The 115,000-nt window shown below is 44.5% G+C and overlaps 9 protein-coding genes across 11 annotated transcripts in view; 3 read left to right on the forward strand and 6 right to left on the reverse strand.

The window, feature by feature from the left end:
* Positions 1–19,999: 19,999 nt before the first annotated feature.
* Positions 20,000–24,190, reverse strand: LOC307237987 (sorting nexin-16). 2 transcript variants are annotated; one of them, XM_080010813.1, is made up of 7 exons: positions 23,544–24,190; positions 22,896–22,982; positions 22,509–22,657; positions 22,313–22,382; positions 21,608–21,744; positions 21,279–21,488; positions 20,000–20,691 (listed from the first exon to the last, which is right to left on the reverse strand). In XM_080010813.1, the coding sequence occupies exons 1-7, from the start codon at positions 23,859–23,861 to the stop codon at positions 20,568–20,570; spliced, it is 1,095 nt and encodes a 364-aa protein (XP_079866939.1). In that variant the 5' UTR covers positions 23,862–24,190; the 3' UTR covers positions 20,000–20,567. The 2 variants fall into 2 exon arrangements, with proteins under 2 accessions (XP_079866939.1, XP_079866940.1); XM_080010814.1 differs by lacking the exon at positions 20,000–20,691 and having other exon boundaries at positions 21,369–21,488; positions 21,600–21,744.
* Positions 24,191–25,972: 1,782 nt separating this feature from the next.
* On the forward strand, positions 25,973–34,908 carry ripk2 (receptor-interacting serine-threonine kinase 2; the record flags this gene model as incomplete). The annotated part of the gene is made up of 11 exons (XM_080010436.1): positions 25,973–26,233; positions 27,433–27,586; positions 28,175–28,330; positions 28,922–29,079; positions 31,752–31,801; positions 31,934–32,095; positions 32,675–32,760; positions 33,665–33,760; positions 33,997–34,087; positions 34,212–34,430; positions 34,544–34,908. Exons 1-11 carry the CDS (start codon positions 26,031–26,033, stop codon positions 34,906–34,908), a joined length of 1,740 nt encoding a protein of 579 aa, XP_079866562.1. The 5' UTR covers positions 25,973–26,030.
* Positions 34,909–38,607: 3,699 nt separating this feature from the next.
* LOC307238209 (Y+L amino acid transporter 2) lies at positions 38,608–45,824 on the forward strand. The gene is made up of 10 exons (XM_080011106.1): positions 38,608–38,747; positions 39,046–39,564; positions 40,887–41,012; positions 41,205–41,349; positions 41,814–41,937; positions 42,204–42,307; positions 42,422–42,518; positions 43,115–43,264; positions 43,340–43,523; positions 43,891–45,824. The coding sequence occupies exons 2-10, from the start codon at positions 39,057–39,059 to the stop codon at positions 43,983–43,985; spliced, it is 1,533 nt and encodes a 510-aa protein (XP_079867232.1). The 5' UTR covers positions 38,608–38,747; positions 39,046–39,056; the 3' UTR covers positions 43,986–45,824.
* Positions 45,825–46,001: 177 nt separating this feature from the next.
* On the reverse strand, positions 46,002–48,984 carry LOC307238211 (uncharacterized protein). Its single transcript, XM_080011108.1, has 4 exons — positions 48,707–48,984; positions 48,347–48,472; positions 47,523–47,599; positions 46,002–46,429 (listed from the first exon to the last, which is right to left on the reverse strand). Exons 1-4 carry the CDS (start codon positions 48,849–48,851, stop codon positions 46,355–46,357), a joined length of 423 nt encoding a protein of 140 aa, XP_079867234.1. The 5' UTR covers positions 48,852–48,984; the 3' UTR covers positions 46,002–46,354.
* Positions 48,985–49,819: 835 nt separating this feature from the next.
* Positions 49,820–59,585, reverse strand: ccdc39 (coiled-coil domain 39 molecular ruler complex subunit; the record flags this gene model as incomplete). Its single annotated transcript, XM_080010437.1, has 20 exons — positions 49,820–49,976; positions 50,468–50,556; positions 50,989–51,159; positions 52,104–52,244; positions 52,583–52,689; positions 52,781–52,940; positions 53,062–53,185; positions 53,676–53,884; positions 54,477–54,614; positions 54,896–55,060; positions 55,859–56,053; positions 56,160–56,292; positions 56,382–56,485; positions 56,583–56,774; positions 57,312–57,440; positions 57,616–57,708; positions 57,830–57,988; positions 58,158–58,304; positions 59,262–59,381; positions 59,496–59,585. 20 exons carry the CDS (start codon positions 59,583–59,585, stop codon positions 49,820–49,822), a joined length of 2,823 nt encoding a protein of 940 aa, XP_079866563.1.
* Positions 59,586–60,495: 910 nt separating this feature from the next.
* dcun1d1 (DCN1, defective in cullin neddylation 1, domain containing 1) lies at positions 60,496–65,250 on the reverse strand (the record flags this gene model as incomplete). Of its 2 annotated transcripts, XM_080010704.1 has the most annotated exons (7): positions 60,496–61,186; positions 61,657–61,753; positions 61,835–61,917; positions 62,021–62,151; positions 62,860–63,028; positions 63,213–63,426; positions 65,183–65,250. In XM_080010704.1, the coding sequence occupies 7 exons, from the start codon at positions 65,183–65,185 to the stop codon at positions 61,110–61,112; spliced, it is 774 nt and encodes a 257-aa protein (XP_079866830.1). In that variant the 3' UTR covers positions 60,496–61,109. The 2 variants fall into 2 exon arrangements, with proteins under 2 accessions (XP_079866830.1, XP_079866829.1); XM_080010703.1 differs by lacking the exon at positions 65,183–65,250 and having other exon boundaries at positions 63,213–63,432.
* A 1,621-nt stretch (positions 65,251–66,871) lies between these two features.
* eif4a2 (eukaryotic translation initiation factor 4A2) lies at positions 66,872–72,496 on the forward strand. Its single transcript, XM_080011444.1, has 11 exons — positions 66,872–66,927; positions 67,649–67,706; positions 68,889–69,021; positions 69,315–69,454; positions 69,833–70,001; positions 70,080–70,189; positions 70,540–70,683; positions 71,053–71,190; positions 71,288–71,377; positions 71,634–71,713; positions 71,798–72,496. Exons 1-11 carry the CDS (start codon positions 66,902–66,904, stop codon positions 71,940–71,942), a joined length of 1,233 nt encoding a protein of 410 aa, XP_079867570.1. The 5' UTR covers positions 66,872–66,901; the 3' UTR covers positions 71,943–72,496.
* An 8,332-nt stretch (positions 72,497–80,828) lies between these two features.
* On the reverse strand, positions 80,829–81,992 carry b3gnt5b (UDP-GlcNAc:betaGal beta-1,3-N-acetylglucosaminyltransferase 5b; the record flags this gene model as incomplete). The annotated part of the gene is made up of 1 exon (XM_080011070.1): positions 80,829–81,992. One exon carries the CDS (start codon positions 81,990–81,992, stop codon positions 80,829–80,831), a length of 1,164 nt encoding a protein of 387 aa, XP_079867196.1.
* Positions 81,993–89,988: 7,996 nt separating this feature from the next.
* Positions 89,989–115,000, reverse strand: part of tbl1xr1b (TBL1X/Y related 1b) — a 26,850-nt gene continuing 1,838 nt past the window's right edge. Inside the window, exons 2-16 of the mRNA XM_080011012.1 lie at positions 113,866–113,932; positions 110,310–110,413; positions 109,444–109,589; positions 106,925–107,144; positions 105,621–105,753; positions 102,126–102,267; positions 100,960–101,023; positions 100,780–100,877; positions 99,593–99,653; positions 98,805–98,926; positions 98,210–98,284; positions 97,706–97,833; positions 96,927–97,092; positions 93,286–93,387; positions 89,989–92,828 (exon numbers count right to left, since the gene is read on the reverse strand). Coding sequence (XP_079867138.1) covers positions 92,802–92,828; positions 93,286–93,387; positions 96,927–97,092; positions 97,706–97,833; positions 98,210–98,284; positions 98,805–98,926; positions 99,593–99,653; positions 100,780–100,877; positions 100,960–101,023; positions 102,126–102,267; positions 105,621–105,753; positions 106,925–107,144; positions 109,444–109,589; positions 110,310–110,367 — 1,542 coding nt within the window. The 5' untranslated portion in view covers positions 110,368–110,413; positions 113,866–113,932 and the 3' untranslated portion in view covers positions 89,989–92,801. The remainder of the gene's footprint in view (positions 92,829–93,285; positions 93,388–96,926; positions 97,093–97,705; positions 97,834–98,209; positions 98,285–98,804; positions 98,927–99,592; positions 99,654–100,779; positions 100,878–100,959; positions 101,024–102,125; positions 102,268–105,620; positions 105,754–106,924; positions 107,145–109,443; positions 109,590–110,309; positions 110,414–113,865; positions 113,933–115,000) is intronic.

Consider the following 115,000-nt stretch of genomic DNA (forward strand, 5'->3'; position numbering starts at 1 on the left):
ATCCACGTGCACTACAGTTAAAATAAATACATCAGATCATAAAATATAGATTGTTTTATTTATTGATTGATGCATTACAAAATATTTGTTGTCAATTAACTGTGTAAAGATAGGATTAGATAAAAATACTTTAGTAATCCCCAGAGGGAAATTCCAGTGCTGCAGCAGCAATGACAAACATGACAAACCACACATCATTTACAAAAACACACACAATTTTTGAATAAATTACAATATATATATACACACACACACACGCTGAAGGAGCCTCTGGCTGAAGACACTCTGTTGTCTGACCACTAGGTTGTTTAGGGCGTGTGCAGCGTTGTCCATGATGCCGAGCAGCTTGTGCAACATCCTTCTCTCCACAACCAGCTCTAGGGGCTCCAGAGCAGTCCCCAGCTCAGAGCCAGTCTCCTTTATCAGTTTGTTCAGTTTCTTGGAGTCTCTGGCTCTAATGCTGCTGCCCCGACATAAGACTGCAAAGAAAATTGCACGAGCCACAACAGACTGGTAGAAGAGATGCAACAGCTTGCGGCGCACAATGAAGGACCTGAGCTTCCTGAAGAAGTAGAGTCCGCTCTGTCCCTTCCTGTAGACAGCCTCAGCGTTGCATTTCCGGTCCAGTCTGTTGTCCAGGTGAACGTCCAGGTACCTGTAACCCTCCACCACCTCCACCTCTTCCCCCAGTACAGAAATAGCGTTCGGCTTAGCCCTGGTCCTCCTGAAGTCCACAACCATCTCCTTCGTCTCGGTCGCATTTAAGAGGAGGTGGTTGCTCCCACACCCTACACACCATAACCAGGATCTGGATCTGGATCCTGAGCTTGGGAACAAGCTTAGGATCCTGGGTCTTAACACCTCCCTCTATAACTGGATCCTGGACTTCCTGACGGGCAGACCCCAGGTGGTGAGAATGGGAAATCTCTCCTCCTCTACCCTGACCCTGAGCACCGGAGCCCCGCAGGGCTGCGTACTCAGTCCCCTCCTGTACACATGACTGTGTGGCCACGCGCAGCACCAACACCATCCTGAAGTTTGCGGACGACACCAGCATCCTAGGTCTCATCTCCAACAACGATCAGTCCTCCTACCGAGAGAAGGTCAGCGTCTTGGCAACATGGTGCCAGGAGAGGGCCTCTCTCTGTCAACGTCTGCAAGACTAAAGAGATGATCGTGGACTACAGTAAACGACAGCGGGGGGGGCACGCCCCCATCCACGTCGACGGAGCTGAAGTGGAGAGAGTCTTCTGCCTCAAGTTCCTCGGTGTGTCCATCAGTGATGACCTCTCCTGGTCCAACCAATCGGACGTGGCAATAAAAACTGCCCAAAAGCACCTATTCTTCCGATGCACCATTGAGAGCATTCTCACTGGCTGCATCACCGCCTGGTACGCCAGCTGCTCTGCTGCTGATCAAGGCCCTCCAGAGGGTGGTGAAGACAGCAGAGCGCATCATTGGTTGCCACCTCCCCTCCGCGCAGGGCATCTACCGCACACGATGCCTTAGCACGGAAAATCATAAAGGACGACAGCCACCCAGGCTACAGACTGTTCACGCTGCTGCTGTCTGGTAAACGTTACCAGAGCATCCGGGCACGGACTACCAGGCTCACAAAGAGTTTTTACCCTCAGGCCATCAGGCTTCTCAACCTGCAACATCTGTAGTAACCTATTTAAATTAAATGTACAACACCACAACTACATGTACATATCCACTGGCACTCCTTCCCTATTTATATCCATATCTTGTGCAACAGACCGACCTATTTCTGTTGGAACTGCTACAATGTTCCAATTATTTTAGTTTCCGTTTTAGGATTATTTTCCCTTATTTTAATTTTATGTGCATGCATTTGTAACATCGACTCTTACTCTTTTATTTATTTTTATATTTGACTCTTAATTTATTAAAAAAAAAGATTATTTCCTCTTTACAGTTGCCTTGTAATTTTATCTTTTTATGCCCACTATGCAGTTGCTGCCTGTCATGCCCCAAGAATTTCATTGTACCGAATGACCTTGTGTTGTACTGTACACTTGACAAATAAAACACTTTGAACTTTGAACTTTGAACCATGCCACAAAGCGGTCCACCAGTTCCCTGTACTCAGTCTCCCGTCCACCAGTGATACACCCCACAACTGCAGAGTCATCCGAGAATTTCTGCAGATCACAGGAGTCTGAGGTATACAGGGTGAAGAGGCAAGGTGAGAGTACATTTCCCTGCGGTGCTCCTGTGTTGCCAACCACCTGCTCAGTCACCCAGATCCATAGCATGCAGGGAGGTCAAGGGGTGTCACGTAACAGCTATGAAATATCGTTTTTCAAAGTTTTACAAAACAGATGTTCAAGTGAAATTGAATAGAATTAAGGAAAAACACCAGTTAGGAAATGTAATCTGTAGGAAATGGGCCGAGGCATGGCTAACAATACACAGGGTAATTGGAGTCGGCGGCATAAACAACATTAATCACGTCACATATTACAAAATTCTGTCATCTGTTAGGTCTGTTGGGGTTAAATGGCATAATTTACAGCACCTCATTTGCCAGATGATAGATACAGGCTATGGGCTTTGTGAATTACAGTTCTTTGGTTTCTGTGAAGGTTACAAACATCGTGGACTTACGTCTGGACCAATCAACATGGACTTACGTCTGCATGTTTCTCTTCTGGCGTTCAGTTTACATATTCCTGAAGAACTGTGTTTTAAGAATTATGATTGATCCTGGGTGACGCAGTGCAGACACCAACTCATTTTAGTGGTGACCTTTTCCTTGAATTACATTTTCAATAAGTTACGTTTCCATGAAATATGAAACAAACATTGCAGTATTTCTGTGAGTATTTACCAAATCACGGCTTCTATTTTTACGACGACTCGCTGGATGTTGAACGCATCACTCACTCGCACGTTCAGTGGATTCGACTCGACGTGGTCACCAGTTCTTTGTGGACTACTGTTTTTCGTATTTTTCATGGATCCGGCAAAGTAATGGGGACCACAGAGATAAAATATCAATCGAACAGATCCACAGACATTTACCAGGTAAGAAAGTACAAAAGTATACACCGATACGTATAGTTTACAATGTGGAACAGCTACACACAGTCTACACTGCACACTGGACATGGTGCAAGGGACATTCTGAATCAGAACCTTTACATTTATAGTAAATAGTATGATGACGTCATAAAGCATCCTACTGTAAAACTCATGTCGTTCATTTTGTTTACAAATGGTGGCATGTCAGTCAAGCACGACCAGCTGAATACTTGGGGTCAATGTTCTTCAGTTTTTCACTAATATCTGCTCTGTATGTGGGTCGATTTGGATGAAACTTAATCCACAAGATGCTTGTGACATACCGGTTTAAATGACACCTCAACCCTGTTCGTATCTTATGTCATTGTTGTGGTCCAGATACCTTTAGCCGGGTCGGACATATTTTGGCGTGAAATGCCATGTGAAAGATTTTATTGTGAAAGTTATCGAGATGGTGCTATCGCCCAGCCCTAGTTCCTCCAAAGCTTCTTAGAACTTCCTGCAGTGTGAAGATGCCTTCTGTGAACGATTATAGCATTTTGGGTCTTTAAAGCACTCCTGAAACCAATCAATTCGCTTCAACATTCTTCTACTTTCGGTAAAAAACAGTTTTTCACAAATTTCTGCTCCAAATGCAGCTCGATAATGATCAAACTCGAACAACGACGAAAGAACAAACAAGACGTCTGAAATCTTGGTTCTAACGAGACCTGGACCATCTCTCAGCACGCTGCCGTCGTCGTGTTCCGTATACTTTGAAAATAACTTTTCAAATAATAAAATAAATAAAAAACAGGGTGGGAATAAGCAAATACAAGTATATAGACAAAATTGCATTACATTTAAAAAAGGGAAAATGTAAAAAAAAATTCAGATTTTGGGTCATCAATTGAGACCATGAAGGATCACGATCATTCCGCGGTAAATTATTTTCTTACTATTTCAGTGAGTCCAAGAGAGGATTTTACTGTCATGACACCTGAAATGCACAAAATGAACAAAATAATTGGCACTTTTGCGGCATGGTAGTGTAAGGGGGGTGGATGGTGTGAAGTATGAGTGGATGGTTTACCAATCTGGCCAACCAGGCACGGGCCCAGGCGCCCAAGAGCTCAGGGGCCCCCTTAGCCGGAGCCTGATGCTGTGACTAACTTTACATTCATTGCTTATTGAAGTAGTCATCCATACGAACAACAAAGTCCCAAAATCTCCCGATCTGTCTGAATAGGGCGCCTGGGTCGTAGAACATGGGCCTCCCTCCACACCTGCAACGGTGCGGCCATACAGTTGATGGTGGGGCAGTGCAGCGCATTAGAGGTCCCGAGAATGCTGGAGGTTGAAGCATTTTGCACTTCAAAATGTATATTTTTGTAGGCCAGACAAACCTTGCTTTCAAAGGTTTTTGTAAGCAAAACGGGCCACGTAAAGGGAGACGACGACTTTACAGCCGTAAGATCTAATCTAAAAATCTAAAAATTTGTGGGGTGCACTGGTGGCTGAGTCTCTACCACAGCGGCCTGGATTTTATTCTGGCACGTGGCCATTTGCTCCATGTCCTCCTCTCTCTCTGTCCCCCGCCTTCCTTTTCTCCCCACACTGTCACTATCAAATAAAGCATGAAAATGCCCAAAAATATATATCTTTAAAAAAAGTTTGTTTGTTTTTCTAACGTTTTATTCAATGTGGTCTATCAAACTTTAATATATGGAAGAACCCAGCGAGCGGAGGCAACCCTCTGTTTCAATGGGTCTGACCACAACTAGACCAAAACTAGCATCAATAGTGTAGGAAAAGCAGCTCATAATGTTAAGTCACTTTAAAATAACAATCTAAAATGACCTGAAATAATAATTCTAGTAATAAGACTAAACTGTTTCCCAGAAACTCCTTTGAGAAATCCTATTATGAACCCTAACCCAACTAGCAGCAAAATGCTCATCTTGGAAACCCAGCTGTATTATAATAACGTTAATAACTGTTAGATCTTCTTTTCGAGAATTCAAATCCTCTTGGCATGGGAGAGAAATATCCCTCACTCAGCTTTACAATTAAATGCTGAATAAAAAAATATATATATAATTTGGTGCCAGGCCAGTGAGAGCTTTGTAATGCATCGTAAATAATATTAGTGGGTAAGTAGTAGTGTAATTGTTTGTGATCTATCTTTCCAAGATTTTTTACTGAGGTTATTATAGGGTTGGTGTGGTCAATGTTTTACCCCTCTGGAAAAATGTGCACTATCTAGGACAGCACAGGGAACGATTGAATAATTTGTTCACTGTTCTTCAGATTATCATCAAAATCCTGGAGGCCCAAGGACAAATCCGGTACCAAGCAGAGGTCACCATGGCCAGAGGGAGAGTTTTAACCCTCCAAGAAAACAATATTGTTATTGCACTGCAAGTAATTAGTAATTGAATAGATAAATGGATAACAGTGAGTTGTAGTGATGTGATGATTCTCATGTCAGAGTCCTCTCTCCATGTACATGTGTAAGGAATAAAGACTTGTACACACATCTGAATCAGCGCATCCATCCAGGTTACCGACCATCTTTTTGGCCCTTCTTCTCGACCTGGAAGTATAGAGGTCCTGAAGGGTGAACAGGTCACAGCCCATGATCCTCTCTGCTGCTCTGACGACCTGTTGAGTCGGGTCTTATGCTGGACGTTGGCAGGCCCGTACCAGACACACAGTTTTATTGAGTTTTTATCTACTTTTTATTGGTCTTTTTTCCCATGATTGACTCCCTGCTATGTGTTCCCTGCTGATGTTCTGAACCATAAACCTGCTTAACACATTTAATTACGCAAATTTATTTGTAGGTTTAAATTGCTGGGGTCAATTTAATCCCAACCACTAAAAGATTCTGCTTATTTTAACATAATAGCTGGGTTAACTTTGATTTTGACAACAGAGGATGCAGTAAAAGGGCTGAGGGTCCCTGTGTTTCATCAGTAACTCACAGGGTCTTCCAGTGCCTATTCTTATTGTTTAGTAAATTGTTTAGAAGAAACTTTTTAATCAATTAATTTGATTTAAACATTTTAGAGTCAGTTGACTTTCAAAAAATATTTTGAATGAATATACTTTGTATTTTTCTTTTTTATCCGTGTGCTAACATAAGATAAACCTTTTTAATCCCCTGATGGACATTCAGGTGTCATGGCAGTAACAGCAATGAGAATGGAACACAGATGTACAGGTCAGAGTGAATAATAATAAATAGGATAAAACACTGGTTGTCGTCAGCCGAATGTTTTATCTTATTTATTCAGTGATTTTTAGTTTAATGATTTTTTTTTTTGATTTTTGGGGAAGAAGCCATGCGGGAGCAAGGCCGACAGCTGCGAGCAGCTTCCAAGGGACCCTGGGAAGTACCCAGTGGCCCCGCTGGGTCGCTGCAGGCCAGAAACCACCCGGCATCAGGTGCGAGCCGCCAGGACCCGAACCCAGCCTGCAGGCGGCCCGCCCGGTCGCCCCACGGCCAACCACACCACCACGCCGACCCACCAGCACCCCGCCACCCCGGAAACCCCAGTGCTCAATGTGTGGTGTCGGTAAATGCCGTTAGAATTGCTGGGTGTGGGGGTGCGAGTCCTACAGGCGTGTCGCAAAACTGAATCACTCACGCCCCTCCTGCCCATTGAGGGAGGAATAAAATAGAAAGAAATATCATATTCCGATTCCGATTCAGGTTACATTTGTTTGCCATTTGCACAGGTGCAGGGCAGTGTTGGAATTCTTATGCATGTCTGCCAGTCAACTTTGTAAACATTAAATGGTAATTTAAGGAGCAGCAATAAATATAACACTATGCTCAGTCGGATAATAAAGAAATAATGTAAAAATTATTGCACACAACAAAGGATTTGGGAGAGACTCTGTATGACAGGGATACATCTAAGCCAGGAGAGTGAGAGGGGGTGAAGTTGTTGAATACAAAACGCCTGTAATACTGGCTAATTTAGGTGTTAAAACGGTAAGATGGCAGCCCCCGGGGGGCTAACCCTGTGCTGATTTTGAACTCAGCAGAGACCTTTTATTCGATCCTCACCACCCGCGGTCTGTCTGTAAGGAAATCCACAATCTAGACACCTGGTGGATGCTGGCACTCCAAGGTCTGCGAGCCTCACAATCGGATCCACTAGTCGGATGGTATTGAAGGCAGAGCTGTAATCGAGAAAGAGCACACGGGCATAACTTCTGACCAAGTGTTTCAGGCCCTTTTTCTAGGCTCTCCAGGGCGACCGGTGCGAGTGCCATTTGCCTAAAGTTGTTCGTCGTGGACGTGTTTTTTTGGGACCGGTACTATAGCGGAGGACTTGTGGGACTGCTTCCTGTGTGAGCGGGATGTTGTAAATGTCTGTGTACACACCTGCCAGCTGTTCAGCGCAGGCCTTCAGGACTTTTATGTGAAACATTGAAGGTATCAGGCTGCTGCTTTCATGTTCCTCTGGTTTTATGCATCAAAATAGTCGTCTAATAAAGGAATTGGCACGAACAGAGTGGTGTTTCCAGAGCACTTTGAATACAGAAAGCTATCCTCTCCTTTTTTTTTTTTTTTGATACACCATCTCCAGATGGTGCCTATAAATTCCATCACAAAAGCCAATGTTACTTTTCTGGCTTTTACTTTTCCCGATACAAATGCTTTTCCCTTTGTAGATATTGACTAATGTCAGGTAAATCGTTTTTTACGGCTCTTTTTAACAGTTTTATTCTCCGAGGCCTTGGCAGGCTCACATTAAACAGATTAAATTAACTAGATAAAAAACAAGTTATCATTGCAACTTTTTAGTAAAAACATTCTTCCCTGTCTACTTGGGCTTTTAATTAACAGCAACAGAGAAAAAACTAATGCACTTCTTCTTCTTCCCCACAAGGAAATTATATCGCGATTGGAGCTAAGCATTTAAGCATGGAATTGGTCATGGACTCCATGTTCTCTAAGAGATGAAAAAGATTCCTGAGGTTGGTCAGTAACTCTACATGCAGTCTGGTCAATAGCAGATAACTCTACAGATATAAGAGGACTGGGTGACTTTACAGCCTTTGAGTCTGTACCATCTCCTGGGGTGGATATTATGGTCCAGAAAGTAACTCGGGCAGGTTTAATGTAAATCATTTTCGTCGTCGTCTTCGTATTATTTCCATCTTCTGTTGCTGCTGCGACACTGGAATTTCCCAACGGGGGTTAATAAAGTTTTTCATCGCCGCCGTTAAACAAACTCGAATATATCTCCGAACTTTGTTCATATGATCGGTAGTTGTGTGCGTCTTTGTCTTTTGTGTTTTGTGTATGGACTGGCTTTGGAAACAAATTTCCTCTGGAGGACAATTAAGTATGAATTTTAAATCTGAATCATTTATGCAATGAAAGATGAGCGATAGGTACTTCAGACGTTATGAAACTATGTGTGAACATAACAATGATGTATTTGATTATTTTGTATTCATTTTTTTTTCATAGATATCGAGATACCATACTACGAGGTTACAAAACACTGCACTAATACTCAAAATACAAAATAGACTAATAACCAAGATAGGAAAACTAACATTTTAGATTTAAAATACGGCAGAATTTTGCTCCAGTTGTCATGTCAACGTCCAAGGCATCACTTCCAATTAAAAGTCTAGAACGGACCACCATGTGAGACCACATCGCAGGTGCATGAGAACAGTGGGATGACGGAAACACGTTGATTTATTTTTTATTTTTTAGGTTTTGTTTTAAATTGAAGTTGACACGAGCATTCCAATTTAAAATGAAACAGATAAACCCCGAGGAGTTCTCTGGAGTTAATAGTTTTCACTATTGCGTGTGAGCTGTTGCGCGTCGGGATGTTTTGTTCTTTTCTTTCTGGTGCTTTTGTATGCTCCCCTCGAGTCTATACCTTGATTTCATGACGAGCTTCAATTCCGTCCGTCTGGGACAGCTTTTTTTATTTTTTTTTCCCCCTTTGGAAATATGTGAAAAATCAATAAAGCGCATCCAGAGTTGTTGAAAAGAGCATAAAATATGTCTAGAGTAAAGTTAAGCAGTGCACATTTTTGCACAGAAGTGAGCTAAAGCAGATTTTTCATCTTGAAGATTCATTTTATCTGGGGGATCGGACTCTTCCAAGTATAGGGTAAAATTACTGCACAATCACTATGGTGTGATTGTGATTGAACATATCTGTAAATAGCGGTGGGTAGTAGTAGATAGGCCACATATCATCATGTGCATGCAGTCACAGTATAGGTCCATCATTTTTCAACACAGGCCTTATTAAAAGGATTTTAATATTAAAATGTCTTATTAAAACTGTTGATAGGACAACCTCACTGAACGCTTCCCTTTCAGAAACTGACCACCCTGCTGAAACTTCATGTTAAATCTCCTTTTTGAAAATTAGAAACCTGAGGAGGAAGCAGGAAGTGGAGCAACCTCCTGTTTCTAGTCTCCTTATGTTAGGGTGGATGTAACCAAAAGAGCTGATTTGCGAAGTGCGAACCCCGAAAGACCTGATAAAATAAACGGTTTGCCACCATTTACTTTACTATAACATATGAAGTCTGTCTTACTTTAATGTGGTTTTCCTGTTTTTCTGCAGAGATTTAACTTGTTTTGTCTAAGGCTTAAATGTTTGCCCCAGTGAGCAGCATTTAAGCACAGTGAGAAGCTGCAGCAGAGTGGTAAGTTTCTCAACAGTAAAGCATTCAGCCAGTGCTAAACGCTTTACTATAAACAGTTATAAATGATGGGAACCCACAATTTAACGAGCTCCCTGGGTTGGAAAATGGTGAACCTATCCTTCAAGTATATAAACCGGATAACAAAGTACATATATCAGTACAGTTACCTCTGTTTACGAATACCACCCATGGAGACCAGAAGCAGAGGTTTTTGTCGTATTCTAATTCCTTTGGCAGAGCCCGATTCCCTGACTGCTTCAAGCTTACAAACGTCTTCTTTAACATGTTTCTGTTAAAAAAAAAATGGAAAGAAAAAGAAGGAAAATAAAATTGGCGAACCCACCCTTTAAGTAATATTCTGACAAAGTTGCTTTCTGAGTAGAGCGTTTTTTTGTTTTTTTTTACATTCTTACATAAGCTTAATTTACATGTTGTAAATTTCATGTCATTTATAATAAATAGAATTTAATTCACTAGTTAATTAGATGGACATTGATCATTTCTATTTACTTAAGTACTATTTCCGGCGTCTGAACCAACAGTATTTTATACACTGAAATTATACTGTCTCTGTATTATTCCATTTCAAATGTGTGACCCAAAATTTTCACTATCTCTTAAGACTGGTCAATGCCAGTTCAGTCTGTCTGAAACACCCACTTCTTTGCTTAACCTCCTTCTCTTTTATGTATAATAAACCCATGCGATTAAAGAATATCAGAACTTTGCTTTAACACCACCTGGTCTCCAGCTCTGCTCTGCAGCCTGGCTGTCTGCTTCCAGGTGCTCCTCTGTTAAAACCGTTCAAGCCTAATAGAAGAACATCATAAAAACTCGGTGCCGAAGTGGGATTCCAGACTAAGGTAAGACCTCAAACCACATTATTAAAAATAGCCGATTGTTTTTGCCGATTGTTTTCTCCGGAATGCCCAAATGTTTCCCTAGATTCATGTTTGGAACATGTTTAAGTGAATACAAGTGGCTTCGTGCACATTGTATTATAACGGCTTCAGCCTATCTGAAACAGCGATTTCAGAGAACGGAGTAAAACAAGGTTTATTAGAAATTGGATAACATACAAACCTATGGCTTGATTGTTGGATCTCTACAAGAGACAGAATGGAGTCCCAGTAAACAAAATGCATCAAAAACAAACGTTATCAAATTTAAATTAAGGAAAGACGTGCCAAAATCAGCAAATAACTAAAGCGATACCGTTTTACCCAAAACACCCGTGCAGGTTAATAATACTATTGGCAGATATTAAAAGGCTCCATTTATTGATCATGTCGCGGGATAGTATGAATCACTATACCCGCAAGTTCTATACCTACTATACCCGTCCCTTGGGAAGGATCTTTTTCAGACTACAACATGGGACTAATGAACCGAATGGTGAATCAAGGCCTCGGAGATCTAAAATGGGACAAATATGCAAGGCATAAAGGATGTGTTAATGCAGCGGTTCCCAACCTTTTCAGACTCGCAGCCCACTTGAAAATCTCACAAGTGTTTGTATCCCAAAACCAACCAGAAGTAATATGGGAGCCAAACAGTGCATTCTCAGAGGACGTATATTTTAACAATCATATGCATTCTCATATATACAGTGAAGTAGTGGTAAAACAAAAAAGATGGGGGTTAAAAATAACCTTATATCTATGGAACCTTCGCGTAACGTTAGTAATGGTATCTAGTCAGCGCTGTCTGAAGGGCGCAGGGTTTTGAATGTAGCGTAACGACTCACGCCAGCGCTGACAAAACTAATAATAACAGGAGCACATTAATATTAACTCACCTAATGAGGAGGCTGATGTTGCATGGCAGACACCAAATGCTTGATGTCTGGCTTAAGGAACAGTCTCAGGCGAAGATCTGGCTCAACGTTCAGTTTATTCCTGTATTTCGTTTTCAATGCCACAAGCGCTGAAAAGCCGGTCTGACAGAGATACGTCGTCGGGAAAGGCATCAGAAATTCGCACAGCTCTGTCGGACAGATCAGGATACTCGGAAGCAACATGAAACCAAATGTTTGTCAGTTACTTCTGTGAGAAAGCCAGTTTCAATGCGATGTCGCAGGAGAAATCCACAAGATTGTCCTTCTCTTTTGCACTCAGGCCTGCGAGGGTCTCATGACAGTGGCTGGTGAGGGGGTTTTCGATCCAGCTGCACTGCACATCTGGGATGGTGAAGTATTCTTGCAGCTTGGTCCTCAAACCGTGCAGGTGCTCTTTGATATTATTGATCACGGTGACGGGAAGCAGCATTTCTTCCTTTGTCAAAAAATCAGACAGATTCTCAAACGGTCAACTCATCTGGCCCACATCTCCATTTTTCTTATTATCTATTCTGGACATTGAGCATGGTCACTGCTTTTCTTTGGAGACTGAGGTTGAGTCCATTTTAGTGGCTGAAAATGTCGGCCAGGTATCCCAATTTAGCCAGCCACTCAAAATCACTGAAGCGATGTGCGAGTTCAAACAAAACACCCTCACCTCATCACGCAATTCATAAACTCACATCAGTACCTTCCGCCTTGAGAGCCAAGTAACAGAAGCTGCTTATGGTAACTGCCCTACTCGTCACAGAAAACGGGAAATAAAGGTGATTGCAGTTGGCGGCTTTTGATGGCTTTGACTCTGACTGCCTCATCTAGAACAGTCTTGAGATCTGCAGCATTTTCTTTACAGCGAGTGCTGCTCTGTGTATACTGCAGTGGACAGATGCTACGAGTGGAGCCAAAGCTTTCACCCGGGTGATGACTCCACTGTGCTGGCCCAGCATCACACGGGCCCCGTCAGCGCTCACTCCCACACATTTGGACCAATCAATCCCGTTTGAAACCATGATCGTCATTGTTTTCATAACTTACATAGGAAAGCAGGTTTGACAGATTTGTGATGTTTATTGATTCATCCAGTTGGAGGCATAAAAAAGACTCTTGTACGCTCGTCATCAGCTGTTCTGACACATTCTCCGCCATCTCGCCAATGCTGCGTTTGACTGAGTTATCAGACAAAGAGATGAGGTTGATTGGCTTGCACGCCTTCTCTCCCAATCACCCCTACGATCACTTTTGTGGCAGGAAGAATTTAATTCTCCCCGACTGTATGTGGCTTACCAGGCTTTGCTATGAGTCGGGCGACCCGATAGGACGCTTCCACTGCCTTCGTGTTCTCAGCGCCCACACGTGGCGTTTCGATGACTTTCTTCTTGCCCCGATACTCCTTGAGTTTATTATCAAAAAATTGAAGTGGCTTGGACATTTCCTGTCAGTGTTTTGTCTCGAGATGACGGCGCAGTTTACATGGCTTCAGAGCTTCGTTTGATAAAACCTCGGAACACACCACGCACAGCGGTAATGGTTCGTCTTCTCTGCCTGTCCACAAAAATCCCAATGATATATATTCAGCGCTATAGTTTCAACCTTCTTTTTTGTTTAACAGACGGGACTGTCCCGCCTGTCCGATGTCCTACCGGGAATTCGCTTGTGGATGATGTGCCTGATGCTAGCCAACTATCCATTTTGATGATCACCTCAAGTTCAAAAATGTACAGATGCACGTGCAATCGTGGTCCGGCTTGGATGTAGTACGCCCTAACATAAGTTCCTATCTATCAATGATGATGCATTTTTGAAGGTTTTAAAGAAAGAATACCATGAATGATTTTTATTAATTTTTTTACATTTTAAAACGTTTTTGTAATTAATAATTTTGTATCTATTTTTTCAATATAATCTATGTGTTTTGCCTATGATTTGGCGGCCCACTTGCCCTTACGGCCCACGGCCCATAGGTTGGGAATCGCTGGGTTACTGTAAACCCCTTTGGGATAACAAGCACCCAGGACTGAACACCACAGTTAAAATGCTACAAAGCAAAACCTCAGAGAAAACTAATTTGGCCGCTGTAAACATGACTACTGGCACGATGTGCCCAAAACAAAACGATAATTAGGAAACCTACTCAAGAACCTCCAAAACTAAAAGAACAACTCTCTGATAATGAAATTGAGACCGTATGTGTGACATAATACCTGGCGTAAGATGATTTGAGAATAGCAAAATTAGACTCTCTTCCAATATATATAATTAACAAACTGATTCCGATATGCTGTGACATATGGTATAGAGGCAAGGCAAGTTTATATATATACTGTATATAGCACATTTCAACAACAACACAATTCAAAATGCTTTACATAACACATCAAAAGCATTAATACAAAGTGCAAAAGAACATCAAGAAGAACATCAAGAACACATTACAAATGCATAAAGTAAAACAAATTGAATAGATAGAATACATAAAATGCATAAACAACGATCTTCTGCTGTCTCAGCTGAGAGTCGAATCACGTTTCCAGCATCAGTACTGCCTTTTCTCGTCCGTCACTTTCAAGGCATGTCACATGTCAGACAAAGAGGGGTTGTACAAGGCTTAAAAACTCGCTTTTGTATAAATGGCACCTCCCGCACGGTAAAAATAGTCCTATCATCATGTCTTGAATGTGCACACACTAGCATTGGCCTGATGATCCGTTTCAATCATTACAGATTTACTTCACTCAAATGCCTAAAATTGGCCCTCTACAGTACAGGCTTGTAGTTGTAGATCAATTCTCAAATGGGTTGAGGCTTTCCCAGAATGCAAAGAAAATGCTCAAATAGTTGTGAAAATACAAGAAAAAATTATTATTCCTTGATTCGGAATACCAACTTGTATTAACAGTGACAACAGTACTCCGTTTACCTCCAAGGTAACACAGAAATTGTAAATATCTGGGGATTGAATGGAAATATTATATTCCATATCATCTGCAATCATCAGGTTGAGTGGAACATATGAATCGTACTCTGAAAGATAAAATTAGAAAGGCCACAATGGGCACAAAATGCACATGGGTAGATGTCCTGCTTGCTGTTCGAGCTAAAATCCAAATGACTCCAAGTACCACCACAAAACTATTACCATTTGAGGGTCTAACGGGATGCCCCTTTCCAACTCCTTGGGTGCGAGGGAAGGGTGGTCCATGTTTCCCCGGAGATGGACACGATCATAAGTGATATTACCGAGGCGTTTATTAAAGACATTGAATGGAAACTATGGTGATGTGTCTCTTTCTCTTCCTATCCCTAATGACAACCCAACCCAACATTGCTTGAACACCACCAGGTGTCCAGCTCTGTTATTCACCCATAAAATGCTTTACATAAAACATCAAAAGTATTAAGACAACGTGCAGAACAGCGTCATCAAGAAGAACATCAAGAACACAAAAAAAAAGACATAGAATGCATAAACTAAAAAAATTTAATAGATAGAATACAGAAAATCAAGTCATAAAAGCTACAGTGCAGTGTAAGAAATGAATCTAAAGCCGCAAATTTGGTTAGTAAATGGCAGCGGCAAACAGAACAGTCTTCGGCATTGATTTAAAAGAACTGAGAGTTGCAGCAGACCTCCAGTTCTCTGGGACTTTGTTCCAGATATGTGGTGCATAAAAAAATTAACGTTGCTCCTCCAACAGAGTATCTTGAAATCAATTCTTTGAGGTACAGGAAGCCAGTGCAAAGATCTGAGAACTGGAGTGATGTGATCCACTTTCTTGGTCTCATTGTCACTGGTAGAGTAGTCTAGTCTACTGAAGATAAATGCATGGACAAGTTTTTCCTAATTGTGCTGAGAGCTAAGTCCTTTAATCCTTCATATATTCTTAAGGTGAAGCTGAGCGCTGACTTTTAATCATTCTTCCTTGGCTCCAAAAACAATGACTTCAGTTTTGTCTTTGTTTAATTGGAGAAGATTCTGGCACGTCCAATCATTGATTTGTTCAATGCGCTTCCTCAGTTATTGTATTGGAGACAACGTCTCTTTGAAATAGGGTAGGTATGGCTCAATTATTATTTGGGGGAAGTGTTCAGAAACTGATTTTTCCTACTATGAAATCAGCTGGATTGGGGGAAGATATGCAGGTCTAACTACATTCCTGAAAAACATGAGGGTGCCTGATGGGATGGCACCAAAAACTAAAGCAAATCCCTTAGGGGCTACTGGGAAATTATATGTAGATAAGAATTCTCTGTAAGTGAATAGTAGTCCCCACCCCACTGAAAAATTGCCTTATCAGCAGAATCTGATTCTGAACCCATCTCTCAAAGAGAAGTGATTTAACCTTAAACAAAATGCCTCTAAGATACCTGTGTGCTGAGAAGTTGGGCTCATACAGAATTGATGTTCTACTGTATCAAAGGCCTTATAGAAATCTAGAAAGAGGATACAACTATCCTCAGATACCAGTTCAGACAAGTCTAATATTATTAGAAATGTCCATTTTTGCCTGACTGCGTCTCATGGATAACACTTTCATTTTCTTGGTCAACATCAGAGCAATCATTTTGTCATCATTATTTAGCAGACAGATGGTCTCTTGTACATCTCATTATCAATGAGAAGTACAAGAAATTAAGCGTCCGCCACAGCCTGTCCCAAACTGGGCAGTTATTGCTTTGAACACACTAAATCTAGCTTCATGAAACGTTTCAATTTTAGTTTAACATTTATAATTCATGATTTTATAATCAAGCAACACCTTGATTTTATGTTTTTATCCTGAAGCTTGGTTAGACCAAGATAACAGCATAGTCAACCCCTCCCAACTTCAGTTCTATGAGTGAAGCTAGAGAGCGTAAGAAGGGAGGTGGAGTTGTTCTGTTGAATGATTCCCTTAAAGGAACGCAGATATCTTATGGAAATTTTTGCTTCTTTTGAACACGTGGCTCCGCAGGGGAATTCCTCCTCTCGAGATATGTTCCTAAATATTTACATGCCACGTAAAGAATGTGCAACCTTTCGAGATGACCTTGCTGAACTGCTGTCGATAACCTGTATTGACTTTGACTGTGTACTTATTTTAACATCCATGTTGACATGTTTTTTTTTTCTTTTCTTGATGACTCCAAGGGTCTGAACATTTCTAAGGTGGGGGTGATGGATGTTGCTCTCTCTGATCGTTCCTGCGTCTTCTTTGAGAGCACCGTCCCCGTGCACACCAGCGCTCCAACGGTGGCGATCGCAAAACGATATCTCGCTGAAAACACCGGCAAAATATTAATTCAGGCCTTCCCTTTCCACACCGGCCCTCTCTCGGGTCTCAGTCAATGAGCTTGTAGATCATTTAAATACTAAAATTACAGACAACGTTGACACCATTGCACCCACTAAGGTGAAGGTGGTCTCTGGTAAGAAAAAGGTCTCCTTGGAGAAATGCCACGCTGGTAAGAATAGAAGGAAAAAAAACAAGTGGCGAAAATCTGAATGCAGGTGGCAAAAAGCAAGTCTTCACGTTCGTTACGACGTCTGCAAAGAGAGGCTTTCGCATTTATAATTTGGAATTGAGAAATGCAAGGCGCTCCTCCTTTTCTTAAATCAGCGGCAAAAACAATAATCGAGCGCGGGCCTTGTTCGCCACTGTCGAGAGGCTCACTAACCCTCCTGTGTCAGCAGCCTCTGAACTGACATCCACCAGGGCCTGCAATGAATTCGCCTCCTTCCTCACCGACAAAATTCAGAAAGTTAAGACGTGCGGTCAGTACTCGCCATATTGCCTCGCTGTTGAAATGTGCTGTATAAATGAACCTGCCTTGCCTTACATCTTTTTGGGCGTTGGGAATCAGTGCAATCAGACCTTGAGTGAGGTTAGGAGGAAGAGCGATTTCTTTCTACGCTTACTGAAAAAAACTGGAGCAGAAATGGGGCTATAGCTGGCTTGAAAAAACAAAAAAAAATACAACTCTGTAGTTATGTAATCAGTACCAGGATATTTATTGTTCTTAAGCATAATAATAGAGACAAAAAAACCTTCTCTATGTCAAGAGGGACGTCAGTCATTTTTTATCAATAATATCAATAGATTTCAAATCCTTTACTGAAAATTAGAAATAAAGCTGTGGCCGCTTCATTATGTTTTGAGCTATACAATTTATTATAGAAGTTACAGCAGAAATTTGAGATTAGCTCAGCGATGACACCATTAATATTCAACTTATGAATAGAGCTATTTTTATAACAGTGTTTTTCAAGCCTAAAGAAAGTACGTGGAATTCCGTTCTCCCTCCTCTCGCCGTCTCTTCCCGGGTCTTATAAAGGCTCTGCCTTACGCCGATATAAGCCATCAAATTTATTTTGAAGGTCTAACAGAGTTTGCCTATCCTCTGAGATGTCCTCAGGGGTCTTTTGATAAAACTGAGTCATTTTAGTCATCACCTCTTGTTAATAAAACTCCCATACCTTCTTAAAAATGTATTTCTCTCAAACTTAAAGAGCAGTTAAAGTCCCAGTTTGTGCTATAGGATTTCTCTATCTTAGCTTTATTCCAGAACTGGAAGAATTAATTTATCGACCTCCACTTTAACTACATCCTGTTCTAAAAAGGAGTTATTTTGTTAGTATATTATCAGGTTCAAATAACTGGATGTAAATATGAATTGTCCTATGGTCAGTAAGGGTTGTGGCAAGGATATGAATTGGAATATTGTCTTTATCGAGGGAATTGGAAATTAACCAGATATTGATGCAGGATTTCCTGGATCCTGCCGTGTCCAAGTGAAGGATCTATCATCGACATCAAACTTTCCCATAAAAAAAAAACTTTCAAGCCTGTGTTCAAAGAGGTGGGCTTCCCTGGAGGCCATCTAGGAGGGGACGGTAGCTCAGGAGGTAGAGCTGGTCGTCTAGTAATCTAATGGTTGCTGGTTCGATCCCAGGCTCCTCCTGCTATCATGCTGTAGTGTCCTTGAGCAAGACACTTAACCCCTCATTGCTCCTGATGGCTGCGTCCGTCGGTGTTTGAATAATTGTAAGTCGCTTTGGATAAAAGCGTCTGCTAAATGACGAAATGTAATGTAATGTAATCTTTCAATTGTATTATCTAAAGTTATATCACACACACACACACACACACACCCCAACATATATATTCTTAAACACACACAAAAAAAGTTGTGGAATGAGACCCTTGTTTAGCAAGGCTTTACATTTAGAATTCTGTCTTAACCCCCTGGCATTCAAATAAACTCCAGATAAAGACCAGGTTATTAATGAACAAGAGAAAAAATGTAATAGTGATCACCAACCAGTCAACCACAAGTGTATCGCCAGATAGGGGGACTGAGTACTGCATCATTTAAATAAAATACCAGTAGAATTGTTGTAAGAATATGACAAACCAAGGTAATAGCATTGGCTTTGGAAATTACAGGGGTATATAAATAATAAATGCCTTTGTTAAGTTTTGTTTATAGTATAACTTAAAAGCCTAAAACCAGAATATAGGTTATAAAACAATTTAAATTAAAAAAACGAATCCAACCAACTTATTTCACCATTTGTATGATATTCAGTGAACGAATTGTCATCGGTGAGGGAAGGGGACTTCGGAACCGTTGATAAATGCACGACATCCCTCAAAACAGGCTGCTTTGCCCTCCTTCAGAGCCTTCTCTACCAGCGGCCACAGCTTGTTGCTGCGTTCCCCGTCCTCTTTTGAAAGCTCCTCCGCAAATCTCAGGCTGCCGTCCCACAGGAAGTTGGATGTCTTTGCAGCTTAAGTGTAGCGACGCTTCACTGTTTCTCCAAAGAAAACAAATAAAAACCTGTTTTTTATCTGAGATCCTCCTCCATTTCTTCACTGAACGAAACAAAAAAAAAAAGCCGGCCCTGTTTGGCGCCGAAGCGGTGCGCGGGGACTCGATTGAGTCTTCAAGCCCCGTTCTTCTGCTCTGGCGGGAGACCTTGACAGACCCCGAAAGCCTTCCGGCGTACCTATTCCTTCTCTTGATTCTTCAGCTCCGTGAAGCTCTATGTTCCACCTCCCTGAGCATCTTTCCAGCTCTGACGGCACTTTGCTGACATGTGTCCACCCGTCCCTCCTCCCTTACTACTCTTTTCTGCGGCATACACACTTTCATTACTGGGAATGACGGGAAGCGGTGGGAAGTCATCCATTTCTTCCTCTACCGCAGGGAGAGCCACGGGGCGGGTGGTTTGATCCTGACGGCCGTCTGTTAGTACATGAGCTCCGTCTCGCTTACTTCTGGCACCTTCACAAACTCTTTTTCCCCTTTCGCGTTGGTTTGACCACTTCTCTTTTATACTTGTTGTATACGGTTTTTGGGGTAAAAAAAACAAACAAACAAAAAAACGCAAGTGTTTGGCGAATAAAAAATTCTTTAATCTTTTCAAAACATACATTTGCAGAGCTCGGCAGAAAGCGTGGCCTGGGACAGACAGACAGACGGAACGACAGACAGACAGACTCCATCCTTTATATTTGGACGGCCATGAGCTTTTTCTACCTTTGGAAAGTGTTGTCGCAGTGCCACCTGGTGATAGCAGAGTATATCTATACATATACTGTATCTCTAACATAGAAAACACAGATATTCATCAGTCTTAAAAACACTTTGATGTATTAATGATAAATAATATGCATGTATAGTTTTTTTTTTTATTATTGGGACATTTAAATATAATGTTGATTAAATTTTATGTGATTCCAGCTATCGGGATCCTTTAGTATTTGTAAGGCTGAAAGGCTGCAAAAGACATGGTAATTTTGCTGTAAATCAGATAAAGATAAATAACTGTCCTCATCACACAGTAGGGTCTGATGCAGTAATACACACATAAAAATATCATGGAATTACAAGCAAATGATGAATTCATCTGCAAGGTGCCAAACAAGGCCAAACGTGAAGATGATCCAAAAAAGATTATCTGATACCTTTGTCCATTGTTGGGTTCGGGCGTACACTCAAACTCTGGATTTGCACATTAGTTCTGGTTTGTTTCACGTTTTCCTATTCCTTCTGAATTAGGAGCGACAGGTGAACCGGTGGGGGCGAGGGTGCTCCAGTACGCTGCGCTTTTCGACGCAGGCCCCCCCGACCTGGTAAGGCTTCAAAAGACAGAGGAATCCGTTTCAAAGCGTGACGCGGGGAAAAAACAAAAGACTTTTCTGAAGGCAGAGGAAGATGAAGTAACCACGAGCACGCACATCAATTGTGAAATTCTGGATTCTGAAAGCTACATCACAACATTTAAAGTATTAGGGTTATAACGGCTGTCGGAACGTGCTTTGGATCCACGGTTACAAGAACTGAAAATTCTTGAGTTATCACAGCACCTTGTGTTGTCAGGCATTCCCCCCCCGCCAGGCATGTTACAGAGCAGTCATGTATTTACCACAAAAACACCTAATTCATCTACATTTGACCGCCGAGATTCAGTCCTTGCCAAGGTTTCCCCGCTACTTATTCTATCATAGACGCACTTTGTTGAAAAAAATAAGACGATATAAAAGGTACATGAAGGCATGGTCGAGATTTAGCGTGGGAGCTGTTTTTGTGGATCCATTTCGGTTCTTATGTCAAATGAAGTCCATGGGCTTGGATTAGAACAAAAATTATCAAAATGTGTCATCATTGTGAATAAACAGCAGCGATGGCAGCGCTCGCAGAATCTCTACGGACACTCGATTCTTACCTCGACTCTTCTTTAGCCTCCACTGCAGAGAATCCTCCGCCTGCTCCCTCCTCCTCCTCTCTGCGTCGCTGTCCTTCAGCGTTCGTGTCCATGGCCTCTTCTCCTTGTGCGCCGGCATCCGGCGCCCGCCGCATGTCGGCGTTTTGCTCCGTAAAAAGGTTGCCCCCGCTCCCCGCATGCGACGGACAAAGAGGGCCCGGGCTCTCCAAACTTGGGGGGACACGCCACGGAGGAAAGAGAATCGATGACGTTAAAAGACAGGCCGTGACCGTCACACAGGGCGGGAGTTCACGCAAAGCACAGAAATATGAGTGGCTATACATCTTTACTTGGATCTTTTCTCCAGAACCCTGATGCGGTCGCCCCTCTCCTGCAGAAGTCGCTTCAGATGGTCGATTTCTTTTTGCTTTTCCAGCAGCGCTCTCTGGAGCCGGTGGTTGGTTTCTTCCAAGGTCTCGCAAAAAGCCTGCGTGGGAAAACAGCAAAAAGCAGATTTCCCCGACCGAAGAATACGTCCCGACTGACGGACATGATATGCTGCTGGTTTCCAACAGCAGCTCATTACTTAAATTCTGTTGCTCACTTAACTCCCTATTAATTCATCTCACTCTTGTCCACTGGAAATGTAATGCAAAAGAAAAACAACAACAAAAAACAACAATATTCAATTAAATGTAATTGTTAAGATAAAGTTAATAGTTTGAAAGTTCAAAAGACACACAGAACTTAGTATTTACCAATATATTTTTTTTCCTAACAGTAATCCTCGGGATGTGCCTGTGTGGGAGTTAAATAACATGCTGTGGCACGCGCACACACACACACACACACACACACACACACACACACACACACACACACACACACACACACACACACACACACACACACACACACACACACACACACACACACACACACACACAGAGTTTCAGTTATTTAAGAAATTGAAGGGTCCACCCGAGGTTGAAAGCCTTTAGCAGTGGTGTACTGTATGTCCGTATGCAAATAAAGCTCTGGAGAAAAGGCCACACCCTGCTTTCCTCCAGACTGTCAAAGGGGCTTCGAGGGTCGTCCAGACACAGAAACTGTCTGACGACTTCACTGAGGAGGAAGGAGAAGAATACACAGCAAAGTAAGCCAAGGGTTTCCTGCATGCCCTTCCTTTCAAAGGGCATATTGCAACACACACACACACACACACACACACACACACACACACACCCACACCTGCTCACTATGTCCTTGTGTCCTATGAGGTTCTGCAGGAAGCTCTGCAGCCCGATCTGTCTCTCCTCAAGAAATTCCATGTCGTAGTTGTCTTTAAACCATCGCTTCGGAGGAAGGCCGAGGTGGAACCTGGGAAAAATCTCTTTCAGCTGGAATTGCACAAACAGCAATAAGAGAGAGCAAAATAAAGGAGTGAGGAATTAACTTTGGGGTTAGCCGATGAGCAGATGCAGCGGTGGAATCGGGGAGACGATCGGCAGCGTCTAACAATCCACCACGTTACGGGGGAATCTTCTGATTCAATTTCATTAACGTGAAATATCACCTCATGCAGACGTAAAAGTAATGTGGCTCAAACGGTGAACGGTAAATGATTCAACCTCTCACCTTCTCATTTAGTCTGGAGAAGTCAGCGTACCTTCTGAATATCACCCAGCTGTCTCCTTTACTCCCTGTCACCAGGACTTTATAAACCTACGAAACATGTCCAAGTGCGTTGGTAAAGCATATCGTACTAGTACTGGGCGCAACCGTTGTGTCGAAACTGCGACTCACAAACGCTCGCTTAAACTATGCATGCAAATATCCGTCTATGCCTGAAAAACGACCCTCGTATAAGTACACACACACTTGTAAGAGGCTTGTAAGGCCTCTTCACGCCGAATGGCTGTTCTCAGACTCACTTCCTTGTGACTGTGACTGAACATGTGCATTCAGTTTCCTTCTTTAAAGGACACACACACACACACACACACACACACACACACACACACACACAGAGGTTTTATGGGAGAGAAGTCACATGGTGACTCAGGGTGAGCGATTCATACTGTCTGTCTCTTAAAATGGAATGCATTCAACCAAAAAAAGACCAAACTCCAATCTAGTGTAGCTGGTACAAATTCTGTGTAAGTACTGCAAATTAGTGAAAAGTAAAACCACAAAGCCTCCATTGATTAGAAAAAAACACATATAACTGAGATAACTGACATATAAACTGGCTTTCTTCACCCGAAAGGCAAAATTAAGTCATACCGTGAACTTCGCCCTCTCCTCCATGATCTCGTAGCCCAGCAGTGTAGGGGTGATGGGTCTCTCCAGCCAGCAGTCCTTGGGGACGCCATCCTGCAGGAACCAGGACCCCTCTGCACCCTCTCTGGACCCGCTGAGTCTGTCTGGGCCGGGGCAGGGCTGGGACCGGCTGGGAGGCACCAGCGGGCCCACTGGGCCCTTCACCCAGGGAACCCCATCGGAGGGGGAGGACCCGGGGTTGCTAGAAGAGCTGCTGGCGGGGTGAGGGGTTCTCCTGGTCCTGAACACTGGGAAAGCGACTGGTGCGAATGGAGCGGTCATCTGTGTGGGTGTCTGGACAGGGTTTTGTTTTCTTTGTTTGTTTGTTGTTTTTAATATAACAGTCACGCGGCTTGCAGCACTTCAACGAACGGAAGAAGACAAGAAACCGAGGGTGATACTCACGCAGGTCGAGCGGAGGGTGCTCGGTCCTGCAACAGCCCGGGGAAACACAAGCGCAGCGGTCCTGGGTGCCGTGTCGCTAGCGGCCCCGCGCCGTGGCCGCCCGGGAGGCGTCACTTCGTGGGTTTTCCGGGGGTTCCGACTCCTCTCCCTCTCTCCCTCTTCCACGTTGGCGGCCTTTGAGCGCTCGGCGGCGATTTGTTGACACGCTTTCTCCTCGGGACTCGGGTTGCAAATGACACGCGGCGGGAAAGTCATGCGCTCCACGACTGGTCCTCCCGGGGAGCGCTCCTTTCCCCCACGCCAAATACGTTCCAGCACATTTGACCTAAAGTCTTATGTGCCTGCCTTTGGTTGATTATTATTATTATTATTATTATTATTATTATTATAGTTGTTGTTGTTGTTGTTGTTGTTGTAGGAACAGCACATAACAATACAACAGCTAAGGCAGTAACATATTGGTAACATTTTAAATATAAATGACATTTTCCTCGGAAGGGCTCATACTAGGAAGTGTTTTTTCCTCCCTCCCTGTGCTGTCTCAGGCAGAGCAGTGATCTGCTGTGACCGCACGCACCATGTGACATCACGCCGGTTTTTATTGAGCGTCTTCGTCTTAACTTCCCCGCTTTTCCCCGCGTCGACGTCACCTTTCAGATAAACAACACGTGGGGGAAATTCCCACCGATAGTGCGAATCCAAGTAACGTTTACTCGCTGTGTTGTTGCAAAGCAAGTCGTGGGAAATGTGATGCTGTGTAGAAGTATGAAGATGTTCTAATGTCTAAAAGATTAAAAAAAAAAAAAAAAAAAAAAAGTCGATTTTTGAATCCCAAATATAGTGAAAGTTATTTTAAACGACGTGCGTTTCGGGCAAACTGCCTGCTTACCGTAAATGTAGAAATACACACGCACTCAAACGACTTTAAATCGTAAATCTTTCGCTCTCCAGTCCCGTCCCGTGATCTAATGCACGCAAAACAAACAACTTCACTGCTTGTTAAGGTTGCATAGGGGGAGGCGGGGGGGGGGGGCGTAAACACCCACACAAATACTCGGTCGTAAGAGCCTTTCATACTATTTCATTTCATTTGAGCCTTTACGGTAGTCTCCAAGACGCGGAAGTGAGGACGTAATGAGCGGCAGCAGCGCTCCCCACGCGCTGACGCCCCTCTCGTGTCCGACGCCGCCTCTTTATTATCAATTATGGAAGGTTCGGCCCCTTTTCGGAGATTCGCTTCTTGACGATTGATTCGGTTTCCCGACTCTTTGGTTCTGGGATTCTGCGGAACCGGGCGAGCCGGGCTGGGGGGGGGCGAAGAGTCCCGGACGAAGAGTTTGCGAATGGAATTCGTTTCATTGTCACAATTGTTTATTGAGGCGGAAGAATGCGAGAAAATCCCGGAAAATATGTTCTCTCTAAAAAGAAAACGTTTATTCGGCGAAGAGAAATGCAAAGTGTGAACCACAGACCTCATTTACTATCAAAATGATTCGTTTAGGTGGAATGGAGAGTGGAGAATCAGCCCCGCCCATTGTGGATTACGCCAAATGCCTCGGCCCCTTTTGCCGCGGGCTTTAATTTGGTCCTCGGTAACGGGCTTTCAGTTCGTCGGAGTCGACGATTCAACTCTTGCCGGAGTGACTCCCGGTGCCCGAGTCGTTTAAGACATGCGTTCGCCAGGAACAGATCGTTCGCGAGTCTCGCGTCGCTATTTATTCGACTGCGAGTGGAAGTGTGACTCGTCCAGCGTCTGCTCGCTGGGACGCGCGGGTGCCGTAGGTTGCGGCTCATATTTTTAATTAATTTTATTCGACTTATTCTTCACCTTTTTGGACAGAACACGTCCCCCACAGCTCTCCGTAAAAACAAACAAAAAAAAAACCCGGTGGCCTTGCGTGGCCACGGGAAGCAACGTATTAATTGAACGCCTCGGCAGAAGGGTCCACGCCGCTCTCCGCAGCTTCGAGAGCGGGTGCGAAGAACCGCCCCGCCGGCCCCCGTCCAGGAGACCCACCATCCCAGCTCGCTTATGGCTCAGCGGCCATGGAGCCGCCCTCCTCGTACCCGGGTTGCGTGAACCTCTGCAGCCTGACCAGTGCCCTGCCGGTGATCCCGTACCAGAAGCTGACGGACCTGCACTACCTCAGCAGGGGGGGCTTCGGAACCGTGTTCAGGGCTCAGCACTCCGACTGGAGGACCACCGTGGCCATCAAGTGCCTGAAGCTCGACTCGCCCGTCGGCGAAAGGTAGAGCGCCGTTAAAGCGTCGTGTATGAAATACATCTCTGTGGCTCTCACACCACCATGTTGCCTTGTGTTAATGGGGCTGTCATTATCTGTACACCTGACGTCCATCTCCTCCTACCCTAAGGTGTGTGTGTGTGTGTGTGTGTGTGTGTGTGTGTGTGTGTGTGTGTGTGTGTGTGTGTGTGTGTGTGTGTGTGTGTGTGTGTGTGTGTGTGTGTTTTACCAGGTCGTTAAGCGAGAACCCGTGTTATTTCACGGTAAGGGGACGTGGCTGGTATATATAGTATTATTTCACGGTAAGGGGGCGTGGCTGGTATATATAGTATTATTTCACGGTAAGGGGACGTGGCTGGTATATATATATAGTGTATATAGTGTTATTTCACGGTAAGGGGGTGTGGCGGTTGTGAATGCTAGTGTAGTTAATACTGACAGACTGCGGGAACGAGACTGAGAACGGTGATGAGGTGTGTGTGTGTGTGTGTGTGTTATATAAAGGGTGATGCGTGATGAGATGTCTACAGTGTATATAGTGTATGAAGGGTGATGCGTGATGAGATGCTTGACGCTGAGACGCTGTGGTGTTGTAGCAGACTCTGACCAGTCTGTGTTGTACACAGACTGGTCAGAGAGCTGGTCCTAAGTCTGAACGGTGGTTAAAAGGGTAGATCGTTAAGTGAGGAGTACCTGTATACTATATAGTTTAAATACTGTATAATATACAGTTAATAGTACCGGTGTACTAGAGCTTTTATTTAAGCATGTATCGTGATCCTTTTTGTCAAATCGTTAGATTCCACTAATCATATGTTGCCACCCAAATTGAAGGGCTCTTTTTAAAGCAATGTCATAAATGTAACGTTGAAAACAGTAGGATGTGAATCGGTGCGGTGCCATCAGTTGGGTTGAGGAAGATTAACTGTCTAACCCAAATCTTTGTTTTAATCTTCAGCGTCCAGTAAATGCAACAGGTAGACGTGTATTATGACCAGTTAAAGACAATGAAATTGTTAATCTCAGTTCTGTGAGACTATTAAGTGTCGTCGAAAATGTGAGGATGTGACAGCCCTCATGTACATCAATTTTATTTTTAGCACTGTTGAGTCAACTTCCTGCTGCTGTATCACCGCAAGTTTCTCCTCCTCGGGTTATGAAAGTATCCTCCATCATATCCTCTATTGAGACTGGTTGTGTTGCAGGGAGAGGAATTGTCTGCTGAAGGAGGCGGAAGTGCTCCATAAAGCCAGATTCAACTACATCATCCAGATCTTCGGCGTCTGCAATGAACCAGAGTTCTTCTGCATTGTCACAGAGTTCATGAGCAATGGCTCCCTGGACCAGCTGCTTCATGAGGTAACGGCATGTCGCCGGTCACATCGGCTCAACGCCATGGGTCCGGCGTTAGCGCCTCTGGCCTTTCTCTATATTGATGCTAAACCGTCGTTCAGGGCTCTGGTTTGATGCAGTGTTATCAGCCAGTTAGCCGTTCGAAGTGGCCTCATTTCGGGCTTCCTGTCTCACTCAGAAATGAACTAAGCAGGAAAGTAACAGGTTCATGTGCCAACTCTACTTGCCACGCACTCGATCACCGGCTAAACCGAAAACCGTGTGCGGCCTGAGCCGACATTTTGTCTTCACCCATGCAGAATTATTGGTGTCACCGCTGGATTGTTTTCCAGTCAAGATGAACAGTCCACTTGTCTGTCACACAAAGCATTATTGTTTGGAGTGAGATGAGAATGTGACCACTCACTGTCACATCCCCTGCTTCACACGCCCAATAGCGAAAGGAAAACTGGCAGAGTTGGCATAGTTTCCTGCATTGAGGAAAGTACCACCACCGCGACGGTGGAAGTTCCCACTTGACGCCGTCAGGAATGCTGGTTTCACTTCGTGTCTTGAGCGCGGCGGGTTTTCCCCCTCTGTTTCTCCTGCTCGCAGAAACAGCTCTACCCGCTGCTCCCGTGGCCGCTGCGGCTGAGGATCCTCTACGAGATCTCCCTGGGGGTCAACTTTCTTCACAACATGACGCCGCCCCTTCTACACCACGACCTCAAGACGCAAAACATCCTGCTGGATGTGGAGTTCCACGTCAAGGTGTGTGTGTGTGTGTGTGTGTGTGTGTGTGTGTGTGTGTGTGTGTGTGTGTGTGTGTGTGTGTGTGTGTGTGTGTGTGTGTGTGTGTGTGTGTGTGTGTGTGTGTGTGTGTGTGTGTGTGTGTGTGTGTGTGTGTGGCCACGGGGGATGTTGTGTCTTTTCCTTCTAATAATGATCTTTGGGAAGAGTGGAGGGGCCAGCTGGGCTGTTTTGTGTGCACTTAATTATCACAGTTATTTTGATCCCTGTGTGTGCCCATGTGATAAGTACCGCCTCTTTAATGCACTGATGCTTGAGTTATCACCGATCCAATCCCATGACAGAAGGGAAATTAGGCCAGTAGTGGATTTGCATAAGAATTAGCTCCGAATTACAGACGGATACCTTCAAAGACACGCTAGTTCAATCTCAGACTGGATCAGGTTTAAAAGCGTCAAGTAAATTCAGTTTCTTATTATTATTTTTTTTTTAAATAACCCAGCAGTTATTATTACCTTTTCCGTACCCCCTTTTCTTAATTAAAGTTATCTTCCAGATGATTCTGTCTATTCTAAGATAATCCCGCTAACGCGCGGCTCACGTTCCATCCAGATTGCGGACTTTGGTCTGTCAAAGTGGCGACAGCTGTCCGTCAGCAAAGGCTCCGGATCCAAGCCCACGGAGATGGGGGGCACGGTGATCTACATGCCCCCCGAAAAATACGAGCCCTCAAAGAACCGCCGGGCAGACGTCAAGCACGACATGTACAGGTGAGTCCACGATGGGTGCTTGAGACCAGGTTGTGGTGTTAAACAAACTATTTGTCTCGGACCCTTTTAAGCACGCGGCAGTGACTCATGTAAATGGCTGAACCAGGGATGCAAGGATGTTGGATGCAGGGTGTTGATCACAACTTTTTTCCGTCCTCCGACGGAATAAAAAAAAAAAATAAATATATACACACACACACACTACTCACAAGAAGTTATGGATATTAGGCTTTCGTGTGAAATTTCAAGATGAACCTAAAATGCACTATAATCTTTACAGGTGAACTTAATTTGACCTTCTCTAAACTTTTGAATGCACATGTCCAACTGTTCAATGTTTCAGTACTTTTTGCACAACTTGCTGTTCTCTAACAAGGAGCTGAACGGCAAAATTCACAACAGGTGTTTGATCCATGAATCGACCAATACATTTCCTGGTTCAATTAGAAATGGTGTTTAAACAGTCCTCTTCATCATGCTGTTCACATTTTGACATCATGAGACCAAGACGACACCTAACAACTGATCAACAGTACCTTGCCATAGCGAGGCTTCAAACAGGATGTTCTCAGAGGGAAGTGGCCACTGAGCTTAGAGTGTCACAGAGTGTCATCAGCAGGTTGCAACAGAGACTGGAAGAGTCACAGAAAGGCATAGAAGTGGACGTCCTTTGGCCACATCCCACACTGATGACCGCTTCATTGTGAACAGTGCCCTGCGGAACCGGATGATGAAAGCCACTCAACTCCAGGCACATTTAAGGGAGGTGAGAGGCACCCAAGTGTCACGTCAGACCATTCGAAACCATTTACATCAGCGTGGTCTGCGTGCTAGACGACCTGCAAGGGTACCTGACCACACCAACAGACACAGCCATCATCGTCTCGCACGGGCCAGGGAGCATTTACGCCGGACAAGGCACCAGTGGCCTCAGTGCTGTTCTCTGAAAGTCGATTCACGTTGAGCAGAAATGATGGCCGCCAATGATGTTGGAGACGTCAAGGAGAGCGCTATGCATCAGCCACTGTTGTCACCAGACGAGCCTTTGGTGGTGGTGGTGTTACAGTGTGGGCAGGTGTGTCTAGTCAATACAGAACTGCCCTACACTTTGTGAATGGTACAGTGACAAGCCCATACTACCTGAATAACATCATTCATCCAGTCATTGTGCCCCTGCATGAACAACACAGGCCTCATTTCATCTTCATGGACGACAATGCTCCAGCTCATGGAGGTCACATCATTAGGGAGCAGCTGCTGTAGACTGGAGTACCTCAAATGGAGTGGCCTGCATTTTCTCCAGACCTGAATCCCATAGAAAACCTATGGGATCAGCTGAGTTGCCGTGTAGAGGCTCGTAACTCTGTACCCCAGAACCGGACCCCAATGACCTGAGGGCCGCCCTTCAAGAAGAGTGGGGGGCCACGCCTCAGCAGACAATAAGTCGACTTGTGAACAGCATGAGACGTCGTTGTCAAGCTGTAATTGATGCTCAAGAGCACATGACAAGTTATTGGGACGTTGACATTTTTTGTTGTGGTATACCCACCAATTGTTGTTGGCTTTTGTTTCAATAAATTGTTTGAGATGAAATCACCATTGCATGCTTCTACTTAAATGCCCTACTTTCATGATATAATATCACTTTAGCGTGAACTTTTTTTTTTTTTTTTTTAAACAGACACAAAACGATTATGTTTAATATCTTGCATTGGAGTCGTCACCATAGAAACATATCGCTTGTTTGGATTTGCGGTCCTACTTCTCCCTCGCTCTGGGTTTTGTTTTCCGCTGTTCAGAAAGATCTTCATTGTTCAGGAAGCCTCCATGTTCTACTACTACTACTTCCTGCTCTACTGGGGTTTTTTTGTTTTTTTTGACTGTGCCCCGTCGGTGCAGTGAGTACTACTACTTGCTGGCTGGGTATTTATTTCTAAAAAGCAACAAAAACAACAAGACAGCAGATTGTGCAGTTCTTATCGATAGGACAAAATCTTAATCAATTAAATTCTTATAAGCAACTACTCGATAGTCTATTAATTGCTACCATCCCTCGACCGAACCAGAATTAACCGATTTCATAACCAACCTCTTCATGGCTTCACGGCCGAGACGAGCGACATTGCTGATTCACCTGATTCTGGAATGCTGCAGCCAGGCCAGCATTGTTGTTATACCGCCAACTTACAGCAGGGACATTGTGTTTTGTGTTATTCCAAGAGGCAGATCAGCGTTCCAGCCAGGTGAGATACCAGCCGTGCAAGATCGCTAAGCATACTTCAGCTTGTCACAGTCATTTTTTTGTCTCAAGGTCATTTTAAGCCATCGTGAGAAATGTTGGAACAAAATAAACCTGTCTCCCCAGATGTTGTTTTTTTTTTTTTTTTTTTTTTCGATAAATAGCTTTTGCTCATAAGGTGTATGTGTTTTATTACACAATTAAAGAGGGTTATATTATGACAATGAGACAGTTAAATTGTTCATTTCAATTACTTGGTTGATAATTAATCATCAACAAAATGTTCATGACGGTAACCCTCCCCCGGACTGACTTTTATGGCTGAGTTTATTGTGAAGTTCTCTTTCTGTGAAAGGGAATTATGCAGCCCACAACAGGGTCGCGTAATGCTTGTCGCCTCAACTGTGTTCCCCTCTTTATGTTTACATTGCAGTTATGCCATCATTATGTGGGAAGTGCTTTCTCGGCAGATTCCATTCGAAGGTAATTAATTACTAATTTTACCTTTGCAAGACTTCCCCCCCCCCCCCCCCCCCCCCCCCCCCTTTCTTTTCACCCACCACTTTCCCATCCACCGACTGAATAGTATCTGTGCTTGCGTGCGTGCGCGAGCAGATGTGACCAACCCCATGCAGATCATGTTCAGCGTGCTGCGTGGGACACGTCCTGACACCAGTCTGGACAGTCTGGCGGCGGACATCCCCAGCAGAGAGACGCTCATCAACCTCATGACCAGCGGCTGGACCGCCAACCCAGACGAGCGACCCTCCTTCATCAGTATGTGATGGAAATATTATTACTATCATTATTGTTATGTTCTTTCAAAGCAGCAATTTCAGATCTCGGGTTACACCGATACCACTTTTTCAATTCAAAAGCACAGTACCGATCGAATCCTTAACTAATCATTAATTATCCTGAATTTGCCGCCTGGAACTGGGAGTGTTATCTTCACTTTTACTTACAGTAGGGAGTAAAACCGCAGGGGTTATGAGAACATATATTTTCTCAACCAAATATATTTAGTATGCTCCCATGTGTAAATTAATGTGAAATTTCAATTCCTTTTACTTGATATCGTTATTAATTAATCATGTTATGATATGGTTCATGGTGTCAATTTTTATTTTTTTAACTTTCTATTCTAAATAGTACGTATGTAAACGTACAAGTATGTAAAATCACATCTTATAGTGCTATTATAGACACAACATAAGTTTAAATTTCTTCTTATGTTGTCGTATGTTGGACGTATAGGATTGTCATAACTACTGTAAATATCCTCTATTTTTATTCTTATTTATTGCGTTCTCTTAGTGTGTCTGTCTGTCTTATCTTCTCTTCTCTGCCTTCCAGAGTGTCTGATTGAGTTGGAGCCCATGCTGCGGAGATTTGATGAGATTGACTTTCTGGAGGCCGTTTTAGAGATCAAGAGGTCAAAGGTCAGTCAGAAACCCGGGGTGCACAGTTCTCATTGAGACGTTTATATAAAACAACCTTAATCTAAAATGAAAACACACCGTTTTGGCGCGCGCATCGTTCGGTGCCGTCGCGACCATCCACGCCACAACGTCCAAGTCCTCCATTTGCTTCCTCGCTGTTGTGCGGCTGCGTGCATATGTTCACATACTGTACATCTGCAAGTCAATGAGCTCTGTGTGAAACTGTGACTGTGATGAAATATCGCATGTGGTGGCAAATATTATATTATATTTGATAGTATAGAAAATTGGCCCAAGCCTAGTGCACTCATGTGATAGGCCATGAATGAGTAATTTGGGGCGGCACAGTGCCTTCCACGACGACAACTCTAATTTCCCTTTTCTCTTGCAAGCGCTGGAGCAAATATCCTTCCTCTTTTCAGCCTTGTTCTGTTCTTGGTGTATGTCATTTGAGAACAGGTTCCAATGAACTTTCGCTTAGGAAACGCGAAATCCTCTGAGCCTTGTGAGTTAAAGCAAACAGAGTTAATAACCGATATTAGGCTGCATGATAATGGCCAGTTCGGTATTTACTTAATTTAATTCCTTACATTTTTCTGTTAGCAAAGTGGAGCCACGGGCTATAGCCAGTGGGGCTAGTTCTGGCAGAGGACCTGACCAGGTGCCATACGCCTCCACACCCTCATGCGCCGGTTTATATAAAGCAGCCAAACTCGCTGCACCTGAATCCACCTGTCGGGTCTTGTGTCATCACTCTCACAATTTCAAAGCTTGCTCAGCATGCCTGTGTTTTCTCAAGCCTTTGTATTGGAGTATTGGAAAGTAGATCCCAGGCACGAAAGCATAACCAAATGAAGCTCTGTCAGCACTGACGGTTCCTCCTCGTCGTCTTGTTCCTTTGCAGTTGAACAGGGGAGGCGGCTGCAGCTCGGCCCCGTCGGCGTGCGAGAAGAGGGAGGGGAAACAACTCAGCCTCAAGGAAATCCCCATTCCCTGGCTGGTGCGTCTCAAGTAGCTATCCAGAATGAACAGGCACAGGTTGCAAGGCTGGAGCACTTCTCTCCTCCGAGGAGTAATGAGGGGAAAACTCCAATCGGCACTCCAATCAGATCGACAGTAAAATGTTTAAATCGCGTGGTTTTTTTTTAACCTTTTTATAAATCTAAATATTCAGAAAAGGCAGTTGCGGACTGGTTTCTCAGGAATTTATCCTTCCTCCGTGTCGTCCTGCTGCAGGAGAGCTCCACCTCCGGCTCGGGCTCGTCTCAGGAGGCGGACATTTCTCAGCCGGGATTCCTCACCAGCTACAATATCCCACCCAGTAAAGGTAATGACGGCTTGACGCAGTCGTACGCGGAGGCATAAGATTCACAGTTGGGAGCTCGTTTGCACATCCCGTTGTATTCAACCCCTCATTGGTTTCTCGGCCCCGCCGTTTCTTTTTCGAGCAGAAGTGACGTCGTACATGAGCCAGACGCTCGAGTTTCCGGAGCCTCTGCGGGACCACAGCACGATGAACAACCTGAACTCCCCGCAACAAGGGGAGTTTACGCAGAGCGCAAGACCCATGACCGGCTTGGGAAACCCTATGAAAACAGCTGTGGCTGCATCTGCTGAATGTGAGACCCTCATGGGCAACCTCACCATCAAGCCGCTACCGCAGCAAAAAGGTAAGGTCGTGTTATATTGGGGGTGGGCGGCGGCGGCATTGGTGCTCGTATACAATATAGCTATTATCATCAAAGCGGGACCGTTTCCAACCTCAACTTCGTTCTCGCCGCAGTCTTCTCGTCTCATTTCCAACCCTCGCCGCTGCAAGGCCCCATCGGCTGCTGGATCACGGCGCGGCGCGAGGAGATCGTGCTGCAGATGACGAAGGCGTGTCTGAACCAGAGCCTGGACGCCCTCCTGGCGCGCTCGCTGCTGATGCGCGAGGACTACGAGCTGGTGGTGAACCAGCCCACGCGCACCGCCCAGGTCCGCCAGCTCCTCGACACCTGCCACCGGCAGAGCGAGGACTTCTGTCGTGTGGTCGTGCGCAAGCTGCACGACAACAAGCAGCTGGGCCTGCAGCCGTACCCGGCCGAGATCCTCTCCCCGATGGCCGCGCCGCTCACCGCCACCTACAACCTCACCAGGAACATGTAGTGGCGAGGGCACCAAGCCACGCGGGCGGCGGAAAGTGCTTCCCAATGGACTGAACCGCGTTATCGGTCGCATAATTCTGTCCGGATCAACTCCCGGCCAAGGTGAGCGCCGTGGGTTCTGTAGAGTTTTTCCATCCACGGAAAAATGTCAAACATTCATTTCACCACGTTGTCCTCCTGCTCGGAAATAGATTCAAGGATTGAGTTTAATTCTAATAACACTGCTGATCAAATCCACGGTTTATTTTTGTGAGGCCTTATTTCTAAACAGTTTGGCTTGAATAAGGGGAAAAGAAAAGAGTAGTTGTGGTTAAAAGCACAATTCCAGCCAGAAAGTGTTTATACAATATTCATGCTTTAGAAATCTTGTCTTGAAATAGCGTATTGCTTTTATGGATTGATTATTCAGGTATGATTTTTATTATTTTTTTTATAGCAACTATAAGTAAATATGAGGCAGGGCTAGCAGCTCAGGCTCTGTCTTTGTGATGAAACACATCCTAAACTAGTAAATAAAGGCTCAAGTGAGATCTGCACACTAAAAGATAAAACCCCGGCTGAGCGGTGTGAAACAATATGTGGAAATATTGGGAATTTAAATGGGGTGGGTACTTCTGGATCTTAGGTTCCCGCATCAAATACAAGCTGTTAAATATGATTATGTATACATGTATTGTATTTGTCCGCGTTCTGTTGTTTTGCTGGATCTGGGTGAATTTAATTGAGGATAAATGGAATGAGGCACTGGGCAGGCCTGTGTGGTGTTGGTGGATGTATTTAGGGATGGAGGGTTCCCAGCACAAGGGATTTAACCTCAGATCAGTGCAATACGTTGTTTCTAAAACTGCAGCCCTCATACTTGTGTATCGAAACATACACCGATTTGTTCTATTAGAACTGTTAGTAGCACTCTATTCAGACATGTCAGTGGTTTTATTTATTATATTCACAGCATTTTATGTCTTCTGATTTAAACAAAGGTTCTCTGTGCCAAACTGTGCTGATGTACCATCTTTGTTAGAACCAAATAGTTGTTCTTTATTTTATTGTTGCTTTTGCATTACAATCTACTTTTGTTGTTTGACCTCACTTTTCTCTCATTCACTTTATTTGATTTATTTTATTTTTTTTATCTCAAAGTAGGCTTTGTGAAATAATTTCATCTGAGACATCAATACTTTTTGGAATACATTTAGAATCAATCAGCATTCAGGCAGTGATACTAAAGGTCAATGGTTGTAAAAAGTTTACTAAAAGAGCAAACAGCAAATGACTGGTATATAGGTGCTGGTGTTTATTTATAGTATTTTAACTGGATTTTTCCTGGTTGTAGATCAGTGCTGATGTGTAGTTTCAGAGCAATAGCAACATGTATAAATGTACTGTTTTCAGTAACACGACCCATCCTACACTCCCACAGTAGGGCTGCAGGAATGAAATTTGAATTAAATTTGAATATTAAAAATAATCACTATTCGAATGCTGAAATTGCCATTCGAATGTGTATCTTTTTTTTTGTAAATAGATATTGATTATAAATGTTTTGGATAACGTTAGTGAATCAATTAAGATGTGATGAACAATAAAGTTCAATATAGGTTCATTGCACAGAGAGAAATATTCCCGAAACGGTGCACAAGCACAGTCAGTGCACCGGCCGCGTCTCCCCCTCCTCCGGCGTTTCATTGTGTGTACAAGGGAGTGTGCGCCTTGCACCAGAATGTCCAGTAAATCCGCAGATGAAAGTGGGAAATAAAACCTGACCATCACCGAGGGAATGTTCTCCATTGCCACCGGACGGTGAGAACACGGGTGGGATTCTTTCAGGAGCGATAACGGAAACGGAATAAATTAAATACATCTAGACTTTTAATTTGCTTTGTTCGGAGTAAAGATCGCTCTGGTTGGAGCTGCGAAACCATGTGTAAACCCCCCCCCCCCCCGTACTAAATATGAGTATTAAAATTATAAATACAATATCATACGAATTAGAATGTGATTATAGAGGAATATCTGCAGCCCTATCCCACAGTGACCTCCCCGCAAAGCCCCTCGTTAATGTAGAAATGTAATCCAACTCAATATATTTCCTGGGAGTGGTTGATTGTGGCCTTGTCCTTCTGTTTGTTAAGGAACTTCCTTAACAAACGAGGTAGAGCGGCTTCCAAAACCCTCTAGGCTTCTACTGCCTTGTCTCTGATACTGTGCCTCATTTCCTTATGGTTCAACTTTAATAGCGTTGCGCCAATCTTTTTTGCACATATCAGCCAGAAAGAGGGAAGAAAATGAACAAATCAGAACAAATCTGTTCTCCTAATGAGGTGTGGCCTGTCTTTTTTTTTTTATTTTTTATTTTATTTTTTTTTTTACATTTTCATTGTAGTGATCTATAGTTGAAATCTAGCCTTGCCGTAAAGTGTCGTTTGGTAATATTAGAAATGCCTTTTGTAAAAATAAATCTGCAGACCATGTGACGCTGCAGCCTGCAGCTCACGTCTTTATAGAATGATGGTGAATTATTGATGACGAGCTGTTTTCGCCAAGAAATTCATTAAAATCGTTGCTGTTTTTGTTTGTTTTTGTTTTTATTGGGGTTTTTTTACCTCCGAGTTATTGGATTCCTCTCTTGACTATGTAGGCAACTTAGACAGTGCTAAAATAGGCTTCGCTTTTACAAACATAATCCTGGCTCCCAAAGGTTTCGCTCACCCTGAACAACTTAGATAGTGCAAGTTATTTTTGAATACATTTTCCCACTTTAATATTTCTGACCTGGCACACAAGCAGATGCTGGGAGGAAGCGTCTTGCTGTTCGCTGCACTGGCATGTCATTTATTGGATAAAATAAAAAACACGTTTATTCATTTTTCTTTCAGAGCAGAAGTAGTACCTCAGTGGACCTCACTCAGACTATTTCTTTTCCTATTTTATTTCAGGGCAATTGCCTGTTCTGCCTTTAGGGTGTGCCAGGACGCCACCTTTTGTTAAATTTTGAGGAACCCTAGGTGCAATACCAGCCATCTTGATGTTTGCATTTGATTTCTAGATCATTTGGGCCAATTGTGCTGAATTTTAATGGCAATTATTTTCCTGACATATCTTTTGAAACACCCAACTCAACCCAGTGAACAACGTCCCTTTGGGGGATCAACAGCCTTGTCTCAACCAGCTGCAAATCTGTTAAAAGTTACGACCGAAAACAAACTACTGTCCAAATCCAAAAGATGATGAAATATTTGTTTTGCTTTTTAATTTAACTGTATGATAAGAAGGACGTGAAAGATGTATGGTAGAGGGTCAATGTCACTGTCGGTGCCACTGAGCAAGGCACCAGGGGAGAAAAAAAAGCTGTAGTCAGTCCCCGGGCGCTGTACTGCGGCTGCCCACTGCTTCTAGGAATAGGACGGGTTGAATGCAGGCGACAAATTTCGTTGTAGCCGACTTGTACAATGACAATAAAGAGATTCTAATCTCTTCTATTCTGTGATGTGTTTTATTCTCAATGGCGAAGACGGACACAAAAGCCGAAGTACAAACTGTTACTCTGAAATTTTGTGTCTTTGTTTTGTCCCGGGTTGAGTTAAACGCCCAACAAGCAAGTGCTGCCCAGAGGAACAGGAGAGGCCTGCTGCAAATCTCAAAATAGCCTGTGTGTGTGTGTGTGTGTGCTTGAAAAACACCAGTTGTGGTTGTGCTGTGCCACAGATATTGCAACACCAACTGTCTTGTTGCTACCCCGTCTCGACCGTGGGCTCTCCTGGTTGACGCTGTGACAAAAACTGACCTTTTTTTAAGGATCATTGAACTGATAGGATTTATTGCATCTCACAAACCTATATGGTAAGTTCAATTCCTTTTTTACTATTTCTATTTTCGAAATTGTCATTGGATATTTAAATTCGAGAGCGGAGAAATAGAGATAAGATAAAGATGGCAATTCCTTCTCATGAGTCAAGTGTTTTGTATTTATAGCTCAGTCATAGCTCAGACCGAACAGCTCGGTCATTCTGCGTCTCGGCACAGGTCATGAGTTGTTTAAATCAAACCAGGCCGCCTAAAAGTTCAAATGGTGCTCACTTTGACTCTTGAGCTCGTCTCATTCAAGTGAACTATTTCCCCCTTCGTCCCATTATCACAGTTGCCGGGTAGATGGGTGAAGGTAGACAACAGTTTGGGACACTATGTCCCCATCAGGAGGCTCCGTCTGAGGAGGACCTGAAGGCCCCGGGCGGTGCCAAAGTGGAAAAGATCCGGTTGAAGAGGGAGATCTCGCTGATGAACGGGATCTGCCTGATCGTGGGCAACATGATCGGCTCCGGGATCTTCATCTCGCCGAAGGGCGTCCTGATCTACAGCACCTCCTACGGCCTGTCGCTCCTCATCTGGGCGCTCGGCGGCATCTTCTCCGTGTTCGGGGCCCTCTGCTACGCGGAGCTGGGCACCACCATCACCAAGTCGGGCGCCAGCTACGCCTACATCCTGGAGTCGTTCGGCGGCTTCCTCGCCTTCATCCGCCTGTGGACGTCCATCCTGCTGATCGAGCCTGCCAGCCAGGCCGTCATCTCTCTGACCTTCTCCAACTACCTGGTCGAGGCCTTCTACCCCACCTGCAAACCTCCATACGATGCCGTACGCCTCATCGCTGCAGCCTGCCTCTGTAAGAAACACACCCAGTGCTTCCACTGCTAAATTTGTCTGCTTCAGTCCCTTTCAGAATCCATGTCACACCAGAGAGGTATTCTGGGATGCAAAACTGAGTTAACGTCCTGCCCAGCCCTGTCAGGCCCCTGCAGATATTTGAACTTACCGTGGAAAAAAACCCCCAGAAAAGTAGTGCGTGAGAGTAGGGTTCAACACACACTGAGGAATGAGGAAGGTGGTGTCCTTCGTGGTGACTCGTTTGTTTGCTGTGCAGGCGTCCATGCATTTGTAATAAGAAGAGTTGAAGAAAAGCTTTTGGGTCATTCTCATGAAACCACCATAAAACAAACACATTTATAAAAATGCAAAAAATAAAAAATAAAAAAGAAGAAAGAAACGCGTCCGAAATCAATTTATACACATATTCACAGAGAATGTGGGGAAAAGTCAAGTATCAAAGCACAAAATTATAGGTAATAGTTAAAAACAACTAAGTGAGCCATATATTGTGAAATTTTAATGAATTATTTCACATGCTCTGTGAATATGTGTATTGATTAATTCCAGAATTTATTTTATTTTTGCATTTTCTATATATTGTGATGGGAGTAGTGGGGGCTAGCACTAAGTCCATGTGCTACCAATGTGCCCTCGAGGAGTGGGGGAAAATAATTTTTGCCATGAGACTGTTTAATTGCTGACGCAGATAAAGAGGTGAAAGAAAATGCAAATATTTATGACCCTTTTCCAAAGGCTGGTGGAGTGCAAACCTTGACTCAAATCTCTGGATTTTTTGGCCTTCAAAGACCTACACCACATGTTGTTCCCACAACAGCTCTCTCACACACACACACACACACACACACACACACACACAGTCTTTTAGGAACATCTCATGTTACATTACAACAGAAGAGAGGCACACAGTGACTTTAAATCGAGCCATCCTTCAAACACAGCCCGACTGTGAATCTATATCTTAAGTGATTAATGTTTTTATTTTAATTTTCAACCCAGGCCAGATTTTAAATGTTTTCTTGCATGACTAGAGTCACAGACCACGGTATTTGGACAGAGGAAACAATGGACAGTGTGACCGTTTTGCACTTTCGCAGAGAACTTTAACTGCTGTTGTCCGAACTTCCTGAATAGGGTTTTTTTAGTTTTTATTATCATATCTGTCCGGATGTAATGATTCCGTTGATTTTCATATGGCCTATAATGAATTCCTGCTCACGAATAATATCCATGGTGGACTGGATGAAATCTCAGGTCCACCGTGGACTTTTAGATGAAAGCTCCCTCTGCTGTCTTCCTTTCCCCCGCTCCCCCACTCAGGCTTGCTGATCTTCATAAACTGCGCCTACGTCAAGTGGGGGACGCTCGTCCAGGATGTCTTCACCTACGCCAAGCTCCTGGCGCTCTTTCTCATCATCATCATAGGGATGTTGAAAATAACCAGCGGTGAGTTTAACGCCAGGAAGTTAAAACCAGGAAGGTCAGAGGACGAAAGGCGGGCACTGCCGAGCACCGTGTCGTTTTTGCGATCTCCTCCTCCAACTCAATATATTTCCTGGGAGTGGTTGATTGTGGCCTTGTCCTTCTGTTTGTTAAGGAACTTCCTTAACGTGTCCCGTGTCCCTTTCCCTCCTCCAGGGGAGACGGACAACTTCAACAGCCCGTTCGAGGGCTCCTCCACGGAGCCGAGAGCCATCGCCCTGGCGCTCTACTCCGCCCTGTTCTCCTACTCCGGCTGGGACACGCTCAACTTTGTCACAGAGGAGATTAAGAGTCCAGAAAGGTCGCACACACACATGCACACACGCGCACACACACACACACACCCTGTTTTTAACAGTGATACTGGTTAGTCATTATTTAGTCCAGTCGTGGTCCAGCTTTCGGCGATGGACCTGCGTCATTTCATGACTCTTTGTTTTTCTGCGTCGTTGACACATTCCGTAACACGGAGTGATACAGTGTTTTTTATTAACGCTTTAATTATCTGGTAGTCTCAGTCAATGCATAAATACCTTATTATGTTTCAAAATCTAATTTCAGAAGAACATTACATTTTAAGTCAGAGCAATTATCATTTGTTTTTCCCTCCAAGCTCTGTAGCGCATGCAGACTACAGCCGTTGGGATTTGAATTGCCAAACAACTACTTTTTCGGCAAGCGGAACTCGTATTTAGTTGTGGCCAACTTGTTCCTCACTTCCTCTACTTTGTTCACCATTTTGTGTGGAACTCTCTGTTGCCATAGGAACCTTCCGCTGGCCATCGCCATCTCCATGCCCATCGTGACCATCATCTACCTGCTGGCCAACGTGGCGTACTACGTGGTCCTGGACATGCCCTCCCTGCTGGCCAGCGACGCCGTGGCGGTGGTGAGGCCTCCGCCGTCTGCCGGCCTAGTTGCTAAACTTAGTTCCGCTTAACATAGGGCACTTTGTCATCAGATGTTTAAATCCCCCTTGAATAGATTTACAACTTCATTAAAATAAGAACGGAGAATGCGGTCACATACCTACCAAAAATAATCAGAAGCCATAAATAATTGTCGGGTTTTCCCTTTACAGTCCCCCACATCTGAAACAAAAGTCTGCGTGAAGTTTCTTTTCAGATTTTGAATCCCCTGCCTCTGACCACACAGACTTTTGGGAATGCGGTGCTGGGGCCCTTCAAGTGGCTCATTCCTATTTCCGTAGCCATGTCCTGCTACGGAGGACTCAACGCCTCCGTCATCGCTGCGTCACGGTAATGCGGACACAAGCCAGGGGGCCGTTTAATGAAACTGCGGGGCTGGTAAAACGACACCTTCACATAACGGTCACCCTTATCGTCTCGATCTTTCTTTCGGTTTTTTTCCAGGTTGTTTTTTGTGGGGGCGAGGGAGGGCCACCTCCCGGACAGCCTCAGTCTGATCCACTTGGAGCGCTACACGCCCATCCCGGCTCTCCTGTTCAATGTGAGGAGAAACCACCTGCTTGGAAACAAAATATATACCGTATATATATTTTAAACAGTATCACTGATTGCATTCACTGCACTTCCAACGGCGAAATGTCCTCTAAAATATGCATTGATTGATTTACCGTCTGCATTAAACTGCCACAGCTACATGCAGGAGGCTGCAACAAGAGGTATTATTGTAATCGTGAGGGTCGAGCGCTGTCGCTTCACAGTTCCGGAGGAACTGGCCTCAAATCCCGTCTCGGTATCGGCGGTGAGATTGCGTGTTCTCCCCGGGTTTGAGCTGGTTTCCTCCAAAGACACACAGCTAAGGATGAATGGAAAAACTGGCCTTTGGTGTGAGCGGGACGTGTGCGAGCCTGCGATGGACTTGTGGCCTCATCCACGGTTCTTGTGCCCATCGACAGCGAATTTAGGCACCGTGACCGTGGAAAAACTGGGTCAAGGAAAATGGACAGTGACGCAAAGATACAAAATTCTGAAAGATTTATTCGATTAAAGGCTAAAAACAGTCAAGAGAAAAAAAGCGATGAAGGAATCTCACTGTGGCTGTGTTCTTAGATTGTTGTTTTTTGGTTGTTTTTTTTGCAGGGCTTGATGGGTCTGATCTTCCTGTGTGTGGAGGACGTTTTCCAGCTCATAAACTACTTCAGCTTCAGCTACTGGCTCTACGTAGGGCTCTCTGTGGCCGGACTCATCTACCTGCGCATCAAACAGCCGGACAGACACAGGCCTGTCAAGGTAGGGCGCGCGCACACACACTCACTCACTCACTCACTCACTCACTCACTACCTGGTTTCATCTTCCCTCCACAGCTCTCTCTGTTCTTCCCCATCATCTACTGCCTGTGCAGCGTCTTTCTAGTTGTGGTTCCTCTGTGCAGCGACACCGCCAACTCCCTCATAGGAATAGGAATCTCACTTTCCGGGGTCCCCGTCTATTATCTGGCCATTTACCTTCCTGCGGAGAGGAGGCCGAAACTCATAGGCAGATTAAACGGTAAGCACCGGACACAGAAAGCCGAGACCGGAAGTTTCACATTCAAGAGCAGATGAATGTATCAATGACATGTAACTAAAGGGGCCTGTTCAAAATGGATTGTACCGGGGAGGTTACTTGTTTTAGCATTACAATAATTTTTTGTATCCATCAAGGAAGTTGTAATCGCTCCCCAAGGACCCAAGTCCCCGTCTTTGGGAGTGCGTTTAGCGTTTGCCTTGCTGGGTTCAGCGGTAATGACGCGACTGGATGTTCTCTCTGGGAAATCAGTTTGCAGAAGCGACGTTAATCACCACAGATCAACAGCGTGAGCTATAATTGACCGCTCTCCCCTCTCACCGCCGTCGATCTGTTTTCCCTCTCGCAGCCTTGGCCACAAAGTACACGCAGATCCTGTGCTACTGCTGCCTGACCGAACTGGACACCGAGTCTGACGTGGCAGCAGCTGGGAAAGCGCAGTGAGCTCTGTCCCCCTGACCTCGCGCCAACAAAATCCTGAACAGCAGCCGCGCTCGGATGCCAACGTGGGCGGAGCGCGGCACACAAGGGACCGTGGACGAGCGGCGGGGCAAAACCCAAGAAGCCTTTTATACTGTACTGGGCAGGGTGTGGTGAAGATGCGGAAACATCTTCGGAACAGAAACAATGAGCATTATTATCCTCTCCGATGTCTCCGGATGAAGAGATACGGGTTTGACAAAACTGCAAAAATGTCTCTTTGTCTCCTGACAAGATGGTTGTTTTTTTTACCTTTCTGAGATCCAGGAACATCCTGAAAGGTTGAAGAGAATTTGAATGAAATGCATAACGGATGTGCCAGCTGATACAAGTTTTTATAAACTAAAACTCTTAATTTGTACTGAACATGTTTGCTATACATTACGTGAACATTTTTTAATCCTTTGTATATTTCCTAGTCATGTAATGGAGTTTGTCTCCGTTATTTAGCACTTTTAGCATTTTTTCACAGCTGTGTATCGAGTGATGCAAGGTTTGCTTTAACCTGAATGCATTTAGACGATAAATAATAACAAAAAAGCACTTTATTAATATTTGTTAGTATGATAATATTTTTCCGGTTTATGTATTGCTAATCTCATACTTCATCAAACTGGAAGTTTAAGCGGCACAGATTTCAGCAGAGAGGAAGATAGTGCTGGAAATGTGGAAGCAAGAGTTCTGCAGAGATTATTTACTTGAGTAGAATTAGTGATGACAGGGAACACAATAAACTCGCAATTGTTGAACCATTTCTATTTTGGCTAAATGACTCTCCAAAAGCACGTGCGTACAGTGGTACTTTTTGCACCGTGTAACATGCAGTAGTGACCTCACCTCAGACCACCAAGTGACAAACGGGATCCGACGATGGAACGAATGTAGTCGGAGCAGAGAAGGAATCGAGAGATGCCTCTCTGCACTGAATCAAAGCAAGATTCAAACTCTCTGCTTGAGATGGACATCTGATATATAATACAAGAATAAGAGAACAACGATCAAGTGGATAAAGGTATTGAAATGTATGAGTACTAATGATGCTGTGAGTTTGCTCCCTCTGCAGGAGGAACGAAGGAACACACCTGATGTGCAGGTGTTGGATTATTAATCTGAATATTTAGAATACAGACAGAAAACACACACACGCAGCAGAAAATGTCACTGTGCAATTTCATAGGATCAGCACTGTACAGACGACGAGAGAGAGAGAGAGAGAGAGACTGGATGGATTGATGGAGGAGGAAGGGGAAGCCAATGGACCGTACTCTTCAGGGGAACAAGGTCGGTTTTGTTGGACTTTGTTGGTTTGAGGTATGGGAACCCTGTTTCAGAGTCCAGTGTTTTATTTATTTAAGGTGTAGGAACCCTGTGTCTGAGTCTGTATTTTAGGCATTCTTTTTTTGTTCTCTGCTTGGTGGGGGGGTGGGCTTCGGCCAAGAATTCTCCCTGGCCTCAGTTTGGTGTTGGGGGTATGTGGTGTGGTTTGAGCAGCCACACCTGCGTCCTGGGTCTGGGTAATTGGGGACCCAGGATCAGTGCGGTTGCGTACCTGTTGCTCGTTGGTTGATCTAACAGGCAACAGGTAAAACCCCCATCCCCACACTCACTCAGGAGAGGAGCCCTTGTCATGACACATGTCTATCTGCTCCGGGCTTATTCCATCTAGCCCACTCTCTACAATAAACAGTGTTTTCTCAACCCCATCATCTGTGTCTCTGTGCCAGAGGTCCCTGAATACGCCACTCGTGTGGCAGGCGAAACTGCCACAACCGTTAAATGTGTTTTGATTTAAGTGCTGTGTCGATTCAAAGCCTTTTAATCTGTACGTTTGAATGAAATCATTTCAAATTGTTGTGTAGAACCAAAAGTACCAGAGCAGAATATAAAACCAAAAATGTTTCAAGGTATTAGACTAGAAAACGTTTTATTGCATAAATATAAATGTTTCAACATTTTATTTTTCACTGCAACTTTTCAATTGTGTAACCTAATACAATAGAAACAGTTTCTCTTTGATTTTGTTTGTTTTCTATATTAATGTCAAACAGAGAACACTATGTATTTTCTTTTGGTTTTGACTTCTTTTTACAGTACAAATGGCACTCCGATCTAAAATAATAAAACACCTCCTCCTGTTTATGAGGATCCTTTTTTATTGTTCAGTTCAATTTTAAACACAACATGAGAGAAAAGTGGATTCATTTTAAATTCAAAAAGAGAATAAGTGCCAAGAAATTAAAGGTGTCATTATCTAAAGTGGATTTTAAAGTCTTTGACTTGTTGTTGCACGGGATTCAACAGGCACCACAAGAACTTCCAGGATGAAGTGGGGTTCAGACTTCTGTGATGTTTCTAACAGACAAGGTAAATTCTGCGTCCAATTGCTGAAGGCGGATGATTTCAGAGAGCTGAAAGACACAGATTCATAATTTAAATCTCCGTCTGCAGCTGTTTGAAACTAATTTGAAACTCTGACAATATTTATTTTACAATTTGGAGGGAAAGAAAAAAGACAGAGTAGCCTGGGAAGCGGATCGATCTGCAGCTCATGTTCCCTTGCGCTGCAGACAAGATTGCCAGGTCTGTATGAAGCAAAACAGCGTAATGTCACACCAAAACCAGCGGCCAGCAGGAGGCAAACATGTCCGCATTACACACTGTTTCGTTCCATACATCCCCAGCCCCATTTGAATTTATTTTCTACTTATACGTTATTCACGTAAATTTCACGCAAAATAGGTCTACACAACCTGCGGCAACACTTTGTGGGAAAACCGCAGACCTGGCAACACTGTCTGCAGAGTACATCTGGCCACCTTCCCGTTCAAACACATTTGCGGTTGTGATTGGTCCGACCTTGCCAGGGCCGGGCCAATCACAATCGTTTATCTAATATGCAGCTGGTTTGATATGATGACAATGCAGAGAAGCGCTGTTGAGGCATTTTCGTAAACAGCCAAGATGGCTGCCGCTGATGTGGAACATTCTGTTGAATCCGCTATCTGGACAGTATTCAAGTAAGTCGAGCATTTGTTTTGTCATTTGCATGTCAGTCAGTGTGCATTACAATTAAGGGATAGAACAGATAGATGCTGAGAAAATACACAGGGATAACATTTCAATGAGTACGGGGCAGGGAGGAAGGGGGCACGACTCGTAGATTCGGAAAGATTATTTTCGGCGCATAACACATGGAGAGGGGGTGATCAGGGAGAGAGCCACGTAGAAAGTTTCTCCATTACGCAGGGTTTTGTTCCAAGAGGAGATGTAAAAGAAAATAACCTACATCTAAAATCACACTGTTTTGGTGCTGATCGCGGGAACCCCGTTGCTGGTGTGCGCATCGTCGGAAAGGGAGACGGGTGTGCAAAACCTCCACCATTTGGAAATCGAAAATGAACGGAGAGATTCCAGACTAACACATTTTTGCGAATTAGTCTGGTGATACCAGGCTACACAAGTATGACAGGAAAAGAGGAAAAACAGCCAACCTAGGCCTACCTTGTTCAGGACCAGAGCAATTGTCGTTGAATTGATCTCATAATAGGAATTAACCACCACATTGAGGACTGCCACCGCTGCAGGGAGCAACAATAACAACATCAGTAACATAAACAACAGAAACAATGACAGCAACAACAGCAACAGCAGACAACAACAACAGTAACAAAAACAACAGCAGCAGCCAACAACAAGAACAACAGTAACAACAGCAAGAACAACAACAGCAGCAGTCAACAACAACATTTACAACAGTAACAACAACCAAGAGCAACAACGGCAACAAAAACAACTATAGTAACAGCAGCCAACAAGAACAACAGTAACAACAACACTAACAACAGCAACAATAACAGTAACAGCAGCAACAATAACAAACAACAGCAGTAGCAGCCAACAACAGCCAATAGCAGTAACAAAAACATTAACAGTAGCCAACAAGAACAGTAACAACAAGAACAATAGTAACAACACCAACAAAAACAACAACAGCAGCCAACAGCAAGAATAAGAACAACAACAGCAACAACAGTAACAACAGCCAACATCAACAACAGTAGTAACAACAACAGCAGCAGCCAACAACAGTACCAACAAGAACAACAGCAACAAAAACAACAGAAACCAACAATAACAGCACCAAGAACAACAAGAACAACAGCAACAACAACAACACAACAAAAGAAACCAACAATAACAGCACCAAGAACAAGAACAACAGCAACAACAACACAACAACAGAAACCAACAATAACAGCAACAAGAACAACAGTAACAACAACGAGCATTCATTTTCCTGATTCAAATGTGTGTGGAATACACACCTGATGAGTCTGGTGGAGTCAGAGTTGGTGTTGGAGTCAATATGGTCACTGCGGCCAGGGGCGGGGACGCTGCTGTTGTTGCTTCCATGGAAAACGAGAGCGTGGCGGAGGTTCTCGGCTGTTGTGCTGTACAAGCAGAGAGTCGCACAAATAAAAACCAAAACCAAACAAACAAACAAAAAACACTCCCAGTACACGTCGAAACATGGGACTTTACGAAACATCCAAAGAAATCAAACCACGTCACCATCCATGTTCAACGGCTCAACCTTCATTTGTGCGTTTATTTCTTTTGTTTTATTTTTTTTAACTCAATGTCATTCAGAGAAAGGTATTTTTACTGATTTCCGAAAGGCTTACATGAGCTCGTTTGTGCCGAGGATGGGGCCGGCCACCCGGCGCACAGCAGCAGCAGCAGCAGCAGCAGCGGCAGCAGCGGCGGCAGCTCCAGCACCGCGGCGGAGTTCCGCTCCGTCAGACATCTGGGACGTGGAGCCGGTGTCATCCTGTCAGACAGCTCGGCGCCGCCGTTTCAACGCCGCGAAACGCAAGTGGAAAAAAAACAAAGCGATTAAAGCGGAGTCGAAGTTGGCTTCGAGCTAGTTCCGCTTGGAGCGCCTCCAACCCGGCGAGCACAGGTGAGCGCGACTCACCCGGAGGAGGGAGTTCGGCTTCTCCCCGGGTCGGGGGGGGGCGGGTGGAGGCGGCTGGTGAAACGGGTTGTTCGGCCAGTAAACAGCTCGATCCAAACCCCTCGGTGACCAGGGGGGGAAACACGCTCGACCGCTGCGTCTACGCGCGCAGCAATACGCACGTCGGTGTTCGAGGGCAACATTTTCGACAACGTCAAAAAGCTGTGGAGCTCTTGACCCTCGTACCTCCTCTTACTATCAGCGGGGTCACTTGCTCCCTTGATTAGACATGGCTGGGTCACACTTTAGTGACACGACATTTTTACTTTTAAAGTAAATTTTAAAAAGGCTGTGTGAATTCATACTTGTTTTTATTTTGGTTTATTTTTATCGTTATTCAGAATGATGTTCTTTAGTTTGTGATTTTCTACTCAGACTTTTACTTAGGTTTATATATTTCTATTTTAATACAGAATCGTACCTCGAAGCCTATAAATTGGTACTGGTCTGCGCTTACTTGATGTATTTCCTGCTTGCATGTATAAAATGCTGTCGCATAAAATACTTTACTGGCACGTTAGCGTTCATCCAAAAATACATACCACGGACTGAGGGAGGAGAGCAGCGGTTTTATTTAAAAAAAATTAAAAAAAAATAAAATCACAGCACACCCTACAATCACCAATGTCCAAGTCCTCCAACGCAAAGGGAATGAATTCAAACATTAACCATAAAAAACCAAAACCTTTTTTTTTTTTTTAAACAATAACCATGACTTTTTAAATGATCCAAGCCACAGAAACACTCTTGGGCGCCCATCGTCACGGTTCCCGTCGCTGCTTCACTGCGGGCTCTTTTGGCGCCAGCGGCTGGAGCCGCTGCCGCTGCTGGCCGAGCTGGAGGCCCGCGGGGGCTTGGCCAGGTCCAGCTCGATGGTCTTACACTTGTAGGGCACCGCGGAGGGTCTGGGGCTGCTGCCGGCCGAGGACCCCGAGGACCTGCCGTTTTTTTTTTGGTCAAGATCAAAAACAGAAAAGAGATTTATTTTTTTTAAGGAAAAGAAAAAGACGGGAGGGGGTCACTGTTGTCTGAAGATTAAATCGGTATGCATGAACTGAACTACAACCAAATGAATAAAACTGCTGTGATGACAATAGGATGCACTCGATTTAAAGCTTTGATCAATTTGTATGTGCAGTTGGCACGACTCGCGTACACTGTATCACTCAATGCCGGCCATAATAACTGAAGAGACGTGTTCTCATCGTGCCATGATGTTTCAGCTCCATGGCGCGAGCGGACGTTTGCATCAGTGATAATGACGTTTAGCAACTTCTTCCATTAAATACATCAAATAACGTGTTTTGTGTTCACTCGGCTCCCCTTTGTCTAAAGGTCTGAACCCACTCGGCGTGGCACACATGCAATGATAAGAGGCGGTTGGGAAGGGGGGAAAATGCTTTTCCGCGTGCGTGTGTGGAGGTCGAACCTGAGGGAGACGGAGCTGCGGGCGGAGCTGGTGTGGGAGCTCCGTCGGCTGCCGGGCGTGGAGACGGGAGAAGGGAGGAGCAAGTCGGCCTGATGGAGCCACACAAGACAAGATAAGATAAACCTTTATTAGTCCCGCAATGGGGAAATTTACATTGTCACAGCAGCAAAAGGGGGACAGCACGAAATAGAGAGCATATAAGGGTAAGCACTATAAACAATATAAAATATATAGAGAAAACACCATAAATAGGAATCAGAGTACTAAGCGTATTGCACATATTTTGACACATTGCACATCAGAGATTGTACTTTTTATTTATTTTTATAGAAATTGCAAAGCCGTCAGACGTTCGAAGGCGGATGACAAACCGTGCCCCGGGAAACGCACGCACATTCTCCCGACTTCCCCCGAGATGACATCATCTCAGTCCCCTCTCGATCAAGCGGAGTAATATTGAACATTTACTCGTATTTAATCCACCGTCAATCAACCTTTCTGGTGCCTCGTGTCAGCGCTACCTGCAAGAAGAACCTCTCGATGGCGGCCCGCAGCTCAGGGTTGTCCTCCATTGCTTCGTGCAGCATCCGGTTGACCGTCTTGTTGAACTCCTTCATGTCCCCGAGGTCGATGTTGAGTTCGTCAAACGCGTCCAGCTTGGTCCGGCGGATCTCCCGGCTGAGCTTGGAGCACTGGCAGGCGGTGGGAAGGGGAGACCCGGTCAGGGAGGCCAGCCGTGGCGTTTTTCCACACACACACACACACACACACACACACACACACACACACACACACACACACACACACACACACACACACACACACACACACACACACACACACACACACACACACACACACACACACGAAACCCATATATTCAACATTTTACTGTTCATTACTGTATTTCAGTGGTGGAAGAAGTACTCAGATCTCTTGGGTAAAAGTACTAATACCATGACACAAAATTACTCTTGAAAATGTGAAAGTACCTCATTGACATTTTTACTTGTGTAAAAAGTATATAGGTACTTGCTCTTAAATGAAGTAGTAAAAGTACTTGTCATATCCAGCGCCCTGACCGTGTATTATAGTCTATAATACAGCATTAAGTGCCACTATAGCTTTTTTTCTACTGATGAATGCTCATAGCAGTTCCCAAAAGCATTTAATAGGTGATCTCATAGTCCTGTACAAATATACAAATGTAAATATATGTTCAGATTTTTTTAGATAAAGTAAAGAAATGCAGCAAAGTAATAAGTATGGACATTTGTTCGAAAGACTGTGAAACTGAATATACCTAAGTGTATATGTAATATATGTAAGAAGAGATACATGACAAACAAAAAAACTTATTTCACTAACAAGGTACTTATACTTTGTCACTTTTCACCACTGCTGTATTTTAAGATAAATGCATGGGCATGGACAGTTCATGGTGCCCTGTTCTTATTTACTATATTTTCTCTGTATTGTATGTTTACCATCAAATTTGAAAAAAAAAATTATTATATATATATATATATTTTTTTTTTTCTTTTTTAAATTACGTTGACATCCGAGCTTTCCAAATGTATTATGTGGCGGAATTTCATAAATGTGGCGAGGTGGAAGAGTGTGCATTTTTCAGAACCTGTTTCGTGGCTCGATCGAGTTTCTCCTTCTGGGAAGCGACTCCCTTGTTCAGCTGAACAATGCTTGAATGCGTCTCCTCCGTCTGGTCCCTGTGCATTTGTTCCTCCTCCGTCACGCTTTTCACAGTATCGCTCATGACCTAGGAAGAGACGCAACGCGCGTGCACACACACACACACACACACACACACACACACACACACACACACACACACACACACACACACACACACACACACACACACACACACACACACACACACACACACACACACACACACAATTGGTGGGCAAAGACTCTTTGAGCTACTCTTGTGTTACCGAATGCACATCGCAACAAAACTATTCTCGCAGTTTGAACAACTTGGTAAGATAAGGTAAAGTAAATCTCGATGAGATAAGATGGTACAAGAACGGCCCCCTAGAAAAAAACAAACAAAAAAAAAAAAACACTGCACTCCACGAAAGAGCAGCTTACATCAATATCCTCCTGAAGCTCTTTCATCTGCCTCTTCTTATACTTGTGTTTCTCCTCCCCCGCCTTCTTCTGCACTTCCAGCTTCAGCTTCTCCTGGTACTCCGGACCTCGGAGACAAGAGGACGTTTTTACTTTCAACGGCTACGTCCCCATCGACCGAGGAGAGGTCACCGGATGCGATGGACTCGCTGGGCTTACTGGACTCTTGTACTTTGTGGAGGGATCGACGGAACGATGAGTTGCAGTTGCTGACGATCTGAATGGTGTTGTCCAGCGCTCGCATTTCCCGCTCCATCTTGTGGATTTTGGCGTTCAAGTCGTCGCCCTTCCGCTTGAGCTCCTCTCTCTCTTGGGCGGCCTGGGGAAATTCATTAATTAATTAATTAAATAAATAAAAAAACATGTGAACGGCCTTATGAACAAGCCCGGTTTAGGGGTCTTAGGGGGAAAAGAAAACAAAAAACGCCCGTTCCACTAACCTTGACGACGTAGTAGGCCTCGGACCTCTCCTCCTCCCCCTCGGGAGCCACCATGGAGATGGTCATGATCTCATAGCGCTTCCTCATCAGGTCCGTCTTGGACAGCCGCTCGTGCACCTCGGCACTGGCACACAACCGCACGCGCAAAACAAAGTCATCCTGTCGTTTCCGAAAAAACTAAACGTGCACGTTGACACTGATCATTGACCGTGACATGGACCAAAGACATTTCTGAATTTTTTTTTTTTTTTTTTTTATAGTTGCCATGGCACACATTTAGAATAAACCACAGATAAACAAGCTCGGTGTTCTATGTGTATTGGATAATGTGCAGCCAGCCAGTCATTATCACAAAAATAACCACCAGTCTGTATCACTCTGAAGGGGGTTCTTTTTGCCATAATGATCAGCTGGCTGCACATTATCCTGCTTATTAAATTGCTAAAGTACTAAATTGTATTCACTTACTAAATAAATGAATACATTAACACAGAATATTGATTAGTTGTTATTTCATAACCAGTATGCAACCGCCGTCCGTTTCATCCCGGCCTGTCGCCTCGCAAGGCCACGGGATGGAAAAGGGCGGCGCCTGCACATTTTCCTCCTCTCACCTGATTTCCTGCCTCTCCTGCTCGGTGATCTTCACCTGCTTGCCAAGCATCTTCATGTGGACCTTGATCTCCTCCTCGCGCTCCCTCATGGCCGTCTGCAGCTCCAGTCTCCTCTTCTCCAGGGACAGGACGTTGTCTGCGTTGCTGTACAGCAGGTCCCGCACGCGCTTCAGCTCCAGCTTGAAGATGTTCACCTCCACCATGGAGTCCTGGGAGAAGCCCCGCGCGTTAGCGACGCTGGCGGGCTTTGGCAGAGCCACGACTTCGGATTCGCAGGCTTCGTCGAGCGCAAATCGGGAAACCCGATTTGCGCTCGACATCTAAAGTTCCCGCATCTTAATTCACAATCTGGGGGTCATATTATAAATATATTCACTTTTCACCAAACATTTCGGAGCCGTGATCAATCTCTTCGACCGCAGGTGCCCCTCGGAGCTGCTCCCTTATTCACTTTACACACAAATCAAAGCAAAAGTGGCCAAATTACAGACGATCAAGTTCTTTGACCATTCCTCCGGGTCCGTCCTCGCAAACATTTTCCGATTTCGGGTGGACATGTGTTTTTACATAGAACTGTATAAGGTACTGGGGCGTCAGACATCTCATGAACTATACTCACCAACACAAGTTTCTTGTGTTTAAAAAAACCCCCAAAAAATAACACTTTGAATACTTCACACAAATCGTTTTTTCCAAAATTCAAATGAACGGAGATGCCGAAAAACAACCCCCGCGTTTGTGCGCGCCAGGAGTTCAGTTCGCGTCATAAAAAAAACATGTCAAACGGATCCGTCCGATCACCTGTTTCCTCATCTTCAGCATCTTCAGCTCCTTGTCGGAGGTGTCCTTGAAAACCTGGAGCTCCTCTATCTTGGTCGTCAGGTCCCGGTTCTCCACTCCCGTCTTCAGAGCCTCTTTCCTCACATAGCGGATATTGTCCTGTCAGACGGGGTATTCTTACAACGTCAGAAATATAACAATGCCTTAAAGTGAGAAATTATTCAAACGTCAAGCTCATTTCCAACGGCTTTGTATGAAATATCTATTAGCAGCATTGTAGTCAAAAGTCAACGCAGTAAACGCCCCCCCCCCCCCGCGGTAGTGTTGCACCTGGATTCACCTCCTTTTTAAAAAACAGGTTTAACTACAAAACCTTCAAGACTTCACACGAACGCCTGCCCCTCAACACGTTATCTTCCGGAGCTACACTTCAGACCCACCTCCAGCTCCTTCAGCTGGCTGCTCAGCAGGTTGGCGGCCCTCGTCTTCTCCTTCAGGGCGCCGGCCAGCTCCGCCGTCTTCTTCTCCATCATCTCCTTCTCCTCCGTGCTGATCTCCCCCCGCAGACGAGCCATTTTGCCCTCCAGCTGCTGCAGCTGGAAGTCCTAGGTGAGACAAGGGAGGGGGGGGATCACTCGACGAAGCATTGCTGTTGTCTCACCAAATGCACTCCACTGCACAGCAATGAAGATGACTTATCGCACAAACATATTTGTCAAATTTAAAATGAATCAACTTCATCCCCTCGTCCTTTGAATATCCCAGTGATAGTCAATAGTGGGTATGGGAGGGGTCTTTCAGAGAGGAAAGAAATAAAAAATCTCACCGCCGTGAGCTGACGGTTGTTGGCGAGACAGCAGCTGAGAGGTCAGGGCACAGAATTCTTTCACGCTATTTTTTAGTTTTAATAAAACTTTGTCAGTTCATCTTTGATTTTGATCAAAATGTATTTACAGTGATTATTTGGTTTAAAAAAAAAAAAATCCATATTGGAGAGTTTGGTTTGAAAGAAAAAAAACAATGGGGTCACTCAGAGGGCGGCGTACTTTCGAGAAAAGAGACGTCTTAGAGCGGGGACGGGGCTAAACCCGGATGTTTCAAAATAATTGTTTTGAATGGAATTCTGGCACTTGAAGTGGAACCCGCCTCAAGCAAACAATCTCATGGAATTCCACTTTAAGATGCAGAGCTTAATATCTTGGGTAATATCTAAAATAATCCCTCTCGGTCTCGGTAAAGCTTTGGGATCAATCATGAGGGGTAGGAGTGATCATAGGCTGGTGAAAACACTCAACCTTGTGCCCGGTGACAGTCGGCCACATACAGAACATACAAACAGTTTACAAACTGCACCAGGTGAAATAACTCTGTATGAATAAGCGGGGCCTGCGGCCTGGCCGTGCCTGGTTGCAGATCTGGTCTTGCTGCTTGCGGCTCTCCTGGTCCATCTTGCTGAGCTGGCTGTTGAGGTGGGAGATGGCGGCCTTGCTCCCGGACATCAGGGCGATGAGGTCCTTCTCCTTCCCCTTCAGAGACTGCAGGTTCTGCTTCTGAGCCAGCACCGCCTCCCTGTGGCGGTGCAGCAGCACGTCCAGCTCCTGGCGGAAGGAGGAGCAGGATCGCAATGTGGTCATGAAAAAAAAACAAAAAAAAAAAAACGGCTAAATGTCAAACTTTAATGAAAGTGGACCAAAATCTGCAAACCTTGATGGCCTGCTCCTCGTCCTTGAGCAGCTGGTCCATCTGGGCGGCTCTCTCCTCCACGCTCAGCGCCGTCTTGGTCACCGTATCCAGCTTCTTCACCAGGGCGGCGTTGTGGATCTTGGCCGCCTCCAGTCTACGACACAGACGAGAGGCGGATAAACACGCGGCGCCCGGAAGCCCGGCACGGCAAAGCGACGGACGCGCGGTGTACGACGGACGGACTTGTTGGTTTTTTCCAGGATGTCCTTCTTCACTCTGGAGATGTCGGAGCGCATGGACTCCACGTCGGTGGCCGCCCGGTCCACCCGGCCCCTCAGGATGTTCAGCTGCGGAGACATTCAAACGTTAGTCGTTGACGTTTTGACAAACGTCTCGTGTCGGAGAAAAGCCCAGGGAGCCTCTATGGGGGGGGGGGAGCCTGACCTCGTCCTGCATCCTGGTGCGGTGGGCCTCCTCCTCCTGGAGCTCCTGCCGCAGCTTGGCCGCCTGCCTTTTGGCCATGAATATCTTCCTCTCGTTCTCCCTGTTGTTGTTCACCTCGCTCTCCAGGAAGTTCTCCTTCTCTTTTATGTTTATGTTCTTCTCCCGGATATCCTGGTTGATCTGAGCCAGTTGCTGGAAGAAAGGCACAATGAGAGCACGGGTCATTCGAACTAAACGGGCGGGGGGGGGGGTCAAGGGGTGGGAACGCTTCGGACCCCTGACCTCCGGAGGTCGGATGTCTGTGTTTTAAGTGTTGAGGTGAGAAACAGGGAGGAGGGTGCATGGAACCTTCTCCCGTAGATGATGATTCATTGTTCCAGCCTACCTTCATGATAAACCAGTGTGTATACGCATCTGTGTCCGCAGCACACACACCACTTTGGTAGATTTCAAACTCAAGTGCATCATTCGTTTGGCAAGGACAATCTCGAGATGAGAGTGCCGAGAGAGGAGCTTTAAATCAGGTTCCTGCCTCATCAATGCGCCTCTTTAATCCCATTTCCTCCCCAGTCACTTAATTCCTGGTAGAATTACATTTCAATGAGTTCCAGTCTATGCCAGCACCAGTGAAGGGGGGGGGGGTATTTCACACTCCAGCAGCACATGATCCATATAACACAAAGAACAGAAGTAAGATTAGAGCGCAGTCTCCGCCTGCCGCCTAGTTACCAGAGCACACTGCTGCATCTCCGCGTCGCGTTTCCTCATCTGCTCCAGGGTTTTCTCCCACTGGCCGATCAGCTCCTGCCGCTCCATGTGGGCCAGGTGGAAGTTCTCCGCCGTCTTGTCTAGACCGATCTGTCGGTGTCAGGGGAAAGGAAGTTTCACCCACTTAGCAAAGAAGCCTGAGCCCCAACCGGTGGAGGCGAAGCTGGGCGTGCGTGCGTGCGTGCGTGCGTGCGTGCGTGCGTGCGTGCGTGCGTGCGTGTGTGTGTGTGTGTGCGCTCGCGGATAAGATTTGCGTTGGTCATACCTGCGCCGAGATCGTCTCCATCAGTTCATTGTCCAGAGCTTTGCGTTTCTGGTTCGACTCCAGAGTTTTCTTCTCTAACGCTAAACTGAGCGACTGCAGCGGGAGAGACAGGAACGCATTCAGTGTCTCGCGGCGTTTATTGGACATATTTACCGGTCGAAAGGAAGCAGGTTATAAAAAAAAAAAAAAAGCCCCTCTGGGCGCGGCCCCTCGCCTTGATCCTGCGCTCGTCCTGCTGGGCGTACTTGATGATGGCCATGGTCTCCTCGTCCTTGCGCTCCGTCTCCTCCAGCCGCCTGTCCAGCGTCTCCTGGTCCCAGTTCAGCTGGAGCCTCAGCTCCTCCAGCTTCTGGGTGGCCTTGAAGATGGTGTTCTGCAGGAAAGCGAACGGGAGGGAAGGGAGGGGGAGAACCCGACACCCCATCTCTTGTCATTCACCCCCGGAAAAATGGACCGAGGGTGACACAGAACAACTAGACGGTGACGACAGAGCATTTTAAAACACAGCGCGTTATCGAAAGCGAGGCACAGTCCTCAAAAACCTCCTGCGTGTTCTTGTTTTCCCGCAGGCCTCCCAGCTCGCTCTGCAGCTTCCCGTACTCCTGCCGCAGACGGCCGGTCTCCCTCTCGGCGATGGCCTTGAAGTGTTTCTCCGAGGCAGTCTCCCTCTCCTTGGCCGTGCACAGCGCCTGGGGGTTCGGAGGGCAGCGCGTCGGGGACTGTCAGGGTGCGGTTGAACGTTCTCACGGGAACACGAGAACGTAAATCAATTTAAAGAGTGGAAGTCGTGCACGAGCGGTGGAAAAGCCGGCAAAGCACAAGTTACTTTGGTACTGTACCTTCCAAGTGGTTTCAAATTTTTTGGAGACTTTTACTCCACTATGCATTTTAAATCTAATACCTAGGCTTTTTACCCATTACTACATTACTGACTACACAGTCACGTTTCTTTCCGTTTCCTTTGTTATAAGTCTGGATTAATACTTATGAATCGGCAAGATCTTTAAGGAAGCAATGACTTGACATAATTCTGCATTTATTATTTAAGGTAGGTATTTTATTTTTTGGGTTTCTGGTTCTCCTCCGGTCACACTTGGCTGACTGTGTTTAATGCAGACCCACTTTTCCATTATATAACAATAATACTCTTCCTATATATATATCTAGAGAGAGAGAGATGTATATAGATATATATAGATATATATAGATATGCACACTATCTATATATATCTCTCTAACTATATACAGTATATATACTTTTTACTTTTAATTCCCAGTGCCAACACTCTCACCCTTCACACACACACACATGCACGCGGTCCTTAGTTACTGTTGCTACGTTAAACAAACATCACTGGGAATAAGGAAATAGCTGCTGAAAACACAGAACTACCTCCTTACAGCAGCAAGACAAAGCGTAACTACTCAGCAGTGATTGGTTTGGTCCATAAATGTCCTTGTAAATGGCTATGACACAACCTGTACTATTTCATTGTAAATCTGCAGAAAAGCGCTTCAGCTAGTAAGCTACATTTAAATAGGACATGGTAGTGTCATTCATAGTCAAATATTCTGACTGGCCTACTTCATCCCTACCTATCCTGGGTGTGGGTCACCACCTGTCCTGGGTGTGGGACGCCACCTACCTGGGTGTGGGACAGCTCTTGCAGAACATTTTTCAAGTGCTCAGCAAAGGCTTCCTTCTTGTCCTTGTGCCTTTCGATCTTGTTCTCCAGCTGCACGTTCTCCCTCTCCTTCCACCGCAGCTGTTTGGGGGCAGAGAGCAGATGGAGTTGGAGTGACCGGATGCCCACCAGGCTGGGCGGATGGGAGTGGGAGAAATGACTCTCTTCGTGGTAAATGAATGGGTGATAACTTACCTGATCTTCCAGAGCTTTATTTTCAGAATTAGCCACGGGTACGGCAAAGCCGCCATCCCAGCCAACTTCATTTAAGATTGGGTTAGACATCTTCTCCCTCCGATGTAAATTAAACTGGACAACGCCTGGTTGGTGTGTGTGTGTCTAAGGTTCCGAACTGACGGCAGCTTCTTCCTCTTCTTGTTGTTCGACGTCAACTGTCAGCGGCTCCTCCGACAGCTCGGCTTTTACTCAATACGGGCGTTGTTGTGGCGTCACAGACACATGACGACACGAGACGCCAGAGACGGTAGACGTGACGAGGGGAGGTCGTCTTGTGTTTGGTGGCGTTGCCCTAAGCAACCGGTTGTTCCGCGTGTTCCCGGGGCCGCCCTTAGAGGGCGGCAGAGCAGGGTTCCCGCTGCCTTCTCCACAATCTCCACTAACAAGGCAAGTCCATCAATAAAGTAGTAATGTAGCGTGACAGCACTAACGGATTATTTTTGGGACGGGATGCTTGGAAAAAAAGATCTGAAAAATATCCACAATATTATAACATAAGTATGATGAGCATAATGATATTCCCTCTGCCATATACTGGACATAGTTACCCCAAACATCGCATAGGAGAAATTGGTTTATAAAATAGTTTACAAGTATATTTGCCCGTGTTATTTCGGCCAATCAAACAGGTACAAAAATGAGTGCTATGCGCACCACCAACATTTTTGACAGATACATCATGTTGAAACATGTTTCTATACAATAAAGAACTTTTTTTTTTCCCCCCATAAATCCGGTTGTCGAAGTTGATTCTGAGGAGTTGTTGTCCCTCCCTCTTTTGGGATTTTCTTGAGGGAAAACAAACTTAAAACATGACACAGCCTGTGAAGTAATGACAAAACAACCAATGCATGAAATGGAGCGCAAAGTCACATCCATTTAACTACTATCAAATAGAAAACATAGTATCCGAAATACAGAAAACATTGTCTCCAACAAAATAAAACACAAAAATGTATGTTAAAGAGAAATCAGTTTGAAACATTTATTGTCTTTATACATTTGTGTGTATGGAACAGCATTATGCTTAAAAACAACAGAAAATACAATCAATGTTTTATACTGATCTGTCACACAAATATTTAATAAAAGAAAAAACCATCATAGCAGGAATGCACACAAACGTATTAAAATTCAATTCAATATTTTAAAGAATGACACTGCTCCCAACGGACCCTTGTGTTTAGAATAGTCAGCATGTCTTCCTGGGGAGTTCACCCCTTGGAGGGAACCCCGACCGTGTCAGCTAAACACGGGGGAAAGGAGGCGCATGGTTTTTAGATGGCGACTTCTCTGCAGCTGGCTTGTGGTCAAAGAAAAAAAAAAAAGCCCCAAATTTAAAATAAAAACACCCCAAACCAACATAAGTCCACCGACGACGAGATACGCCTTTTATATATATTGTGTATATCTTTATAAAGTCTCTGCTGTGTAAAACATCTCAGTCCTGAGGGTTGAAAAGGCAATGTAGATCTCAGCTCAGTGCAATCCTCTTCCCCCAGTTCACCACTTTGGTTTGGTGAGGGGTTTTGTACAAACATTGAATGACTGTTCCTTCAGCCCCTGCGATTCTTAAACAGCTGTGCTCTTGGTCCCAATGTGAGGCCTTGCAAACTCCACAAAGTCATCAATAAGGACCGGCCACGCTCCTTCAGGAAGGAAAACAAGAAAGTACGTCTTTCAAATGCTGAGTTCAAACACTCACATGGGGGGGAACATGGAGTTGTTTATAAAAGCACAACTAAAGTGTGTGAATATGTACTGGTACCAACACCAGTATTAGATTTCACCCGGTACCAAGCCAAAATAGGTTATTAGTATCTGAGAATGTCACCAATATAATAACCTGAATCCAAGAGGCTTATCAGACATGTCGGATATTAAACAAATGCATCCATGGCAACTAGAAGCATGATGTATCTAAAGGAGACATCGGATTGAATATTAATCATTATGTTCTATTGATGCCAAAAACAAACGGTGCGAGTAAACATTGATCCGAGTCTCTATACCTATTGAAAAAGTGTCACTATGGCAACACTTGGTCAAATAGAGAAAAAGCACAAAGGGAAATGGGAGCGAATAATTGTCGCGGCCCCTCGAGGAACGCGTTACCAACCTTCCTCGTCGTAATTTGACATGTCATCCGTGATCATTGTGCTGAAGTCTAACAGGAGGTTCCATGTGTCTTTGGGGATTGATCTTTTATGGTGCTCCTGCAAAGCAACATTTCGGACACACGTTAGAAGGGCGCAAAGCCGAAACCTGAAAATATTCTGTGATCGTGATTAACTTACAACTAAAAATTTGTTCCACAGGTCCAGAAACTTGAATCTTCCCGCCAGTACTAAATTCCAATAGGCGATTGCCATTTCTAGGTCTAAAAATAAACACGCAAAAGCCACATACAGAGAGGATACGTGTCATTCACATCCATGCAGACGGTAAAGAAACAAATAAATACGTCCACAAAATGTTCTTACCCAATCCTTTCTGGCCAGGATTTTTGGCAAAGTTAAATGTAAACTGGTAAAAGTCCTTAAATTTCCCTTGGTCCATTAACTCTTGTTCCATTTTGGGTAACTGCGATTTTAGCTTCTCTATGCTGTCACACCTGAGAACATAAAAGAAACTTTAAGCAAAAAAGAGAATGTTGTACGTTGGTAGCTGCATTGGTTGAGTTTTAGGCCCTTTTATTTCTTTAATATTAAGATTAATTATCGCTGGAGTCACCATCCTGCGTGTGAAGTCGAAGCAACGCAGTGACAAACAACATAAGTTGTCGGCAACCTCCAGAATTGGAAACTATAGTGTTTTGAGTGGAAAACATTATGTAATAACAACCTGTTCAGTGTCCAGATGTTTCACCAAAGAAAAGGTGGCAAATTGGTACAGAAACACAAAGTTAAGAATCTTATTGGCATTTGATATCTGACCGCACCAAAGGCCAGGGAGCAAGAGATGGTTAAAATCCATTAAATCAATACATGTAACTAACAACACTAAAGAATATATTGTACTGGAAATCTATGGAGCACGGTAAAACAAATGTAGCCTGGACAGGAAGATTGAAAATCAATATTATAATGGAGGGAGCCATGTATGTAATAGCCATTTTCACACAAATATGAGGTTATGTTTCTATGAATAGTACTTTGCAAATACGCACATAACAATGTGTTTGCACTGACGCTATGTGATAGATCAATATTGAAAAATCACTGTTACTGTGTCACAGTAAGTGATTTGACATTCCCCTTTCTTGACACCGTTTCATACACTTCACATTATTTCACTCGGGCACCTGAAGTTGAATCCTCACCCCTGTTCTGTCATTCCATCCATGAACTCCTGTTTAGAGAACTCGCACTGTGTGGCTGCCCGGAACTTCCATGCGATGAGGAGAACACTTATACTAGCCGGGTCTAGGCCCAGGTCATCACAAAACTGCTGGATACCATCAATACCAATCTTGTTATCATCTTGAGGATCTAAGTATAAAAACAGGGGCACATGGATTAATATTTAGATCAAAGAAGAGTAACATGTAGTCAACATGTAGTGTGTATTGGGGTTTTTTTTATGTAAAGTTCACAAATTTACAACTCCACACCCAGTTAACAAATTTGACAGCAGCAGTGTTTATAGTAATATAATACCTATTTGACAACCTACCTCTGTATCTGTTGTACAACTGCTCGAGCCTCCTCTTGTCTAAGGCTCCCTTGAGGTTTGAAACATAGAGCTCGGGGTTTTGGAAGAAGTTGTCAGTGGCAACGTCTAATTTCCAGTCATTCTGTGACAGGCAGGCCAGTGCAGTCTTCTCGTTGGATTGCGTGAAGATCATGAACTGACGAATTTTATCCTTCTGTGAGGACTTCAGCTTGTTCTGCATGAGGAGGACAACAACACAACTCCATCTCCACATCACCATTCTCTTAGGACCACAGTGCGGGACACAGCATCATTAAAGCTCAAAATATTTCAAACTCACCGGTACCTAGGATCAGTGTGTTGAGTAGGTATTAGATACTTAATTTATCACCATAAGGAAATTGTGGTGTTACAACAGCTCATGTCAAAACAATAAGCAATGATAATGAGTTCAGAAAAAAAGGCAATACGTCCAAAACATAAACTAAAATACAGCCGCAGGCAGATAACACACAGGTATGAGTACATTAGTTATGTGAGATACGAATAACAATTTGCTAAGTTCCTGTAAAACACACCATCACTTTGTATCGACACCAATTACAAATTTTCGAGATCCCATAGAACGTAGCATCAGCTCGTGCTGTTGCTCTTCTTTACATCAGCATTACTACTAAAATGAGTTTTCCGAGTTTCCATTCAATCGCTTGAGGAAATGAAGCGGTGACGACTCTCTTTGACTAATTATAATTTTCAGAGTCCTGGTGACACGCAGAATAACTACTACACAGAATACGTTTTTGACTGTTTTCGCCTCGCCTCCTACAGTTTGTATGATACGACTGGCTCGAACGCCGCAAAAGAAAGAGGGACATAATACCGCATCTAACACTGGGTTAGATGTGAACAGAATGTGGTTATTTACAAAAAGGGCAAGAGGGATAAAATATCAAATGAAAAGCCCCGCCAACGTCAAGCAGGTAAGACGTTATACAAACACGCGCGCAGTCGGTAACCGCTACAGACCGATGAGTCGACACCACACACCACGCATGATGCCAATGCATGCTCAGAGCCACAATTTGCACATATATAGCGAATTGGATGATGATATCACAAAGAGTCACCCTTCACAATCTCATGTCGCTGCACCACCCAACCAGAAGTATTGGCGATGCACTAATGTTCCTGCTACTTCCAGTAGATTATCGTCCGTTTTTCACTAATTCCTACTCCAAATGTCGATCGATTTGGATCAAACTTGAACCGCGAGATGACTTAGACGTCCTGGTTCTAACAAGACCTTAACCCTGCAGGCTGGACCCCTAACTAAGTACTAGAATACGCGTCAATAAACAGTATAACAAACGTAAACATCGACCCAAAAAAGGCCAATATGAAATTTAAAAAAAAAAAAAAAAGGTTAGAAAAAATAGCAAAAAATCAACAAAGAAATATTTAAATAAATCAATGAAGCTCTGTATCAGGAATTCACACCGTTGAAAGTGGACTGGTGCAAACTTGCATACATATAGAGCTAACATAAAAATCTGTACATATACTGTGTTTACCAGTAACGGTTATGACAATATCACATATATATATATATATATATATATATATATATATACACACAGTATTGCCAAATCTGATTGCTTGGCTGTGGATTGATGGATGGATTGCTGTACAACTAAAAAAACGAGCATTCGGCTGGTCAATGGCAAAGTAAAGTATACAAACAATCCTAATTTCAACTTGAATAGATGTTGTAGCATGTCCTTAATTGTTGCTGGCCAGATCATAATGGCTTTGTTGTGCCGTTAGCCAGTTAGCTAAAGACGCTAACAAGCTACCTGTTTTTATCTCTTAGGGTTATTGGTGTGCTACTTTTAATTGCGCTGATTGTTCCACGTATCCGCCCGTCAACCCATTCGGGCGCGCAATGTCTGGGGGAAAAAAAATAAAACAGATGCGGAATCGTTGTTACTAACCATGTTGGAAATGGCCCGACTCTCGTTTTTCCATCCAGCTGGCTGACCTGCCTGCGTCTCTATCTGACACTTCCGGTTTCGCTGGTGTCTCTTCAAAATAAAAGCACGGATCGGATAGCGGTGCTGGTGGTGTTTTTTGGGGTCTTTTTTGTTTTTTTCTTAGTCGTTACGGAAAACGACGAGGGCCAAATGGAAGGACGTCGCCGTGCTTTGTCGAGGCGCTAATGTCGGGGTGATCGCGCTGTTTTACCAAAAAGAAGTTGCTCGTTTGCAACTCCCCAGATCGATGGCGCTGTGTTGTCCGTGGTCATGTATAACATGGTACAAACCAATAAATTAAGAATCTTATTGGCATTTGATTCCCGACCCCTACAAAGGTCCCGGGAGCAAGCGATGGTTAAAATCCATTAAATCAATACATGTAACTAACTGGAGCTCGGTAAAAAATAAATAAATAAATAAATAAAAAAAATTTGCAACCTGAACAGGTAGATTGAAAAAGTCAATATTATAATGGAGGGAGCCATGTATGTCATAGACATTTTCACATAAATATGAGGTTATGTTTCTATGAATAGTACTTTGCAAATACGCGCATAACGATGTGTCTGCACTGACGCTATGTCATGGATCAATATTGAAAAATCACTGTTACTGTGTCACAGTGAGTGGTTTGACGTTCCCCTTTCCTGACACCGTTTCATACACTTCACGTTATTGGAAATGTCTGTTACATCCACGGCTCCCTCCATTATACTACTGATTTTCAATCTACCTGTTCAAGCTGCATTTTTCTATACATCAATTTACAATCTATCCATCTATCCATCTATCTATCTATCTATCTATCTATCAATGCATCTATCCATTTATCAATGCATCTATCTACCTATCTATCAATCTATCTATCTATCCATCCATCCATCTATCTATCTATCAATGCATCTATCTACCTATCTATCAATCTATCAATCTATCTATCTATCCATCCATCCATCTATCTATCTATCAATGCATCTATCCATTTATCTATCAATCTATCTATCTATCCATCCATCCATCTATCTATCTATCAATGCATCTATCTACCTATCTATCAATCTATCAATCTATCTATCTATCCATCCATCCATCCATCTATCTATCAATGCATCTATCCATTTATCTATCTATCTATCCATCCATCCATCCATCCATCCATCTATCTACCTATGTATGTAAAATACATTTCCACATAAATATGAGGTTACGTTTCTATTTTATCTATAGTGCTTTGCAAATATGCACATGATAGATAGATAGATAGATGGATAGATGGATAGATAGATAGATAGATAGATAGATAGATAGATAGATAGATAGATAGATAGATAGATAGAGAGATAGATAAAATCCTCCCAAAATGTGCACGTTTTCTAAACCTCGCCGGAACTCATTTTGACCTGCTGTCGCGGGGCGAGCACTGCGGAATACTGCAATATCCTTCCGCTGAGCAATATAGTTTAACTCAATTTCAACATTACAACAAATTGCTGGGTTGCATCCCACAATATTACATATCAGAATTCCCGAAAACGGCGTGAGAAAGATTTGCGCGAACGCAATTCACGCTACCCAAAATGCGTTATTACCCGTCAGTGAAAGTAGTCCGGGCACATAAAGGCAGTTGGCGTCGTCATCACCGATCTTTCAATCGCATGCCGAGGTTGGGAACAGACCATGTCTAGTGATTCTGCTGATTACAGGTAAACGCGTTTTATTTAATCTTTGGGCATCAACAGTCGGCGAATTTATCAGAGAAAATGCGTTGGACACACGTGTCCACGAAATTAAACCAAGTCTATTGGTGGGTTGGCGTTATTTTTTTTTAGCAAGGCCCAATCGATGCTACGGAGAGCTCGATCTAAGCTAATGCTATGCTGCGAAGCTAACGGACGGTTTAAAATCGGCTCGATGGGAGCCACACGACGGGGATTTTGTGCGTGTCTGTACACACGCACGTACCAAACCCTCTGCCTTTTGAAGCGCATTTAGTTTTTACGAACCGTTAGCGCCGCGGAGAAAATGTTTCCTTTAGGACACGCTGCGGAACGGCCTAGTTCTCCGCTTGTCAAGGCTGCGCAGGCCCGACCGGCCGACATGTCGGCCAATTCAGTGTCCGTGTCGCGGTAGGCTTTTAGGTGAACCGTGACTGCGGATGGAAAACTCAAATAATCGGCACTTGGTAGAAACTCGCAGGTACCGTAACGTCGCAGATTCATTTGAACTTGCGGAACCCACACGTGCTTTAGCCGTGTAACTGGAACCCCGGGCGGGCCCTCAGGATGCGGGGCAGAACCCGATTCTCCAGATAAAGCCTTTAATTTTTTTTTATATATATAGATATATATAGATTTTTTTTAAGAGCCGCTGCATGTTGATGAATGCCAAATCCTAACGTCTAATAAACCTTTTTTTATTTTACAGCTCGAGAGATAGAGACCATGGGGGGCCCGAGGGGATGGAGCCTGATGGTGTCATCGAGGTGATTACAACCTTCCTTTTTTCCTTCCCGGTGTATTTTGTAGCCCCGTCAACAACTTGCGTGAAAATACTGATCCCACGTGTCGAGCGCTTCGTCCGGGTTCAAGCTCTGATTGCACAGGCCACGCTCTGGTGCATGTGGCTGCAGTAAAGTCTGAGCACACACGTGACCCCATCGAATTATCGCAAATAATCGACTATGTAGGAGGTATGGGTGCTCAGTATGAACCAGCAGAGGTGTCATTTCATGCTCCCAATTTCCCACTGAGATAATGCAAGAAAACGTTCTTTTAATTCACACATTTTAATGGCATGCATATACAGCATTTTGTCAACTGGACTTTGTATCCTCTTTCAAAGCAAAGTTAACTGGATGAGAGTTGGTTGAGACAGAATACTCTTTGTGCCCTTGAGTCTGACTCTGGGCCCTTTTTCCGCCAAGGCATTTTGAGGGCCAGTTCGGAGCCGGTGCCCAATCTGGAACCGGTTCTTCTTGTTTCGACAGCAACGGAACCAGGAAACTGGTCCCAACGTGGCACCATCTCAAAAGCTCGATTAGAACAAAGAACCCCTTGCGTCAGGAGCGGGGGCGAGCAAGTCCGAACAAAACATTGTGACCAAAATAATTGTATTACTGCTTCAGTAGTACAGCATACATAGCCTTACAATTTGGCCCAAATCAAGTGGACATATTGTTAAATGTATCACTTTATTGAGTCTGTGCACACTTCTTCGTAATATTATTATAATGCCCACGCTCTTGACTTCAGTCTGTGGAGTCCAGTGCTCCTGACTGCTGGAGTTTGAGCCACCCTCCCCCCAGGTTTTTAATATTCGCTACCCAGTTGTCCCGTTTTCACTACAATTAAGATATTGTACTTTTTTAAATACATTTTCAGCACTTGCATAGATGTGTATTGTGTTCTGTCCCACTCATTACCTTACCCAATAAAAAGACAATGCACCACAAAAAAGGTTTCCCATCCTGATGAAAGACATATGCTGATGTCTACAGTGACTTAATAGGCTCTCAAACCTGTTTTTCCCCATGGGAAAGTAAATTTGCAATTTGAACCAACTTGGTCCAGCACTAGCCCAGAACCAGCACTCAGTTCACATTGCGGGAAAGGGGGTATATGTGGGACACTTGAAAGTCACTGACCTTGACTTTTCTCCCTTTCAGAGCAACTGGAATGAGATTACAGACAACTTTGATGACATGAACTTGAAAGAAACTCTTCTCAGAGGAATATACGCATATGGTTTTGAAAAGCCATCAGCTATTCAACAGAGGGCAATCATTCCTTGCATTAAAGGTATAAATCATTGTATTTGCAGCTGCTGGCGCTTGAGTGAAGTGATGCTTACCATCTTTCGGGACTTACCCATTAATGGGGACAATCTCTTAAATACTGATCACTCAAACCGTTTATAACCGCTCATATTTTAATGTGTTGCCAAGATCAAATCATGGATGACAGGACTGTGCTGTATACAAAGCACTGCAGACTTGCAGAAATGTACTTGGCACTCGCACACTATCGCTCTTTCAGTTGACTTGTTTGGGTAATTGATTACTGACTATCCAGTATATGTCTTCCCTCCTCAGGCTATGATGTCATTGCCCAAGCCCAGTCAGGCACTGGTAAGACGGCCACTTTTGCCATCTCTATCTTGCAACAGCTGGACATAGAGCAGAAGGAGACTCAGGCTCTGGTGTTAGCTCCCACTAGGGAGCTGGCTCAGCAGGTATGCTGTTCCTGAGGTCAGGATTAACTTAACTGTGTCTCAGACCAAGGCGGCATATTTGGGACAGTGGCTCATAAGGTACTTTTTCCAACATTTAATCTGTCGAAATAAAATGCAAATGAGAAATTGATCCTCTTTGGATTGGTGTAGTCCCTGTCCATGGCTGCATTGGTCTGAAATGTTGTTTTGAAATGTCTGTTTTTTTGGGGGGGGGGTTTTTTGGTCTCACTGAGCGGGAGAGTGATATGATGGTACATCTTTCGGGACCGACCCTGTAATGGGGAGAATCCAACTTTGCTGATCACTCAAAATCAGTCCTATCTTTATTGCTCTATCAAAAGAACATTTTCCTAAGCTTCTTTTCTTCTCCTTGATCAGATCCAGAAGGTTATTCTAGCTCTGGGTGACTACATGGGAGCAACCTGCCATGCATGCATTGGTGGTACTAATGTTCGCAGTGAGATGCAGAAGCTTAAGGCCGAGGCTCCTCATATAGTTGTTGGCACACCAGGGCGTGTGTTTGACATGATTAACAGGGGATACCTGTGTAAGTACTGGACCTCATCCTTTTTTGTCCTCAATTTTCCCCCGGTTTTGACTAATGGAATGTTTTACCTTTACACAGCTCCAAAATGGATCAAGATGTTTGTTCTGGACGAGGCTGACGAGATGTTGAGTCGAGGCTTTAAGGATCAGATCTACGAGATCTTTCAAAAGTTGAGCACAAACATTCAGGTAAATACTGCCGTCCATTAATAATGATCAGAAAACCTTCTGCATTAAAAGAACTCTGCTAAAATTGTGTGATCCAGTTGATCTGTTTCATGCAATAATGCTAGCAGTGTATTTACGCAGACGGAGATTATTGTACAGTGTGCTGCAAATGGGATTTGGTCGAACCTCTTTCTTAATGTTCATTGGCCTACGTCTCAAGGCCCACTGCGACAGCTCCTCATTGACGCAATGTCACATTTCAAGTAATCACCGGGTTTCATGGCATTTCACATACATATATGTATGTGACTAATTTCTTTCACTCGATGCAATGCATACAAATAACTTTTCTGGGTGTGGGTCCTTCTCAGGTGGTGTTGCTCTCTGCTACAATGCCAGCAGATGTGCTGGAGGTGACTAAAAAGTTTATGAGGGAACCTATTCGCATCCTGGTGAAGAAAGAAGAGCTTACTCTGGAGGGTATTAAGCAGTTCTACATTAACGTGGAGCGAGAGGTAGGTGGTGTCTAAACAAAGCACTGGTTTTCAAGGAGTGTCTTGTCGGTCTATCGACTGTGCAGTTGATGGGGTCTGCTGCAGCGGAGGCCGTGTTTGCCCCTTCTTTCTAAAGCACCCTGCTGAAACTGTGACAGCCGAGCCTCTATGGTTTAGCTCTCGTGGCCGTGTGAGCATGGGTATAACAAAGAAGGAGAGGGAAAAAGGTACAGCGTTGAAAATGGGGCCTGGAGGGACCTCTTTCTAAATGTCCAATATCCTTGGTCTCAAGATTCTGTGCCACAGAAGTTCTCGACTCGACACATTTGCTTTGAGTTGATTGGTTCATGGCAGAACATGCTTGAATGTGGCATTGTCTCTTGTCTCAAGGAGTGGAAGCTGGACACGCTGTGTGACCTGTACGAAACTCTGACAATCACCCAGGCGGTCATCTTTCTCAACACCAGAAGGAAGGTGGACTGGCTCACTGAGAAGATGCACGCAAGGGACTTCACAGTCTCTGCTCTCGTGAGATCTCTTTTTTGTTTTTTTGTTTTCTTCCCCTCATTTACCTCTTTATCGCTGAGCGTCTCGGCGTCGGTTTGAACTAATCTTTCTCTGGCAGCATGGTGATATGGACCAGAAAGAGCGTGACGTGATCATGAGGGAGTTCAGGTCTGGCTCCAGCAGAGTGTTGATTACTACTGATCTTCTGGTGAGTATTGTCGAAAATAAAGCGGCACCCTACAAAGGTTGCCCAATGTTGATGAAACAAACCCCAAATTTAACAACGCAACAGTCTCACAAATGACCAAGCAGTCAAAATGTTGGGGAGATTGAGGTCTGTGCTCCACAATGGGTTTCTTTATATTGGAAATCTGTTACTTATTTTCAGTCAACATTTAACTCTTTCAGCTTGTCATCAAATTCAAAAATATATATTAAAAGTAATTAAAGTGTTTCCTGTTTAGGCTCGTGGGATTGATGTGCAGCAGGTTTCTCTGGTCATAAACTATGACCTTCCTACTAATCGAGAGAATTATATTCATAGGTAAGTTGCACCAGCCTTCATACCGACCAAGGTGCAAACACGCGCTGCTGGCTATAAATGTTTTTGCTTTGTGTTTCCTCCCAGAATTGGCCGTGGTGGTCGTTTTGGCAGGAAAGGAGTTGCTATCAACTTTGTCACTGAAGAGGACAGGAGGATTCTCCGCGACATTGAGACATTTTACAATACGACTGTAGAGGAGATGCCTATGAATGTGGCTGACCTCATTTGAGCCTTGGGCTTTTCTTTTCAAAACGCAGCGATGGCGATCGTCCACTTGCATTGTGCTTATATTATTCGAGGGGTTCTTCGCAAATGCTAAACTCTTGATCAGAATTTTGATATGTGTTGAAAGCGAGGTGACTTTAATGGTGGCCCCTCTCAGACTGTAGGGTTTAACCTTTGACGTTTGGCTGATTGGAGCTGCAAAGCCATGGGGTGCGTAAATATTAGAGTCCTTATCAGGTATTTCTTTTTGTGTTCAATAAAGATGCGTGTGTTAGATGTTCTTCACCATTTGGTAATTTACTTGTGGACTAAAAAGTATAAGTGCTGTATAAAGTCTGCAAATTATGTTATGCTAACATATGTGCAATGTGTTGAGGTTCTGCTAATGATGCTACTTGTATACAGTAGTCACTTGCTTTTGTTTATATATTTTATCACATGCTTTATCAGACATATTGATGGTTTTACCCTTAAGAGTATATTGCTGTAACCCAGATGTCTTTAAACTTCCTCCCCAGAGTTGTTTGAATGTCTTAATAAAATAGGACTTGCTGTCAAGTTCTCTACCTTGCCTTTTTTTTTTTTTTTTAACATTTATTCAACTACAGCAATGTCACCAGGTCTTTGGCATTTTCTGAAATAAACAAACTAAAATATTGTCTTTAAATCAAGTTTTATTCTTTTGTGAAGGATTACATCACAAGCAGAATAAGATATTGCAAACTTGATTTGACATGTGGTTAATGGGCATGTGACACAATACACTATTTGAAATCTAATATGAAGACTGCACACGTATATATAAAATTGATGCACTAAAACATACCCATGTAGTCACATCATTAAACGTATGGGTGCCTTTTCAATCATTCCAAACTACAGAGGATAAGTATGAGCTCAAATTCCACAAGCTTCCATTACATTGATAATTGTTGCCCAGTTATGTAAAACCTACCAGAGTAAAGAATTGCTAATTCCAGCATAGCTGCAGGTGGTAATAGTAGGGTCCAAAGTGAAAACAATGACTACCCAGTAGGTAGACTAATGGCTCCCAACAATTTTATGGGTTTTTAAAGCTTGCGCACACTGGAATGTCAAGGGTCTCTGACTTCCAACATGAAATCAGTAACCTTGACGTTCCAACTCAAATTAAAAGTTCCCCCTCGACTCCTGACGTTTATTCCGTGCTTCAAGTAGTTGTTCCTCTTCCTTTGGTTGTCTTCATCCCAACATGAGATGGTGGCTGGATGTTACCACAGACAGGTGTGGCAGCAGGGCTGGATGTTACCACAGACCGGTGCGGCAGCGTGGCTGGATGTCACCACAGACAGAGGCGCTGCCCCATTGCAGGATTGCGGATGCCTGCACATGTCGTCAGGCCAGGGCAGTGGAAATGAGCGTCCGTCCTGCAGCCTCGGTGGCACTTGCAAACTCATGTCTCCAGAAAGAAAGACTATTTCAAAATACAGTGGATTTTTCTTCACAACCCACGAGTAAGAAAACTTGCCATTTTTAAGGTTCAGAGAAGAGGTTATACAACTTGAATAAGTGAAAAATAGGGTGACCAAAATTAATCGCCCTCATTGTTTGATTAGGTGTTAAAAGTCTTGATCGATAATCTTTTCAATCATTGTATAATGGAGTTGTTAACAGTAATTGCATAATAGCTATGGTGAAATTGCTGGACAACGGCCAATGTCCAGCCGACGCACTGTCTCCCTCACAGCTAAACATTAAAAACTACACTTAGAATAAGATCATGGGGCCTGGTGTAGGTTGTACAGACAAGCAAAGTTATTACAGTTTCATCAGCACTCGTGACGAAATAATTATTTAAATTTGATTGCTGGCTTGACCAACGTCCGTAAATGCATTTTCAACGGCAAAGCATTTATTGTGAATAAAAATATCAATACATTGTTGTCCCGTCATTGTAATATCTGTTGACATGAAGTTGCATCAGACTGAACGACTGATGAGGGGACAGTGAAAGCGAAACCCGGAAGCCATCCTCGAACCTCATTGGCTCACAGAACCCGGAACTGATGCTTCACCTTAGGGGCCTCAGTGGGGAGGTCATTCTCAAACCCCATTGGCTCACAGAACTTAGGGGCCTGTGGATGGAGGTCATTCTCAAACCCCATTGGCTCACAGAACTTAGGGGCCTGTGGAGGGAGGTCTTTCTCAAACCCTATTGGCTGACATAACTTAGTGTCTCAGGAGGTAGGTCATTCTCAAACCCCATTGGCTCACAGAACCAGGGGCCTCGGGAGGGAAGTCATTCTCAAACCCCATTGGCTGACAGAACTAACTGCTGTGTGGGAGCGTCGGGCTGAAGCGAAGCGAAGCGCCGGTACCCAGATACCAAGTACTACTGGGGAAGAATCACCGATACCGGTGGGACATTAATGTTAATACCAAAGCAAGATGTTTCTGGATCGTATTTGAACATTATAGGATAGGACAACTTTATAAGATATTGATTTACAAAAAGAAGAAAGAAAGGAAGAAAGGAAGGGGCTTTCAGAGGGAGGCGGCTCCCACCGAACCAACGCGGCGCTCCAAGTGGGCGTGGCGCGGAAAGGACCTCCCGTTCACCACGTGAACAGTGATGAAATATATACGTAGAATAGGAAAAAAAGAAAGCAATTTCACTTATTTTGGAGCGATCCCATTTTGGTATCGATCCTATTGACGCGAGGATCGATCTTCAAAACGAGACGTAGTGTCGGTGCTTTTGGTATCGATCCTCCCACGCCTACCACACGGAACGTTCGAGCGTGTCTTCCGGGTTTTCATTCTATTTACTCCGTCACTTTCACTGATGTCGCCTCATCCGTTCACCGACATCTGTTCCTGAACAAAATTTAAGGCGAGAAACGAGCCATGCAGTGGCTGAACCTTCACTCATATTAGATCGACGAGGCCTCATTTAAAAGTTTGTTCCAACTTTCGTTTCCGTTATTCAAGCTTGTGGGACACGGACACAGCACCGGGCCCCTCGCGCTCGGCCATTCTTTTGGTTTCCTGTAAACGTCGGAAAATAAAATAAAATAAATGCATCTACAATAAAAAAAAACAAAAAAAACACAATTTTTATTGGTTTTGTTGGGAGAAACGCGCAGACGGTGGCGATGGAGCGGATGACCATATCGGGAAATCCGTGACGAGCTGACGTCAGCTCGTGCAGGGAGCAGGAAAAAACCCCTTTGAACACGGAGCGTTCAGAGCGCTCGCGAAGCCTGAGCGTGTTGTTCACAGCCATTACCTTGTCATTTGCTTACGTCATTATTTCGCACTTCGGCCGCGTCCGATATGCACGTCCCACACTGTAACACGACATGCGACAGAAAACCAAGGAAACGCACACGATCCGCGGCCCTGACGGCCGTTGTACAACACTGGCGCCGTGTGGCCAATGGCGGGAACTACGACGAAACGTCGCTCACCCGCGGAACCGTAAACGCACGTGTTTTACTTCTGAGGTGCGTTGCGCTGGAGACTTTGGAATCGGAACAGTGAAGCGATTTGTTTTGGACAAGCACGCGGCGTGTATGGGGCTGCGGGACTTGATCCGTTTAAAAAAAACGTGCGACAAGGGGGACTGCCGTGCGCTTGAATGCATTACATTTCACTGCATATATGTATGGAAGTATGTATATGTATGTGACAAATAAAAATCTTGAATCTTGAATGCCACTTTAAATGCACATATCTGTATATACATAGGCATATTACTGTATTACGTTTTAGGAGTCAGTTAGTCGGTCTATTAGAAAGGAATTTTCTACTTTTTATTTTATTTTATTTTAAATTTTTTCCTAGGACATATTGTGTGCTATCACCGGGTGCGTTGCATTACATTTCACTGCATATATGTATGGAAGTATGTATATGTATGTGACAAAAAAAAATCTTGAATCTTGAATCTTGAATGTTGAACGTTACGGAGACGCCCCACCATCTCCGGAAAAATAACCGTTCTTTCTCTCCCATTGCCATCATTAAATTCCCTTGATTTGCAAAACGAATGAATGGGGACGAAAGGTGCGCCGTCATTTTGATAATAATAATAATAATAATAATAATAATAATAATAATAATAATAATAATAATAATAATAATAATAACAATAATAATAATAATGATAATTAATATTGTTTTTTATTATTATTATTATAACAATAATAATAGTTTTCTTTTCTGTTAATTGGCACAAGTTTGCGTCTTTTGAGTTTAGTGAGTTGAACAGATGTGCGTGTGTTCCTCTGCCACAGGAGGGCAGGAGCGCACTACTGCTCCACCTCCGTCATCTCCACCCCCCCACCCCACCCTCTTCACTCAAGTCCACATCCTGGGGTCAAGATGAATGATCATTGTGGTTCATCAAATCACCGTCCCGCTGCAGGTTTATCTCCAACGGCGTGTTGGTTTATAAAAATGAATCTCACAGGAATAGCCCCTTCTCTCTGTACGGAAAACACATTCATGTCTGGCCTCATATGCCAAAGCCGCCTTCACGAGTCCTCAGCGCTGGCTGACGAATCACAAATGTTGTTTTTTTTAATTTAGCTTTAAACAAAATAACTAAAAGGCCATTTACAAATTTGACGCACAACCTTGGCTTGCCGCTTGCATTGCGTTGCGTGTGTACGACTGGTTCAGGTCTTCCCGTCTCGCAGGTCTGCTGAGGCCAGAATTGGCCGTGGTAGCTTATGCCGTTCAAAACAATTTTTAACCTATCATTTGTGATTTGACTCGCACATTAGCAGAAGTCAGTTGAATTTATGTTTGTCACCCAAGGGACAAAGAAATAGCGAACAACCTCACTGAATGCTTCAGGTTTGAGAAACCTCTCAAGTTTCTCAAACCTGAACCAGTTTCTCACAGTGGTTTAATGTGTCAACACAATGAGTCAACCAACCCATTTAAAAACAGGAAGCCTACAATATTGTCAGTGTTTACCAAACCATTCCATGTTCCATGTTGCACAGCTTCTTCTTGGCAACTTGCTGCAGCAAATGCAAAAAGCGACTTTACATCAAATGCGATGTTGCTATTACTCAAAACATGTTAAATAATACACATTTACACATTTTATCATCAGTGAATTGTTCTGAGGACAGATCGGAGTTCTGATATTTTTTTTACATGCCGACTGTAAAGTCAAACCAAAACTGACCATCCTTAATGCTGAGGAGACTTGGCAACCCAGTGTTCCACGTCTTGGAGGGATTAGACAAAATAAGTCTTTGTGTTTTCAGTGGGACCTGAGCATTTAAGTGACATGACAATGGGGTACGAAAGATTTGCATGCATTTGAATGTTGAGTATGAACAGTTCAGTTCAACAAACAAACGTAGGCATATTAAAAAAAAAAAAAAAAAAAAAAAAAAAAGCTTCTATTATCCCTTTTGTGAGGTTGCCGTGGAAACACAGCTTTGGAGATGAGCAAATCCCGACACCATCCCCGTGCCACTGGGATCTAGAAGATTAAACATGTAAAAAAAATAAATAAATAAATAAATAAAATAAATAAATAGAGTCTTGGGTGACTTGAGCCTCACGAAGAAAGAAAGAAAGAAACAAAGAAAACCAACAACCATATTTTCTCATCACAACCACAACGCGGCCGTGTGACTGGGAGCGTTGAACCGAACTCTCTTTCGGACTGCGGCTGGAGAGCGCTGCCCCCCGATGAGCTGCGGTCTTTACGGTTTTCAGCGACGGCTCACGGGGGTAGGAGCGGCGTCAGCGCAGCGCGCCGTGCCAGACGCCCCCCGCCGCCTCGACCAAACCCCCGGCGATGACAGCGACGACCTTTTTTTTTTTTGCAGAGGCCCCAGCCACGAGTAGGGGGGCGGGTGTGTGTGTGTGTGTGTGTGTGTGTGTGTGGGTGGGGGTGGGGGGTCTCTTCTGCTGAACATGACTTTGGTATTGTGTTTCAGATGGAAAATTCCAGAGCAGATGTAATGCTGATTGCCGTGATTACGCGTGGTATGCACCGTATTCAAAACGTCGGGCTCCATTAATGACGGTCGTACATGGAGTTAGAATTGCCCGCGATATAAAAAAAAACAAACAAAACAAAAACACAAACTGTGGAGCGTGGTCTCGCCGCACATATCCAGCGCAGCAGCAACGACCCTTGTGTGTCTCACTGTGACCCCACTCTGGCTGGTCCGCGCCGTTGCCATTGGCGAGACTCGAGTGGAAAAAAAACAAACAAAAAAAAAACGTGCAAGGATTGAGGCTCGTAACTGTTATGTTTGGCAGAGGGATTCTTACAAAGGGAGCTGGTGTTGGATCACTCCCTCCATCGCCGTTTGGAAAGCGCAAACAGTCACCTGCGAACAGCGGCTGGCGTGGCGAGTCGGTGCCAAGGCGCGGCCACCCATCAGATAAACGCCGTTTATAACGAGGCTCGGTGTCCCGACGATGCTGTAGTCCAACGTAATTAATCTGGACGACGCTCGAATAATAGAATCATTGTAAAGGGAAAAAATAGCTGGGGGGGGGGGGGGGGGGGGGACAAACCATAAAAACCAAACCAAACTACACTGTTGTGGTAGATTTTATTATGTACGACAGGGCTCCTACATTTCATTGGAAGGACATTTTTCTTTAATCCAAAAGTTAGTTATTGCAAGGGAATTCAACGCATGTCCTGGCCACGTGGCACAGAAGCGGCGTCCGTGCCGCTAAAAGGGTGCAGCTGGGTGATTATTTCTGTTGTGACAACACTGACACCAAAGGACGCCTCGGGAGCAAGATTATAGTTGTCAAAAGTTGTGCCAGCGAAGTCACCGAAAGCTGGAATTCCCTGCCACATAAACACTTCAGCAGCCTGCAGAGGAAGCCCTTGCTTAGTATAATCATTAATCATCCAGAAACTATTATCATTATAAGAACTCACTAAGGTTTCAGTAACAAAAACATAAGTACCCAAATCAATAAACAGTTATAAAGCCCTTTTATGACATGACAAAATACCAAACAATTAAAAAGTTAAGAAACCTAAACGTCAGACTCGGTCGATTGTAATGGGCTGTTTTGTTCTTACTTCCTTTTTGGGGTCTCAAACGATTTAAAACTTAACAGATATAACTGCAAAAAAAAAAGAAAAAAATAAATACAAACAAAAATCCAAACATTGCGACCGAGCAGCGTCCTACGCTCGGGGCCTGTACTTTCTTTCACCATGTATAATGTTGCGTCTCGTGACACGGAGCCGGTTTTGGCTCTGACACCTACAGTGCAGACCTGCGTGACACTTATGACGGCGGACAAGAGCTCCCGAAGCTGCGTTGATGTTTACCAAGAAATATCAAATGGTTATTTTCAGTGCTAATAATTCCAAATGTGAGTAAAGAGAAAACTGCGTCTTTAATCACAGAGAAAGGTGTACGTGTACACCCCTTAGCAGTGTCGGAGCAATCGATGCAATTTCAGGGATGTTCGTTTGCATAGATGGGAAATAATGAACTTGCCAATACGTCGTGTTCAGCGTACGTCTTCTACGCTGAGGTCTCCATGAGCCCACATTCACAGTACGAGATTAGCTCTCAAAGGTGCAGTTTGCGGAATTCAGTGGCATCCAGTGGTGGTGTTGCAGATCGCCACTGACTCAATACCCTTCCCCATGGTGGTGCAACGCGGCGGCCTCCGTGGAGGAGAGACGGTGGCCGCGAAAAACCCCCCGATTGGCCCTCCCTGGAGCCAGTGTTTGGTTTGTCCGTTCTGGGCTACCGTAGAAGAAACATGGCGGTGCAACATGGCGGCCGCCGTGGAAGCGTACCCGCTCCCTATGTTGATATAAATGGCTCGTACTGAGGCGACGCCGACACGATTCTTATTTTCATGGGATTATACACCGATTAAAACATACTAGAGGTAGAGCTGGTCATCTAGTACTCTAAAGGTTGCTGGTTCGATCCCAGGCTCCTCCTGCTAGCATGCTGTAGTGTCCCCGAGCAAGACACTTAACCCCTAATTGCTCCCGATGGCTGCGTCCGTCGGTGTTTGAATAATTGTAAGTCGCTTTGGATAAAAGCGTCTGCTAAATGTAATGTAATACTGCTGAGTCTGTTTCACTGCACCTTGAGCGACACTGAGCACTGCCTCCAATCTTTCAACTGATCTGTAGGAAGCACTGAGGTAATGATCACATCATTTTTCTAATATTGTTACAGTAAATTCTTTGCGGACCAAGTTGCTTGATGGCTCGCTCACATGATTCAAGGGACCCTATATTGAGATTTAAATGATAAATATCACAGAAGTGACGAGTCACAATTCCAGTTTACACATCCATATAAATAAAGATGCTACAAACACGGCACAAATATGGAGGCTGTTACTGTTTGCAATGCATCATCATTTTGCGCAACACGGCCAAAATATGAACAAAATGCAAACCAACCAACACAACAGTACACAATCAGAATGGGCACGCTATGATTGTTATCCCTGCCCGTGAGACAAACCTGTAAAGGGACTTAACCGCAGCTGTGCAGGCCGCAAAGAAAAGTGCAATCACTGTAGAATCGGAAAATGCATGCTTCACCGTAGAATAACAGGCACTAGTAACCTCTGTGTACCGTCCCAGCCCAACGTCATTGCGTCATCAACAACCCACCAGAGCTCTATCTGAAGATAAAATGTAAAGGGTTCCTAATTTCGTCCAGTGTTATCCAGAAATGACCTTATTTCAAAGGTCTTTTTTGGCCAATGGGCTCGGGTCCTGCGACCCCGGTAAGCCTGTGCGTTAAAACTGCACAGCATACACGCATACGCATGACTACACGCATACGCACGCATACGCACGCATACGCACATACTCGCACACAAAAAAACACAAAGTCACACATTGGGAGCTCACATGGCGCCACTACAAAAAGGCTGCCTTGCAGGGGTACGTGTTGAAATGATAGGGTTGACAAAGAAGAGCTAGTTTCACTGCCGTGCAGTACAGCCTCCCGGCCAGTCCAGAGGTCCTCTGTTTGACCTGTGGATGTGTTGCTACCTTCCACAGGTGATAGATGTCCTCTATATGTCCATGGGAGGTCATCATCTGGTCATAGATACACAAGTGATAGGGTGCCTTGCCTTCCCCTGAGAAATACACATGCTCCTGTGGTGAGACACCCATGGCATTGGCGCATATCCCCATGAAAACGTCATCTATGTAGATGGAGGCATTTAGCGTGAGAGTGGCCTGGTAGATTTTGTCTGCCACATCCCTGGAAACCACATACCCTGCCCCCGCTGTGTAGTCAGGGTAGGACGACCACTGGTACATTTCGAAGGGCACGTAGTATTTGCTGTCCTTGCTTCGGATTGGCGGTGCCCCTCTGTGCACGTGACCTATCCAAAAGTCCATCACGCCCTTCCTGGCCATGTCCTGTAAGTAGTGAACCAGGTTGGGCATGTGGACAAAGATGTCATCGTCAGCTGTCATGATGAAGTCTGCGTGGGGACAGCGGATGTGGGCCCAATGAAACTGCATGATCAGTTTCAGAGTCAGGTTGTGAAAGGAGTCTACGAAGTCCTGCTGGATCAAATCCCCATTGAGGAGATCCTCACGGAGGAGCTCACCCTGGAGGCCCAACCCAGCCCTTTTATTCCATAAGAGCTGCTCTGGCTTGGTCATGGGTGCCCCTAGGACAAACACCACCTTGACAGTTACCCCAAGGGTATTGCGTATGTAGGTCTCATTACCCCAGGTGGATCTGATGGCCTTCCGCCGCTCTGTGTTCTCCGGGGAGGTTTTGACAAAGAGCAGGAGGAGGACATCCTGTCCTTTGCACTTATTGGGGTGGTCCAGCAGGTAAAGGAAGTTGCTAAAGCTCTGGGCCTCTTCTCGGGGGATGGTGAAGCTCTTGTTGATGAAGGTGTAGCGGTTGACCAGGTAGCGGTAAGAGTAGGATTTAACGTGGCTGACGACGCTGTTATCCAGCTGCTCCCAGCAGACCATCATCAGGGACAGCACCAGGCACGTGGTTATCAGCTGCACACACTGGCACTTGCGTATCCGACGGAAGTTCACAAACATCCTGGAATCTTCTCGCCCACAAATCCCTTTCCGACTCGAGTGTCTCTGTCAGGCCCTGGAGGCCCCGCGAGGAGCGCCGACGGCCGGCGTGGCGTGAGGGGGGCGACGGCGGAGGCCGGCAATCCTGCAGCGGTGACTTGGAGTCGGGCTCGGTGAGTCTTCCATCATATTCTGCGCCTGCGACGGAGCAGAGGCCCAGCGCGTCGGTGGGATTCAGAGGCTCCCCCAGGGAAGCGCCTCCATTGCGGCGAGCGCCGCTACCGACTCACGGTACGCACGGCATCGCTGGGGCTGAGAACACGTTTTGTTTCCAGCCGAGCCGTGGTCCCATGGTTCTGAAAGGGAACACAGTGCATGTTTACAGAGTGCATGTTTACATGCAGGATGTTACTCGAAAGTGGAGAGGAGATAAATAGGACCCCGTCATGTATAGCACTGAGAGCTGTGGTACTTTGCCCGTTTTGTTTTTTTTTGCCCGTTTTTTTTTTTTTTACCACAGGGGTGAAAACTTGTAAAGAATAGTATTGTTCAATGCATTATGCAAAACAGGAAGAGATTTCTTTGTTGAAAGATTTGTTTCCTACAATCCATTATAATTTTCTTTCTCTCAAGATCATACTATTCTTATGAAGACCTTAACACCTATACTCCAATTTAAATTCAACCTTTTTCCAGAATAGACACTTTGATGGAACAGCCACGACAATAAATGTATATTATTTAATGTACAATTCAGTTCACACTTGAAGTTGAGGTCACAACACAAGTAAGGGAATGTAAAAATAGAGGCGAATAGACCCGGACTCAAAGTTTGCCTACAACTTCTGTGAAATAACACGGGCACGCTGGAGTAATAACATTAGCTGAGAAGTCAAAAGTTGCCGTCCGCACTGAATGCAATAGCCAACACAGCAAATGCAGTTGTGTGAGCTTGTTCATAATGGAGGGGTTTAAGGTGCAGACCCATTGAAATAGCTGAGAGCCATGGAAAGCGTTTGGACACAATGGAGAGCATCAGAATAGCTCTGGAGCACAATGCAGAATGAGAATAGCCTGCTTCCGCCTGGACCTGGGCTCCAAACTAGGGGGGATCATGATGGGCCGGGGACCTGGGACTCCCAACGCACCCCGGGTGCTTTTTAAACATTATTAGATGGCCTGTAGCTAATGGGGTCATTGGCTTAGAAGCTCTCTCTCTCTCTCTCTCTCTCTCTCTCTCTCTCTCTCTCTCTGTCTGTCTGTCTGTCTCTCTTCATCTCCCATCCTCCCTCTTTGTTAGTTTGATGACCATAGAAAACAGTGCCTAACCAGAAGCAGAACTTTCAACACAGGACTGAATTGTGTGGAATTTATAATCTGAGCGTTCTCACAAAATGGTTTTGCAAACCTGGCTGTGTGAACAATGATATGGAAGATAGTGTCTCTGGTATGTGAGACCTGGAGGGGCAATAACGCCAAAGAACAAGCCTTGTATAATGGAAAACTTGTGCAATTTATGGTCTTATATGTTTATACATATATGGTCAATCATGGTTTTCCATTGTAGGTAATGATAGCATTATGGAATCCTGAAAGTGCCATGATGATAAATAAGTGAATAAAATAATATAACCATTTATATATATATATATATATATATATATATATAAGAAATAACAAGAGGAATACAAAATGGGTAGGAGGAGAGGTAGGAGGAAGGCAGGAGGAAGCCAGGAGGAAGCCAGGAGGAAAGCAGGAGGAAGGCAGGAGGAAGGCAGGAGGAAAGCAGGAGGAAGGCAGGAGGAAAGAAGGAGGAAGGTAGGATGAAGGTAGGAGGAAAGCAGGAGGAAGGCAGGAGGAAAGCAGGAGGAGGATAGGATGAAGGAAGGAGGAAAGCAGGAGGAAGGTAGGAGGAAGGCAGGAGAAAAATAGGATGAAAGCAGGAGGAAAGCAGGAGGAAGGTAGGAGGAAGGCAGGAGGAGGGTAGGATGAAGGAAGGAGGAAAGCAGGAGGAAGACAGGAGGAAGGCAGGAGGAAAGCAGGAGGAAGGCAGGAGGAAAACATGAGGAAGGCAGGAGGAAGGCAGGAGTAAAGCAGGAGGAAGGCAGGAGGAAGACAGGATGAAGGCAGGAGGAAGACAGGAGGAAGACAGGAAGAAGGCAGGAGGAAAGCAGGAGGAAGGCAGGAGGAAGGGTAGGAAGAGAGGTAGGAGGAAGGCGGGAGGAAGGCAGGAGGAAGCCAGGAGGAAAGCAGGAGGAAGGCAGGAGGAAGGCAGGGGGAAAGCAGGAGGAAGGCAGGAGGAAAGCAGGATGAAGGCAGGAAGAAAGCAGGAGGAAGGCAGGAGGAAAGAAGGAGGAAGGTAGGATGAAGGTAGGAGGAAAGCAGGAGGAAGGCAGGAGGAAAGCAGGAGGAGGATAGGATGAAGGAAGGAGGAAAGCAGGAGGAAGGTAGGAGGAAGGCAGGAGAAAAATAGGATGAAAGCAGGAGGAAAGCAGGAGGAAGGCAGGAGGAAGGCAGGAGGAAGGCAGGAGGAGGGTAGGACGAAGGTAGGAGGAAAGCAGGAGGAAGACAGGGGGAAGACAGGAGGAAAGCAGGAGGAAGGCAGGAGGAAGGCGGGAGGAAGGCAGGAGGAAAGAAGGAGGAGGGTAGGATGAAGGAAGGAGGAAAGCAGGAGGAAGGTAGGAGGAAGGCAGGAGAAAAATAGGATGAAAGCAGGAGGAAAGCAGGAGGAAGGTAGGAGGAAGGCAGGAGGAGGGTAGGATGAAGGAAGGAGGAAAGCAGGAGGAAGACAGGAGGAAGGCAGGAGGAAAGCAGGAGGAAGGCAGGAGGAAGACACTAGGAAGGCAGGAGGAAGACATGAGGAAGACACGAGGAAGGCAGGAGGAAGGCAGGAGGAAGGCAGGAGTAAAGCAGGAGGAAGGCAGGAGGAAGACAGGATGAAGGCAGGAGGAAGACAGGAGGAAGACAGGAAGAAGGCAGGAGGAAAGCAGGAGGAAAGGTAGGAAGAGAGGTAGGAGGAAGGCAGGAGGAAGGCAGGAGGAAGGCAGGAGGAAGGCAGGAGGAAAGCAGGAGGAAGGCAGGAGGAAAGCAGGATGAAGGCAGGAGGAAAGCAGGAGGAAGGCAGGAGGAAAGAAGGAGGAAGGTAGGATGAAGGTAGGAGGAAAGCAGGAGGAAGGCAGGAGGAAAGCAGGAGGAGGATAGGATGAAGGAAGGAGGAAAGCAGGAGGAAGGCAGGAGAAAAATAGGATGAAAGCAGGAGGAAAGCAGGAGGAAGGCAGGAGGAAGGTAGGAGGAAGGCAGGAGGAGGGTAGGACGAAGGTAGGAGGAAAGCAGGAGGAAGACAGGAGGAAGACAGGAGGAAAGCAGGAGGAAGGCAGGAGGAAGGCGGGAGGAAGGAAGGAGGAAAGAAGGAGGAGGATAGGATGAAGGAAGGAGGAAAGCAGGAGGAAGGTAGGAGGAAGGCAGGAGAAAAATAGGATGAAAGCAGGAGGAAAGCAGGAGGAAGGTAGGAGGAAGGTAGGAGGAAGGCAGGAGGAGGGTAGGACGAAGGTAGGAGGAAAGCAGGAGGAAGGTAGAAGGAAGGCAGGAGGAGGGTAGGATGAAGGAAGGAGGAAAGCAGGAGGAAGACAGGAGGAAGGCGGGAGGAAAGCAGGAGGAAGGCAGGAGGAAGACACTAGGAAGGCATGAGGAAGACATGAGGAAGACAGGAGGAAGGCAGGAGGAAGGCAGGAGGAAGGCAGGAGGAAGACAGGAGGAAGGCAGGAGGAAGACAGGAGGAAGACAGGAAGAAGGCAGGAGGAAAGCAGGAGGAAAGCAGGAAGAAGGCAGGAGGAGGCCAGGAGGAAAGTAAGATGAAAGCAGGAGGAAGACAGGAGGAAGACACTAGGAAGGCAGGAGGAAGACAGGAGGAAAGTAGGATGAAAGCAGGAGAAAGACAGGAGGAAGGCGGGAGGAAAGCAGGAGGAAGGCAGGAGGAAGACACTAGGAAGGCAGGAGGAAGACATGAGGAAGACACAAGGAAGGCAGGAGGAAGGCAGGAGTAAAGCAGGAGGAAGGCAGGAGGAAGACAGGAGGAAGGCAGGAGGAAGACAGGAGGAAGACAGGAAGAAGGCAGGAGGAAAGCAGGAGGAAGGCAGGAGGAAGGCAGGAGGAAAGCAGGAGGAAAGTAAGAAGAAAGCCGGAGGAAGACAGGAAGAAGGCAGGAGGAGGCCAGGAGGAAAGTAAGATGAAAGCAGGAGGAAGGCAGGAGGAAGGCAGGAGGAAAGCAGGAGGAAAGTAAGATGAAAGCAGGAGGAAGACAGGAGGAAGACACTAGGAAGGCAGGAGGAAGACGGGAGGAAAGTAGGATGAAAGCAGGAGGAAGACAGGAGGAAGACACTAGGAAGGCAGGAGGAAAGTAGGATGAAGGCAGGAGGAAGGCAGGAGGAAAGCATTGGGTACCGGATAATAAATGGATATTTGCTGTCATATTTGGCGTAAAAAATAAGTGTTTCTTTGCCCAGGTGAGCTGGTACATACATTCATAAACATTACATCACTCACCGTACCTTGAAAGTGAGTGTCAAGGCACGGCGAGCGCAGATTTGCTCCCCCATCGCCCCCTCTCCATGCGTAATGCACAGATTCTGCTCCTAATTTGTTTTAGTTTTTCTCTTAAAAAAAATACAAATAAAATAAAATTTGGGGTCAGATAAGAGTACTGTTCAAGTACCATCGGTAAGCAGTATCGGTAAGAGTAATAGTACCATAAAAATCGTGATGATACCCATCCCTACTCGATCAGCGCACGGAGGGCCGTGTTCGCATCCGAGTCTGGACGCGGACAATTCACACATTTAGAAATATATTTATGATATTTATGTTTATTGTCATTATCCTGTTGTGGTAATACACACTCACTGACAAAAACAAAACAAAAAAACACTTTTTTTTTTTTTTCTCAACCATGTCAGTGTGTATGGCTGTTGTCCTGTTTCAGATACTACCCGAAAAATACCAAGAATGACAATTTAAAAAAAGGGCAGAGCAATAACAATGAATAAATAAATTTTTACAACATATATGGAAATAGATAAAGAAATATATTTAGAAATAAATGACCAAATAAATGTTAAAATACATTAAAAAATTAATAAAAAAATGTATGTGGAAAAAATAAAGTAGTAATCAATTCTGATTCACACCAATTTGTATTTCTATATTAACTTTTAGCTTTATCAATCTTTTTCTGTAAATATTTTCCAATAGTTTTTTTTATTCCTCTTTATATTTCCACATGTATTTATTATTGTATTCATTTATTTCTCGATGTGGCACTTTCAGCATTCCATATAGCACCACTTTGAATAGTTAATGAATAGTCGCTCATTGATCGCAAGCGAGGAAAGAACATTTTAATATCAGAATGTATTACAGTGGGATGGGCAACAAAGTGAATACAACGGTGATGCGCCACGGTAAACGTCCATTCGGAAATCTGTGTTAAACCATAACGACCTTAAAATAAGTCAAAGCCAAGAGTACATTTCCGACAGAATTGTAAATTCCTATAGTGTGGACTTTAGACACAACGACAGGCCTTTAATGAGTCAGCAGGAAGGATGCATCACAGTCCTCCTCCCTCATGTGACTGAGTCCCGTCTGAGACACCAGGTAAATAGAGGAATTACTTGTTTTAACGCTTCTCTGGCTCTCAGCTTTAGGTAAATAACACAGTGTTTAATTACTTCTTCTTCTTCTTCTTCTTCTTCTTCTTCTTCTTCTCCTTCTCCTTCTCCTTCCTCTTTTCTTTTCTATTAAACTTTCTCATCCATTCAAACGACTCTCGCCACGCCCGCGGCGCTCGTGTGCAAGCGGGAAGACTTCCTTTCCAATACACGACTGATTCCAAACGAGATTGAGAGAGAGAGGGAGAGAGAAAGAAAGACAGAGAGAGAGAGAGAGAAAGACATAGAGAGAGAGAGAGAGCGAGAGAGAGAAACACCCCAATTGAACCCTCCTTTGTTTACAGCAGACGACAGCGAATCTAGACACAATATCACAATGATAGCAGAGGTACCAGACCCTATGTACCTTCCACTCTTTATCTGGCCAGTTAATCGACTACACTGTACTGAATGTCTATCTCATCATTACGATTTTACTTCTTTTCGTTTTTTTTTTTTGTTTTTTTGGACGGCGGCGTGAACGCACACCTGGTTCCACGTCCGGAACGCCTCGACTTGTGCTGCTGTCGCGGCCCGACCGACCGTGAGGTACTGATTGCCTGCAGACTATTTGACATGGAGGGTGTTGCCTCCCCATCACATCCTGCAAACAGGTTCATCTGCTGTTTGCACTCTCTCTGGCCAAACACGAGCCCTCCAAACTGGTCCCGAAAAAGCCTCCCAGTGTTGTTCCTGACTTCACTTCTCTCACTGTTTCACTCTCTCTCTCTCTCTCTCTCTCCATTCGGATCTAAAAGGAGCCCTGCGAGAGTGAAGCATCCCGCCGGTGTATTTCCAAAGTCACATGTTGTTGTACCCTTATTAATAGATATGTTAACGGGAACACACACACACACACACATATAACAAGCACAACTCACCAGGAAATGGCCCGAGCTCTTTAACGGTCTCCTGTAATAGATCCACTGCTCCACTCCAGCACCACTTCATGAATCCTCTGGTGTTTGTATCGGTGTCTCTGTGTGTGAATGTGTCATTTCGTGTGAGGGTTCCTCTCCCCAGCACTGTGTGAGCGTGCGTGTGTGTGAGCGTGCGTGTGTGTGTGAGCGTGTGTGTGTGAGCGTGCGTGTGTGTGAGCGTGCGTGTGTGTGAGCGTGCGTGTGTGTGTGAGCGTGCGTGTGTGTGCGTGCGTGTGTGTGTGAGCGTGCGTGTGTGTGTGTGCGTGATTGTGAGTACGCTGCTGTCATAATACTGGTTGCCTTGGCTCTCCCCCCCCCCCCCCTAGTTCTCTCTCTCACTGGGAGTGGATGGTAAGTGTAGAACAGGAAGCAAAAGATTAAAGGAAGTTCTCTCTCTCTCTCTCGTTCCCTCAGCGGGAGGAGGAGCAGGACCGCCTCCTGTCTTTTGCTACTCCCCAGCTGGGGCCGGTTTGAGGCAGTGAGCAAGAAAGCCGCCCACTACACCTACGCTCTCTGGCAGGGGCACACGGGGCGTGAGTCATGCTGTATGTAAAGGTGTAGTTCTACATATTTTGATGGAGTTCACACCAACCCACGAGGAGTCTTCCCTCAACTTTTTTGGAAGTCGATGTACCGACATTACTCTCGACACAAAGGATTCTTGTTCTCTATCACGTCCCTGCTGTTGTAATGTTACGTTTACGTTTCTCTGACAAAGCTGTAGCACTTGTTCATGTTTAGAATTTTAGAACATTTTGAAACAGTAAACACCCCCCCCAAAAAATCGCCGCGTCGGCCAGTTGTCAACGGGGCTGAGGTCAGGGCCAGGTATGCACAGCAAGAAAAAAAACAAAACAACCACTTGCATCCAGTCGCTGAGAGGACTAAGCCACGATTAGACCATTTCTTACCGTCAGTCAAAAGTATGTGGCCTTTTTGACACAAGGGAAAACCGCAAAGCTTGTCAGCAAATACTACTATTACAAGTCTGTAGTAAATAGAACTGTGCGCTATTAATCATATAGATTTGTGCTGGTGGCACATTAACTTGTTGCACTTCTGCACAACCCCCCACAGAATAATTTATTTCAAGCAAAATAAGCTTGAGTTGTGATTTCACGTATAATTTTTTATAATATTTTTATTAAATCTCCCAGCATCTCGCTAATGGGTTCTGGATCAATAAATGAGAAAATAATGTCCCCTGTGAAGGTACAATTCCTTACAATACAGCATTTACTTATTAATAAAACATGGCTGCGTTAATATTCCCACGGTTCGATTCCTTAATGCCCGTGTCCTGGATGGAAAAAAAAAAAAAGAAATAATAATCGGCACCGTCACATAGAAGCTCACGGGAGACAACGGAAAAGGAAAGAATAACACTTTAATATTATCAAAATAAATTTTATTCTAGACCTTGAGATCTGATCACTGTCAGATCAGGGAGCTGCAGACTCTGCAACCATGTATGTGAGTGAGAGAGAGAACGACATCGGTGAGGGCAAAGACGACACAACAAAATTTGCAAATTGGTATTTACAAGGTCTGGGTGTTAAAATACATCAATATTGAAATTATGATTTCAACCTTTTTTTTTTTTTTCTTTTTTTGTTCATGTTGAGCACATCCGCTACAAATCAATCGGAATTACAAAAGTTATTTTTAAAGAGTACAAAACCTTCGAGGGCTTTTCTGACATAGCAAAGATAGAATTAGTACTTTAGGTAGGAACAAAAAATAGCAAACACACTCGAATGCAGTGTAAAAAGCTCATCTAAAAACAAGTACATTATAAAATACCATTTCGCTGTCATAGACATGAAATAGTGCTTTTTGTGGTACAGTCCAATCACTGTGGAACATATTAAAGCAAACTTCAAAATACTTTAAGCATCAGTACAAAATCTTTTAGTTTTTTTGTTTTTTTTCCTCTCATTCTTAATAAGTAACATTCTGAACAAAGACTGCGAACAAAGCTTCTGAGATGTAGAAAGACGTCAGCGTGGATCGAGCCGCTGGGGGGGTCGGCTGTGAAATGAAGTTTCGAATGCCGGTGGGGGAAACGCGGCTGAATTCTGATGCGACACCCAGAATTCGGGCGGGGCGCCACTTCACACCGACGCATTTCCAATTTTGACCCGGCGTTTAGAGCATTTTAACATCGGAGGTGTACGACGTCTGCACCCCGCCCCCCTCCTATACATCTAAAGTGCAGCAAGGGGACGTGTAAATACCCAGTGACGGGCAGCGTTTGTTTTTGTTTTTTTTGTTTTAAGCTAAATGGTTTAAGTTTAATGGTGTTTTATAAAGAACCGTTCCCCACGGCAGCGATCCCACGAGTGATGCGCACAAAATTCACACACTTCAAGCACGTCTTCAAAAATGTTACGCAGAATTTTGTGAGCGGCGTCGAAAGGAATCCCCTGTGACAGCACAGAAATATTTATATTTCACTTGTACAATGTTACAGCGTGTCATTTCCCCCTGCATCAAAATGAAACAAAAAAGGTCAACATTTCGCTTCAAATCGCAACCGCTGCGGACTCGGCGTCAGAGCGCCGGGAGCCCAACATGAAGCTGGGGGGGGTCTTGATGACAGGGAGAGCTTGGCGCCAAAGCAGAGGCCGGTAGTGTGTACTCGGGTCAAACAGAAACATTATCAAACGGGGTAGTTTAAAAAAAAAAAAAAAGAAAAAAAAAGGCATTTTAGTCTGAAGAAGTGTAATTGACGACGTTCCTCCACACGACACCGGCGTCACCACAATCACCCATCGCGTCAAACGAGATGGGAGCAGATGCCAGGACCGCACGGCGCTAAAAGGAACGCACTACGGAGACCCCCACGCTCAGGTGTAAAAGATAAAAAAAAAAAAAAAAAAAAAACAGGAAAAAAAAAAAAGTTATACTTGTTGATTTAATGACTAAGCAAAGCAGAAAGTGAGAGTAAAGGAAAGGGGTTTTAATTTATAAAAAATTTAGTCTGATTATCATTCAGCATTGGCGACAAGCCATGAGTTGAGGGAACGAGCAACACTGATAATAATGTCTGAAACATCGGTTTACATGGTTGCCGACTAGTGGTTCTGCAGCCGTCTCTCTCTCCCTCCCTCCACCTCCTTCTGACTCTGCGGACGCCGCCGCGCACCCTCACCCTCTACAGGGCAGGACCACCATCGGTTTGTGAGCCCGGTAGCAACCATCCGGGACAAATCCGCCGCCTGTGGGTTCCTGACCGATAAGGTAAAGCCAGGGAAGTGTGCCCACAATGTAACAATGACAGGGTGTGTGTGTGTGTGTCTGCGTGTGTGTCTGCGTGTGTGTGTTTGACAGCTACAGAGATAATCTCCCAGCCTAGAGGTTCTAGAATCACCAAAGCTCTTTATTAACCCGGTAAGATATTAAACACCTGAAAACCATTTGACTTTTAGAAGGGCAACAATCAAAGATGATTGAGAGCTGAGCCTTAGGTCAGCGGCCATTTTAATTTGTTAGAGAAAAAATAAAAAATAAAAAATAAAAAATAAAAAAATCAAGAAAAAAACAAAAACAAAAAAAAAAACAACAAACAAACCAACCACAATGTCAAAATGAATAGAAAACAGATGAATGGATAAGCGTTATAATCGGAACAAATTCCAAACCACTTTTCGATGTAATGTGATTATTTTAAAACTACAAAAAGCCTGCAGAGTGCCAGCAGAGGAGTCGCACCCGCCGCGTCATACAAAAAAATCCTACAGATCGGTTAAAGTCCTGGTTCCTGACGACATCCACGAGACGTAAAAACGCCGGCATGTGCAATATGCTCACACCGGCAGAGAAAGACAAGCTCGGTACATTTCTGACGCAAAGGATAATAATAATCCTCATGTTTTGGTATGAATCTTTCGACGGGGTCCTGTAAATTCTCGTGAAGCTTCGCTCGTTGTAGGAGAACGGAGGAATCCTTTCCCCACACGTCCATGAACACACCTGTTGTAATGTGTCGTGGTGTGCACGCGTGCGCACGTGTGTGTGTGTGTGTGTGTGTGTGTGTGTCTGTGTGTGTGTGTGTGTGTGTGAGAGAAGGGAGCTCCATTTGGCGGGAGCTCCGGGCCATGGCGTCAGGTGGGACTACAGCAGTGTGGAGGACAGGCAGGGACAGACAGTCATTTTGGCTATGTACACATTCGTAGTCGGTCCATGGCTCCCCAAAACGGGCGTCATTTTCTCAGGTCTAATACACAAACCTGGATGGAAAACAGGGAAAGAGAAGAAAAAAAAACAACAAAAAAAAAAACAGGTCAAGACGCAGATTAAGCCGTTGCGGTTGTAGTCCGTTTACCCAAATCCTATGTCGAGGGCGAGTGACATTCAGCATTTTATTACAGAGGTGGAAAATCCGGGTTCAGAAAGTAAAAACTCCACTCTGGGATTTCCAGTCAACCGTGAGGATTCGCCAATTTGCATCAACCCAAGTCCAACGAATGGATGTGATCGGCCGGAAGCAAAACATGGCGGGACTTTGGAATCATCCACCTCTGAATTTTACATTACATCAAACAGATTAACTGGATTCTGACCAATTTGAATGCCCTCCGAAAAATATAAACAATCCGTGGTTTTCCACAAAGTAGTGCACGATATGCGTTTCGGGGTCAGGTTGGCTCCTCTTTTGTGACTTTGGCGTCTGGCAGAGGGACTTACCGATCCGTCCGAGGCGCTGGCTCCCACTTTGTCCCCCGTGGCGTTCCAGCACACCTCGAAGATCCCACCCGTCCCCCGGTAGCTGTGGACTAAAGCGCCCGTCTGCAGGGGAGACACACACACACACACACACACACACACACACACACACACACACACACACACACACACACACACACACACACACACACACACACACACACACACACGTCAGCACAGGAGCCCCTCACCTTCACCACCTCCTAAAACATCAACATTACACCTACATGTCACAACAGGCAATGTTTAAATGTAGCGTATCTTTCCAAATACAGAAAATAAACAATATATTATTTTGTTATTTTACTCTAAAAATAAACTTTTTTTTTTTTTTTTCTTCAAGTATTGAGCCACAACTTTCTCTGTCCGTTTCAGTGGATGTTGAACATTGCCTGTCTCCTCTCTCTTTGCTATCTGATCATTTATCTGACTAACAGGAAAGGCTCACCAATCTTCAACCTGGGATTATGCAATTATTGGTCAAAGACGACCTGGCGGCCGTCTAGAATGTACGCTATACCAAGAGGTCGGATGTGATTCCCTTGTTTTTTATGGCCATTTTCTTTTTGAGAGGAACTCTGGCAAAGTAATGCAAGATAAGATGGCACTTTATTGATCCCCGAAGGGAAAATTCAGGCATTGCAGCAGCTCAAAGGGGAAGCATTAAGTACAGAAGCAGGAGAATGTACATCCAATTCAAAATATCTAAATACAATAACAAGTCCATCAGTAAAAAATAAAAAACACACACACACACACACACACACACACACACACACACACACACACACACACACACACACACACACACACACACACACACACCTTTACCAGCGATTCCCAACCTGAGGGCCAAATTGAGGGGAAAACACAGATTCTATATAAAAAATTTTAAATGTAAAAGAAAAAAAATATATTTCATGGTATTTTTTTCTTTAAAACCTTAAAAAATGCATCATCACTGATCGACAGGAAGTCATGTTAGGGCGTACTACTTCCAAGCCGGACCACGATCGACGTGCACCTGTACATTTTTTTAACTTGGGGTGATAATCAAAATGTATCGGACAGGCGGGACAGCCCCGCCTGTCAAGCAAAGAAGAAAGGTTCAGAGAAAGTATAGCGCTGAATATTTATCATTGGGATTGTTTTGGACAGGCATGGAAGACGAACCGTCACCGCTGTGCGTGGTGTGTTCCGAGATTTTATGAAACAAAGCTCTGAAGACATGTGAACTGCACCGTCACCCTGGGACAAAACACCAACAGTTCCTGTCCGAGCCGCTTGAATTTTTCGACAATAAACTCAAGGAGTATCAGGGCAAAAAAAAGGTCATTGACACGTGTGGGCACTTGTGGCCACTGAGAACACGAAGGCAGTGGAGGCGTCCTATCGGGTCGCCCAACTCATAGCCAAGCCTGGTAAGCCGCATACAATCGGCGAGAATTAAATTCTTCCTGCAGCAAAAGTGATCGTGGGGGTGATTGGGAGAGAAGGCGTGCAAGCCAATCAACCTCTTCTCATTGTCTGATAACTCAGTCAAACGCAGCATTGACGAGATGGCAGAGAATGTGTCAGAACAGCTGATAACGAGCGTACGAGAGTCGTTTTTACGCCTCCAACTGGATGAATGGACAAACATAACAAATCTGTTAAACCTGTTTCCTATGTAAGGTATGAAAACAATGGAGAGATAAAAGAAGAGATTCTGTTTTGCCAATCTTTACAGACGCGTTCAACCGCTGAGGCCGTTTTTGACATCCTGAACGCGTTCGTAGTTTCAAACGGGATTGATTGGTCCAAATGTGTGGGAGTGAGCGCTGACGGGGGCCGTGTGATGCTGGGCCAGCACAGTGGAGTCATCACCACTGCAGTATACACAGAGCAGCACTGGCTGTAAAGAAAATGCTGCAGATCTTAAGACTGTTCTAGGTGAGACGGTCAGAGTCAACTTCATCAAAAGCCGCCAACTGCAATCACCTTTATTTCCTGTTTTATGTGAGGAGATGAGCAGTGACCATAAGCAGATCCTGTTACACACCGAAGTCCGGTGGCTCTCAAGGGGGGAAGGTACTGATGCCAATTTTTGAATTGCGTGACGAGGTGAGGGTGTTTCGTTGGAACTCGCACATCGCTTCAGTGATGGCTGGCTAAATTGGGATACCTGGCCGACATTGTCAGCCACTAAAATGGACTCAACCTCAGTCTCCAAGGGAAAGCAGTGACCATGTTCAATGTCCAGAGTAAAATAGAAGCGACCATAAGAAAAATGGAGATGTGGGCCAGGTGAGTTGACTGGTCAAACTTTGAGAATCTGTCTGAGTTTTTGACAAAGGAAGAAGTGCGGCTTCCTGTCACTGATCAATCATATCAAAGACCACCTGCACGGTGTGAGAACCAAGCCGCACAAATACTTCTCCATCCCAGATGTGCAGTGCAGCTGGATCGAAAACTCGTCACCTAAGCCAGACATCAAGCATCAGCTTGTTGCCATGCAACATCAGCTTCTCATGAGGTGAGTTCATATTAATGTGTTCCTGTTAATGTTAGTTTTACGTTACGAACATTACACAAAAGTATTTTTAACCCACCTCTCTTCTTGTTTTACCACTACCGAACTGTATGAAAAAATAAAATAAACCATAAATATAAAATATAACAAATAAAATATACGTCCTCTGAGAACGTAGTGTGGCTCTCGTATTACTTCTGGTCAGATGTTGGCCGCGAACACTTTCAAGATTTTCAAGTGGGCCGCGAGTCAGAAAAGGTTGGGAACCGCTGCTCGATACTAATACTGGGTAGGGCGTCCCTTTGCTCTCAAAACAGCCTCAATTATTCTTGGCATGGATTCGACAAGATGTTGGAAACATTTCTTCGAGATTCTGGTCCATGTTGACATGATCGCATCACGCAATTCCTGCACATTCATGCTGTGATTCTCCAGTTCCATCACATCCCGAAGGTGTTCTATTGGATTCAGATCTGGTGACTGGGAAGGAAACTGAAGAAGACTGAACTCATTGTCGTGTTCATGAAACCAGTTAGAGACGACCTTTGCTTTGTGACATGGTGGATCGTCACGCTGGAAGTAGCCATTAGAAGATGGTAAATTGTGGCCATGAAGGGATGCACATGTTCAGCAACCATACTCAAATAGGCTGTGGCATTAAAACCATGATTGATTGGTATTAACAAGTCCAAGATGTGCCAAGAAAAAAAAACCCCCACACCATTACACCACCACCACCAGCCTGGACTGTTGACACAAGGCAGGTTGGGTTCATGGATTTATGCTGTTCAGGATCACAGCAGATCAGCAGTTACAGAAATACTCAAACCAGCCCGCCTGGCACCAGCCATCATGCCACGGCTGAAAACACTGAGATCACATTTTTCCCCCGTTCTGATGGTTGAAGTGAACATTAACTGAAGCTGCTGACCCGTATCTGAATGCACATGATTTACTGCTGCCACATGATTGGCTGATTAGATAATTGCATGAATAAGTAGGTGTACAGGTGTTCCTAATAAAGTGCTCACACACACACACACACACACACACACACACAATTTAATGCACTATGGGCTTCCTGCCGTACCTGGGTGTTCCAGATGTGGACACACTTGTCGAAGGATCCACTGGCCAGGTGCCGGCCGTCTGGGCTGAAGGCCACACTGTAAACGGGCTCCTGGTGGCGCGTCAGCGTGTGGATGCAGACGCCGCGCTCCACGTCCCACAGACGCACCGTCGAGTCGAACGACGCGCTGGGAGGGAGGAGGAATCAGGGGGGTTCACATGACGAACCTGACGGGTACAATCTTGCGATACGATATGTAGTGCAATGTAATGTTGATTTTAAACTTTTATTAAGTGTTCTTATTATAAATATGTAAACTGTTCATATGTCTTGAAATATATTTAAGGCACAGAGAGACCATCAAAATAAAAAAGTAGATTGTGAAAATGTTTACGTTTGCTGGCAGAATAAAACCAGTGGCCTGGCACAACTTTACCAATTAAAAAGGTGCTTGGAAAGCCAAAACGCTCCCATTTTGATGGTGGCATTAGTGTTTTTCCATCCATTTTTAATTATTATATTATCACTAATTAAGATCTGTACAGTTTGAAACAATGTGACTAAAATGGGGATCTGCCCTTGCTGCCACCTGTTGGTATTACTGAGCATTGCAACGTGACTTTCAGTTTCTCAATTTGATTGTTCATTTTTATCGATACCGCCAAAGTAAGACTTAAGTGACAATGTACTTTGTTACTGATTTTTGGAGCACAGCTCTACAACATACCATGTAAAGAAAGGAAAAACCAAAACAAAAAAAACAAAAACAGGCTAGTGGGGGTGTTCCAGTGCTGCCTCACCTGGCCAACATGAGGTTGGCACTGGGGTTATTGGTCCCAGGCCCCGTGGGGCTCCACTTGATGGTGTAGATCTCCTTACTGTGGGCCTGCAGGTCGTGGACACACGAGTCTTGCTTCATGCTCCAGATCTACAGAGACAGACACATGGGAGGGACTCTTACAACGGGGGGATTGACACCACTTCATCACAATTAATATAAGTCCCCGACTTTCCGACCTATTGCCTTTTCAGAACACAGACCAGCACATATTGAAATAACTTGCACATCATTTTTCTTCATTTAAGACATCTTACATCCTTCAATGCGTCTATCTTTTCTTTTATATCTTCCATCTTGAATATGGCGTTAGCACACACACACACGGTGACCAAAACACTATTTTAACACGAAATAACTATGATATGGTATGTCAATGATGTGGTACATATATGTATGAGGAATTACAAATATATTGCAGCACTCGTCATCACCCAACTGGCACCGGGTGTGTGTTGGAACTGACCTTCAGCGTCATGTCATCGGAGCAGGACGCCAACAGGCTGCCGGTGGGATCCCACTTGATGGCGTTCACCTCGTTCTACGGCGAGAGGAACAGAAACAAGGGGCGATGGAAATGAATGCGCTTCTGTCACCTCGACGACTTATTTAAGATCCATAGTCTGTGCTGAGCGTCCATTTACCATTCGTTCCCGCTTGACAAATATAGCACCCCCCAAAAATAAACTAAAGCGTGAATCGACAAACATGCAGACACAATTCATCACAGAAGTACGTCTGCTTTTATATTCACAAGCTATTTTATTTAATTGGAGTAAACGGCCCTCTATAAGAAAAACAAGCAACGTTTCTAAACGATGCGAGGCTTCCTTTTGAGAAGGTTCTGGGCTGTGCAGTTTTATTGAGAAGCACAGCAGGAAATTCGGCGGACTCACGTGACCCTCCAGCGCCCTCCATTGTCAAAGCGTGCAGAAGCCAACCGAGTCAATCGATGCGGCGCCTTTCCCCATCTGATCTGACGTCTGCACGCACGCTGGCTTCCCGACCCCCCCTCACCACCACCACCACCACCACCAGAGAGCAGCAGAACGCCGTCTTACCGTGTGTCCTTGGAAAGTCTTGACAGGTCGGTCCTGGCCCAGTTTGCACACGTGGATGCACATGTCTGTGCTGCAGGACGCAAACGTGTTGTTGCTCTGCCAGTCCACGTCCAGTGCCGGGGCTGCGAGGGGGGGGCGGAGAGGGGATTAAAACAATGGCTCCTCAACGTCGTCGCACTGTTAAAATGTGTTTATTATGTACAGCGCCCCAACAGTAAATAACTATGCCGTGCTTTTTTTCACTTCGCTCTCGTGCTATCTAAACTGTAAACTAGATGCAAACCTGCCAGGTCACGCATAGACCGCTTGAAGACCGCTCGAACCCTGCCCAAAACCCGTAAAACGGAGCCCAATTTCACAAGAACAACGCAAAGCTGGAAGACCAGCTTGTCGAAAATAATGAAGGGGGAAAGAAATGTTTATACGCTGGAGAATTTCGCGATGTTGCTTAGCTACCCCCCTTCCTCACACACCCCCCTGTAATATTTCCTAAGGATACAAGTATGCAGCACAACACAGAGTTAACATGGAGAGTGTCGGTCGGAATGTTTCAATAGGTTGTCGGCGCCAGTTTAATAAAGCAACAAGCTCGAGGACTTTTTTTCCATTGTCGGAAAACCATGGTTTTATATTCCATATTTAATTCAGTCTTTCAATGATTTATTTGGCTTTAGGGTGTTTCTTAAATAACAAATCAACAGTAAAAATGAGAATCCAAAAAACAGCGTTACAAAGGTCCAGTGTTGTGTCGTCATGAGTCCAGGATCCAGCGGACCCCCGTCACTCACCTGAGTGGAAGGGGAACTGCTGCTTGGCCTCCCCCGTGTGGGCGTCCCAGATGATGGTGGTCTGAGTGGGAGAAAAGAGTTTCCGTGAGCGACCAACTTTACTCAAACAAGAAAAGTCAAATAAAACAAATAAACACACCGAATAAATCGGAGAGACTAAATTTCACGTGAGGTACGCTGAAAAATACAGCGGCTTTGGCATGACGACGCTCAGTCTATTTTATTGATGAGTGATGGAAGTACCAACTTAAATGGATTGGACACAAAGCGGCTTATTCCTCTCAGACCTGCCAACCTTGGGAAAACAATGTGAGCAGCACAACAGTCTAGCAGTGAGTCTCTGTGGTGTTTGAGTCACTGCAGCTAAATGACTCACACCGTAGTCATCTCCTAATGAGGTGAATCACATCATATGTGAGCTACTACGGCAAACTATATACAGTATATACAGTATACTAATGATACCATGAGGATATACCGTTTGAAAAGCATCATCTGGTAAAGTTACCAAACATGTTTACCAACTAGAGATGCGGCCATTGCTTTTCTTGGGCGATTCCTATTTGATTTTTAAACATTTGACCTGCAGATTGTTTGTTTTCCGTAATTAAATGACAATTATAAATATATACGCAGGGATCAGAGCGACGGCCGCGTGGTCCGATTTCCCGAAAGCGGGGAGTGAGACGGTCTTGTATCCGTTCTTGTAAGGTGTGTAACTGTGGTCCAAAGTTCTATCTCCCCTGGTAGCACACGTGATGTGTTGATGGAAATTAGGCAGAACTTTAAGGTTCGCCTTGTTAAAGTCACCACACGCACACGCACGCACACGCACACACACACACAGTTGTTGCGTAGTTTCAGCTGGCATTTCGTACCCATGTATTTTTACTAAGAATTGCGTTGTTGGTATGCAAGAAGCGTGCAGGTTGGCAGGTCTGTGACCTTGACGACTCATTTAAGATCCATCGTCTGGGCTTCGCGTCCATTTACCATTCGATCCCCTCTACTTAACAAATATCGCACCTCCCAAAAAAAGCGCCGCGGGAATCTGTAACATGTTGACATGTGCCTTTATTTTGGGACGAAGCCCCGCCCCTGCTGTGCGGCTGTCCCAGAGAAATGTCTGAGCTCCAAGCCAGGTCGTTTGTCGGGCTTCCGTCCCAGCCGCGATCCTTTAGCCTCACCTTGTCGACACCGGCACTGAGGATGAAGTTTCCTTTCTTGTTCCACTTGAGCGCAAAAATAGGGCCTTTATGCTGACCCAAAGTGCTAGCCAGGTTACCTGGAAGACACATAACTTTAAGACACAGAAGAACAAACTTTTCCCTCATTCAGGCTGAAGACGCCGAAGCTGAAGAATTTACCGTCTTTCGTCCATATTCTGGCAAAACCGTCGTAGGAGCCGGTCGCCAGCAGCGTGCCCTCACTCTGAAAGCCACAGACAACTCGTTACGTTTCCATCAACCGCATACGACAAATTACAAGTCACACATTCACACTCCAGCTGCTGCACTCACTGATATTCTAGGGCATATTGACAACAGTAAATATCACAATATGTAATGATTTCTCCCTGACTCCCCCCCCCCATCACCCACTCTCTTTGCATTATGCGCAGAGAACAATCTTAGCGAGTCTAAGTCGTGCCTCGTTCCTCCGTGCTCCGTCCCCCCACACTGTTTATAGTTGTTTTATTTGGAGGAATGGGACTCGGCTCTCCATGTTGCTCTCCGCCATTGGGGCGCACGGAGAGCCGTATCCGGACGCAAACGATTCACAGACATAAAAATATATTTATGATTCCTCATTGAAATGTTCTCCGTGTGCATTTTGTGAGATTCTGTCTGTTTTAGCCTGTTACGGTAATGGACACTGACTTAAAAAAAAAAAAAAAAAAAGCGACCGCTCGACTGAATTATCTCAGTCGACTGACAGGTTTGACTGATGTCTTTCAGGGAGCAGCCCTTCCATAATGCAGTCTTAATTACAACATTTTATGATAACATGATTCATGATCATCTATGTCCCAGCAGATATCTAGTGTTGTATCAGGATATATATTTCGCCCAGTCCTACTTTGTCTTTTTTTAATTTTTATTAACTATTCAATTAATTTTAAATGTGGCTATTGACATAACCTAAATATACGACTTTGGCATTTTCTATTCATTTGTAATGTCTGGGGGAAAAAAAAGTGTTTACAGCTGAGCGTCAGAATAAGTCCCTTCTTCCCCTCATGGGAGCGACTTGGCCACATGCATCCGGTTTGGAACTGGAGCCTTTTGGCAGGAGTAGTGGTCACATGCCTGCACACTCACACCATTGGAGTACCAAAAACTGCACTCAAAGCAAAAGCACACACACACACACACACACACACATTTACATCTGTCATACTGTATTAGTTCTCACACACACACACACACACACACACACACACACACACACACACACACACACACACACACACACACACACACACACACACACACACACACACACACACACACACACACACTCACACACTCACATTCCAGTCTAGTGAGGTGACGTCTTTGTTGCTGGGTACGTCCTGGCCTCCCTCCCGGATGCAGTGCCTCAGCACCAGCTGGGTGGAGCCGCCCGAGATGTTCTCACTCAGGTTCCAGATCCGAGCAGTCGAGTCCCCGGAGCTGTGCACACACACAGGCGCACACACAGGCGCGCACGCACACACACACACACACACACACACACACGCACACACACACACACATTAGGGACAGTACACATAAGCCCCTTTCCTACATGCACCAAAAACCGTAAATCTACTGGCAATGTTCCGTGTTGGCGTCATGTGGGAAAAGGAACTGGTGTCGATGTTCCATAAAAGTCGTTCTGTAAATTTCCCCACTCTCAACCTAGTATAATTTGCGGGAAAATGCCGGTACCGCTGTGAATGGAAGTGTGTGTAAATGGAAGCGTCAGATTTCCGTGCTTTTTCAGTGCTTGTGCACACACATTTGGGTCTGTGATGGGCCTACTAACACACAAACTGTGCAAAAAAGACAACCCAGTCAGGTTTTTTTGTGGGGTCCCTATTTCAGAAAACATTTGATTCAACAAGCCGTTCAGATTTGTGTCTCCTTCCTACGTCACATTGAGACACATTAGAATTAGAACCTCCCCCCATCTGAGTAATCCACCCATGGCTGGAGAAATACCAAGCACCGCCTGGAACTGCCCTGTTGGCTTCACAGACCAGCACAAATCAACTGTCCGTGACACAACTGCAGATGTGGGGAATGAAGTATTCATGAAAAATAATTGTGCTGCGTGTTTCTTTCCTCAAATTTTTTTTAAATTAATTAATTTAAAAAAAGATATGCGGTCGCCGGTATGTTAACTGTAGGCTGCGCCACGCAATCTGCTGCACGTTTCTCCAAGCAAAACCAATAACAACAGTCTGTTTTTATTCTAGATAAATTTATTTTATTTATTTTCTGACGTTTCCTAATTGAATGAAAGAAAAAACAATACCCTGTGCGGTGGTCCGGTGCGGTGTCCACGAACGCCAGAACAAACCTTTAAAATAGGCCCTGTAGATATGAGTGAAGATTGAGCCACTTCTCATCTCAAATTTGTTCGGAAACAGATTTTGGTGGACTGCTAAGGCGAAATAAGAGAAGGTTGACGTACTTCGCACAACGTAACCCTACTACTCATGCTCAAACCCCATTGGCTCACAGAACTGGGGCCTCAGGAGGGGTGTCACAGGCTCACAGAACAAGGGGCGTGGCAGCTGATTTACATCTAAAGCGGCCGTGAACCCATCCCCTTGAACAATAAACACAAAAAAATAGCCAGCTATTCTGAAAGGAAAATGAAACAGAATTTGCAGACTAATTTCATTATAGTTATATTATATGTTAAAGCTACAAAGTTACATTTAGGGGTGAGAATCACAGAGTAACTCAGGATACTATCCCGATACATTGCCCACGATAACGATGGTATCACGAAACAGCGATTCTGCGATATTCGATAGATTGCAAGACAATTTCATCTATGATACATCACAATATTGGTGTAACTGTGTAAGTAGCCCTAAAAAGGCAAAAAGCAGGAATTATGTGTTTGACAACTGAGATGAGACAATGTACAACAAAGATATCCAATGTTTAAATAATACCTTAAAATATATAAAATATTCAATCAATACTCAATTGTTAAATTACAGTGGAATATGAGGCATGCATGATACCATCTTCCTTTAAACATGGTAGTGAAGGAAATAATTGGATTAGATCCGCCCCAAGTTACTGAATTTAATTTCAATAACCAGTCACCAGTATCAGGTTTGGTTCCTCACGTTTATAACAAACTAAATCTCATGAAAATCAGAATTAAATAATTTACAGTGGGTTTTGTAGAGAAGTCTGCATCTCTCGATACACATCGTCTCAATTAACATTGTATTTGTTAACTAGAGAATCTTGACAGCTCCAATATGGCGGACGCACAGATGCATCGCGGTGACATTGGTATCATTGCTCATTCACGACATCATAGCGCCACGCACCGCAGACCAATCATTGTGCTTCAGAGTAAAAAAACGGCAGCAACTGTCTTGCCTAGCTCCTTTTCACTGCAACTCTGCAACTCATTTATTATCACAGGATTTTGAATATAGAAGCAGAACGCATTTGCGTCAAGATCATGCAAAATTCTCTTTGGTTATTGAGTTTAAATTCAGCCCGAGTTTGCTTTGCTTTGCGTATGCTTGGACCGGACGCTGTCCTACAAGCAGCACCTGGATGAAGTGAAGGCCAAGACAACCGCAAGGGTCTCGCTCATCCGCCGCCTTGCAGGCTCGACTTGGGGAGCTTCCCCCCAGACCCTACGCATATCCACGCAAGCCCTGGTCCTACCCGTAGCGGAATACTGTGCCCCTGCCTGGAGCAGAAGTCCACATGCGAACAAGGTGGATACTGTCATCAACAGCGCCCTCCGGATAGTAACTGGCTGTCTGAAACCCACCCCTGTGTCCTACCTGCCAGTCCTAGCTGGTATCGCCCCACCCAGCCTCCGACGGGAAGCAGCTACCCTCGCCCTGGCAAGGAAAGCCCAGAAGAACGACTGGCACATCCTACACAAAGCCACAACAACACCGGCACCACCATGCAGGCTCAAGTCTCGCCATCCCTACAACAAGGCAGCACAAGAGATGCTACAGTCGATCCCTGACGACTTGTCCAAGGACGCCTGGCTGGCAGCATCCTGGAGACAATCGTGGGAGTCAGCTGCGCCCTCCCGCATCCAACGATACATCCGGGACCCAGGAGGAGGTGTAAAAGGAGAAGACATGCCACGCCACCTATGGACCTCGCTGAACCGCCTGCGTACTGGCGTCGGGCGCTTCAAGTCCTCTCTAAAGAAGTGGGGCCTATCCGACAGTGCGTCATGCGAGTGTGGCGAACCTGAACAGACTGCCGAGCACATAATCACCAGCTGCCCCCTATACAGCCCACCCTCAGAAGCTGGCCTTTTTGACCTAGGACTGGAGACGAGGGCGTGGCTATATGACACTGAGTTGGCCATCTGATGATATACGAAAGAAGAAGAAGAAGAAGAAGAAGAAGCCCGAGTTTCACACAGAATAGTAAAGAACAACAGAGCTTTCAGAGCGCTCTGTTAAAACAGCTGGACAGCTTGGCCACGGAGTTGGAAACTTTATATCCAATATAAAGAATAACTGGTAAACACCAGCTAACGTAATGACCTGGATCTGGATTCAAGAAAAAAAAAAAAAGGAAAAGTAGATTCCAGTAAACTCCATTCCATCTTTTGGTAACCAGTTAGGAATTTCCTCAAAACCAGCTTGACTGGATTAACACCACAATAAGAGTGGGAGGAAACGGAATGAAGAGAGAAAAAAAATAAAAATAAAGTGGAAAAAGGAAAGTCCAAAATCCACAGACAAGTAGAAATGGGAGTGGGAGAAGCGGGGTGTAGGATAGAAGCGCAGGGCGGTGCTGGTACCCACCCAGAGGCCAGGAGGTCGTTGACGGGGTTCCAGGCGCAGATGAAGACCTCGGACTCGTGTCCCCGCAGCACCATGGCCTTGTTCTGGGGGATCTCGACGTCCCGGTCCACCTCCATCATCTCTGCATGGTGGTCTGCGCGACGAAGGCGAGGGAAGCAGAGAGATGAAAAACCATTCACGACCACAGAAGGACACGACCACGACCCGACACAACCGACATATCGGATGTGTTTGTTGTGGTTCTTGATAGAGATGTTTTTTTGTAATATTGGCTAACATTTTACACCAATCTATTTTCAACCTTCAGCATTGATAAAGGAAAAAAACAAGGTTGAAAAACACCTTCCAGCACAATATTGCTTATTGCTACTGGCCATTATAAGCGGGCAAAAAGAGAAACACTTTGAGGCACCAATTACCACAACAAAAACGTGAGGTGATAAGAGGTGAATTTGGACACAATGCTTGTGATAGAATGAACACACAGTCAGAATAATTCAAACCATAACGTAAAAAAACAACAACAATAAACTGCACTAATGCTTCTTATTCCTGGAGAAGGTTTAGCTGGCTGTGACTGTGACATGCAGTGGTTTGATACAACAGACTACTACTTATTGGAAGTCTCTTGACAAAATGACGTCATGTAATGTGGAGAAGCTGAAGTCATTTTAAAAATCAGCAACTTTCGAGATTCTACAAAGTAAGGTGTGTGGTTCTTAATCTAATTTCAAGATATGGTCATAGTATATCAAGCCCTTGGTCTTTACAGAGAGCAATTGAGCATGTTTTGTGGCTTCCATACAAAAACCTGTCAACCGTGTCTGTTCGGTTGTCCCCTATTTTTAGACAGCCTTTTTTTCATGAAAATTAAAATTCTCACCCCCGTCAAAGGCGCACGCACGCGGGCAACACACACACACACACACACACACACACACACACACACACACACACACACACACACACACACACACACACACACACACACACACACACACACACACACACACACACACACACACACACACACACACACACACACACACCCCACCCCTCATAAAGAACAGAGCTCCAGCAGAAAGCAGTTTCTGGTAAACACTGGTTTCACTGCAGCGTGCCAAAGCCTCTTTGTGTTCCGCAGGGATATCTCCCATCATCAACATTTCCACAAAGTGGTCAACACTTTTTTTTTTTCTTCTTCTTCTTCTTCTTCTAGTCAAGAAAAAAATGATAAAAAACCCACTCCTGTTTGTGCCTAAGCGCTGATTCAGTGATTCCTTTGGGCCGTGCTGCCTCCTTACTGGCTAAGGTGTGGGCTCCGTTCTCCTCCCCGTTGGCAGCTCCCTCTCCGTTCTTGGCGCTGCCCTGCATCCCTGCGGCGCCGCCGCTGCCCGCCGCCACCTGCTGCTGCTGGGCCAGCTTGTCCCGGTAGGCCTGCTGCCGCGTCTGCACCACATCCGGCATCACTGCGTCGATCAGGGACAGCGACTCGATGGGTCGGCCGTCGAACAGGGTCCCGTCCTGCGGGACACACAAGCGTGTCACATCGTACCCGGAGAGCTTATTACAACAACAATTCTGATTCTTATACTTCTACTGAAAAACATACACTTAGACCAAAGTTGGGTTTAATAGATGATAATTACAGATATATGTATAGTCTGTCTTTCTACATCCAACACGAGTAGGGCCGTCACAGCTATGAAATAAACGCTTGATCTTGATTATTTCAACAGCTCACCATCTACTGAAAAATTGTTAAATTCCACTAATATGTTTCCATCCAAATTTAAGAAGCATTTATCTACCTAAATGTTTATGTTCCTATCTTCAATGCCAATGTGTAATGTTGCTCTTCTGCAATGGGTGGACATGCATTATTACAAGTTAAGCACAATTAAATTGTTAATCGCAATTATTAGTCATCCAGTGAAACTGTCGGCCCAAAGGACACTTTTATTTGGTCACTTCTTATTTCTTTGAGACAGTGGCTTCAGAAGGTAATCAGACCCCTTCTTTTTCCAAATTGTTATGTCACAGCCTTATTCTAAAATCGAATATATTACACATTTTCCCCTCATCAATCTACACACAATACCTCATAATGACAAAGTGAAAACAGATTCTTCTACATGTTTGCTAATTTATTAAAAATAAACTGAAATATCACATTTAGATAATTATTCATTTCAGACCCTTTGCTAGGACACCTGAAATTGAGCTCAGGTGCATTAATACTTCCATTGGTCACCCTTGAGATGTTTCTACAACTTGATTTGAGTCCATCTTTGGTAAATTAAATTGATCAGACATGATTTGGAAAGGCACACCTGTGAACTGTATCAGTTCCCAAAGTTGACAGTGCATCTCAGAGCAAAACCATGAGGTTGAAGGAATTGTCTGTAGACCTCCCAGACAGTATTGTGTCGAGGCACAGATCTGGAGAAGGGTACGAGAAAAATTCTACAGCACTGAAGGTCCCCAAGAACACAGTGGCCTCCATCATTTTCAAATGGAAGTGGTTTGGTACCACCAAGACTCTTGCTAACGCTTGCTGCCCGGCCAAACTGAGCAATGGGGAGAGGGGGGTCTTGGTCAGGGAGGTGACCTAGAATCCGATGGTCACTCTAACAGAGCTCCAGAGTTCCTCTGTGGAGATGGGAGAACCATCCAGAAGGACAACATCTCCGCAGAACTCCACCAATCAGACCTTTACGGTAGAGCGGCCAGACGAAGCCCCTCCTCTGTAAATAACACATGACAGGCACCTAAAGGACTCTCAGACCAAGAGAAACAAGATTGTCTGGTCTGATAAAACCAAGATTGTATTCTCTTTGGCCTGAATGCCAAGCGTCACGTGTGGAGGAAACCAGTTACCGCTCATCACCTGGCCAATACCATACCTACAGTGAAACACGGCAGTGGCGGCATCACCCCACGGGGACGTGTTTCAGCGGCAGGGAATGGGAGAATAGTCGGGATCGTGGGAGAGATGAACGGAGCAAAGTATGGAGCGATCCTTGGCGAAAAACCTGCTCCAGCGCTCAGGTCCTGAACTGGTGCAAAGGTTTACCTTCCAAAAGGACAAAGGCCCTAAAAAATAAAGCCAAAACAACGCAGGAGTGGCTTCGGGACAAGTCTCTGAATGTCCTTGAGCGGCCTGGCCAGAGCCCGGCCTTGAACCCGATCCAACATCTCTGGAGAGACGTGAAGATGGAATAATGGGAGAAAGTCCCCAAATACAAGTGTGCTGAGCTTGTAGCGTCGTGTCAAAGAAGACTCGAGGCTGTAATCGCTGCCAAAGGTGCTTCAAAGTACAGAGTAAAGGGTCTGAATACTTATATAAATATTATATTTCAGCTAATTGTTTTAAACAAATTTGCAAACACTTCTAAAAACCAGTCTTCGCTTTGTCATTATGAGGTATTGTGTGTAGGTTGATGAGAAAAAAATAAAAATTTAATCGATTTTAGAATAAGGCTGTAAAACAAAATGTGGAAAAGGTGAAGGGGTCTGAATAGGTTCTGAAGCCACAGTAACTTCAATATCCATGTTACCTAAGGCTCTTGGTGTATGATTTTATTTTATCGTGGATGTTCTCTGATGCTGATACACTAGTGTAGCTTGGTATTGCACCCAGCACATCCCTCTTTTCGTTAGTTGCAAAGGCACAAATTAAACCCTTAAAGAAAGGTTATATACAATCCTAGAATAAAATAAACTAAATACAGAACACATGGGCCTACTTGGGCCAGCCCAAGTAGCCAGCAGGTGAAAAGTTCTACGCGGACTAGAAGTTTGAAGATTTCGGGTGACCGACCTCATTGATGCTGACTTCGGCCTCCACGTACTGCAGGCCCTTCTGGATGATGGAGATGAGGGCAGCAGGGGGCACCAGGGCTCCATTGATGTTGGACTGGCTGATGTGGCTCTCTATGCCAAAGGTGAATGCTGAGTGGGAAAAGCCTGGTGGAGGCACGGGAGAGAGGAAAAGATGAAGGGGGGGGCGTGTGAATGGCAGGAGGACAAAAAGGAGATATACCTGAGGGTGTGATTCACGATTCTTTAAGGAGTGCATCTTGTAAGGGCAACGTTTGAAACCACGGGAAAAAAAATAAAACATAAAACACCCTGAGCTTGCCGAGTAGCGCGTAAACATAACCTCACAGACACCTTCTAGTCGGAATAGAGACTCAAGATGCAACACTTCAGAATCCTGTTCTCATTGGACGTCGCCAAAAGGATGCGTTGATGCTGGGCATATTGACGAAATCAAATATCACAATAACATTTAGCTTTTAAATGATACCTCAATATTTATTATTTGACCATTTCTGGGATGACTATTGGTGCTTTCATAAGAATATTTTCACACAAGAAATATTTGAGAACCAATTATCAGTAATATGGATATGACCAAACGGGCAGGGAAGTTCAGAAAGTTGCATTTCTCATCAGTAATGCTCCTTAAAGACAGCATTTAACTATAATCACCATATTACAATAACCAAAATTCCAGCCATGTCTAGTCAACATGCACTTGTCAATATTACAATATTGATATTATATAGTTTACTACAATTAATGAAACGCATTATGAAGAAGTAAACTCTTATATCCATAAGCACGTAACGCATGCATTGTGGCTTTTTTTCCCCCTCATCCATGGATTTTTCCCCAACCTACCTGACTCTTGCAGGTATCTGTACACCAGGAAATTGACCTCATCACTGCTAATGCTCATTTTTAGTCCTGGTGATTAAACCATTGGGTCAGCACAGGAGAGGAGCCTAGGTGGAGACAAAGAACACATTGCACAATGTCAGGCTTTGTGTATGTGAAGCAAGGTTGCATTATTACACACCATAAGTCATTGGGTGGTGGGAGTGTGGGTGTGTCATGGTTTTCCCAAGGGTGGTGCTATACAGGTCAAGGCAACGAAGATATGAGTACAGGTGAGGGAGGGATGATTCTTTAAGACGATTTTCAATATTGAAAGGTAAATAACTCCATGCATTGTCTTTTTGTCAAGTTTATTAGATGCACATTTAATACAGGCTTCTCTGCACCAAGTAGAGTGGCTATTACAGTGGCTACAATAATCTTATGCTGGAGCAGTATTTTTTTTTTTTTGTATTTTTTTTTTTTTTTTTAATAGTCACTGAAATATGAAAATGTGCAATCTACAAATCCCAGAGGGCTGAGATTCCCGCAATGACGACACGTTCACACGCTGCGTCTTCCAAATTCTGCATGCACAAGAGACACACAGCAGACACGGGGATAGAGTTAACTAAAGGCGCAAAAAAATTGGGTTCCACGAAATAAAGAAGAGACAAGATCTGACACACAGAGGAGTTGTGCAAGAGGAAATTCAACCACAGGGATTCAACCACATGATCATTGTTTATCAAAAAAGGCTGAAATAAGCAGTGTGCGCAACTCCGTCACCGACACTAACACACACATTGCAGAGTTTTGCCAGAATTATACCGTGTGACAAATCACCTAGGGGACATTAAGAAATCAATATAATCACAAAATTCCACAACAAACACACAATAATCACGACAATATGAAGCACTGTTTCCAACCTTTTCCATTCAAAAAAGGCTTTCCCCATAATACATGGGAAATGTCAGAGGTAAATAGAAGGATTTGTGACCACCAACAATCTTAAGCCAGAACCAGAAGCCAGCATCGGCCACACTGAACTGTATGGCAACAAGATTAAAGCAAATCTTTAGAGACTGGGGGGGGGGGGGGGGTCCACGATAACCAACCAGTCCGATACAGATCCAATATTGTTCCTTTTTTAAATTATCGGAACAGTTATCTTGACTGATACGCTCGCCAATAAAAATAGCTTTTTATGTGATGCACGCGCTCCTCTTTTTCAGTTCGGTTCAATAAGGGCTGGGTCGAAAAATAATGAACCTATCATTTAAGTCCACTGAACTCAACAAACCATTAAACGCGCATGCAATGACATTTTACCTGATTTTATCTGCTCCGATTACGATCATATCAAACTCCTACAAAGTCTATGGAGGCAAGTTTCCACAAAGTGGCATATATCTTTTTCTCTTTCTGAATTTGTTCTTTGGTACTTGGTACGATCAGAATCAATGTGTGTTTGGAAACACGCAGGAAGGCATCACGCTGGCATGGCATCTACATAAAAAGCCTTATTCTTTTTTGCTAAGTCAGTTACAGCAGTGCCAAACCTCATTTTAACATGTAAATGTTTCCCTTGGCCCTGATTCAAAACATATTTTGTCGTATTTGTCTGTACTGGACTTTTGCTCTTTTTCAATTGCACTTTTCTACCACTCGACTAATCATGGAATAGTGTGCCACATGGACTGCGCAGTTAATTTCGCTGACAGCAATTATGTCCCCTTCTTCTGTCTTTAGGTGATGACTACTTTGCACACGACCCTTAAATCAGAATACCAATGATGTCAGCATTAAATCAGCATACCAATACATGTGAACGATGCTTACATCCAGTTTAGGAACAATTTACCTTTATCACCTGAAAAACCCAGGCACAAGTAACTACCTACATAGGAAATTACAAAAAGGAAGACTTTCACGGAAATAAATGCAATAATGATGAGGCCGAAAAAACAAACAAAAAAAAAAAAAAACTAAAAAAAAACCTTAACCTCACTGTTTCATGACGGAAGGAGGCAACCACAAGCAGCAATGGTTGTTTGGCACAGCCATAATGTAGTTCAAATCATCTTTAAATGTGGTGGTTAGAGAAGCCAAGTGGCCGTAGGCATGGCACTTGTTTCCATTCATTAACTTACAACTGGAAATAATTACTGGCCTTCCACGAGTAGGAGGCTGACTGGTGGACCAGAGGCCCCGGAGGAAACAGGCTTCTGAGCCTCGGCAATAAAAGCCGACGTGCAGCGAACATCCCCATGCTGTATTTATTCAGGCTGAAACCAGCACTGTTGAAAGAGCACTGTGGAAATAAACAAGTGGCTCGATGACAGACAGTATTTCTATGGCTTCCATCACGGCAGCCGGCTGAAAAGTCAATATGTGTCCCCAAGCGCGCTTCCTCCTAAAAGCCGAGACCCAAGACCACGCAGAAGCCCTTCATTCACTGAACACTTAAGAGGCTGCAAATGGGATCCGGGTGCTTTGGAGTGCTTCTCACCGTGAAACACGACCAAGAGAAACAGAGCCAATTATCTCAATAACTGCCATATGGGAGGGAAGGTTTTGCTGGAGATGATACCAACACGCACAGTTCAAATTATGTAAAGTAAAGGTTTTGCTTCGGGGTAGCAGATTAAAAATAAATAAATAAATAAAGTCTACTTTAGGTTCTTGAGATAGCAAAAAACAAAAAACAAATCTACGATAGTTAACTCCTTCAGACCACAACCTGTAATCTCTCTGGAGATAAAACAGGCCTGACCTTCTGTGAGAATTTGCCTGCAACAACTCCTCCCACGCGTTAGAAAAGGCTAAATGTTGAACACCATCACATTAAGTGTACGCATCCTAGAAGGCAGCCATTCAGCGCCGAAGACACTCAAACACAAATGAAAACCTTGGCACCAAGAGTGGCCCACTCAACAAGAACGACCAAAAAGGTCAAAGCTGCATCCTCTGTACAGCAGCCAACTTCCACTGTTAGGACGCACTGCTCAACACATTCTCTCTCCATCTTTGTCAAACAAGTACTGCTTGAGCATTGAACAAGCCCAACGTGTACTCCACATTCCAGCAATAATAATACAAAAAAAACAAAACGGCGTAGGACCTTTGGAGGAACACAGGCGGGCAAACATGTGAACTCCGGGAAAGCCACGCAATGGTAGCCTTTGTCGAAAAACTGTCAGAGAAGACAACTCGCTCAAAACAACATTTCAAGGACTCTGAAAGAGCGAGTGTTTCTATTCCGGCACACAGAAGCCGCTTCAGGTTAAACAGCAAGTCGAGTGGATGATTGAACCCCTCCAACCCCCCCCCCCCCCCCCCCCCCCACACACACACACACACACACACACACACACACACACACACACACACACACACACACACACACACACACACACACAGGCACACACACCCCTCGTTGGTCCTAGCTCTACAAGTATCAAGGACGGACTGACGCAAATGGATGGGTACAAGAAAGTCAATATTCCCAACAATGTGATCACAGAAAATGAAAATTCTTATAGGTGTTACGCCATCACATGCATTGATAGATTACCCATGTGATCCAGCGGTCTTCAGATGTTCACCATAGCGCTGTTGTCCTGAGCAGGAAGCCTGGATAACTGTGAAAACAGCAGGAAATTGGCATTTCATTCCATCTTACATAAAAATGAGAATTGGCAGACTTTCTGATTTGATATTACAATAAACTCTAGCTGCCAACTTGACACATATTTCATAGCATAATTTTGACATGTTTACATATTTAATACACCTAGGTCAGGATGTAGGATATAATATAACTGTAAGCACACCATTATGACAAATGTCTACGGTTTCAGTAGCTTTGGAAGCGAAATCTTCTGAAGCAGAAGCTTTAAGAACAGACAAGCGTTAAAAAAAAAAAAAATCCAACAATGCAAATTCACCATTTGTTCATTCATTCACGGTAGCTAGACCCTGCCAAAATAGATCTCGATTTTCTCCTCCCATAGCAAATCAAATATAAGGTATCCAAATCAACTCATCTATGACATAGCTTGAGTGGCCCGTGAAAACAATTTTTTTTTCCAATGACTCGTCACCCTGTTTCTCTGAAATCCCTGCATTACTACTAAATGTGAGTCATTAAGAATAAATTCTGCTTCTCCTTCTGCACATGAGCGAACATTCACAGAAGTTGTATTAGAGAACCACAATGTAAAGAAAACGTAGAAGAAATCTGGGGGATTTTTTTTTTGTTTTAAAAACTTAAGAACGCAAAAATATGGATATGCAAATAGAAATCAAAACCCATCCGCCAGTTGCGCTTCTGTTTTGAACAAGCTTCCAGACAGGAAGTTGACTCGACCAATCAACTTGTTTGACACACAGGGCCACGTACGCGTTGTTGAGATTTTGGAGGCGGGTACACGCCAGCTCCTCTGCGGGCCTACCGCTACGGTTACCCACAATCCCCTTCGTTGCGTAGCTCCGCCGAGATGTGTGCACGTACCTCCGGAGAAGCATCGTTCAGACTTTATGCATCTGTATTATTGGACAACTACTTCACTACGAGAGCTTCTAAAGTGTGGACGGTTCGATACCGCTTCGATATCACCTTTGTCACTTTTCAAGTCGGGATTTAATTTTGCAAGTTTCTTGGTATGTCTCATTTTGCCTGAACAAATCAGTGATTAATATAATCACAG

This window comes from Zeus faber, assembly GCF_960531495.2.
Source record: "Zeus faber genome assembly, chromosome: 12".
Classification (NCBI taxonomy): domain Eukaryota; kingdom Metazoa; phylum Chordata; class Actinopteri; order Zeiformes; family Zeidae; genus Zeus; species Zeus faber.

Bases quoted from the DNA above. Each gene is read 5' to 3' on its own strand.
- LOC307237987 (XM_080010813.1), bottom strand. From the start codon at position 23,861: ATGACCGCTCCATTCGCACCAGTCGCTTTCCCAGTGTTCAGGACCAGG. The intron at 22,983-23,543 runs GTATGACTTAAT...CATGTTTCGTAG, and splicing joins AGGAGAGGGCGAAGTTCACG to GTTTATAAAGTCCTGGTGAC. The intron at 21,489-21,607 runs GTAAAGATGTAT...TGTCCCCCCAAG, and splicing joins GTTCTGGAGAAAAGATCCAA to TTTGGAGAGCCCGGGCCCTC.
- LOC307238209 (XM_080011106.1), top strand. From the start codon at position 39,057: ATGGGTGAAGGTAGACAACAGTTTGGGACACTATGTCCCCATCAGGAG. The intron at 41,013-41,204 runs GTGAGTTTAACG...TCCCTCCTCCAG, and splicing joins GATGTTGAAAATAACCAGCG to GGGAGACGGACAACTTCAAC. The intron at 42,519-43,114 runs GTGAGGAGAAAC...TTTTTTTTGCAG, and splicing joins TCCCGGCTCTCCTGTTCAAT to GGCTTGATGGGTCTGATCTT.
- LOC307238211 (XM_080011108.1), bottom strand. From the start codon at position 48,851: ATGACACCGGCTCCACGTCCCAGATGTCTGACGGAGCGGAACTCCGCC. The intron at 48,473-48,706 runs GTAAGCCTTTCG...CTGCTTGTACAG, and splicing joins CTCGGCACAAACGAGCTCAT to CACAACAGCCGAGAACCTCC. The intron at 47,600-48,346 runs GTGTGTATTCCA...TGCTCCCTGCAG, and splicing joins GACTCCACCAGACTCATCAG to CGGTGGCAGTCCTCAATGTG.
- eif4a2 (XM_080011444.1), top strand. From the start codon at position 66,902: ATGTCTAGTGATTCTGCTGATTACAG. The intron at 69,022-69,314 runs GTATAAATCATT...TTCCCTCCTCAG, and splicing joins AATCATTCCTTGCATTAAAG to GCTATGATGTCATTGCCCAA. The intron at 70,002-70,079 runs GTAAGTACTGGA...ACCTTTACACAG, and splicing joins GATTAACAGGGGATACCTGT to CTCCAAAATGGATCAAGATG.